General features: G+C 38.3%; 1 protein-coding gene and 1 pseudogene across 1 annotated transcript; one reads left to right on the forward strand and one right to left on the reverse strand.

Moving 5' to 3' along the window:
- Positions 1-26,810: 26,810 nt before the first annotated feature.
- LOC143388261 (gamma-aminobutyric acid receptor subunit alpha-5-like) lies at positions 26,811-97,173 on the reverse strand. The gene is made up of 9 exons (XM_076842145.2): positions 97,118-97,173; positions 82,249-82,370; positions 79,773-79,840; positions 79,442-79,662; positions 48,368-48,450; positions 37,933-38,076; positions 35,053-35,205; positions 31,374-31,585; positions 26,811-27,014 (listed from the first exon to the last, which is right to left on the reverse strand). The coding sequence occupies exons 1-9, from the start codon at positions 97,171-97,173 to the stop codon at positions 26,811-26,813; spliced, it is 1,263 nt and encodes a 420-aa protein (XP_076698260.2).
- Positions 97,174-121,318: 24,145 nt separating this feature from the next.
- On the forward strand, positions 121,319-121,496 carry LOC143410732 (DNA-directed RNA polymerases I, II, and III subunit RPABC4 pseudogene; annotated as a pseudogene).
- The last annotated feature ends 22,683 nt before the right edge of the window (positions 121,497-144,179 follow it).

Consider the following 144,179-nt stretch of genomic DNA (forward strand, 5'->3'; position numbering starts at 1 on the left):
TATAGTCCAAAAATTAAATTAAATATTGGTAATTTCAATGTCATAGAAAAAATGGCTAGGGGCTAGTTTTTTAAGATTCTAAGTTCAAAATTAGACATATTTTGAACTTCTTAAATTATATATATATATATATATATATATATATATATATATATATATACATATTTATATATATATATATATAATAGAAATTATATATGTATAATTTCTATTCTATTTATAAATACATGGGACATTATCTAAGTGAATTCTATTCAAAAATTGAGGCAAAGCTGTGCATAAATAGAGATTAATGGAAATTAATTCAGCACATCAGAACTTTGCTGAGGGCTGGGGTAGTGGTAGAGCACTTGTCTGGCATGTGTGAAACAATGGGTTCGATTCTTAGCACCACATATAAATAAATAAAATAAAGAATCTATCAACAACTAAGAAAATACTTTAAAAAAAGAATTTTGCTGACTATCTAAATTCAGTAAAATTCTATGATTCACAGAAAATGGGTTTTCTCAGGTAAATGAGCAAAAATTCATAATATCAATATAACATTTCTATTGTTGTAAAACTATCAACTCATACCTCTAATGAGTAAAGGTAGATGATTTCATTCTAGAAATTATCTTGGAAAACATGCAATGTGAACTTGTTGTTACTTTCATTATTATTAATTTAAGGTTAGAAATTCATACAAATGTGCACAATTAATAAAGGAAAGATAAGCTAAAATAGATAAAACAAAGGAAAGAAGCATCCATGGTAAACAGCGCTAATCCAAATGAAAGACATTTTCAGACAATTTATGAAAGAATGTGAAGCAAGTGACTTCTTTCATACCATGACTAGACAATGAGTTGGGTCTCAAGTATCATTTGAATAAGGAAGATATGAGCCTACAATGAGACCTAAATCATCTACTGTGTTCGCACTCTTTACTTAACATTTGCCCAGCAGAATGAGACAGGTTCTTTAGTGATAATTTGCTTTCAAAGATTTTAATGTAAGCATTATGTACTTAAGTGTCTCTTACTGTAAGGGTTCCTCCTATTGTGTATTTTTATAAAGAATCCCTGATTATTTTTCTTAAGATATTTGCATCAAGAGACAAACTATTGTATACTTTATAATGCAATTTATATAAGTTTTAAAAAGTATAACAACTAATGCATAGTATCATGAGGAAAGTTGTGGTCATATTTGGGAAAGGTATAGTGACTGGAGATGGAGCACGAACATAAAGTTGTTTTGGTAATTGTATTGTATTTCTGCACTAGGGTGTTGAATACAGTAAATTCACTATGCAATTAAAAATGAATAAAAACATATTTTATATTTACTAAAGTTATATTTTCATTTAGTTCCACTCATCTAAATATATTCAACTTACCATTTGTTTTATTTACAATTATTTTGGTTGACAGTATATGTACATATTTTTGGAATACAGTATGACATTTTAATAGAGGTACATAAAATATTTAATTATCAATTTAAGGCAAATATTAATAATCTGTTTGGGAACATTGAAAATTAATTTTTTCAATTTATTTCAGAATATATGATAAAATATTCTTGCCAGGCATTATGGTGCATGCCTGTAATCACAGCTGCTCAGGAAGCTGAGGGAGGAGGAACATAAATTAGAGGGCCACCTGGACAACTTAGGCAGACCCTATATGGAAAAATAAATGAGTTAGGGGTATAGGTCAGAGAGAGAGAATGATCTGGCTTTGATCCTAATACCCACCCAACCCCCCCAAAAAAAACTTCATATACAGAAACATTATATACACATATGTGGATATAGTCACACTCATCAATATAACTATAGTCACTCTATTGTTCTGTATTAAAGTGTACTTGTATATTCATTCAACAACTTTTATCTCCCTTTTCCTAACACCCTTCCACCTCTCTGGTAATCACTATTCTACTGAGTGCTTTGTACTTGTAGGAGATCAATTTATTTAGCTTTCACAAATGGATGAGAACATTTGGTAGTAATCTTTATGTGCTTATTTTTGGCTTTTTCACTTAATATAATGTATTTAAGGCTCATTGATGTTTCCAAAAATTATGTGATTCTATTTGTTTTATGACTGCTTAAAATTCTGTTGCGTACATAGTCACATTTTTTTTTTCTGTTCATATATTGACGGACACTTGGCTATTGTGAATAGTTCTGCAATAAACATGAGACTACAGACATGTTGGTGCTATACCAAAAAGCACATTTTCAGTTTCAGAATCTTGGCAGGCAGCAATGACCAATTTAAAATTTAAAATAAAATTCCAATGTGTTTATTGGAAGTACGACTTTTTTTATATGTTAAAAAATATTCAGTTTATATTCACAGTATTGTTCTAAAGTTAGTTCTAAAAGTTTTTCTTAAAGTAAATTTTAAAGTGGTTTAAGTAAATAAAGATTAGTGTACATTATGTGAAAAACTGACATATTAGAAAAATTTCCTATTGTTGTGCAATAGAAATTAATTTTGATATTTGTCTTTTCTGCACTTCCAATGACAAATAAAATACATGGGTTTCCATGCCCCTTCTCACTTTCACATCCCTTTCACACATGTATGCCCAGACAGGCACACTGATTCTGCTCCTTTTATCCTTCTCATGTTTACCCACTGTAAGAACACTTGATGGAGGAGTTTCTCATTATTGCTTCAGGATGGCTCATTCTTCTTAAATTTATTTTCTATCTCTTTGGAAAATCATTTAATTCTCAAGAGTCAGTCCGTGGTTGTCATAATTCAAAGGAGTTCAATTCATCTTTTGAATTTTGTATTTATAGGAGATGTTGATGACAGGCTATGCACATTCTTGATTCTCATCTAGACCACTACTATTGAAATTCACTCTGTAAAGTCGACTATTTTCTACCATTTCTGGTCAAATGAAGAAATATTTTTCTAACATTTTTGATTAACAGAATCTCAGAGAAAATATTCTCAATATATTATTACTTATTTTCTCTTGATAAGAGCATACATTTTGTTGATAACAGGATATTATATTTGGAGAAGGCTTAAACCATACCATGAAAATCAGTCATTAATATTTCTGAGGTAGCTTTGCGCAAAACAAGAGTCTTATAATAAAATAATTGCTTAATATATGTTATGCATATATAAAAAATTTTAATTGAGAAAAATGCATGAGATTTACATATATATATATATATATATATATATATATATATATATATATAGTCAACTATATTTTATTTTCTGAAGGTATTGAATAATTTACTCAACATTTGTGAAAAGAATTCCATTTTTTTAATAATACAGAATGTTAGCCATGTTTTCTATAAAAGACCAGATGGTAAATATTTTTGGCTGTGTGTGCTATGAAATCTCTTCTGTAACTATTTAACTCCATGTGCTTGTCTTGTGAAAACAGTTTTGGGTGCTACATAAACAAATATTTGTGTTTGTGTTTTACGTATACTTCATTTCAAAAGTATTCCATATTTTCAATTTAGTCCACAAATCACAGTTTGTTAATAACTACTCAGCAGGGAAAGAAAATATGATTACTTGTGCATTTTCAAGGGTCATTAGGAAGATATGACAATGTATAATGCCTATTCTCCCAGAGGACTAGGTTATTGTGGCAGATGAATGTATCTTTATCAACAAAATGTCTTCATGATTGCACTAGTTGCAAGGCTCAAGTACTATCCTATACAAGTTTAGAAGAAGAAATTATGAAAAAGTTCAGAAATTATATGTATTGTTCCTGAAAGATTGAAATTTATTATAAGGTCTTTCAGGCTTTACCTGAAGAGAAAATCTTCCATTTTGCATCACACAAATAATACACATACTATACCAAAGAGTTAACACAGCAGCCTCATGTTTCTATTTTCAAAATAACCCATTTGGAACTGGCCCTTAGCTGGTATCATGGAACATGTCTTTTCTCCTAACCTGGATGCTGAATACCTGCTCTACTTCTTAAAATATGGAATTTCAAAAGTGTAGCTACTTGTTACTCTTATATGACCAACCCCCAATATAACCTTGGACTCTGAGTCTCAAGTAGGCTTTCCTGGGTACAACAATTGCACACATAGTGTAGGTTGCAGGTGGAGGACACTGTGTGCCCATGTGTGTATAAGTATTAGGGAAAGGTTGGAGCAGAACATAAGATGTTTCTTCCTGGGTCCCTTGAAACTCAGCTCATTGCATTAATAGGTTACAGCTGTGAGTACAACTATGGCAGGTACTAAGCAGATCACTGAGTATGTACATGCTCTTAGGACACACCCTCACACAACACACACACACACTCCCACACATACACACACAGCTAATAATTGCAAAAACAAGTAGATAGTTTGTACTATTATCTATTATTTTATTTTCTTGCATTTTATTTCATTTAGTTCTGTAACATTCTACTCTAATTCCAGTTTAATTCACTATCCTCCATTACATATAAATTTAAAGATGTTTGTTTCACACAATTCAAATACAGTTTGCATTAATGTGACACTCTTCCAGGTACCTACTGAACTGTTGCTTTAACTTCTCTGCCTTATACAGTTTCCTATCATCTGCAGAAAAGCACACAGAAAGTATTTTAAAAGGATTTTAGTGGTAATCATTACCAAAAATACCACATATAGTAGTGGTATTTTTGGTAATGGTTATCTGGGGCAACATAACAAATTATTATAAAATTTATTCACTATAACAATAAATATTTCTTATTATATCATTTCTAAGGGTGCTTCTCTCTCAGGAACCCCCGATAGGCTGAGATCAAGGCATTACATCTGGCTACAGACATTTTGATTTTCATCTGGACTATTAGTTCACAAATGCATTCATAATGGTTGTTAACATATATTTACTGACTGTTGTCTGGGGAAATTATTTTCCATGGAATTATACCTATACCCATAATATGATTGCTGGCTTCCCTCAGCAGGCAGAAAAAAAAAGGAAGGCAAAAAGATATAAGCCAATGTATGCTTTGTAACTTAATTGCAGAAATTACACACCAATGCTTTTGCTATAGTGCATTTAGTAGAGATGAGGAATTTCAGTCATACCCATGGGATGGATGTCACCCAGGGCATCAACAGCAGCAAATACAGGTCTTTGAGGGCCAACTTATTATGATCTACATTCCAGGATCACAAAGATATAAGGAAAACAAGATATAAGGAAAACAACATCAGAGGAGAGGCCGTGTTAGCTGGAAGAGAGGCGTGGGCCCAATCAGAATCCAGGCGCCACACATGAGTCACTTTTCCTGGATACCCACTCCATTTTATCTCCCCAAAGGGCATCACCTTAATTTGCATATTTCAAGAATCATTCCTTTCCTGATTTTATTCTGCCAAATTCTCCAGTTCAAGTTCTAGGAGTGAATACATTTATATTTATTTAAATTATCACACAGGTATAATCATGGTATTTGTTGAAAGGTTGACACCTAGCATGTCAAGGGTGAGCTAGACAAAATCCAAAACCAGTAACAAACACACAGATAACTTCAACATGAAACTGACTTCAAGGAACCTGAGGACTCATTTGAATGCTAGTTTTTTTCTCGCCACAAATAAGGAAAACGTTGACAGATACATGAATTAAATATGTCTGGACTTTTAAATAACATAAACACATCAGAACATAATACAACCTCAGTAATCTTCCTCCTGTAACTCCATCTTTCCTGCCAAAGGAGCACTGCTGTATAGTCCACCCAATGAGAGGATCCAAGGCTTATTAAAGACTCAGTGCCCCCTAAAGTCAAAGAGACCTTGATTCAACCAGATAAAACCAACCAAGAAGGGTAAGAAGGATTTCAACCATGAGCATTTGTTTCAAAGTCATGTCTGTGTTCACTTCATAGCTGACGATGGCAGGGTTATGCCTTCCATCCTCTGTGTCCCATTGAGGCACCTTATTTCCATTTTGTTACTCTTTTTTTTTATGTGGGGAGCATACCAGTGATTAAACTCAGAGGAACTTGACCACCAAGCCACATCCGCAGGCCTATTTTGTGTTTTATTTAGAGACAGGGTCTCACTGAGTTGCTTAGCGTCTTCCTTTTGCTGAGGCTGGCTTTGAACTCTCCATCTTCCTGCATCAGCCTCCCTTGCAGTTGGGATTACAGGTATGTACCACCATACCTGGATCCATCTCATTACTCTTGTAGTGTATTTTATAGGAAGCTGCAGCTGTGTTGTCTGCAAAGAGCTCACTGCTGCCCCTCTCCAGAGAACATGAAGCCAACAGACCTGAGAGGTTTAGTACTACCCTCCCAGGGTGGTCGACAGTCAGGGTTGGGCTGGTAAGTGGGCAAAAGGCTGCCACTTTGCTGTAGATGGAGAATTGGTCTCATGTACCTTTAGAACACCCAGATTACCTCGAGCTAGGGTCACATTCTTGCTCCCACCCTATATCCCTCATCCTACTTTTCTGCTCTTGACTCTCCTAAGACCCCCCCTCTCAGGCCTACTTTTAGGGAGTTTGGTACCAGGTAGAGATCACTTGTCATCTTTAATACCTGGAATCCTCCATCTGCCAATTGTCTCTCCTTTGGAAGCCTGGCTTTCCCCTTCATTCTGTAAAAGACCAAATTCCTCTGATAATCTCTTTTCTGTTCTTAGTTACTTAGGATTGACAGTTTCTTGCTTGCAATCACAGAACTTTAACAACTTTATGCCTGTATCTATCAGGGTCAGATCAGGAGAGAGAAACTGTACAGCACATGAACATTTAATAGAGAATGGTTAACTGTAATAGGAGATTGGAGTAAAGCAGTACCTTCTAGTAAGATGTAAAGAGAGAAAAGAACTAGAGGAATTGTAGGTAAAAGGAGCAAATATAAGGAGACAGATCCTGAAGGAAAAGACTCCCAGGGTTGAGGTCCAGACATTGTTGGAGAGGTCATCACTGTAGCTCAGTGGATGACAGAGAGGGGGCCCTGTGGTGCTGCACCCATGGAATTCACCAGACATCTGCCATCCAAGCTGCTGGGGAAATGGAGATGTTTCACTGGGAAGTCACTCCACTAGAAAACCACCCAAGGAAGGTGATGGGGGGGACTGCTTGTCACTAGGTGCTACTGATTGCAATGAACTATAGGGTATAAGAAGTAAGGGCGCCAACTACACAGCAGAAGTCAAAAACTGAGGAAAACCATTTGTGCTGAATGAGTCTGGAGATGGAGAAGCCATATCCATTGCAAAGAGCTGGGCACTAAAGACATTGCCATGCTACAGGAACTGGGAACTAGAGAAACCAGTCATGCTGCAGGGACCTGCCTGCACAGGCCAATTTCCTTTGTCTCTCCTGACAAAACTTACTGCCATTGGCAAAGAAAATATGTTTATAGGGCCCAGATCTATTTTCATGAAACAGGCAATTAAAGATGAATTCAGAACTGAGAAATAATAAATTGATAACTGGAGCAGTGTCTTATTTCCTCTCATGATGCACTGACAGGAACTCTTACCTGGTCACACATATGATAGGGTGTCTGTGTTAAATACACAATGGAATTACAAAAGAGGGGGACATTCAAGGAGATAAGTTATAACTCTTAAAAAGGGAAGTGGCTGGGGCTACATCTCAATGGTGGGCTGCATGCTTAGCATGCACAAGGACCTAGATGTCATCCCTAACCCAAGAAGGAATGCAAGGGAGGTGTGGATGGAAGAAACAAGAAAGGAAAAAAAAAACCATGAAAACATTTACCTTGGAACTCTAATAAGAGCATTTTATATATTCAAAGCAGCTTAATCTCTCCCTTTGCCAATCTCTAAGACTTCTGAGATAGATGACACCTAGTGGTCTGGATGCCATATACCACTGTTTTCCAGCAAACACAGTTCAGGTATGGCTGCTGAAACTCCTACCTTGAAGTTGAACATTATTTCTCCACCTATCAAATAGATCTCCCCAGAGAAATAACTGAGAGGAGGAACACTCATTCTTTGCATCAAATCATTTTGCCCTTGTTCTTATTTTTTTAACTTGCAGGTCTGTATTATGAAGTGGCTAACTAGGTGCAGGGTGCCTTAAGCCATGGGTCTGCTTACAGAACCCTTAAGCAGCTTGATGCTTTTTAACAATGAGTCATATCTCTGAGTTTAAATTTGACACATGAGACACTTGGCCCAAACATTCACACAGTTGGGAAAGCACTGGACTTGGAGGGAGGTGATAGCCTCACTTCTCAGCTGGGGCACCCTGGAAAGCCACTTGTTTTCAACTTTTTTATTGTTGCATTCATAAAATGAGTGAGTTGTATTAAAAAATATAAGGTATCATGTGTTTCCATAGTTTGTATATCAAGAACTTGTACACTATTAGAAAGCCTAGTGTAAGATTCAAAACTGCATATACCACCACTCATTCACTCTCTGTGCATACATGTCTGTAAGTATAGAAGGGAAAAGCTGGTAGGGTATAGAAGAAATGTTAACTGAAGTTATTCCAGGATGTAGGGTTATGTAGGATTTAAATTTCCATCTGTATACCTTACCAAATCTTCCAAATGTTACATAATCTGGATGCATTACAATTATGAAAAGAAAAGTAGAACTGATCTACAAGTAATAGTCACCTCATCACATTGTAGAGCATATCTACTCACGTTAAAACTTGTACAAAAATCAATAGCCTTGATCATCCATACTCACTGGTAGAATCCAAACAGAAAACTTGCAACAGGGCCTGTAGATCTGTCCTTTCTCCATATAACGTTTTGTTTTCTAGAAAGAAGCCTCTTTCAAATATTCTCCATTGTTTATTATCCCATTGGTAATTCCATCATTCCCATGGGAAGATGATACAGGCTGTCCTTCCAAAGAGAAGCAGAAAAAGTGAGTTAACAGAAGGAGAAAGAGTGTTTTAAGTGTGTTATGAAAAGCAAGCAAATTAAGGAGGAAGAGTGGCTATCCAGTATCCTTGGATGGGACTCATCCCCCAAGTGAGGAAAGGTGTCTTAGTTTTCTCTATTTCTACTGTTATGAAAAAATAACTAAGACCAGATAATTTAAAGAATAGAAACTTATTTATCTCCTGGTCTGGAAGCTGGGAAGTCCAAGAGCATGGCATGGCATCAGATGAAGGCCTTCTTGCTGCATCATGACATAGCAGAGGGTATCTCGTGGTCAAACAAAGTAAGCATGCAAGCTTGGATCTCTCTTCCTTTTTCTTGTAAATCCACTAATGCTATCATGGGAATCCCACTCTCATGACCTAATCCAACCCTAATTACCTCTCAAAAGTCCCACCTTCAAATACTGTCAACATATGAATTGGGGGTATTAAGTTTTCAACACACATATTTTGGAGGAATATATTAAAAACATAGCCAAAGGAAAGTGTACAGTTTTTACTAATGTCACTTATCTGCACAGCAAAGCATTTTGCAACACTCTGAATGTAGCTCAGAACTTTCCTTTTGTTTTTAGTGTTATAAAAAAGGAGACAGAAAATCATTTAGGAATATTGCTTCTCATTGGTAAGATGTGCATTTGGTATAGAGCACAGGTTGTTCTGGAACACTGTCAAGTGGTATGGCCTGCTGTTCATTTGTGACTATTTTATCATTCAGAACTCATTCCATGTCATACTTTCTTCTACTCAATCAGACTCATTCTATAACATGAGTGAGTTTTTAAATATATTTTTTGCATTCATAAAATTTCTTCTCCTGCATCTTTGGAAATGGAATCATGCTTGATATCAAGAATCTGAAGAACATTTATTCAGTTAACATCCTTGCCCTTTCTTACTTTAGAGTTTAAAGTGAAGGATTTGATGAAATATTAAGGTTTATTATCATGGGTATTCAGTCATGTACCACATATGTCACATGCAACATATGACTGGATGTGGTCTCATGGTGATATTGAAGCCCTTCTTAGCTTCAGTAACAGCTTAGATATTTACACAATGAGAAGATGTACCCAACAAAGCATTTCTAAAAATATGTCTCCATTAGGGCATGACTATAAATGAAAATGTCAGAATCTGTTTCTGCTTGACCTTAAGTAAGCAGTGACTTTAGAGGTATCTGGGAAGCCAGACATGGAAAGAACTGGCATGGTGTATTTATTTAATAACTAACACTATTTGGAATAAATCACTAAAGTAAATGTCTCAATGATGGATGGCCATATTTTATTCTGAGTGTTTTAGAAACTACTGCTCATTTGACTTCATTGTGTTCTAACATAGACCCTCCTAGCTGCCCACAACTGGCTAAGCCAGCTCCACTTTCCAAATGCAAACAGAACTGCAAGTTCCTTTTCCACCTAAGGCTCTTCCATAGCACCAGAGAATTGCTTGGCTGCTGCATTGTAATTCTTCCATCTGACTAACTTCAAAGAAGTCTGATCTTGCATTCAGTGTATGTGCTGTTTATCAGAGTCTGGGCTCCCTTGTATCCTAGGCAACCATTTGGAGCAGGGATAACCTAGAGTGAGAGGTCCCCTGTGCGTTTATGTCATAACCCTAGTTTCTTGGTAGTGACTGTGTTGATATTGTCATTGTGACCTTTAGGATCCAAAGATGCCAGTACTCAGTGGTGTTTAGTGGCATTGTATTGCACATGGAGACCAAAGTGGGACATTTATACACTCTTATCAGTCCTACCCCTTCTCCTCTCTTCCTTTTATCTAGTCCTGTGGCCCCAAACTGCAGCAAGGCGAGGTTGAGAGGGTACTGTGGTAATTCTGTAGTGACTGATGTCCTTCCCTCCTCTCTGCCTTACTGTCTTCACTGGTGAATATACCAGTGAAGTGGCAAACTCAAGTGCTCCTAGTTAGGGAAGCCATTTTACAGTCCTGATATGGTACTCTAGCTTGAAAAATAGTCTGATTTTCAATGCCATGCCCCCAAATGGTATTGCTCGTCATTAACTGGGACAATCTGCAAGCTATGGGAAGGACAAACACAAGAACACTGCCAGCAGTTCTAATCCTCTTCTGGGTTTAGAACGGTTGAAGTGGACTTTTCTGTCTCCATAATAAGGCAATGTGAACTCTAATTTTGCTGAAGACCTGTTTTCCAGAGATGTCAAAGATGTCATGTGTGCAATTAGATATAAATATTTACTCTGAGTTTGAGTTGTTCAGATGCTACCTTCTCAAAGTGTGTCTTAGAGCTTGTACATTTTACTCAGGAGTTCTGATACTAATTTTCTGGTGAATAGTAATGACTTTACTCTTTCATGGATTTGGGAATAAGGAAAAACAGTCTTGACACCTCCTCCCAGGCTGTAAGATTCATGCAAGTGAAAACCTCACTGATTCTTCTATCCACTGCCCAGCCTCAGGGTATGAATGAAAAATTGGGTCATGTCCTACTAAATCAGGACAGCATTTAAGCCATAAACAAAACTGGACCTTAGTTCATACTTCGTTGTTTTCTCATCCTACCTTTTGAAGTAGGAACCTGTTATAGCAGTCTTCTCCATTATGCTATTTGGAAGCTCTCTACTTCACCTTGTCTAGGCCTCTGAAGGATGGGTGCTATCTTCCTAAGTCCTTTTCCATCTAAAAACTCTGATCTGCAAGGAAACACATTAGTTGTTTTTTTATTCTGTGAAAATAATTTTACTCTGTCTGGACCCATTGTAATTTTTAATATCATGAAGCAGAAAACTTTGTCTTTATCATGTATCTCTGAAACACTCTCCTCATTCTTTGAAACTCATTTCCAACACCTGCATATTCATCTTATTCTAGGAGTCTGCAGGGCATTCAAAATAGTCCCAAATATCACTGTTCTCAGAGGACATTTTCATGTCATTTAACATCAGACTTTGGGAATCCTTTTAATTAGGGTGTAATAAATAGATCCAAAAGTGTACAGTGGTAAAAACAACAGAAGTCTCTTTCTTGCTGAAGTCACATTTTAGTGAACAACAGATCAATGGTGCAGCAGTTCAACCAACTGACATTGCAGGAGGCTTTTGATGTTTTCCTTGGTGTTGTTTCAATGCCAGGCCACCACAAAGGAAAAAGTGGAATTTGCAAGGGGTGTTCTGGGTCAGGCAAGAGCCACACCTCTCTTCCACCAATGGACTCACCCAACTGCAAGGCTGTCTTAGAAGTCAATTCCTAAGGACAACCATACTCAGTGGATTGAGAAACATGAACTTCTGATGAGTCTTTGGCCATCACTATAATAGTTCCATTTCTGGCCAACAAATATCAGACACAGCACAAGAACATTCCTAAACTGATTATCACATTCTTGTTCAGTACTTCTTCCAGCTCAAGGCCCAAGCTGCTGGGAAATTTGTCCAGTCTGATGTGACTCATTCCTAGAAGTTTATGACTCCAAGCACATCCATCCAATATGCCATGGGGCAGAAGAGACAGTTTATCTCTAAAAACTACTTTGTGGAAAAGAAAGGACAGACACGCACACAACCTTCAGGAATCTGTCCTCATGAGACATGAAGTATCTCTGCCCTGAAAAAGAGAAAGCCCCCAATATAGCTCTGCTTCTAGGAGATTGTCCTCATCCAAAGTCTTGACTGAGATCCTTCACAACCTCCAGTGAGGTGACATTGGCAACAAGCCTCCTTAGAGCTGGTACAATGTGGTATAAGCTGGTACAATGTGCTTCTGCTAGGTGGTGGCTGTGAAAGCCATTCAAAACAGAAGCTTGATTTAAAGATGTCACCTCACCTGATCTTTTAAAAAGTTCTAGTTATTGTGTTTGAGAATTCTTAATGAGCTTTTGTATTGCAGTCATTTACATTTTTAGTTCACATCTGTGTCTCTAGAAGCAGTTAATTTTACTGTCCCCAAAGGTCTCACATTCCTAGATTCCCTTTGTCTTCAACATTTATTTCTGCTTTTGTGCTATATTTGAAGGAACTCACCTTGCAAACTAGTATATTGCTGCTGTTTAATAATATTAGCACCAGCTTGGTAGTTTAAGAAAACACCTGCTTATTAATTCAATATCTGAGGGCCGTTCAAGCACTGCTGTGTTCTGTACTCTGCAAGGCTGAGTTCAAGGTGAGAGCCAGGGCTGAGTTTCATCTGAAGCCTCCACTGAGAACTGATCTAGTGACAAACCCAGGTGACATATCCTGATGTGACTCCTCTCAGGCTATGGCAATAGCTTCTTGGCCAGTATCTGCTACCTGGACCTCTCAGAAAGGCTGTGTCCTCAGAGGCCCCAAGGGAAAGAGTGTCCCAGCAAGACAAACATTGTAATCAGTCACTGCAGTGGTATTCTGTTACTCTATGTATGTTTCTGCTTAAAAAAAAGGTCTCAGATCCTGCCCATACTATAGGGAAAGGACTACAAAAGATAGGCAGACCAGCAAGTGGATGGATGTAACTTCTGGCCAGCCTGGAGCCTTTACTTATTTATTATTTGTTAAAATTTTTAATTTGTTTTAGTTAGTTATACATAACAGTAGAATGCATTCATATACTTTGATATATCATACATAGTTTGGGATATAATTTCTAATTTTTCTGAGTGTACATGTTGAAGAATCATATTGGTCATGCAGTTACATATATACATACAGTAGTAATAATGTCTGTTTCGTTCGACTATCTTTCCTATACCCACATCCCTGTACCTCCCCTCCCATCACTTCCCTCTACCTAATCTAAGGTAATGCTGTTCTTCCCTAGTGCCTCTCCCGGCCTTATTATGAATTAGCATCTGCATATTAGAGAAAACATTCAGCCTTTGGTTTTGTGGGGATTGGCTTATTTCCCTTAGCATGATATTCTCCAGCTCCACCCATTTACTGGCAAATGCTCCATTTCACTCTTCTTTAAATCTAAGTAATATTCCACTGAGTATATATACCACATTTTCATTACCATTCATCTATTGAGGGATACCTAGGTTGATTTCATAGTCTAGCTATTGTGAATTGAGCTGCTATAAACATTGATGTGGCTGCAATAACTATAGTATGCTAATTTTAAGTCCTTTGGGTATAAACCAAGGAGTGGGATAGCTGGGTCAAATGGTGGTTCCATTCCAATTTTCTGAGAAATATCCATACTATTTTCCATAGTCATTGTACCAATTTTAAGTTCCACCAGCAATAAATGAGTGTACCTTTTTCACCACATCCTTGTCAACATTTTTTGTTGCCTATATTCTTGATGATTGCCATTCTGACAGGAGTAAGATGAAATCTGAGAGTAGTTTTGATTTACATTTCTCTGATTGCTAGAGGTGTTGAATACTTTTTTCATATATTTGTTGCTCAATTGTATTTCTTCTTCTACGAAGTGTCTGTTCAATTCCTTAGCCCATTTATTGATTGTTTTTTTTTTTTTGGTGTTAAGTTTTTTGAGTTCTTTATATATCCTAGAGATTAATGTTTTATAGGAAATCCAAGTGGTAAAGATATTTTCCCAGTCTGTAGGCTCTCTCCTCACATTATTGAATGTTTCCTTTCCTAAGAAGAAGCTTTTTAATTTAAATCCATCCCATTTATTGATTCTTGAAGTTACTTCTTGCACTTTATAGTCTTTTTAAGGAAGTCAGATCCTACTGTGTTTGAGAATTCTTAATGAGCTTTTGTATTGCAGTCATTTACATTTTTAGTTCACATCTGTGTCTCTAGAAGTGAAGATTTGGGCCTATTTTTTCTTCTACTAGGCATAGAATCTCTGTTCTGGTACCTAAGTATTTGATCCACTTTGAGTTGATTTTTGTGCGGGGTGAAAGATAGAGGTTTAATTTCATTTTACTCCCTGTGTATTTCCAGTTTTGCTAGCACCATTTGTTAATAGGCTATATTTTCTCCAGTGAATGTTTTTGGCACCCTTGTCTAGTATGGGATAACCGTATTTATGTGGGTTTGTCTCTGTGTTCTGTATTCTGTACTATTGGTTTACAAGTCTATTTTGTGCCAATATAATGCCATTTTTGTTACTGTAGCTCTTTAGTATAGTTTAAGGTCTGGTATTGTGATGCCTCCTGCTTCACTTTCCTTGCTAAGGATTGCTTTAGCTATTCTGGTGTCTTATTTTTCCAAATAAACTTCATAATTGTTTTTTCTATTTCTATGAAGAATGTCATTGGATCTTAATAGGAAATGCATTAAATATGTATAATGCTTTTGTTAGTATGGTCATTTTGACAATCATAATTCTGCCTATCCAGGAGCAGATCTTTCCATCTTCTAAGGTTTTCTTCAATTTCTATCTTTAGTGTTCTGTAGTTTTCATTATAGAGGTCTTTCACTTCTTTTGTTAGATTGATTCCCAGGTATTTTATTTTTCTTGAGGCTATTGTGAATGGAGTCGTTTTCCAATTTCTCTTTCAGTGGATTCATCATTGATATATAGGAATGTGTTTGATTTATGGGTGTTGATGTTATATCTTGCTACTTTGCTGAATTAATTTGTTCTAGAAGTTTTCTGGTGAAAATTTTTTTGGATCTTTTACATATAGAATTATATTATCAGCAAATAGTGATAGTTTGAGCTCCTCTTTACCTATTTGTATCCCTTTAATTTTAATTTCTTTTTTCTAATTGTTCTGGTTAGAGTTTCAAGGATGATGTAGAATAGAAGAGGTGAAGGAGGACATCCTTGTCTTGTTCCAGTTTTTTCTCCATTTAGAATGATGATGGCCTTGGGTTAAGCATATATAGCTTTTACAATATTGAGATATGTTCCCACTATCCCTAGTTTTCCTAGTGTTTTGAACATGAAAGGGTGCTGTATTTTGTGAAATGCTTTTTCTGCATCTATTGATCTGATCATATGATTCTTGTTTTTAAGTTTATTGGAACCTTTATTGATAACGTACTATGTGTGACCATTTACATTGGCATTTACTTTCTATGACAAAATTTGGAACAACCATTATTATTTTTATCTCATAGATAAGAAAAATTAAAGTTCATATTGTTTAGTATCTTGTGTAGCTGGGGTTCCAATTTAGAATTTAGTGTAACACATTCAAGTGTGTGTGTGTGTGTTTAGTAATTGGGAGGGAACAGGTAGAAACTGAGTACAAGGAGGTGAAGCTGAAAAGAACTGGGGTTGTTTTGTAGAGAATTTCACACTGAGGCTTTATTCCAAAGCACCTGAAAAAGCTGTTGTGTTTGAAGGAGTGAATATTTGCCCCCTCAATCAGTTTTAAGTGATAATCATAGTCACATCTCACAACTTATATTCAAGTCGAGGTAGAAGAAAATTTTTGCTATATACCAGTGTATGAGTCTGAAATGATCAACTTCAAGTGAAATATGAACATTATTTTTAAAACATTTTTTAAACAATTTGCTTAACTATCAGTTATTTTTTTCTCATTTGTTTGGAGGGTGTAACTAACTATTGATACTTCAGGTTATATGAAAATTATTTTACAAATAAGTTTATCTTTTTTGAGCAAATCATCTCTTGTAGTGGGATAGGTTTGTGTCAATTTTAAAGGGTATAAAAACTTGTAAAAATCATTTTACTTGCAAATTCTTAAGTGCACAGGCTCTACATTGAAGGATGCATCAACAGGGAAAAAAATTGAAATCTTGTTTATTTTGCAGCCCAGCATCAAAGGCAATGTCTACCACATCATAGGCATTCAATGCTGGCTCATGGAAGAAATAAGTTATTTAATGCATCCTCAGTCAAGCACAAAAATGAAGGCAGTCCCCAGGAACAGAAAGCTTTGGGCAGCCAGCAGAGAACGTTTTTTCGTTGTGTCTGCATAAGAAATCCGTTCTGTCCTCTGAATAATTCATTAGATCGAATAAGTGAAATAATCCAAAAACAAAGGAAGTAAGCTAGAAAAATAGTCAAAGTCGTATAATTTGAACAGTTTTTTAAAAGTCACATAATAAGGAAATGTGAGCTTTATTAGTCAGTGGATCTCCAAGTCATATTTTTGAGGAAAATTAAATGTGCTGTAGAAGTGCTATGTTGCCTTCTCAGTGGGGATGATATTTGTGCTTGAAGGACAAGTTTCTCATCAGATCTTGGAAAGTGTGAGAGATTCCATGATAGTAACCATAGTATGAAGGTCCTGATGATGGGAACTGTGGCCCAGATGCATCTGTACCTGTTCTACTAGGTGCTAGTGCCTTGATTCAGGAAATGAGACTCATAGAGTGGAAGTGCTCTTAGTGTTTGCTCAGCATGTACAGTTTTAGGTGTCCCTATGCTATGTCTTACAGATCTTCTTACCCAATCCTTTGCCAGAGGCCAAAAATACCTACCTTAAATCCTGGGTGTGCTAGGAAATCCTGGGTGTGCTAGAAACTTGGGGTGCTAATGAATATATGGAAGGGCCTTTGATGATGGGATTGAATTAACCATCTTTAGATCATCCTGGATTATGTGTGGGCCCTAAATCCAATGGCAAGTATGCTTATAAAGATCTGAAGCCCATAGGAAAGGAGAATGTGACTGTAGAGCTTGGAGTTATGTGTCTGTCAGTCAAGAAATGCCAACAGTCACCAGAAGCTGGGAAAAGACAGGGACAGTCTTGCCCTAGAGGCTTTTGGACAAGTATGGCCTTGCCAACAACTTCATGGAGGACCTAGTCTCATAACTATGAGGGAGAAAAAAGCTTCTATTACTCTTAGCCATCAAATATGTGGTATTTTATTATGGCAACCACAGAAAGCTAATACATCTTCCTTATTGAAAAATGGAGAAACTGGTTTTAGAGAGCTCAGGTGACCTGCCTCAACCTGAGGCCTCCCTCTGGGTAGCCCATAAATAGGCCTATGAGTTTAGGTTCTGTAATTCTGCCAAAGTTCCACTGTCTTGTGTATCTTCCTTTTCAACTTTCCGGACTAGGCCATCCATTGAGGCCAATCAGTGGGCAGTCTTTGCAAGACAGTGGCTTGAAGTTGGTGGAACAGCATCTGCTGGAGAGGTGCAGTATGCAGCCTGCTCCTGCCTCTCAAGCCTCAGAAGGCAGGCACTGTGCTGCAGACGTGTTTGGTGGATGCTTCATCTTCTGTCTGGTTCCAGTTGGCCTAGCATCTCTCTGTTTCATGAGGTCTTTATTTTAAAGACAATTAGTGATAACAGGCCCACATGCATCCATGTGCCCGAGGAACCACACACTGGCTTATTAGGATCCTTTCAGTCTGCTGCATTTTCCTGGTGAGCTGGCCTCTTATTCTCTCATTATTTTTTTTCTATTCTGTTCTATTCTGGGGTACATTATCTTTAGACATGCCAAGACAAATGGGGATTAATTTGCAAATGCCCCTTACAGCTTAATTGATTGCTTCCTGCACTGACCTTTGTGGGGAAGAGCAGCCAGCAGGAAAATGAACATCCTCCTCCTCAGGTCTCTGCAAGACTTCTTCCCTGTCACCCTGTCAGTTTCCAGGATATCTTGAGGAAATTGGGTAAAAATGAAAGAAAACCATATTCTGGGATGGCAAGTGATTTTCCAGGCTTTGTAACGGTCACCCCATCACTCCTCCTATTTAGCTGTGGGTCACCCTGGAAATCAAAAGAAGGACTTTTGCTCTGGTCTCCTAAACAATGCTTAAGGCTGAGTCTTGCAAGAAACAGCCAGAAAGACAGCACTCAGAGTGAAGCACTCTGGAGGGCAATCCTGAGCATCACCCTCCCAGCAGGTCCTACAAGTATTTTTGTTTTCTTCCCTCTACTATCCTCTGATATAAAATGTGCTGATGATAGTCATTTTACATCTCACTATTTAAGTTACCAGACAGCAAGGTATAAGAACGCATATCACCCCAAATCTGCATTCCCAGAATGGGGGAAATGTTAGCATATTTTTTGTTGTATTTAGGTTAGTTGCATCATGTTAAGTAGAAATATGACTTTGTTATGGTCTTTATTTGGAGACAAAGTATAGTTTAAGGAGATACGTATGGTGTCACATTGACAAGGGGTGAACTATAGTGGCATTTTTATATGTCAAATGGCTAGGCTACAGTCCACAATTACTCCATCAAACACTGATCTAGATGGTGTCATGAAGGGATTTTTGCAGACATAATTAAATTCTCTGATCTGGTGACTTTAAATTGGAAAGATTATCCTCAGTAGACCTAATTTAATCAATTGGAAAAACTTAAAAGCAAGAATGAGGCGAGAGAGAATGTGTGTTCCAGCCAGCTCCTGATCATCTCTTCCTGATGACTTCCCTGATGACAGGATTTGGACTTGCTTAGCCAGCCCTCACATTAGGGAAGCAATTACATATCTGTATCCATCGTCTATATCCATATGTCTCCTACTGATTCTGCTTCTCTAGTTTTGCTCCCGGTGAATATAAAAGCATGAATCATCACACATATGGAGTGTGCTATTAATTCAAGCAGCAAGTTAGGAGGGTCACAAAACAGAATGTGCTTCCTCGCACAGACAATGCCCAGGAATCAGGAAGAAGAATGGGTTCACATGAGGAGAGAGCCTACAGATTGGGAGAAAATCTTGATCACATGCACCTCTGATAAAGCATTAAACTGTAGGTTATCTAAAGAACTCAAAAACTTAACATCAAAAAAATAAAAAGAAGAAAAGAAATGACCCAATCAATAAATGGGCTAAGAAGTTGAACAGACACTTCACAGAAGAAGAAATACAGTTGATCAACAAATATATGAAAAAGTGTTCAACATCTCTAGCAGTTAGAGAAATGTAAATCAAAACTACTCTGATTTCATCTCACACCTGTTAGAATGGCAATCACCAAGAATAAGGACAACAATAAATGTCGGCAAGCAAGTGGTGAAAAAGGTACACTCATACATTGCTGGTGGGACTGCAAATTGGTGCAACCACAATGGAAAGCAGTATGGAGATTCCTCAGAAAATTGGGAATAGAACCACCCTTTGACCCAGCTATCCCACTCCTTGGTTTATACCCAAAGGACTTAAAACTCAGCATACTATAGTGATGCAGCCACATTAATGTTTATAGCAGCTCAGTTAACAATAGTTAGACTATGGAATCAACCTAGGTGTCCCTCAACAGATGAATGGTAAAGAAAATGTGGTATATATACTTGATGGAATATTACTCAGCTTTAAAGAAGAATGAAATATGGCATATGCCAGTAAATGGTTGGAGTTGGAGAATATCATGATAAGTGAAATAAGCCAATCCCACAAAACCAAAATCTGAATGTTTTATCTAATATGTGAATGCTAATTCACAATAAGGTTGGGGGGGGCACTAGGGAAGAATAGCATTACCTTAGATTAGGTAGAGGGAAGTGATGGGAGGGGAGGTATGAGGATGTGGGGATAGGAAAGATAGTAAATATATGTAATCTCTGACCTAAGTCTTTGATCCACTTTGAGTTGATTTTTAAGCAGGGTGAGAGAGATTTAATTTTATTTTGCTACATGTGTATTTCCAGTTTTGCCAGCACCATTTGTTGAATAGGCTATCTTTTCTCCAGTGAAAGGTTTTTGGCACCTTTGTCTTTATGAGCATATTCCTGGTGATCTCTCTGCAAGTAGGAGCAGCATTGAGATCTTGGGACTGCATATCTGTTTTTAATTGTTATGTTTTCAGATATATGAATGGTTTAATCATTTTTAAATGTTCCTCTTTGTCTCTAGTAGTATTTTTGTGTACTAAAGTTATTTTTTTCTTATATTGGTGTAACCATTCTAGAACTCTTGGGGTTACTGTCTTCGTGCTATATCTTTTTAGTCTTTCGACCTAAAGCTATTCATGTCTTTGAAGTTAAAAATGTGTCTCTTATTGACAGCAAGCAGATAGTTAATTCCGCCCCCCCCCTTTTTAATTCAGTGTAACAATCTCTGTCATTTATATGGTTGAGTTTATAACAGCCATTTTGCTACTCATTTTCTAAAGGTCTTTCATTTTCTTTATCTATGATTTTCTATTTTTTGGCCTTATTTTTATTTAAAGTTTTATTTCCCTTTAACTCATTTCTTGTCTTCTAGGACTCTAACTATATACTGCTGGTTTATGTGATAGTGTTACATCAGTCTTTTATGCTGTTGATTTATTTTTCCATTCTTCTCTAATTTCTGTTTCTCAGATTGAGTAATACCTATCAACTTATTTTCAAGTTTGCTACCTCTTTATTCTCCCTGCTCAAATCTGAGACTCTCTAGTCAATTTTTCATTTTAGTTATTATACTTCTAACCTCAGAATTTCTATTGGGTCCTTTTTAAAAACTGATTTTGATCTCTTCTCTCCATTTGCTAATTAATTTTCATTGTGCTTTTCTTTACTACTTTAAACATAGTTTCTTTTACTTCTCTGAATGTATCCCTGATAACTGATTATATATATATATATATATATATATATATATATATATATATATATATATATATATATATATGTTAAATCCAACATCTCAACACCAAAAGGGCCAGTTTCCTTTGATTGTTTTATTTCTGTGTACAGGTCACACTTATCTATTTCTTTGCCTGTTTCCTAATATTTTCTGTAAACTGGACACACTACACATATATTTTAAAAGATTAAAATCTAAACGTTCTCCCCCTGAATATTTATTGCTGATCCCCTCTACTTTTCCTCCTTCCTTCCTTCCTTCCTTTCTTTTTTTCTGTATTTTTCATAGGGCTTGTTTCTTATTTTTTCCAGTAACTTTCCTGGACCCATTCTATAGTATTTTCATTCCACTGTATTGAGGTACTTTTAAATTTTAACTCTCATTTTTATTTTCTATTCTGGCTTTGTACAGATTACCTTCACTTCATGTCAGCTTAATATAAAAATTAAGGTTCGGCAAATGATTTGACACCGTATTTCCTTGAGTGCTTTATGTTAGCAAGTTTCTCATACTTTGTTATGAGAATCAATATGTGGTTTGTAGCATATCTTCAAAGTTCAGATAATCAGCACTTTTTTGGACACTTTCTTGACTGTACACATATCAGTGTACATGCACACAGGCTTGCAGATTCTCAGGAGCATGTCAGAAGTTTCGATAGCCTCTATGGACTAGATCTGATTCCCTAGATATTTCTTTTACCATTATGGTTGACTTCTTTTTTGCCCCAACTTGTATCACTGCCTTGGGAAGCTGTATCGACCTCCTCTAATTGATGCTGTTGTACTCAACAATGCCTTGGGAATAAGATAATTCCATAGAGCTCCAAGTCATGACAAACAGTGGCAAGTCTCTGGGAATGAAACTTTTTATAGAATTCCAAATTAAATTAGCTCCCTCTGGTGGCAGCAAGATTGCTGGTCTTCATGGTACCATATCAAGGTCAGGAGGTGTGAGTAAAATAATTTGGTAGTTATTTTCACCAAACACTTAAAATTCAGAATTATAATTTTACATTTATAATTTTATAATTTGTCGTATGTTATTTGTCATATTTTAAGAATTCTGAAATGACTGCTTTGGATTATTTTTCCAGTTTTTAAAACTTTTGACAGGGAGAGGACTACTAAGAACCTCAGTTCACAATTACAAAAGTCTCACATCTAGATGATAAATTTACATGGCCACCCCACATAAAGGATCACACCATTATTCAAATCCAGACAGTTGTCACCACATGGTATTGTATTGCCAGAATTTTTAGGTCAACGATAGTTAAGTTTATAAAATATATGAAATTTCCATTTTGCAACTCATAAGAAAAAATTTCCTTGCATAGGATATGACCACTATGGAAATCCCTACATGAAGGAGTTTCATCAACTTAAGTCTACCCACTTTACAGTATTCATTCCTTTAGTCTGTCCATCTTCACTCAACACTTAACAGTGAGCTGCTAAAGAGATGGTGGGAACAACATGAAGAATGTAGAATTAGTATATTCTGTATGAGATCAGTTAGAACTCATTACAAATTTTACTTTCTAAGATATCACTTTGCAATATATACTGTTTGATACTTGGTTTTGCCTTTCAATTTGAATGCAGAAGAGCTATGTAATCCTATTTCTTCAGAGGTTTTTTTCTGAGTATGTCTTCAGAATTTTATTTCAGAAATTTTGAAGATAATTTGTGTGTGTGTGTGTGTGTGTGTGTGTGTGTGTGTGTGTGTGGTTCTGCGGATCATAACCAGTGCCTTGAACATGCTAGGCAAGCATTCTACCACTAAGCTACCTCCCCAGCCCAGAAAATTTTTTTTGAAGCCAAATTTCCATAAAGACCCCATGCTTACTTCAAAATAGGCTATCTAGAGCCTTTGAGTTGAGGGTTGATAAGACTATTGAAAATGACAATGACAAACAGATAATCATGCAAATCTTTGATGAAATGAACCTTTTTGCACACTTCAAAAAGCTCTCCCTTTCATCCCTGCAAACCTGGTAAGTAATTGCTATGATCAGAGTAATTCATATTCAAATACTCACCATGTTTGCTCAGGGCATTGATTGTCCCAGATGTGCTACTATTGTAAAAAAAATACATTAAGACTAATTTTTAAATATTTAAAACATTGTTTTCACAGAGTAAACTGTGCCATTTCCAATTTTCCAAGGAAATGGTTCTTTTTAATGTGAAGCTAGTTCTTACAATGAAGGCTAATGTTGATTAAAGACTCAGTGTCATATATAGTTATGGTTTCTACTTGAGGTAGATCATTCCTTACTCAACCACTATAATCATTCTTATGAGTTCTCTGGAAGGAGCAATCTCATGAAAATACTTGGCTTCAGTCAGTGCATTTCCCCCATGCCCCCTCTCTGATGGGTAGAGGAATGTTACCCAAACTTATGACCATTCCATCAAGATCTGTTTCTAAGATCACAGAAACACAAATTTTATCCAAGAAAGGACAGATTTAAACATCATGTTTTCAGTATTAAAAGAAATTCTTTGGGGCATTTTTTTTAATGTAGTACCGGGATTGAATTCAGGTACTTGTACACTTAGCTCCAGCCCATTTTAATTTTTGAGACAAGGATCTCATTAAGGTATTCATTCTGGCCTCAAACTTATGCTCTTTCTACCTCAGCCTCCCAGGAATCTGGGATTTATAGGAGTGTGCCTCCAAGATGCTACCACTCTCTTAACAGAGTTTTCAAACAGGTCTTGAAGCAAAATTTTTCATTTTAGGTTACAATTTTGCTCAACACCAGCAACATTGTAGAAGCAATTGCATGGTGTTATGAACCGAGACTTAGGAACTCAGAAGTGGAATTGAGACCTCCATTTTTTTCCTAGTTTCTGATACAATTTTGAGCCCATTCATTTTCCTCCTTGGGTTACAGTATCCCAATTTATAAAGCAGAGATTTCCAATTTAATGAACCTACTTCACATAACATGTCCCATGAGAGACATACAGCACTCAGCACTATATCTAAGTCAATAACATGACAAATAGATGAGAAGATTTATAATATCCCTACCAATCTTTGACAGAGAGCATTTGCAGTACTATTTTAGTTTCTCCAAAGCATTTAAACCCAATTATTGAATGCAAACCAGAACAAGTTTATCCAAGGTTTTCCTGAGATGGACCTGTCGATTTCTAAGAAAGTACAGAATTAATTCTGATTATGGACTTGATATCTTCTATTTGAGGCGATATCAAAAGGGATGTTTGAATACCCTCGTTCTAAAAGTAGGGCATTATAATTTATAATTACTTTCTGAAAATTTTATTTCTTTCCCTGTTATCATTTCCCCCAAGCTTATTCTTTATTATGTTCTAATTAAAAATAACAAACCCTGAAATATCTGCAATACAAAATCAGAGACCTGAAAAGGAATATGCTCTTTTTTCACTAAATGTTTAACAGTTTAAATTTTCAGCAGCATGTAATACAGGAAGCATAATTCTAAACTGAAGCTCAGCAAGGGTTTTCTGTAATAAAAGTTAGAACATGTAAAAAAAATCACAACTTGATAAGGAAGACATCCCATCCCATCAGGACTGAAATAGTCAAGATGTACATTTGGTTGTAACTTACAGTATCTTTTCTCCAAACTGCTTTACAAAACTGCAGTTAAAGAACATGTAAGAGAAATATAACAATGACAAATGAAAACAGGAACTTCATATTGAGCTTCAGGTTTTCTGTTTTTGTGACTTTTATGTTGTAATGTAATAGAAAGCACACACACTATCCTAAAAAAAAATCATCACTTGTAATAGGGAAATGCTTTTTATGGGAGCACTGAAAAACATCCTTTCTGTTAGCATATTATTTGTGAAATCCTAAAACCAGTTATCCATGAGGTGATGGAATATTTGCATATTTAAAGAACCAGGGCATGTGATCCATTTAGACAGGCCTGCTTTTATATTGTTGGTTAGTAGTCGTAACTCCATTTTTAAGAATCTGGAATTCCAAGTAAGCCATGGAAGGGGCATGCCTGTTGATACTTATTCACACAGTAAGGAGAAGGTCCAATTGTAGTACTCTGCTGAGTGTTCACAGACTGCTAAAGGAAAGTGCAGAGCTAAGACCAGCAGTCACTAGACCCACAGAAAACACAATGGAAACACGCTGCAGGAAGCCTCCATCAAATAGAGGCCTAAGGGGCACTGCATCACTGAGATGTAACAGGAGAGACTATCTGGCTGTACCTATGTGCCCTCACTATGGTCTACTCAAGTTTTCTCTCCAAGTCCTACTCCACAGAATTAGGTTGGAGCAGGGGGTAGTGGTAAGTTTTAGTTTCTTTTATTTTTTTTCCCTAAGTAATTTCATGATAGGTTTCTTGTACATTGTTTTAAGGAAATTAGTTCACTTAAATGTGAGGTTCTTTTTTTTTAAAAAAAGGATGTATGCCCAAAAGATCAGTTCATTTGTTGTTTTTTAATGAACATTGAAGATTCATATACAAAAGCTAACAGCAGTAAGTCAATCATGAAATACATACAAGGAAGTATAATGGAAAATAACTCAAGTTACAATTTCTCACCACTGAAGCACTACACGCTGATGGCAGCGGGTGGTCAATATTCTGGAGACTGTGAACATGTGGGTCAAGGCCAAGAATGTCATCAAACCTCTTTTTGTTTTAATATCTCCTTTTCTTTCTTGATCATTGTTCAGTTAGTGGAGGGGTTAAAGTGGGGTGGGAAATAAATTTCTTCCCTCCCCACAACACACACACACACACAAAAAGAATTTTTAAGCCTAACTGCTTAGAAATTTTCCTTGGGGAAATATTTGGTAGGCTAATCTAGTATACTATATATTTCTGTTATTAAATTTCTCTGCATAAATGTTTGCCTATTCTATTTCATAATGTCAGATCATGCAGTACTTTTTCAAATTTCAGAATAGTAAGAATTATCAAAGGCAATTGATTTTTGGACATAAATGTCCACTGTTTCCCTTTTAATGAAAAATGTGCTCTCTGTGATCTTTGTCTCTTGCAATAGTTGGTCAAGTAACAATCATGGAGCATTTCCTAAAATATTTATCTGTTGGGAAAACTTGTATGAAATGACATTCGAAGTATAAAAAACATTGTTAGGTAACACTTGGAACAGTTAAAAATATACTTATCTTGTTGTAAACTATCGATGTTGAGATACTGAGCATCTGAGTGTCAGAGTCATTGCCTTCTGTTTTTCTAGAAAGTTGTTTGCTTTATTTACCAATGAGACATCTTCAAAACATCTGAAGTAACATATAGAAACATCAAGGCAATATTATTTGTACATATTATTAAACATGCAAAAGTTTCCTGAAAGTGCCCAAATATGGAGAGTCCTCTTAGCTCATCCTCTCCCTTGTACCATTTTGCTGGAAGTATGGCTTCCTTGGTGTCTGGGAGTGTGGTGGCTTACTTTGGAGAGGCAGCTCCTTTAATCACAGGCTCCCTATTCAAATATGTTGCCCAGTAAACCAGGTTGAAAGTGCCAAACAAGACTGGGAATACAATTCAGGACATTTTATCAATCTTGCTGATGCTGTTGTAAGTCTTTTTGCTTTCAGAAGTCTTCTCTTCAGAAGGTTTTACAGAGACTGAAGATGCATTTGAGGTCCCAGCTGGGGTTTGTTCTTTGGGGATGTTTGGTGGGTGGGTCATCTTCCCAGTAGTAAAAACATTTGTTAACTTATGTAGTATGAGTTCACGTCCCTTTTTCTGCAAAATATAATAAAAATGTAAGGACATGCCATCAGCAGGCAATTGAGCCCTCACTTTGAAGGTCTAAAGGTATACCTTTCAAAAGATGAAGAAATATCAGTTCATCCCTAATAGACAGCAGGCCTCCTTGGAGTTCTAAGTCTAAATATCCCAAAGAACCACCACCCAGAGAACATGTCATGAGCAAGAGTCAGTTCTGATTTTAATGTTGGACATTTATTGGAAATATAGCATAAACTGAAGACTTCTCTTACACCAGAAATTAATCATCATTTCTTTACCTTTATGTGCATCAGTCAGATGAATGTGTGTGGTTATAAAGGAATCAATAGGAGAGCTCTAGAGAATGGGTGCTTAAGAATCATTAAGAAATCTTAACCTTTAGGGTAAGATGTCTTTCACTCAATACAGTGCTTCTGAGAATTATTCATGTTGTTGTTTATTTCAGTAATTTATTCCTTTGATGGTTTGAAGGGCATTTCTTTGTATGAATATACCACTGTTTGTTTCTTATGGATGGATACCTAGAAAGTTTCTGATCTTTACTAATATAGATTCAGCAGCTGTGAACGTTTTTGCTAGCATGTTTCATTTTTCTTGGGTATAAAATTCTAGAGCAAGTAAGATCATTAATGGAGGAAAATTCAGGATAGTGATTACTTTTGGAGAGGTGGGAACAGGGGTTTCCTGCTAAGACGCATAGTGAACTTTCTGGAAGTTGATGATGTTCTGTACCTTGATATAGATCTGGAGCACATGGTTGTACGAGTTTGCCAAAATTCAGCAAAGGTAATCTTAATAATATTGTCTTTAATGCCATATGGCTTTTACTTCAAAAACAATAAAACAACAAACCAACATTGAGTTCTAGTTAATGATCTACATAATGTTGTATTTCTTTAGAAGTGTACTGTCATCTGAAATTCATTTTGAAATGCATCAACATATAAGATGGATTGATGGATGGACAGAGAGATGACAGATGGTGATGACATAAACATAGTAAAATATTAATAGTGGACAGGTGTTCTTTGTAAATATTTGTAAACATCTGTATGTTTTAATCTATGCATAATAAAATATTGTAGAATAGGTATTTTAATTACCAAAATAATGTAATCTCATTAAAAAAAATCTGGAAAACAGGATAGAAAGTGAATGGAAATATATAATCCATTAAAAATAGGGGAAAGATACGGGCTAAGAGGATAAGAAAGGAGGGAGTAAGTGTAAGCAGGAAGAGCAAATGCTGCGCCAGGTGCAGCTGTAAGGAGGGAGTGGGACGGAGGGGGCCACACATCAGAAACTGGCTGTGTACCAACACGCACCATCATCTGAGCACCATACCAGTCTGCCAGAAGGAATCAATAACCTTGCCTTACTGCTTTGGATGGTTCCATCTCTGGGTGTAACCAGGGAAAGAGGCACTTGAGGAGATACAGTGGTCCCTCAGTATTATGAAGGGATTGATTCCAAGATCCGTCTCATCATTCCACAGAAATCAAAATCCAAGGATACTCAAGTCCCTTACATAAAATGGCTTAGTATCTGTCTATAACCTAAGAACAACCTCCCATATACTTCAAAACATCTCTAGTTAACTTATAATACCTAAACCAATGTAAATGCTATGTGAATAGTTTCTTTACAGTAGTTTAGGGAATAATGACAAGAAAACAGTCCACACATGTTCAATACAAATATTTTTTTTCCTCAAATATTTTAAATCTATAATGTTTGAGTCCAAGGATACCATACAAAACCCATGGATTCAGAAAGTTAAAGGCACATCAGTCATGATAATGTGTGTTTTTAATTATGAAGCATTAGCATCAGGAAGGAGCAACTACTCAAGACTCAAGATAGTCTAGATTGTTATGGTGGACATGGAGATGTGTTCTGGAATCCCCTTCCGGAAAGAGGTTGCTGGACAGCTATGGGCAGTGTTATTTCTTTCAGGAAACACCTGAGCTTCAGAAGCTGCCTGTCTGAGTCCCATCGTTCTTGAGGAATCAGATACCTGTGATGACTAAGTCCTGGCCAAATACTTCCTCCAGAGCTTCCCAGTTATCCTAGGCTTTGCTGGGCCTGCATTACCCACCCAGGGGAATGTCTTCTGCTGAATCTCACTTCCTCCTCTGTGTTTTCTCAGGTCCTCACCCCTGAAAACTACTTTGCACCTAACCTTGATCTGGTGTTTGCTCCTGTAGATCCCAGCATGGGACAGAGGTGAACACAGTCTATTTTCACATCCCTTATATGTCTAAGGGCAGTTTACACAAGTAGAGAAGCACTACGCTTAATCAGTCATGGGCCTCCCCAAAAGTCTGATGATCTCACTGCACAAAGCCCTACTGGAAGGAAGGCTGGAATCCCAGTACTGTGGTCTTCTGGGGAAAAACACCTCATCTCAACATTCTACAAGACTGATGGAGGCTAGTTGATTATTTTAGAGCCCCCCTCCTTCTTCCAGGTCTCCATTCAGATCTAGATCTAGAACAGTAGGCTGGCTGAGTGTGAATGTGTCAAATGATAGTAATGGTGACACTGTTGACAACATTCAGCAACACTTCAGGTCTCTCCTTTCACCCTGGGCTTTACTTTCCTACTAGACTCACAATCATGGACCAGACAACTTCAAGTAATGCAATGGTTTCTTGATAGCTCTTCTACTTCTGACTTAGCCATCTTCACTCTGTTACCATGCAGCATGGAAGACCCAGTAAGTTGGTAAGCATTTACCTTCCAGCAACCCAGACCTAGGTGCAGGAAGCATCTTTTTCTCAGACCCCTTTCTTGTTCCTTCCCCCATTAAATATCCTCTTTTGTTCCCCTTCATCTGTAGGATCAAGTTCAAATGGTTTGGTCAAGAACCTTCACAGTCTGAGAACACCCCGTCTCTACAAATGTTTTCCTAACTCCCTACCCATTGTCCACTGCAGTCAGATCATCCCTGTTCCTCGTAACCCTCTGACACACCCACCAAACAGGTTCTATGTGGTAGAAACATCCCACACTGGGGTAAGCACACACACAGGCAGCAAGCAGGGAAAATGAAGCCCACTATTTGCCTACTCACATAAAATACTACTTAAAAGTACAGAGACTGTTAAAATAGACCTTGTGCATACACAACAGATTTATTTGTTCTGTGCATGATATAATTAGCAGTTTATCATGTGCTGTTTAATTTTCTATCCATTTACCATACTCTCCTACTCAGGCCTTTCCTTCCCCTCTTCCGTGACAAGGCAAGTTGTGCCTAGCCTTCTTCCAACAGAGTGAGTTGAACTTGGAAGTGGCACTTCCATGAGTGACAATGGAGCACAGGAGTACACACTTGGCCTTGAAAATGAGAGAGTTAGATGGGTAAAGTCAAGTCAGACCTTTTGAGTTTTCTCAGGAAAGGAAATGTGTCAACTCCAAGAGCATACCAGGCTGTGGATGGGTCAGCAATGAGTGCCCTCAATGGAACCAGTGTCCTGGGCTGGCAGTTACTAATTTGTGGTGCATGGTAGGGAAGTCAGGACATATAACTCAAGTCTTCTATAATGCCTTCTGGGACTCCTTTCAAGCAGATTTTCCAAAGGAAAGATCGAAGCTTATTTCTAAGTCTTCCCCAATGACTCTGACCTCTTCTCTCGGTACAAAGGATTTATTTGTTCTGTGCATGATATAATTAGAAGTTTATCATGTGCTGTTTAATTTTCTATCCATGTACCATACTCTCATCTCCCAAAGGATATGATTCAGTTTAGATTCTTGTGTAACTCTTTTTCCTTCAAATGTTCCTTAAATTTGGGCACAAGTCACCTGTTAAATACTTGATGATTAGTTGTTTTGAACAGAGGAATACTTTTCATAATGCATGTGCATGTTTTAAGTGAGCCAAATTATTGTCAGTGGTACTAGGCATGATTGGCTGATGGATGCTCCCATTAGGCTGTGTGCCCTCTCTCTGGTTTGAATGCCACCCCAAAGAAGATACATTGGATGGGGAAGTGGCAAAATAACAAGCAGGAAAATAAATCAATTAAAATCTGTACAAGTCTTACCTGAAGAGGTAGGAATTATTTTTGCAAAAGTAGGCATGAATATAAACAAGTCCAAACCATTTAGCTAACAACAATTTTGACTGAATAAAATTGGTGATTTGAAATATATTAGAAAAGTGATCTGCTATTTAAAAGAAAAAAATTTGTAAGGGACTTGAATATAAGGGAAGGAATCATTCTGAGGTTGAAGAAGAAGCAAGAAGGAGAAATTTCTCATCTCTTATTTAGACACAGATTCAGGTAGGCTTTCTTGGTCAAGGGAACATGAAAGAAAGGAAAAGGAAGAAATTAAAGCCAGTACCTTGATCTTGGCGGCTTCCAAGGCTTTTTTACCATCCCAGGCCCAGCCTCTCTTTGTAAAGTAGTTGACTATGGCAAACTCAATCAGCGCAGAGAAGACAAATGCGTAGCACACAGCAATGAACCAGTCCATGGCGGTGGCATAGGCCACTTTGGGCAGGGAGTTCCAAGCACTGATGCTGAGTGTCGTCATGGTTAGCACAGTAGTTACCCCTGCAGGTAGAGTGGAGAATGGAAACAGATCAGCAGGGCCCTCGTCCCCTGCTACAACACTGTCAAACATGACAGACAGTGACACAAATGTAACCCCAGCCTGTACCTGCCTCTGTCTAGATGTGTTCATAATGTTTCATGCATTCAGTGCATTTTAAATATCACTTACTCAACATGTTTCTTTGCTCTAGAAAACAAACTGAGGAGGGCAGGGATTTTGGTCTGATATCTACATAGCTGTGTCTGCTTTTGCTTGGACCAAGCCAAGCAAATCATTGGTGCTCAATGAGGACATTTTAAGTGAATGGTGTGTCCTTGTGGCATTAGAGCAATTTCCATTTGAAAAATGGCAATTATGTTCACACAGCATTTAGCAAAGTGCATCACAAAGACTTGCTATGTGTTTTATAAGTAGTTGGTACAAGGCAAATTGATAAGTTGGACTTTCTTTCCTTTGGATTAACCCAACCTGCAAAGTGCAACTGGAACACTGTATCAGTCTGAGTATGTCACTCCCTCAAAGAAGGAAAAACATCCCCTCAAGCTGTTGTGCAAGGCACCTGCAGCCTCTAGGGAAATGTTATAGTGACCATACAACAAGGCTAAATTCCTTAGGGGAAAGCATTCCTTTAGAACTGCAAAATTATGGGTCACCCTTTGGAATGGAGTCGTGATCTCCATTTTGCAGGAGAAATCCTGAAGATATAAAGGCACTTAGCAATGTGCCCACATTCTCCAGCTGGTAAAGGAGACATCCCATCTTTGGAGCCAGGCCTAAAGCTTCAGTTTGTGTGCTTTCTACATGCTAACCCTGCCTTCCTTTCCAAAAAAGTTTTTTTTTTTCCTGAATGGGTGTGTAACAGTGTTTGGGATGTGGGTATAAACATACTTGCTGTGAGTCAAACAGTGAATCCCTTAAACTTCATATAATTAAGCCCTAACCTCTAGGAACTGAAAATTTGATCCTATTTGGTAATATGGTCTCTATAGAAATAATCAAGTTAAAATAAGGCCATTAGTTTGGGCCTAGGTCCAATATGACTGGTGTTCATTACAAGGGGGAAAATTGGGGGCTGGGGTTGTAGCTCCGTGGTAGAGCACTTGCCTACCATGCTCAAAGCCCTGGTTCCATCTCCAGTACCCTCCCTCACCATAAAAGAGGAAATGTGGAGACAAATAAGCACATGCTATAAACACTAGAGTTGTGCTACCACAAGCCACAGAGCTACCAGAAGCCAAGGACAGAGGCTGGAAACAGATTCCCCCTCACAGTCTTCAGGAGGAACCAACCCTACCAACATCTTTATCTTGGACATCCAGCCTTAAGAACTGTGAGACAAGAAAGCTCCGTTGCTGAAAACACCGAGTCTGTGGAACTTTGTTATGGAAGCCACAGGAAACCAATATAGTACCAAGGTAACATAATATTGCTGGTGGTCAGAGTAGTTATCTGTTTTCAGACCAAGTAATTCCTTAAAGATATTTATGTATATTCTTTGAACATAAATCTCTGCATGGAATTAATGCTTAATGAGACATCATTAGACATCTTTGACTTTTCTTAGGAATCAAATAATCACTGTGCTTGGAGGAGGAATTCTGTGCCAGCCCCTTAAATCTTCTCAGGTTGTTTAACATCTTAACATGCATTGGGAATCTCCAAGAGGAAACAGACTCTACCAGGCTTGGTCCCCAGCCCATAGTGCTATTGGAAGTGGTGGAAATTTTAGGATGTAGAGACTGGTGGGAGGTCTTCCAGCATTAGAGGCATCTGGGAAGCAGATACTGAGATCCTAGCACATTTCCCTCTCTCTTCCATTCTCTATCTCATATTCTGATCATGAGGTGAATGTTACACACTTCTGCTATGATGAGCTGCCTCATGGAAGGCCCCAAAAGCAACAGGGTCAATTTACCATGGACTCCAAAACTCAGAATCAAAATGAACCTTCCCTTCTTTTAAGTTAATTTTTATCTCAGGTATTTTGTTGCCATAGTAAAAATCTGACTTACAGTGAATTTTAAGGTGAGAGTCAGAGACGTTCAACTATGTCCACTGTGCCAAGATACCTACTGAGCTACATCTTTCTGTACTAAAAGTCTTAGGAATATAAAATTATGTTGTTCTAGAATCTTATTATATTCAAGCATCCCTCAGGAGATTGGTTCAAGGACCTGCTCAGATTCCAAAACCTAAGGATGCTTACGTTTCTTATATAAAATGTCAGAGTATTTGCATAGAATCTGTATGTATCTTCCTATGTACTATAAACCACCTCTATATAACTTATAATACCTTATACAATGTAAATGCTATGTAATAGTTGTTATTCTACATTTTTAGGGAATAATGACAAGAAAATTTTATGTTCAGTAAAGTCGCAACCATTTTTCAAATATTTTCCATCTGTAGTTGGTTGAATCAAGGAGATGGAATTTTTGAATAAAGAGGGTTGATTGTAAGTGTGTGTGTGTGTGTGTGTGTGTGTATTTAATTTGTCACTATCATATTGGATATATAAACTGCCACATGGTGGTTAATTTTAAAGTAGTATTTACACTTCAAATGAAATGCCTGATAACTTACAAAGCAGTACTTTATGAGCACTGTAAAAATACTACAGCAAAATCTCACCTAAGAGAAATATATGCAGGCAATTTCCAACCTTAAAAAGTACTATCAATGAAAGGCTTTCCAAAATGGGAATAATTATCAAAAAAACTACGTATTTTTCTCTAAACTATCATTCATAGAGAAATCCTAAATCCTAATGCTTAACCTTAAATTCTGAATTAATTGGTCAATTTGTTTCCCAGATCACAGAATGGACAAGCAGCACTCGATGTCTGATGGATGAGTTAGCCAGCTTTCCCTTATTGTAACAAAATACCTTAGGTAATCAACTTAAAAAAAAGGAAAGGTTTTGGGCTGGGATTGTGGTGCAGAGGTAGAGTGCTCGCCTAATACGTGCGAGGCCCTGGGTTCGATTCCCAGCACCATATAAAAATAAAATAAATGTATTGTGACCAACTACAATGAAAAAATAGATATTAAAAAAAATAGGAAAGGTTTATCCTGGATCACAGTTTTGAAGGTTTCAGTCCAGAGTTGCTTTTGAGCCTGTGGTGAGGTAGCGCATCATGGAAGAAGTATATGGTGGAGCAAAGTCGCTCACTTATGGTGGCCAGGAAGCAAAAGAGAGAAAAGGAAGAGACCACTGCCCCACAATTTCCTTTGTGGACACAGCTCCCTCCCATTACCTAACTTACCCTGTCTCACAGGCCCCACCTCCTAAAGGTTCTACTACTACCCAACAGTGTCACAGGCTAGAGACCAAGTCCTTAGCACGGGCCTCTGAGGAACAATTGAGTCCCAAATTACAGCAGTGGCAGTGCTTCTGTTACACTGAAGGTGGTTAGACCAGTCACAGAACACTGATGTCCAAGCCAGGTTGAGGGACACTCACCAAAAACTGTCCTGGCTGGGATGGACTCTCTGTTTAGCCAAAAGGATACCTGGGATAAGATCACTGTCATTATGCAGGGAAGATAGGTCTGGATGACAAAGTACCCAATCTTCCTCTTCAGGTGGAAATGGGCCGTCATGATTGTGTATTCACCTGCAAACAAGCAAATTGATGCACATCAGGCCTAGCTGGTTCCAGCTCTAGTCAGGGCAGTCCAGGCCCCTCCCTCTATCCCTCCTTCATCTTGGACAAGGGTTTATTTGTATTATTTTGGTTAATGAGAGGACAGAGGAGGATGTATAAATTTCTTGAAAGTCCTTTTATAAGTCCTTACTTATAAAGCAAGTCCTTTATAAGTAAGTCTTTTGACCCTCAGCCTTTGAATAGCCTTTGCTGATGGAGGCTTTTCCTAGGGAAAATCAGATTTGTGTGTTTTACTAATCCCTGGTCACAATCTGTGCCATGTTCTGACCCGTCCCCTCGCCTGCTACTGCAATCAGGATTTCAGGATTTAACCTTTGTTGAAATAGCTCGGGGTATCTCAGAGCCCTGTTGTGGGTGTACAGATTCTTCCAATTTCGCAGCTGAGGAAACTCCAGGAAGGTGGACTGACCACCATCCCCCAAGGGCTCTGTGCTTGCCCAGGCTGGTTAGAGGGTAACCAGCAGCTCAGAAGACCTCACTTCCTGACAGCTACTCTCTTCGACTGTCCACCAGAGTGTCCTCTGTTCTTTGAAGTCAGGAACATTTCCTTGGGGATGTCCCAGAGCCTTCTCTGGATTTGCCTGGCTGTGTGGGAGGCAAGAGGGGACCTCCCACTCTTTGCAGAGAATGATGCTGTCCTGATGGTTAACTGGTAAGGAGCTGAGGTGGGTGGGCTGCCGGTCAGAGGGAAAGTGAGGCCTACAGGGCCAGAATCTTGTTGCCACTTGAATGTGCATCTCCCTGGAGAGATGGGAAGGATGCTTTGAAAGTGTATGCTGAGCTAACCTGATCTAAGGATGACACTTCTTTGGTTGAATTGCAAGGAGTCTATAGTATGGCTTGGGAGCTGGGCTACTCTGTGGACAGGAAGAGGGCAGGCTTGGAGGCTCCACTAACCCAGACCCTGGGTAAGGTATCTCCTATGAGAGGAGTGGTCTGCTGGTGGCATGTGTAATGGGCAGTATGTTGGGAGGTTGGAGGCTGATACCAGGGCCAGTACTTACTGTGGGCTGAGTTATGTGGATGCTCCCAATTGCTTTTACTTACGATGTCAAGAGATGAAGGAATCATAAAGGCAACATGTGGTAAAAATCTGCCCTCTTATAGACAGGGAGTCAAATTCTCAGCAATGTCTGAGACATACTGCAGTGATGGGACACACTTTCCCCATAATCCCAGGGCAGGCGAGAGCAGACGAGAGGGGCTGAGTGGGCTCCAACATGGAAGAAGGAAACAGGGATAAACTGAAGGGTTAAGGGATAGGTTTAGTGGAAGGACTGGATCATTAACAATGATCCAGATTTTCCTTTTCTTAATACTTAAAGAACATGTGAAGTACAATTCTACTTCTGTACGCTAAGGTTTTGAATCACTCTTGTACTTTTAATAATTTTGTTGTTTTCAATTTATTTTTGAGTTGGAGGTAGTAAAATCAGGTGACACTTAAACAGATGCTCTTTGGAGAATGCAAAAGGGGGCGGAAGCCTCAATTATCAATTTTTAAAGAGCTACATGAAGCAAACTCAAATGGTATCATCCTGTGTTGACACCACAGTTCCAAACTTCTGCCATACCACCTTTTCACTCATTTTCATAAAATCTGACCATTTCTGTTTCCTTGCCCTTTTTCATGGTAACAATTGGTGAAGCTATCCTGCCAGGCTCTCCTCTATCCCTCAATGATGCCATGCACAGGGTCCATCAGTTGGCCAGGACCTGACCCTATGCAAGTGCACGTAGAGGAGGCAGACACAGACCTAAATGCCCAGTGTACTGCCTGCTAGTTACAAAGGCGAGTGTTGCAGACACACAGACACATGGTGATGTTGACAGAGATCCCCTGGGCACATACTCTGAGACTTAGAACTCATTTGTACTTAGGACTTATTCCATCCTTTGGGCTTTTTTCCCTCTGCTATATGGGGACTCTCTGTACCCCCTAAGTCCTCTGTCCCACCCACAACAGCCTTGTGACTGCTAGAGTCTGACCTGCTCTCAGGAGATGTTTGACCACACAACTTCAAGGCCCCAAAGATCAACTGCATGATGTTCCTTTGCCCTCCCCACTCACTTTAAATCAGGTGAATTCAGGTTTGGACTCCCCCTGCAGGTTCAGGGCAGCCCCCACAGCTGGGATTGACAGCATCTGCTCCCTTCTCAGTACCAACTCAGCTATTCCTTTTATGCTGCTTGGTTATTTTTTCCCCAGATTCAACCCCAGGGAGATCTTCTCTGAAATGTTCAGAGCAGAGACAGGAAAGCAGGTAACAAGAGTATTTGTAAGAAGTTCTTTCCCTTTTCTGAAGAGACTGCACCTCACTGTTCAGGCAGGGGGTGTTATATAAGCAGGTCCACTCACCCGCAGGCAGGGCTTGCTTACACCGTGGCAAATGTACTACAGATTAATGCCTCACATGCTCCTTAATTCCCCGGATGCTGCAGCTGGTGCCTCTGTGTGTGTGTAGTTGCAGGGAGGGGTCCGTCCAGGAGCCCTTCTTTCAGCCAGCACTCATGACAGCTATGCTGCCAAGGATAGTGCTGCTGGCCAGGGCATGATGTGCATGGTCCATGTCCCCCCTCTTGTGGGGCCCCCACAGAATGGGACACAGAACCCTGAGCTTCCAGAGGGTGTGGTGTTCTGCAGGTCCTGGCTGCACAGCCCTCAAGGGCTCTCACCTGTGCTGGTGCTGATGTTCTCAGTGCCCACTGTCTGCCCCATCAGGTGGTACTGGTTCAGTCTGGAGCCATCTTCTGCCACCACCACAGACTTGGTGGAGCCATTGGTCCAGACATACACAACCTCAGAATTAGGATATGCATCTATGGGGCGGAGGACAGAAAGTGTTATAAACATGAAATCATTCCCAGCCTGGAAAATATAAAGAGGTTGAGAAGCAAGAGAGAGAAATGATGGGGACGTTTGGAAAGTTAATGCTGAATGACCTAAAAAGTGCAGGGTGGTCAGAATAGGGCCACTGAAGCTCAGGTCCTTCCCACTTTTGAAATGCAAAAGGCCTGGGTGTTCAGAAGCCAGTGCCCTCTGCTTCTTAGTATGTGTTTTCTCTTTTAATGAAGCAGCGAGAATATCAGCTCTGAGATCAGATTACCTGTATCTTCTCCAGATCTGTGACCTTGAAAACTCACTCATCCTGTGCCTCAGTCTTTTCATTGATAGAATGAGCTAATAAGAGCACCTACTTCTTAGGGTTCCGGTATGATTGTGTGATCTACATAGTGACATATATGTGTGGCACACTGATGACTTTTGCTACTCTAAACCTTTCTCTCTGCAACAGGCATGTGCTATCAACACTGTCCTCAGGAGAAGGGTAGAAGGATAGACAGGACCAGGTGCCCCCATAAATGTTACCTTACATGGCATGGGCACTGTGCAGATGGAAAGGTGGTGCTGTATCTTAAAATCAGGAGATTATCCTGGATTATCCCAATGAGCCCAATCTTACCACAAAACAGAGAACTTTCTCCAGCTGGAGCCAGATGAAGAGATTTAAAGCATGAAAAAATGTACTCAACTGGCCATTACTGACTTTGAAGATGGAGGAACGCAGTCCCAGGGAAAGAGAACTCAAGGTGCAAAGGTCCAGGGGCAGCAGCATGCCTGAGATGCCTGAGGCAAAACAGAGCATACCTAGAAGAGGGCAGACGGAAGGCCAGATAAAACAGAGCTTTGAGGCATTTGACTTTTCCTCTGAGCCAGGAAGACTCTGGAGAGGAGAGTTAAGCCAATTAAGTGACCTATTCAAATTAATGCAATAAAAGGACCACTCATATGAGTGAGTCAGGAGAGCAGAATGCAGGTGGAAAAGGGACAGAAATGGGAGAGTAAAATTAAAAACAATCCAGGTGAGAGGCAATGATGGTAATAAATAAAGAGGAAAATAGAAAATACTTTTCTAAAACATGCTCATGTAAGAAACATGATGTGAGCTTTGAGAGGAAGTGTGTAGTTATTTGCACTGAGTAGAATGGCGAGAACCTGGAGGGCACTGACCTCTAATGAAAGAGCAGTATAATGTGTTGGAAGAAAGAGAACTGTAACATGTGGAGCTGAGGGATGCTGATGTGTGTGGGGTGGGAGCACACAAGCCCCGAGTTCATAACAATGGTCTCATTGTGATGCCACCTGAGGCACTGAGCTGGGAGGCCACCCAGGGAATGCTGATGAATAAAAGAAGAGGATGAGGCACAGTTTCCCAGTGTGCTGCAGGGTCTAGAGATTAAGGAGATGAGGAAAGCAGAGTTGCAAGTGGCCACCATAGCTGGGGGGCACAACAAATGTGTTGTCACATGGGCTGCACGTGATAGCCAAGGGGTGGCCAGAGAATCCAGCAGGGTCATCTAGGCAAAAGTAGGTGTGAAAGAGCCTGTGTATTCCAGTGGTCTCTTCAGGACCCTTCAGGTGAACTGGTACACCTGCCTCAGTCTAGCCCCAGAATCTGCATAGATGCCATGTGGAGCCATGACACCTTCAGAACAAGGCTGTGTGCCTTCACTCCCAGCTCCTCCAACAGGGCATGACACTAACTCCTGACTGAACAAAGCCAAGCACTGTCATACAAAAAAAAAATACAAATGCTTCTGGATCTGGAGGATATGTTAGAGACACAGGCTACAAGGACAGTCTCCGTCAGTAGGACACATGTTCTGGGATCCCCCAGCAGCTGTGGCAGCTGAAAGTACCTACAATAGCCATTCTTAGTTCTTACATGCCACACCATGTCCTGTCAGAGATTTCAAAAGAGAGAAGCCAGAGGAATGATGGAGATTATGCTCAAAGTGTGGAAGCTTCTTTGCTAATACACATTACTATCCAAATTCTTATTCTATGTGCAAACAAGTATTCATAATAGTCAAAAATTATAAAACAAGCATGTATATGGCAAACACAGAGCCATCCCATGCACAGCTCACCAATATAGCTCACCATCCTGCTTTCCCAAGGAAGTATTCCAAATTTTATGTTTCTAGAAGCATTTATATTCTGGGCAGGGATTTACCCTTATCTTTTCTATAAAATCTGTGTTTTTATGCCCATTTGATTAGTATCTTTTCATTATAGAGTTTGATACACATACTTTTGGATATATGCATCACAAATATCTGCTCTAAATATGTAGCTCTTTCACCTTGTTCATGGCATTATTTAGGGGGAAGATAAATATTAATTTTAATGTAATCAAATCCATCATGTTTTAAGTTAAAGTTTGCTTTCAGAATCTCTTTCCAAAAGCCCTCCCCATTGCTCTCTCATATACAACACTTGAATTATACAAGGTTTAATATGTTGCCTTTTACACACGGCCTTAATTATCTGTATTTAAGTATCAGATACCATTTCCCCATGTGCATTTCAGTGTGACCACACTATCATTAGCTTGTCGTCCCCCTTCCCTCACTTGAAGTACCTGCTCTGGCAGGTAAGGCTGCATATATCAGGAGCCTGCTTTCTCCTCCCCTGATTCTCTTTCCACTTCCTTTTTCTGTCCCTGTTTCAAAATATTGCAATCATTCATATGTCAGGAGAACATCCAGAGGTAGGAGGGTAAGGCCCCACCCTTCCTTCCTCAGGGGATCCTGGATGTTCTTCGCCCTTGTCCATCCACATACATGATAGAATCAGCTTGTTAGGATTTATTTGAAAACAAAATCCTCAGGAGATCTGTACTGGAAACCAGTAGATCTAGAATTTAGGTTATAGTTTGGGGAAACAAGATGTCCCACCTGGAGTCTTTTCCATTATGGCATGATGTGTCCACTCATGAGTTTACATCATCTATACTGAAATATCTTTCAGTAAATTCATATCATGTCCTACACAATCACCTTGCACATCTTTTGATAGATTCCCCCCACCTTGTGATATGCAACACTCTTTTTTCATAATCAACATATCCTGTCTGAAAATGATGGCCATGTGGGGGGGGGCAACTTACAAGTTTGCTGGGCTGGGGGCGTGAGAACTAATGATAGGATCCTAATGTTGATATGCACATTAGTAAGATCTATACAGAAGTAAATATAATAGCTATTTATTTATTTAATAATTGATGAAACACCCTGGAAAGCATCCTTAGATCTTTTTAAGTGCATGTTGGGTAGTGTTCTTGTCAACCTTTTTCTAAAATTAGCATGACCTTCTGTTTTCAAGTTTTAGGTAATATAGAAAGGTGTTTTCACATGGACAACATTGGAGTTCTCCTAATGAAAATTTTCCCATTGTAATTTTCTTGTCTCCTGGGAAGATGTGCATTTCAGGGTGATGAATGTGTGTGGGGGGTAATGCTGCTCTCCCCCTTGGCACGTGGCTTTCTAAATGTCCAGTCACAGGCACCGTTGGGCATTTTCTGCAACTCCAATGGTTCCCTGGGTTCCACATAAATGACAACGAGTTTTCTTTTGCCTATTATGTAAATGTTGCAGAACCTTGAATAATGCAGGCCTGTGGATACTCAGACATGGATTTGAGCAAAGCAGTCTGGCTGGATTCTGTCCAGGCTGTAAGTATGGATTGGATAGAAGAGGCTAATGAAGCAGTGTCCTCTGGGTAGGGAAAAAGCCCTGCTTCCTGCTGTCTCCAGACTAGCTCAGGCTGGTCCTGAACCTGTTATCCTGTGCACCTGTTCTGTATCTTCTCCTCAGCTCATCTGCCTCATACCAGAGAAATCTCCTACACTGCAGCTGGCCTTCTACAGAGGCCTGAGTCATAACTGTAAGCTTCATTAACCACCCCTTCTTTCCATTTCCGTATCCACAGGAGACTGGGAGTTTGTTCCCTGGAGAGAAGTATGGTAGATCCCCACATATCTTCGAAGATGTAAATGGGTTGGGAAACATGAATCCCAAAGCTCATGAAAGGAGCTCAAAGCTTGGGAAAGTAAGTTTTGATACAAAACAGTTCTGAGACTTAGCTAAGATTATAGAAATTCATCTAAAGAGAGCCCAGAACACAGAAAATATTGTTTTTCTCATAGGTGACTACTTGATGCCAAGACTTCTAAGAGAGAAAAGGAAAAGGAGTGAGGACTAGGATGAGATGCTAGGGAGACAGGCAATGCCTGGGACACAGAGTGCTCTGGAGAAAGGTGAGATCCAGGGACACAGATGGCTCCTAATGAGGAAGCAAGGGTGCTGATGGGAATCATTGCATCTCAGAGGTACAGAGGTGGGAGTGGTGGCTGGGACAGTCTTGGCCTGGTAGGGCCACTGACTCCCTATCCCATCTGCCCTCCTGAATGTAGAGCTGCTCATCATTTCCACTGTAGACCTGGGGTGGCACATAGCTTCGCATGGCTCCTCCTCAGGCTCGAGGCTAAGCAGCATGTTGGCCAGGGAGTGCACTGCCAGCAGGGAGGGCTGAGGGATCACTGGCCCAGGTGGAGGCCCCTGTATGTTACTTGGAGCTTGCTAGGCATGAGTCTTTCCATTGTTGTGGGGTGGGCAGAAGATTAAATTAACAATATGTACCTTCCAGTCAAGATCCAATAAAATAGCAATTGTAAGTAGATAAAAGTCATTTGAAAGCACAGCAGACACCATCTACAACACATTATAATAATTCACATTGCTTTCACATTGCTATTTTTTATAATAATCCATTGCTTTCTTAAATATTAAAAGCTCTTTCGATGTGGATGATGTTAATACCATTAATAATACCAACAGCAAGAGGCACTGTGGCCTCCGGCATGTCTGGCAATGTCAGCACAGAATCCTGAGTTTCACTCTCATCAAATTAAGGGTGGAAATAAATGACCACTCATGTCCATTGCAGCTCAGATGTTTAGCAACCAACACTAAACTCTTCTCTTTGGGTCAGCGATGTGGCATTCAATCTTTCAGCTGGGACAACAGTAAAGGAGGCAATCAGGTTTACTGTGCTATCATTTTTCATGATTTAGAGTCCTGGAAAACAACACTCACCTCCTCTGACCATACATCAGCAGGGCTGTGCAAGAAGGCTTGAAACACATTCACCCACAACTGACTGGGGAATTCATCATCACTGCCCTCAAAAACTTTCCCCTCTGGTTGACACTTTCTGACCTCTTCTAGCATAGAAAATCTCTAGTAGAAGGTAGTGATGGCACAATCGACTGCTTACATAGAAGGCCTTTCATAAGTCATGTGTTTTTGTTTAACTATTAATGAAATAAGAAATTATGATTCTGACATTCACTATCAGAATGAACTTGGACAACCTGTTTGAGTTCTAAGCCTCTTATTTTCCCACCTGTAGTTTTTGCAAAAATAACACCCATCTCCTAAGGGTTGTAGTGAGAACAAAGTGTATACAAGAATATTAAGTATTTAGAATATGCCCATCACACTGTAGATGCTTAATAAATAATAGCCACAGTGAGTATAACCATATGTCAAGAAGGATTTTTACTTGGTGTCTAACCCAGACTAAAGAAAAGAGTTTTCTATTTGAATTTTCTCCTCCCTTATTCCCTCCCTCCCACCTTCCTTATTTGTGTTGTGGATTGAATCCATAGGCCTCATACATGGTAAGCACTCACTCCACCTCTAAGCCTCCAGCCCTGAACTGAATTCTGATTGTCAGCAGATCTAATTTTTGAGGAAAATAGTCAGTCTTATTTGACAGACTGGGCAGGGACATCTAGGAACTACTAACAGCCTCGCAAAAGGTCTGTGTTGTTCTGCATTAATTACATATGATGTTAGAGAAATGCAGATTAGAATGCCACAGGTATTCTAATTCTTTGTGATCTGAAAATGTACAGCATTTGAGTTCTCTGAAGCCTATGTCTCTAGCTTCCTCTCTCTTCTAAAACCAGGTGGGAATAAGCATAGCAACTACCTAACAAGACCGTGTCACACATTACCTGTATGACTGTAGTCTCCTGGGTTGGAAACTAAATCCATAACTGACATTGTGGCTTGCATAACATAGAGAAGAAAAGTTTGCAAAATATGAATATATTTAGATGTGGCATCTCGAAGAGTCTACCAGAGGCCCAATAATCTTGCTTTAAATTTAAGAGATAAAATAAATCAAGAGTGTATTGCACACCCTTTGCCTTATCCAGAACCAGTTAAAAGGTAAGTGAGCAATCAGCAGATGGGATGAACAGATAACACATCTGCCTTATTACCAACAATGCCACCACTGTAGATCATGAAGCACTTCACCAGCTCATAGTTAAGTCCTTGCAAAATTACGCAGGGTCTGAGAGAACAGGATAAAGAAACTATGTTCTCTGTGTTTTTGGACTTTTAGTAGAAATAGATCAGGGAAGAAGGACTGTCACCTTCCCAGCAGAAAGATGCTCTGCCTCAATGACAGGAGTAAGAAGCACCGAAGGAGGATGGGAGTCCTCAGAGAAAATCTCTTACATAATTTTCTCACTTTCATGAACCACTTCACTTTTTTATCTTCAAACCAGCAGCTTCTCCCAATTACGACCAGCTTTCACGTCACCTTGTCTTAAAATCACAGTGCTATCTTTGAATCATGCCCCTCTCTCATCCTACATATTCTCTTTTCATATCTGGCCAACAACTCCTCTCAGGTCTTATCTCTTCTACCTGCTTCTTGGGAATTTCTAGCTCTTGATGTCACCTCCAGGAAGAGTCAAATCAGCATGTGGTTCCTTTGTTCGATACGCATCACCCACTCTGCCTGCTACTTTTAGAGATACTTTTGTATTTATGGTCTTTCCTGTTTAGCTTGTAATGCCATTCTGCCAGTTCCCCAAAGGAGGCTTCCCTTCTTGTTAAAATGTATTTTTAATTGACAAATAAAAATTGTGCAAATTTATGGGGTACAAAGTGATGATTCGAGCTATGTATATAGTGCAGAAAGATTCTGTCAACATAGTTAATATATAACTATTACCTCACTAACTCATCATTTTTTATGTGTGTGGTGAGAACATTAGCAGTCAATTTTATCAGCTTTGAAATACACATTATTATCAACTGTGGTCAGCATTCTGTTTAATAGACAACAAATTCTATTCCTGTGGTCTACTGAAATTTTGTACTCTGACACCAACATCTTCCTTGTGCCCTTCCTTTTCTACCCACACCCAACCTCTTGGAACAATCCAATCTCTTTGTTTCTATGAGAATCCCAAAACAAGCAAGATCATACAGAATTCATCCTTCTGTGACTTGCTTATTTCAGAGGAGGTTTCTCATTTCATTCTAGACCTGGACTAACAGACCAGGGGTTTTCTGTGTTTTGCCCTTATTTCCATTATATCTCTTTCTATTCAACTTCTACCAGGTTCATTTCAGATCCCCATGGTGAGCTATCTTTTATGTGAATCTCAGATGGCTTTAGGTTTCACAAAGATATTTAATCCAATGATCCACATGTGTCCATCAGCTCCTCAGGAGAAGCTCATGGCTGATACTTGTGTGTTCCTCCTTGCACCAAGCAGAGTGTCGAATGCTTTCCATGCTTGCTACAGATCCAATGTTTGTGTCCCCCAGAAATTATATTGAAATGGAATCCTAAATATGATAGTATTAGGAGGTGGGCCTTCACAAGATCATCAGCACATGTGGGTGGAACCCTCCAAATGGGATTAGTGACCTTATAAAACAGATTCTCTTGCTCCTTCTACCATCTGGCGTAAAAGTGAAAAGACAGTCCTCTATGGAGAGGAAGCAGGCCCTTAACAGCCAACAAATCTGTCATCAACTTGACCTTGGACTCTCCAGACTCCAGAATTGTGAAGAATAAATTTACATTGCTTATAAGTAGCCTAATTTATGATATTCTATTTTAGCATCCAAACAGACTAAGACATATTTTTCATCACCAAAAATTGCTCTCAAGTTGCTTGCCCTGAACACAATTACCATTAAATCTAGGCATCACAGTGACTTGAACTTATTTAACCAAAGGACATAGTACCACCACAGTATGAAAAAAACAAAACAAACAAACAAAAAACCTTCAACTTTTCAGTGTTCTGTTTCTGATCAAATCAAAGCATAATTTTCCTATACTGAGAGTGGTATAATTTTAAATTATACAACTAGTTTTCCTTGGGAGATGTGGACCACTGATCTTCCTCCTGAGATGTGAATAAGTAATTTCCTACAAAAATGCCTTCGGAATCTTTAGTAGGTCTTTTGTCACAAGCAATGATGTCCATAGTCACCCCGTGTAAGCAAGTGATTTAAATATATCTTGGTGACAATGCCCTTCTATTATATCATTCCCCCAAATATATATATATATATATATATATATATATATATATATATATATATATATATATATATGCTAATCTGTCTTTAGCATTTGAAGACCATAGTTTGAAAAAAGACCAATTATTTCCATCTCACTTTACTTTTGGTTCATCACTCATACTTATCTCTCTTAAATTCAAAAGTCCCTTTGAAATGACAAAGTACTATAAATAAAACTCTTGGAGTCAAAAAAAGGCTCCACTTCCAGGAATGGCAAAGTGGCTGCTATGAGGTAACAACCATTAAGTCTGGACACTAATAAAAAAAATTACCCCCTGAAGGATCTGGAGAGAGAACAAGTACAGGAAGAAACTAAAGGGTGACACATGGAAGAAGCAATGGCTTTTCCCTTAAAAGGCTGTGTGTCAGTACTGTGAGGTGGCTAAGCTTCAGACAGGATTCTCAGTCTTGTCGGTGTGAAGAAGAGTCTGTAGTCGCCAAGGCAATGCAGCTGGAAGGTGAGGCATCAAATCCTTGAAATTAAAAGATCCATGGGGAGGAAGCCCCAAGTGTGATATATATACTGATGTACAAAATCTGCACCCAAATTTCTGTCTTACCCCCACACTAGGTATTTGCATGCATGAAGCATGGTCCCACCAGCCCAACAAAGGTCAAAGAAATACCTGACATGTCAGCTGCTGCCTGCCAGGGAAAGGCAGTCTGGAGTTTGAACTCAGCCAAGTTAACTGGTTTTATATATAGAAGTATGATTATAAATAGAGGTGTAAGTGTAAATAGAAGTGGAATATATAATTAAAACTCTATAGATTTAACAGAATCCAGAGTCCTTATAAAATAACCAAGTAGAGCATGCATCCAACATCCAGGCTTTCAATCCTTCCCTAGCGACAGGAACCTCACTTCACCTCATACAGTTGATGAGGGAATTGGCAGAGTTAGAACATCTAGACACCAACAACTGGGAACAAGGAAAAGGAGTAGGATGAGGCCCTACTTGGACTTTCAGTCACCACAGTCCTATACCCTTCCCAGGCTCAGCTCAGTATAAGTGGATGCAAAACACCACTCCCAGATTCTTCCTAGGGAGGGAAAGGCAGATCATGGATCCAGCATCCCAACTTTCTGGGTGCTACACAGAGGTCTGGCTTCCCATGGTGCCTGCCTTTGAGCACTGAGGGGACTCAGCATCACCCAGTCACCTAAGAGCCAGTGAGAACAGAGATGGCAACTGGTCTCACAGCCCATGCCACTGGTTCAGCACACAGCAAACAGGGAGAAACCCCTAGATCTCAGCTGCTCTCTGGAAAAGAAAATAGTTGGATGAAGCATCCAATAATCCAGCTTTTCTGAGATGCCTGAGGTAAAGGTTTCAGTCTTGTTTGTTTCTGAGTGCTAATGGGACCCAGCATACTCGACGTCTTGCGGCTGTTTAAATAACAACAAAAAGACGTAGATTGGATGAGACTGAGATCTCCAGAGCATCTTGCCAGAAGGACTGGTGAAGGTCTTCTCCTGAATGTAGTCAGCTCAGGAAGACTGGGAAACCCCCTCCCCCTTAGCCCATGTGTTAAAGGCTTGTCTCAAGGGTGGGACTATTGGGAGGTGGTATAGCCCTTGGGAGATGGAACTTGTAGGAGGTCTTTATTTCTCTGGAATACAAACTCAAAGGGGACTATGGAGCCCAAAGACTTCCTTTTTTTCTTGCTCTCTGACTTATGATATAGGTGGCCATATTTTCACTTTAAAGACAAGGAAACTAGTGTGGCAAGGACAAAGCACTCTCTAGTCTTCTCTGATGGCACCATACTGTGCTCATACACAACCTACATTCTTCTGAATGAATGTGGAATTGATCTCAAAAGTATATCCACGGTTATTACTTGTGAAAATAACTTACAGCTGCCAAATTTCAGAGGGCAAGCATGGGTATCCATCGGGAAGTCTTCAAGTTGCATGGGGCACTCAGCAGAGATAGTCAAGCTGAAAAAAAAAGACATCAGACCTTTAAATGACTCACTGTCTACTGAGCAGCTACTTTGTCCCAGAAAGCCATATCAAATACTAACTTTATCAAATACCTTTTGTGATACTGTTTAAAATGTCTTCACTAAAGTACCTAAATTTGCGTAGTAGATGAGTATCATTCAGAAATAAGGCTTAGAATGAAATCCACTCAGCTTGGTGTGTATGTTTCTCCCCTCCCATCTCTATACATAACTGCTTGTAAGACAACTAAAGATGCACTTAAAAGTATTTACTCTTTATTTCCCATCCCTTATTCATCATTATCTAAAAAGGTTACCTTGATGAGGCTGAAAATACACACATTATCTAAAATAGCTCAGAGCTCAAAATGTAAATGTAGATAAATGCACACAGTTTTAACCAGAACCTGGCTATACTCATTGTTTAATAGATTGATATGAAACCGTACAGTAGGTATATGTATGTTGCAATAGGAATGCTCTGGTAAAACTGAACTTGCTTTTTAATTAAAGCCTAGTTTTCCAGATAATAATACCAACAACCACAACTGCCATCACCAATAACAACAGTGATAATAATGACAGTGGGCCTGTTTGTGCCCAGAACTGTTTTGAATGCTTTACCTACATTCACTCATGAAATCATAGCAGCATGATGAGATCCCTTACTATTATTATGTCAGTTCATGGAGGAGGAAATTTAGTGTGTAGAATAAGGAATCAGACCCTAAATGCAAGGCTCTCATGGCAGGATTCTCTGCTGCCAGCTTTTGAGCACAGAGGCTCCCTAAAGGCATCTGCTGCTTGCCACACAGCCACAGGCTCTGCTCTGGAAGAAGCAAGTGCACTTGCAGAGCTACCACATGTGGGAATTCCATGGGCTGCACAGGGCTTGAGGTTGCTCCCCAAAAGTTCATATGCCTGAAGCTTGGGCCCTAGTGTGGGGTTGAGGTGATAGAAGCTATAAGAGGTGGGGCCTAATGGGAGATGATTAGGTCACTGGTGCCACCGCCTTTGTAAGGTCTTAATGTAGTTCCTACAGGACCCCAGTTAAAAAGTGACAGACTGACCCCTGAATCTGGAGTCCTGTCTTACCACAAGGACACTTCTGCTCATGCCTCCACCATTGTGATGCCATCTCCATGAAGCCCTCACAAGAGGTTGAACAGATGGAATCATCTGACCTTGAACTTTCAGTCCTCGAAACAAATCTCTTTACTTTGTTCATTACCCAGCATCAAGTATTTTGTCATAGTCACAGAAAATGGACAAGAATTCTTATTTATCTTAAAGACCTTTTTCTAATTAAAATTCCAAATTGTATTGAGCTTATCTTCTGTTTCTTGATTTTCTTTCCATTATTTAAAATAAAATGAATTATATAAAATGAAATCATAAGACAAAACATTTGACTTCAAATGATTGTTATCATTCTACTTCTAAAGCAAATAATAATTCCATTTTAAATAGCACTATGGTCAATGCCTCATTGTATTATATTTGAACACTGCTTAAGCACCCAGAAGGAGAATCCATGTAAAAACATTTATTTTTACCTTTCTTACTTCCTCCTATTAATATAGATTAAACTATAATTATTAAATTGGGCAAATAATTCACACTTGCTGATTGTAGACTGAGTAGTCAATGCATGCATTGCCTGATTGAAACTAAAATGTGATCAGTGGAAAGAGGTCTGTGCCCATAAGGAGTGAGAATTCTCCATTCACAATACTATGAGGGACAGTCCCTCAAATACATAGTGAGTCCCAGAGAGCTATAAGTGCAAATAGACAGAAGTCTCATGTTGAGGCAAGGAGATGACTTTTAAAATGGTATTCCATGTATATTCATAAATTATGAGAAAAAATATAAAGAAGATAATTACAAATACCTACCATTTTATTATGAATTTACTTGGTACAGGTAGCCCAGAATTCTTCTATATGTATGTATATTTTCTTTTCATTCCTGGTATTTAAAATGCATTCTTTTTTTTAAACCAAACATTAGAGCTGAAGTATTTCCCTCATTACTAAAATCTACATAATTGTGACTCTGAGGGACTGAATATTTAATTCTAGCATGCATGTGTATGTGTAATAACAAATAAAATGTTGTTAGATTTTTACATTATTTTTCATGATTGATAATCTGCAATGGATTTCTTCAATCATAAACTATGAAAAAAGGTACATTCTAAGAGACTATGAAATGGGTGAGGTAAATAGAGTTTTATTTATTATAATTATGAAAATTAGGAATGAAAAAGCATACTCTGTGAGAGTGGTATTCAGACAACACAAAGGAAATAATGTTTTTTTAACATGGTTGTTAGCAAACTTAAGAAATTTATTGACTAAAACAATAACAAACAGAGAATTTAAATGACTTAGATATAATCTAGAGAACAAAATCACAAGTGAGCTCAGAATATCTAGAATTTCCTTAAGAAGCAAAATTTTAATAGAGAACCAGGACAGACAGACAGACAGACACACACACACACACACACACACACACACACACACACACACATGTAAGAGCAGGTTCAAAGCAATAAATGTGACAAGGAGCACATGGAAAAATAGTGTTGTAGGGGCTCTTTGGGTGGGTTTATGGCCTCCATTCTAACAATTCATGGACCAGGGAGACAAGAACACCCAGCGCCCACCACTGGAGCAGTGCGGGGAGTTCAGGGGGAGAGGGTGATTCTGCCTCCACCCAGCTTCAGTACTGAGCCTGCAAACCAGCAGACCCAGCTCTGAGTATGTCCAACCTCCTTCACAGAGAACTGAGTCACCTCCTACTAAGGACATCATGGGTCCACTCCCATCCCTAGGGCAGATGTGAGATGGTGCCTCAATGGCAGACTTCTTTTTAGTCATGGCTATGTCTCTAAGACACCTTAACTGGGGTTCTGGTTCCAGCAAACACTCAGTTTCCACGGGATCTGTAGACTACATGGAAACCAGGTCTTTTGGCTGAGTTCTTGAAAACTTGATGACTTGTGGTTAGCTCCTCCTTTCCTTGCTCTGTGCTGGTCTGCTTCAGTCCACCTTCCCACTCCAGGTACCACAGCTCAGAACCTCTGTTGCCCCTCCCTATTTGTCAGAGCAAGCCACTCCCCACCATACACACACGTACCCAGGAAACTTGATTACCCCCCCCCTTGGGCACTGGATCCATTCCTGATTTAGAACTGTTTTCCTGGCCAAGACCATGTGCTTACAAGGGGAACCAGAGCCCTGTGTCTGTCATGGTGGGATTCACTCTGGCTGGTTGATTCCCAGAGACACCAGTCTCTGGAAAATCACTGCACTAACAACATTTAAAGGTGGCATTCTGCAAGGAAGGCACACCAAGGTCTACTTTTGGCTTATTGTAGGAGTAAATGTGTATGTGTGTATGTACGCATGTGTGTACGTGTGTGTTATAAGGAGGACAGGGGGTACTGTGAACATGCAAAGACAGGTTGACAGAAATTAGCTGGATATTATGGTTTAGATATGAAGTATCCCCCATCAGTTCATGTGTGAGACAACACAAGAAGCTGAGAGGGAAAATGATTAATCAATGTACTAATCGCTTGATAGGGATTACCTGATAATTGTAGGCAGACAGGGTGTGGTTGGAGGAGTGGGTCAGTGGGGGAGTGCTTTTGGGGTAGATATAGTTTGTCCCTGGTGAGACGAATCTCCCTCCCTCCCTGCCTCTCTCTCTCTCTGCTTTCTGGTGCCATGTTCCCAGCTGCTTTCCTCTACCACACCTTCCACCATAATATTCTGCCTTACCTTGAGCTCTGAGGGATAGAGCCCACCTTCTATAGACTGAGACCTCTGAAACCACGAGCCCCCAAATAAACGTTGCCTTCTCTAATCATTATTATCAGGTCTTTGAGTCACAGCAGCAAAATAGTTGACTGAAATATATATAAAATATATGGATCTTCATTAAAAAGATTCTTTAAAATGCTTCCAGTAAAAACATAAAAAAAGAGTGCTTTCTATAATTACCACCTCAATAAATGATTAAATTTCAATGATTAGTCCTCAGTTTTATAGAGCTCCTTAGAATTAGAATCTAAAAACTCAGAAAAGTATACTTCATCTACGAAAGTGTCTAACAAATGAATTAATTATTCAGATAAGTCCTCCAACACAAATGTTTCAGCCTGAGTGAGAGAATAAATTTAAAATTTTTGATGCCTTTAAATGTCTCACAACAATGGTCTGTGCTTATGTCTCTGGAGGAAAACTTCTATTCATGGGGTCTTTGAAATGTAAGGGCCTTGATGTATGTCCAACCTCCTTCACAGAGAACTGAGATCAAAGCCTTCTAGGAATGGCTGAGAGTCATAGCTCAAAAGTGCCAGTCAGGTTACTGAGTCAAAATCTTCACTTTTTAGATAAAGAAAATGAAGCCCAGAAGGTTAAAAAACCTGCTTCTGGCAAAAGTTCACTAATTTACTAGTAGATCCAGGAATCCAGTATTTTTTTCCAAAGGTCCAATTTATGTTTTACTTCTAATTTCTGTTAAGACAGTTTAAGCACTGACTTCTTGGAGCATAAGGTCCCATTTGTGAACAACCTCTTAATTGTAGGGTAAAGAAAGACTATTTTGTCAGTTAAGATCATTGTTCCGCCTTGGATTTTTATCATCCTAATTGAGATCTAACCAAAAGCAGCAGCTCACAGGTGAGCACTTTAAGACAGATAAAACAACCAAATTCTAGAGTAGCTTTAGCATTAATTAACGAACTCTACCTAACTCCTCTGGTCAAGTCTTCTCATTTGAAAAAGAATGATAACAGCAGCTGCTTTTATAACCAGAAAGAAATAATTAGTAGGTATGAAAAACTGGTTAAAAGTGTTGGTCCAAGACCAGAAATTTAATAACAATAAGTAATTGAAGAAAGTGTCCAGATTCCTAGCCATATTCTCTTCAGATTTAAGACCTTCTCACCCTTGTAGAAATACAGCACTAATGCAGTGGAAGGTAGTGCCATGCTGGGCAAAATAAGAACAATGCTCACCTGCTTATGTTCTCATGCACAGAAACCCCAAGCCTCTGAATGCAATCTCACATGGAAAAATGCTCTGCAGATGTGATTAGTTTAAGACTCTTCTGAAGGAGAGGTTTTCCTGGATTATCCATGTGGGAACAACATAATCACAAGGGTCTTTATAAAGGGGAGGCAAGAGCATCAGTTTCAGAGATGTGATAAGGGAAGCAGAGGTGGGAATGATGTGGTTGAGAGCCCAGGAATGCAGGTGTCCTCTAGAAACTGGAAGAAGCAAGGTAAGGATTCACCCCTAGAGCTTCCAGAAGGAATGCAAACCTGTCAACACCTTAATTTTAGCCTTATAAGATTCTTATGGGGTTCTTGACCACCAGAACTATAATATAATAAAATGTGCTATTTTAAGCAAATAAGTTCTTGACAATTTGTTACAGTGCCAACAGGTAACTGATACAAATTTTGATATCTAGAAGAGGGAAACTATTGTAATAAATTTCTGAAAATGTGGAAATGGCTTTGGAATTTGGCAGTGGGTAGAGGCTGGAAGGAAACTGAGATAAATAACAGAAATCCTACATTACCCTAAATAGACTGTTCCTAGACACACAGGTGTTAAGGACTCTGTACTGAGGATTTGCAAGAAAGTGATGAGCATGTATAGAAAACTTATGCTGTCATTGAGAATGGATAAATGGCCAAAAACATACTGTTGGTGGAAATACAGAGATCAAAGGCTCTGCTGGTGAGAGTCTGAAGGAAATGCAAAGCAGGCTGTTGGAAACTGTAAGAGAGAATATGACTATTGTATAGTGAGAGAAAGCTTGGCTGAACTGTATCTACAGTTATGCAGACAGCAGGGCTTATAAACAATCATAGTAACATAAAGTCCTCATTCCTGGAGCATGTAAACATTACCTTTCATGGAAAAAAAGGTCTTTGCAGATGAGAATAAGTTAAGGGTCTTGAGATGAAGAAGTCATCCAGGTGTGTCCTAAATGCAATCATCTCTTGAGACAGGCAAGAGATGAAACACAGAAGAGAGAAGGAGATGAAAACAGAGATTACAGAGGTGAGGTGCTGAGTTGCTGGCTTGAAGAGGTAGGCAGGAGCCTTGGACCAAGGAACGCAAGACAAAGACTCTAAAAAAGGTGATGAATTTTTCCCAAGAGCCTCCAAAGAGAGTGTGTAGCTCTACCAACATCTTGATTTTTGCTCCAGTGAAACTGATTTCAGATTCAGGTGCTTCAGAAGCTTAAGAGAATGAATTTGTGTTGTTTAATGCCACCAAATTTGTGGCAATTTGTCATAGAAGTCTTAGGAAGCTAACACAATGATGAAACTTTGTACCTACATGAGGATATTTCCAAGCCAAGTGTTGAAGTTGTGGCCTGCTTTCTTTCTGCTTCTCATAGTAAAAAGTGAGGGGCAGAGGAGGGAGATGAAATGGAAAGTTGCTAAAAAAAGAAAAGAGCCAGAATCAATGATTTGGATAACTCTTAATTTATCTAGGTTGCAAAAAAAAAGGAAATATACTTCAATTATGACTTTCAATGTCAGAATGGCCTGGTCTTAAGAGAAAAACAAGGGAGTCATAGGACAAAGTTATGCTCATGAATCTGAACAACACAGAAAACTTTTTGAGATTATTAAATGTGTGACTGAGGGGTTCCCTCAGTCATGTAAGTGGAAGCCAGATATGAAGAGGGGATTATCCATGAACAAGCATAGAAGAGCTGCTTGTCTAATGGCAGGAACATCTAAGACATCTATGGGAGACCCATGAGATTCACAAAAATTTTACATTAACAGAAACACTGCTGCATTGGACTGAAAGGGACAGAGAACACAATGAAAGTAGGTATCAGACTCCCAACATCCTAGCGTCAGGAAACAGGTTGACAACACTCAGCTTCAAATATGTGCTACCCTAGGGAAAAGGAAGGAGGCTCCAAGGCCACAACCTCAGACACACAGGGCAGGACCTCACATCACAGAGCTTTAGTGCCAGGCCTTGAAACCTAATGTCGTTTGTATGACTGGATTTAGAAATTGCTCGGAAATGCTGCTTCCTTTTTTCTTACCATTTTCTCTCATTTCAAATGGGAAGGTCTATTACTGCTCCCTTATTCCTGTTTCAGTATTGCATTTTTGGAGCAAAGAGCCTCCTGCTTCCTAGGTTCTACAAATTCACAGATGTAGAGGAAATGTGCCTCAAGACAAATCACAGCAGATCCTCACCCAAAGCTGATTTAGACAATTCAGATGATGAGATTTGAAACTTTTGAGCTGATAAATTTTAGTTGAGATTTTGTACATTAATTTGATGCTGTAATATGTTGAGTCTTTTGAGGATATGCAGATGGATTTAATGTAGTTTGATTGTGAGATGGACATAAATTTGGGGGTCCAGACTGTACATGTGGCAAGAAAACTAATGCCCTTAATCCTAATGCTCTCTTACCTATGAATATATCCTTATGTAGCAAAAGGGTCATTTCAGATATGATTCAGTTAAGGCTACTGAATACTTGCAAATGCATGTTTATTACGGCTCTATTCACAATAACCAAGACATGGAATCATTCTATGTGCCCCTCAAGCCGCATAAAGAAAATAGGGGATATATATATATATATATCATTATTCATCCGTGAAAAGAATGAAAATTATGCCATTTGGAGGACTATGGATGGACATCATGTTAAGTGAAACAAGCCAGACTCATGAAAACAAGTATTCCATGCTTTCCCTCATACATGGAAACTAAGAAAAGATAACCTACAAGTAAAAGAGGAACTTTTAGGGAAAGGGAAGAGTAACTGGGGGTAGAGAGGCAAGAGGGCAAGAAAGGGAGGGCATGTTCAAAGCATGATATATGCTTGTGCAGAAATGTCACAGTGAAACACATTAATATGCTATAAGTATAATTTAAAAAGTTAAGACTCTTAAAAATGGGGACACTATCTTGGATCCTCCTGGTGGGCCCAATGTCATCAATTGCAAGCTACTGGAAACGGAGAGGCTCCTACTGGAGGTAGGAAGTGAGGTGAGATGATGGAAACAGAGGAGAGTGAGCAGCAGCATGACCCATAGAAACAAGCAGCCTCCAGAAGCTGAGAAAGAGAAGAAAGTGGGATCCTTCCCAGTGAAAAGCAACTATGTGGCAATCTGTCATGGCAACGGTAGGAAATTTATACAGCAGTTTCCATACACTAAGACAGAAGTAATATTTATTAATTGTATAACCAGTTGTAACTATGCTGAATGTTCCCTAAGTTTTATTGTTGTTCTGGAGTTTTAGGAGTTGAATCCACGGACATTCATGTGCTTAGTCAAGTGTTCTACCACTGAGCTGCACCCTCATCCCCACCACAGAAGTTTTTCACAAAGCTGACAAGGAAATTTGGAAATATTAGTCAATTTAAAAATACCCACAAAGTGTTCGTGTCAATGAAAATACAGACTCGGTTAATGAAACCAGTGAGTAGTGGCCAGCAGACCACACCTCTCTGGAACCACACAGGCAAGGCACTGCCTTTCATAAAGATGCTACCAGTGACTCTCGGGCAATATTTGAAATCCTTGCGGGGAGGAGTTCTGAAAGTCAATATTAACATGTATAAAATGACTGATGCTATGGAAAAGAAACAATGTTTATTTGGTCATGATGTTTTTCCAGCCTTAGGAGCCCTAAAGAACACACCAATGCTTCATTCAGGTGCCTTTCTAGTCCCCAGAATTGTATCCATCTGAAAGACTGCAGGGCTCAGAGGTGCAGTGGCACTGGTACTGCCCACCTGGCCTCAGAGGAGGAGCAGGCTCATCACAGTATGGCCTTGTATGATGCCTCTGGTTTACCCACACATGTCTAAGGCTGAACAAGGCTTTTCAATACTCTGCCAAGGAGGAAGCCACAGAATTCTCCTGGCTCTGTACCTGAGTCACATCCTGAGATATACTGGAACTATAGATCCACATTTTGTGCTATGAAAAGGAGGTGTTGAAAGGAAGCCCAGCTCTGAGAATCACATACTCATTTTTCTTGTATTTGACTCATCTCAAGATTGGCAAATGAAGAGACATATATCCACATCTTCAATTACAAAAAACTGGCATGCACGCATGCGCCCACACGCACACACACACACACACACACACACACACACACACACAGCAGGCCTCTGTATCCACGGAGCTTCCACATCCATGAATTCAATAAACTAAGGATAAGAAATATTCTGAAAAAAAAATTCTTCTGTACTGAACATGTAGACCTTCCCTTGTCACTATTCCCTAAACAAAACTGTTTAACAATGATTTAGATAGTGTTTACATTGTGTTTGGAATTTTTAGTAAATCAGATCCTCTTTTAAAGTACATAAAAAATGAGTACATAGATGTTATACAAACACCAAGAATTTTGGTATCTATGGAATATTTTCGTATCTTTGGTATCTCTAGAACCAACCTTCCCAAAATAAGGGCAAGTGTAGGGTGTGTGTGTGTGTGTGTGTGTGTGTGTGTGTGTGTTTGTGTATACGCAGGCATATGTATGTGTATAAAAAAGTAAAGTCACCAGTGCTAGGAATACAGACATTCTTCTTTCTCCTTCAGAAACCTTCCCAGGTAGCTGCCTGATGCTAAAATCCTGCCCTGTTGGAGTTTTCTCCCTTACACTCCTTCACTAAAGGGAAAAACAAAACAAACAAACAGACCTCAAATTGTCTTCTAAAGAAAAGAATTTATGAACATATTTGTTTTCTTATAAACAATTACTAACATGATGTTCCACTTGTATTATTTTGTATACCTCCTAGGAATTGCCAATGTTCATGGAAACCTAACTACAATTTAGAATAAAAATTTTGAAGAAAAATGCATTCTAAAGCTTAATTAAATATGTAAAAATTGAACATTTTAAAATATAAATGTTGATCAGCCAAGAACAGTGTCTGTCTCATCAGGAAGATCACTGCCAGGCTGACCGACGCCTGTCTTATTACTGATGGTGTGGATACTGGTTGTGTTCTGTGATGGTTGTGCATCCACTGTAACGGATTGTCTTGGATCCAGGCTGACTACACGCCTAGTTTCTTTCAGGAGCTGGGCATTGTACTTGTTTGCCAAGGTTCTTGGGGATTTGTGCCTTAGCACTAACCCTAAACCCACCCAACTCCAAGGCCAGGAATAGGGTTGGCTGGTATTGCCTGAAATTAAACAGAGGCAAGTCCAGCAGAGGCTGTTGAGGTGGGAGAGTAGGAATAAGCAATAGAGAGCTGGAATAAAGTTCACAGTGACCTATTTTAAAAAATAGAATTTAAATTTGATGAACATAATCTTTTAAAAAAAAAGAACTTAGGGTATTATTTGAAATTTTAAAGTCTTTCAAGAAAGATTATGTTCAAATGATTCATGTTTTCATTTTTACAATTGTAGCATTCCATGCTTTAAAAAAATTGACTACTGAGATGACACAAATGTCTTCTTGGAAACGGATCTAAATTCTACAACTCACTTCAAGCTTGAGTTACAGAATTCATAAGTTGTTTTATGGCTAATTAATTTCATATGCTTGAATATAATAGGATGTATGGGACACCAACCAGCAGAATTATACTGGACTAAAAGTGAGGTCTGCACTATTTATTAGAATTTTCATTTGCCTTCAACTGTTGGAAAGATGTCACCAACTGTTATTGATGTTGGGAAATTAACATAAGTTTGATAATTTTGAAAAGCTAACATATTTCTTATCCTATAGGGACATAAGCTTTATAGATCTGTTTTGATTAATATCAGTATTTGTTTTTTCATTACTCATGTCCTGAAGAAGTCATCATAATGATGGGTGTGAGAGTGGGAATATTTTGTTTATTTTTTATGTGTATTTATATACTCAGCAATAAATATGCCTTAACAGGTCAAATGTGGAAAAATAAACATAAGCCTGAACAATAAAAATTGCTGCAAAATAGGAATATCACAAATATGCAAAGGAGTTACTTTTGCAAAATGAAATTCAAAGTTTAACTTTGAGAAATTGTTTGAGATATTTCTTTAAGCATAAAGCATAAGACAATGAATAGCATGACATAGAAGAAAGCAGATGGACAAGTCTGTGGAATCAAACAGAACCAGCTTCTATGATTCAAAATTGTGAAGCAGATTCCATTATATAGGAGCTACCTTACAGTATTGTTTAAGGTATTGACATACCAATGTAAAATATGCAGCACAATGTATGACACACAGTAGATGTTTTTAAAACTCTACGGAAGAAATAAAGGAGATATCAGAAATGATATCAGAAACATTGGCAGATTGGGGGACTCCAAAAGTCTGTCCATCCAGAATGACCTGGCAAAATTATAAACATCAACCTTTGTTTGAATTCTGGAACCAACAACAACAAAAAAATCTTACAACAACTAGAGGGATACTCAGTGAAGACAAAAGCACCTGGACTTCAGTAAGCAAGTTCTGAGGCATTTTAACTTACCAGGTACCATCCCTTGCTCTCCAAGTCTACCATAATCCTTAGCAATGGCAGCCCCATTCCTAGTGCAGGTGGCTGGTGACAGGAGTAATTCGAACCTTATTATTAAATGATATCTGTTACTTGTTTTGATCTATCTGAGGTTCTCTGCTTTTGATTTGCCTGTATCAGAGATTTCCCAGACTGATGTCCTTTCCCAGACAGCATTTGTCTAAAATCTATCACAGACTCGGGGAGGTTTTTTGATACTTTTCCCCCAAGGGGGAGGAGATGGTTTTCATTTTGGTTCAAGGCATTTAAAAATCTGTAGGATAACTATGTAACCACTAACCTACAGAAACAATGGCCCCACATGACAAACAATTTAGAATTGACAAAATTAATGGAAAAAAAACCTCAGCAAGCATTCAATACCTATAACAAGCACAAACAACAAATACTATGAAGGTGATGAGGATAGAGTTTTCAGAGTTACCACATTATAATTTTTTTAAATGCCTGTTTTTAATTAAAAAACAAAGCCCATGAAGAAACAAAGATAGTCTATTTAAAGTGAAAATAAAAATTAACAGAAACTCCCTGAGAATACAAAGACATTAAACTTCTAGGAAACAAATTAAACCAATTGTCTTAAATACCAAAGAACTAAAGAACACCATGCACAAAGTAATAATAAAGGAAGCACAGCACACAATATCTCAACATACAGAGTACAAGTAAAGAGAGAGAAGTTAGGAAAGCACCAAACAGAAAATCTGGAGGATAAAGACAAGCAAACAAAACAAAAACACAACTGAAGCAAACAATGTGTGGAGAGTTTCAACAGCAGAATGAAAAATTTTAATCAAACTTGGAGGCAAAGTAAAATGAAATTATCCAGTCTGAGGAGGAGGAGAAACAGAAAAGAATGAATAAAAATGAACAGAGTCTCAGAGAGGTCTAAGACACCACCAACATTACCAAATCAAGGACACGAGAAGTCCCAGAACAAAAGAAAGGGAGAAAAGAGAAGGAATAATTGAAGAAATAATGGCTCAAAAAGTTCTAAATTTTATGAAGAATATAAATTTAGCATCTAAGAATCCCAGTGAGCTCCTAGTAGGATAAAGTCAAAATAGATATAGATTAAAATACCTTATACTAAAATTGTCAAAAGCCAATGATGAAGAAAGAATCATGAAAGAAGCAAAGAAGAAGCAATACATAATGCACAAAGGTTCCTAAATAAGGTTAAACTGATGATTTCCACCAGAAACAATGAAGAGCCAGTGCAATGGATTACTGAATGTGTTTAAAGAGAAAAAGCTATCAACCAAGAATTCTATTTCCAGCCAAACTATGCTTCAACATTAAGGAGAATTTAATATATTCTAGATTAAAAGTCACTGAAGAAACATCAAAAAATCAATTAAAGTAATCCATCAGATCAACAAGCTAAAGAAAAGTTGTACAATCTTACATTAGATGCAGAAAAGGCATTTGACAAAATCCAACAACCATTAGTGACAAAAACTTACAGTAAACTAAAACTATTGGAGAACTTCCTTCACATGATAAAAATTATCTCCAAAACCCTACAGCTAGCATAATTAATGAAGAGAAATTCAAAGTTTGCTTCTCAGTTCAGAACTGAGCAAAGATATCTCCTCTCAACACCTTTTCAACATCATTCTAGAAACCCTAGCTAATAAAATAGGATAAGAAATGCAATTTAAAGATATCTACAGATTGAAAAGAAAATTATAAAATTGTTCATAAGCACAGATGATATGACTTTCTATGTAGAAAATATAAAAGAATCAACAACAATAATAATAAATTCCTGGAACTAATATACAAATTAAGTGAGGTTAGTGGATCCAAGATTAATATGCAAAATTCAATAGTTTTCTCACATATCAGCAATGAGCAAAAAAAATTTAAATAAAAGACATATTGCCATCCAAAATTGAAATATTTATGTAAAAATCTAACAAAGATGTACATGATATATGTGAGAAAAACAAAAAGACTGATGAAAGAAATCAAAGAACTAAATAAATGGAGGGAATTTCCATCATCATTTATAGGAAAATTCAATATCACTAAGATGTCAACTCTTTATAACTTGATCTGCACACTCAATGCAATTTCAACTAAAACCCCATAAAGTTATTTTGTGGATTTTAACAAATTGATTCTAAAATTTATCTATATGGACAAAATGCTGTGAATAGTCAACACAAGATTAAAGAACAAAGTAGGAACAGTGACAGTACCAAACTTCAAGGTTTATTACAAAGCAACAGTGAGTAGAGGATGGGGCTCAGTAGTAGAGCACTTGTCTGGCATGCAAGAGGTCTTGGGTTTGATCCTGAGCCTAGAGAGACAGACAGATAAAGTGACAGTAAGCAAGTCAGTGCAGAATTTGTGAAACAATGGACAAAGAGATTAATAGGAGAGAAAAGAGTGAAGAAATGGACCCACAAAATATTGTCAACTAATATTTGACCAAAAAGCAAAGGCAATGCCCTGGAAAACCATAATCTTTCAATAACTGATGCTGGGACAAATGGACATTCACAAAAACCCATTCAAAATAGATCACAGGACCAAATGGGAAATGCAAAACTATAAATCTCTTATAAGAATAAATGAATAAATTTATTATCCTATGAGAATAAATGACCTTGAGTTTGCCAAGGACACCTCAAATATGATAACAAAGGCACACTCCGTGAAAGAAAGAATTGATAAGTTAAAATTCATTAAAATCAAAATTTTCTAATCAGAGAAAAAATTAAAACACAAGTCACAGATGGGGAGAAACAAAGTACAAGATATATCTGACAAAGGACTGTTAAATGAAATATTCAAGGAATTCTTAAAACTAGACCACAAAAAGGAAACAACCCAATTAAAATATAGTTTAAAAAACCAACCTTAGAACTACCTCACCAAAGAAGACATAGAGATGACAAACAAACATAGAATGCTCACATCATGTGTCATCAAGGAAATGCAAATTGGAACAATGAGATGTCACCACATATTTACTACAATGACCAACTCCAGTACACTGATGATAGCAAATGCTGGAAAGCATGTGGAGAAAGAAATTCTCAGTTTTTGCTATTGTAAATGCAAAAATCATACATTTATTACATGCTTTGTAATAAAACTTGAAGTTTGGTACTGTCACTGTTCCTACTTTGTTCTTTAATCTTGTGTTGACTATTCACAGCATTTTGTCCATCTAGATAAATTTTAGAATCAATTTGTTAAAATCCACAAAATAACGGAAGTTATTTTGGCAATTTGCTACAAAACTAAAAAAAAAAAAAAATCTTACCATAAGATCTAGCATTATGATCCTCAGTGCTTACTCACAAGAGTCGAAAAGCTGTGTCTACACACAATCCTTAACAAGAATATTTTCAGTAGCATTTTTCACAATCACCAACACCAAGCAACCAAATATGTGCTTTCATAGGTGAATGGATGAAGCATACTATATCCAGACATAGCAATGGAATATTATTTGGTACTAAAAAGAAATGAGCTTTCAAGCCATGAAAAAATATGGAGGAAACCTAAGTGCACATTAGTAAATGAAAACAGCCAGATAGAAAGGTTATATATTGTCTGATTCAAACTACATAATATTATAGGAAAAGGCAAAACTATGGAGAACATGACTGTTGGGGTTTGTGGGGAGAGAGGGATAAATAAGTGGGGCACAGAGGATTTTTAGATCAGCAAAAATATCACATGTGATACCATAATCTAGGTACATATCATTCTAATTTTGTCAAATCCATAAAAAGTATAACATGAAGAGTAGACCCTAATGTAAACTATGGACCTAGGAGAATGATGGCATGTCAATATAGGTTTGTCTATTAAAACACATGAACCACTGTAATGGAGAGAGGGAGGCAATCCTTGTGTGGAGGTATGCAGAAAAAGGGAAATCTCTGCACCTTACTTTCGATTTTTCTGTAAATCAGAAACTGGTCTGAAAAATCAATTATTTTATAGGACTTAATAAGTTGGAAGAGAGTGTATAAAGGAGGTTGGATTTGATTGGGGCATGCTCAATACACATATGAATATATTATACTAAATTCCATTATTATGCACAATGAATACATGTTAACAAAAAGGAAAATAAAATCAATCATAAAATTTTAAAATATATAAAAAATTAATTTTTTAAAAAAACTAGGAAGTTCATTACTTAGTAAACTTCCATAGAGTAGACTTGACATATAATAAATGATAAAGGCAGTCCTATATGAATAATTAAAAAAATACTAGACAATAATTCAAGGTTACTGAAGAAAATAAATGACAGAAATTACATACATAAATACAAAACGTGGTACTATACTATTATATTTTTAGTTTTTAACCCCTGTTTTATCCCATGTTTTTAAAAAATTTTTTAGTTGTTGATAGACCTTTATTTTATTTTATTTATTTGTATGTGGTGCTGAGAATTTAACCCAGTGCTTCACATGTGCCAAGTGAGTGTGCTACCGCTGAGCCCCAGTCCCAGCCCTATCCCACATTTTAAAAGACAAATGCATAAAATGATCATTGTAAATCTGTAATAACGAACATACTTTATACAAGGATGTAATCTGTGACAACGAATAACATAACAGGAGACATGGCATAGCAGCAAAGTTTCTTATACTATATAAAATAAGTTGCTGTTAATTCAAACTAAGTCGCTATAAATTTTGATGTTAAACATAATCCCCAGACAAAACATTAAGAAAATAATTTTAAAATATACAAATAATTGAATGGGAATCAAAATTATATACTGGGAAAAAATTAACCTCAAAAGAAGGCAGTAACAGAAGAATCATAGAACAAAAAATAAATAAGACATATAGAAATAACCAGAAAAAAATGAAGAAGTCCTTTCTTGTCAGTGATTACGTTAAATGTAAATGGATTAAACACTTCAATTGAAAGGCAAAGATTGGCAGAACTGCTGGGCACAGTGGTGCATGCCTGTAATACCAGAGGTTTGGGAGGCGAGGCAGGAGTATCATGAGTTCAATCTCAGCAAAAAGTGAAGTGCTAAGCAACTCAGTGAGACCCTTTCTCTAAATAAAATACAAAATAGGGCTGGGGATGTGGCTCAATGCTCAAGTACTCTTGAATTCAATCCCCAGTACCAAAAAAAAAAAAAAAAAAGATTGGTAGAATCGATAAGAAGTATAAATTCATTATTTACTGCCAATAAGAGACACATTTTAGTTCCAAAATACATTAGAAAGTTGAAAGTGAAATGAAGGAAATGCATTCCATGCAAATCATAAACAAAGAGAGCTTTAGGACAAAATTTGTTAAAAGAAACAAAGAAAGATATCGTATAATTTTGATAAGAAGTTCAATTCATCTAGAATACAAGAAACTATAAACATAAATGAAGCTCACAATAGAATCCCCAAAATATCTGATGGAAAAAAAACGATAAAATTCAGAGAAAAAGGACTATCCTATAATAATAGTGAGACATCAATAACCCATCTTAAATAATGGGTAGAGCATCAAGACAGAATACTGAAAAGAAAACAGAGACTTCAGCTGCACTATAAACCACCTGGACTCACAGACACAAAGGACACTCAATCCAACAAGGGCACGATACACATTGTTCTCAAGTGTGCATGAAGAATTGCCCAGGATAGACCAGCTGGCAACCAAACAAGACTCAAATTTAAAACTTGTGGAAATAATACAAAGGATCACTTCTGACTAAAACATGGAATGAAACCAGAAATCAACACCAGAGGAAAACTGAAAAATTTATGAATATGTGGAAATTAAAGAACACACTTCTAAAGAAGAAATGGGTCAAAGAATATATAATAAGAGAAATTAGGGGAAAGAACAACTTTGAGATGATGAAAACAAAAATATGACCTATCAAAATTTATGGGATAAGGAAACAGTAGTTCTCAGTAAAATTTATACCTAGATACACTGACATTTAATAAGGAAGATCTCAATTCCATAACCCAACTTCACATACAAAGAAACTAAAACAAAAAGAATGAGCTAAATAAATAAAGCAGAGAATAGAAAGAGAAAAGCTTGCTGGGCTCACAGAAGGGTCAGAGGGGATGCTGACTGGTGATAGGGAAGCCTGAGTCCCTGGACATAGGTGCCAATCTTCTGTACTATAGATGCTGCTGCTTTCAATCTTTAAATCCCTTCTTCCAGATGTCTAAGGACCTCAGATAACACACGAGCACTTCTGAGTTGCTATTTATGCCATTTTATGTGTCCTGCTTTAGCAACCCAGAATCTTTCAAATGATGACCTCAGGTTCTTCCTTGGTAGAGCTGGTAGGAAGGGTGTGTTGATGTATGTGGGTGTGAAGATGAAACTTTACACACTAAGATTCTCAGAAGGTGGTCCAAGAGAACCTCCCCAGAGTGGCAGTGCAGCAGTTCAAGGACTGGGGGGACTTCGTCCATTGCCTTTACTCCCTGGGCAGCCAGACTTTGTTTTCTGTATTCAGAGGCTGGATGGTCTGAACTTTCTATCTGCCTCTTCAGAGACAGCAATAAAATTCATGTTATTCAGGAGCATCATTAACACATGTACACAAAGACACCTCAGAGCCTTTACAAAGAAGGAAAATACATTCCAAATTATCCTTAGGTTTCTATGTAATATAGGGCAAAGAAGTGATCAAAAGGTATAAGGCTCCAGAGCAGTGTGAGGTTGGAAAATAACCCAAGGGACAGAATGATGTCCATTTGTTAGCCCAGGAGGAAGAACTGGGAGGTGGGGAGAAGAGCATCACCCCTTGGCATGAAAGGAAGGAAGAGGTGTAAAACTGGGCTCTCATGGAGACCCTGGACCCAGGCTGGCTCACAGGACTAAGCGGACATCTCCTCTGGGCTGAGCACTGTGAATAGGCTCTTTTCACTTATATTTACAACCCTAGGGGACAGATACTTTAACTGTCATAACATAAGGAGAAATTTATTAGTAGCAGAGCTAGGATTTCAATCCAAGCAGAATAGCTCCAAAGCCTACACCAAAGTTAAGAGTAGAATCCAAAATCTACAAGTTATTTCACAGGCTATAAATCCTGAACATTCTAGAGATTCCTGCAAGGAATCAGAAAGACTTTTACAGTTGTCTTTGCATCTGTATCTAGAGGGAATAATAAGAGAAACCAAGAGCCAGGCATCAGCTGAATGACGGTAGCAGCCCTCTGGGGAAAGGTGAAGAGTCCCAGGGGATGGAAGGGAAGCTTTGGTAGCTTTGGACTACAAAGAAAGTCCAGTGTTTTGTGGCAGAAAGAATGGAAGGGGGTCAGCAATAGACAGAACCAGGTGGTTAACAAAGAACTAAGCAAGCAGCTGCAACGTAAGAACAACTCTGGGCTGCTGCAAACCTCAGCAGAGGGCACAAGAGAGAAGCCTGCAGTCCACCAAGAAGAAAATCAGGGCTTGAGGGTACTTATTTGAAGGCATATAAGTAAACAGAAGTAAAACCCATGGAAACAACTTATTTTCCAGAAGAGCAACTCAGAGATTGGAGGACAAAGCCTTGGAGGAACCCTATGTTCTGTTCATCCAGCTGTGTCTCTAGGTCCATGCAGCTTGGCATGTCCCATGTCTCTGTTCAATCCTTTACCAAGCAGGGCAAAGCCTGTGCCCAGGCTCCTCATGGGGGAGCACAGCACCCACCTCCAGTGCCTCAAAACAGCACCCTCTCTGTAGACCGGGGAAAGCAGTGGTTCTGATGACCAGAGAGTACAGGAAAACAGGTCCACTCAACCAAGAACGGTGAAGGCAACAGATTGAGGGGAGGGAAAATGGGAGAACAGACTCTAACCAGGAGAAGATCCTGGGAAATGTGGAACTAGCTTTTCTAAGTGGGCCACAAGAGAAGAACCACAGTCTGAGAAAACTGCCTGTTGTGTCTTTTGTGGAAGCAGACAGGAGCCTCTCTGTTATGGTTTGGATGTGAGGTGGCCCCCAAAAGCTCAGGGAAGTTTAGAGTTTCAATGATTGGGTTAAGAGAGCCTTATCCTAGTCAGAGCATTAATCCCCTGACAGGGATTAACAGGGAAGGTGTGGCGGGAGGAGGTGGATCACTGAGGGCGCACTAAGGGCGACTTTGGGGTTTATAGTTTGTCCCTCATGAGTGGGGCACTGTCTCTGCTTCCTGGGTACCCTGAGCTGAGCTGCTTTCCTCCTCTGCACCCTTCCACCATGATTTTCTGCCCCACTCTGGCCCAGAGTACTGAAGTCTGCTGTCTAAGGACTAAGACCTCTGAAATAGTGAAAGTCACAGATACTTTTCCTCCTCTAAAACTGCTCGGGCAGTATTTTAGGTCCTCGAGTCAAAACAAAATGCTGACTAAGACACCTTCACACAGGAGGGTCACAACATGGCCCTCACCTGTATCACCTCACTGATGCTTCTTCCAGTTCAAGGAGGTGCCTAACTTTCAGATGAGGGTGGGCACTCAATGATGACGTGGCGTGTGCAGTGGTAGAACCAGCCACAGACCCTCAAGGGGTCTGGAGGGATCCCTGTTCCAGGCCTCTGTCTGTCAGCCTCTCTTTAAGGAGTCAAAGAAGAGAATGGGAATGTGGCTCAGCTGTGGAGCATTTGAGCCCCAGAACCAACCAACCAATCTCTCTCTCTCTCTCTCTCTCTCTCTCTCTCTCTCTCTCTCACACACACACACACACACACACACACACACACACACTTACTCACTCACTGAGAGTGATACCATTCAGAGAGAAGTGTAATAGATGGAAACATGGAAACATGAACCCCTTCCAGGTGGGGTTTGTCCGACTTTCTTCCTCATGTGAACGCTGGGGCTTGCTCACACAGAACTCCAGGTGCATGGCTTCCTCCTAGGGTGGCCTGGCTTTCCCTCCAACTTCAGGATCTCCTCACCTGCCGTGAGGAACAACTGTAGCTACTCTACCACTTCTGAGGGGTAAGGGGACATGCGTGGGAAGTGTGTGGCCTGAGAAGGTGGTCAGGAAAGCCTACCGAGGTGGTCCTGGCCTACACTTTCCCCAAGGCCAAACCAAAAGGAATCAGCCTTGCCCTGGTCCTTGTCCATAAGAAGGTCTTAACCCCTGCTGCTCCCTGGCCTTCTTCCCGACAGCCTCAAGCACACATTCACAAAGCTGCATACTGACTCCTGAAGCCATGTTTTTGCACACGCTGGTCTCTGTGTCCAGAAACCCTGGCAGCCCCAGCTCAGGCAGGGCCACATTACCTCCTCCACCCAGTCTCAACCCCGCCCCCCCCCCGTGATGTCACCCTGTGGACTCACCCTACTCCCCAGCCCCTAAGTCTGAGCAGGCGGTTCCACAGATGGTGCTGGTTCAACTTTCCACAGGGCTTTAAATGGGTGAAGGGAGGGAGCAAGTGGAGAGGAAATGATGGCTAAAGGATAGGCTGAGCTGTGTGAGAGGCAGGGCAGGACGGCAGTGTAACCAGCCCAGGTCCCCATCAGGGCTTAGGAGACTTGCCAGACTGCCTTCCCCTCCTTATCCAGTAAGAGTCGGGAGATGGGAGCCCTTGTTCTCATCACACACCACACATAGCACACAAGCCCACTCACACAAGCTACACAATCACAAACACACCCCCACAATCACCTTCTTACACCATACACACATACACACAACTGTACACACCACACTCACATAAACACCCACTCACACACCAACACTCATCACAACCGCACCCCCCACACACCCCATATACATACTCTCTTTAACTATACACTATACCCATACACACACTATACACTCTCACACACACACACACACTCAGATACCACACTACACACCAACACTCACACAGCCATTCATACTCACTCACACATCCACACTCACTCATATACCACAAAGACACACTCATACATACAACCACTCTCCCACACTCCCACAAAAACACCCTCACATTCTCCGACACCTATACATACTCTCTCACACACATGTACCCACACTCCCTCAAACACGACACACCCCCAAACCACACAATCTCTCTCTCTCACACACACACATACCCATGCACACTCAAAAAACGTATGCACACACTCATATACCACAATCATACACAACACTCACACACCTACATACCGATACATATGCACGCTCACACACACCACTCCAACTCTAGCACTACTATCCTCAGTGATCATTCCTCCCTGCAGAGGGCAGGGAGGGGGGTGTCCCCCAGCATTGCTGGAAATCCTGGGTCACCCAGGCAGGAAAGAACAAGACCCAGTGCCTTAGGGGCTGATGGAGCACACTGCATGCAGGCTCAGGTCTGCAGCTGGGCACCCGGGGAAAAGCCGAGCAGCACACCCTCCGGCTAACAGTCACACAAAACGTCTCTTTGGATTGTTTTTATCTGTGCCGGATATCTTCATTTAGCCACATCAGAGACTGCACAAGTGTAACATATTGAAAATAGAATTCAACGTTTCTCTGACACTTTCAGGAAAGCCCTGGTGCCTTTCAAATGTTCCCATTCGTTCACTCATTCCTTTGTGTCATTATCTTGGGGAATGGTATCACTTTGCAAGACAGACCTGGGAATCATTTTTGACACCTCCCATTTGTCACCAGTTTTAAATCTATCAAGTCCTGTCCTTTCACCTCCAAAATGTCACAGACATGGTCCATTTCTTCCATTTCCCTGGGGTCACCTTTCATCCCTTGCATGGATGTCATAATCCCCTAAATTCCTGTTCCCTCTGAGAATCCTAATGCCTCCAATCATTTCCCCCACACACAAAGTTGCCTCAGGTTTGATTCCTCAGCCTCAAGCCCAGGACACAAGGATGAACCCACTCAGTCACTGGCCTTCACCCACCTCCTTAAACATGTGCTCTGTGGACAGCCACGCACACCCCTCCTCTACCTACCCAATGCCACATCATCCTTGAAGTGACTCCCAAAGGAAAGCTTTACCTGACCTCTCCCAACCCCAAGGGCCCCTCTTATTAGTCCAGCCTATGTTCTTTTTCTTCTCTGTGTTTTAATTCTAATAGGCTAACAATTCCATGCTAACAACTAATAGTGTGTGTTCATTGACCTTATTAATATTGTGTGAAGTACTGTAGAAAAAATTACCTTCTAGGGCTAGGGGTGTAGTTCAATGGTAGAGAACTTGCCTAGTGTGTATGAGGCCATGGGTTCAACCCCCAGGACTGCCAAAAGTAGAAACATAAAGATCAGCTTCAATTAGGAAAAAACAAAGTTCAATAACAAAAATTAAATTGGCAATATACTATTTTCTTGTTAGATGTCTAGGAAAATATTTATACTTCTGCTACAGCAGAAACCTGGCTTCTCTATTACTAGGTATATTTATACTTCTAGAATGCTTTAGAAAAATCAGCCTATTAAAAGCCTGTAGCTTCAAGACTTTTAAGTTTCCTTGAAATACTTCGAAACTTTGCTTAAGTACAAAGATTTCCTGAGTCTTTGTTAACTGCACATGTGACAGGGATGAGAGCAGCTGGCTACCACTGGTCTAGGTGGGGTGGACACACATATGATCAGGGCTCAGAGTGGAAAAAACAGGATCCCTAAAAATGCTTCGGTTTCTGAAATTGGGCTGCATTTCCAAAGGAACTCTGTGGCAACACCAAGGTCCTATACATGTGCTATCCATCGTGGAAGCCACCATTCACATCTGGCTATTGATTGAGATGTTGCTAATATGCTGAATTGTTAATTTTATGTAAGGTTCATTTTTAAATAGATTGCTCATGGCTACCATATCAGATAGCACAAATTATAAAAGGCAAAAGCAAGACTCTTGAGATTCCAACCTCCTTGGGAAACACTTTGGGCATGGAGAACTCTATTGCATCTTCTTCCACTTCACATCAGGCAAATACCTAATTATTTTCAGGGTAAATATAGAAATCCTCACTGCATTAGTTGCATTACCATGAGACCATGACTTCTTGGAATTTTCTAGTGCCCATTGTTGTTGGCTGATCTGAGGTCAACTCAGACTCGAGAACCATATGGATGACAGCGTGCATGAGATGAGACCATTGATATCTGCCAATTAAAAGGACCACACTCTTAGTTGAGATTAGGAGGGCTGGTCCTTCAATCCTTCCCCATGTGAAAAAGGATTTTTTTTTCTTCTTCTTCTTCTTTTTTTTTTTTTTAACCAGCTTTTGACATTGACTCAGAACCCCTATTCCAGTGCCTGAGGTGCAGGTACAGGCTGGCTGCATGACAGGAAGGACTCTAGGCTAAGGACAGGCTTCCTGTGTCCTTCAGAAGAATGTGATACAGAGCCACAACACTTTTCATTTCCCTGGAAGTGCTTCAGTAGAGCCAGTGCTTCAGCAGTGCCCTCTGGAGCAGGCTGGCCTGTTTTTTCCTCCATGCAAATAGGCATGGCGCCACCTAGTGGATATTATTTTCAGTCTGTTAGCTGAACAGAGAGTGGGCAGGTTTCATAGGTATTATGTTACAATAGGGACAGGCAAGCAGGTTTGGGCATTTGGGCTTTATTGATGGGTGGATTCCTGGGTATTCACTTTCACCTGCTTCATGGGATGTATTTATTAATTCGGATAATGATGGCTCCAAATTCTTATGGAGTTGTGCACATTCGATAAATTTGTTTTTCTGAAGCACCTGGCTAATAACAAAGGACACAGACGTTTTTGCAAATTAATGAGCTCATCAAATCAAGTGATCCTTTCTATTCAAACATAACTGAATTCCTGGACTTTTGTGTGTGTGTGTGCATGGCAGAGGGGTATTCTGGATCAAGGCTCAGAGCTGAGACTCTAGTGAGCTTGGCTTTCAACCAAGAATGTTGGAACTTGTGGCCCTATGCATGTAAGAGGCTCTCTCTAAGAAAGTCCTTACTCAGGCAAGGGAGCCTGACATGTCAGCCGTGCAGAAGCTACAGCAGAAACCTGGCTTCTCTATTACTACGACTGGATGTGTCCGCAGCCTTTGAGATACTGTAAAATACTTTGAAAGCAAATATGTGTTGGAGATGGTCCATTTACAAAGTATGGGGAGGTCCTTTGTGAGATGTGTGCTCAACAGTCCAAAACTATGGACTAACTGTAACAACTGTGAAATAAGACCCTCTACAATAGATCAAGAATAATTCTAGTCATGACTTTGAACCAAATATGCAAGAAATATGTGTTTAAAATGACTTCATTTATATGCTGCAAGTACAATGTTTTAGCCAAATATAAGCTTGAATCTTTATGAAACTGGCACAAACCAAAGCACTGAGCTTGTTTGCAAAAGAGGAATTTCTCTGGGTCTCCCTTCTAAATCCCTCAAACTGAGGTTGAGCAGAGAGACAACCTCACTTAAGAAAAAGTGGTCTCATTCAGTTCATTACTGTTCATTCCTTCACAAACATGCATTTAGTTCCTCTTTATTGCCAGGTGCTGAGATTATATGGAGTACAGCTGTCTGTCAGTAGCTGCAGGGAACTGGTTGCAGGACACTTAATTTTCACATTCAAAGTATCAGAAAGGAAGTAAGAGAGACAATCTCTACTCCCACTGTTGGTGAAAGTCAAATTCGTACAAATTTTACAGTGAACAATTTGAAAATATATATAAAAGATTTATCTTTTGTCCAATTCCTGGAATTGACCCAAAGCATATATCTGTGTGCTGAAATCACAATATTATTTATCAAGTAAAAAAAGGAAATAGGATGAATTTTTGTTATAGATACAGATACAGAATTTTGTTACAGAATATCCACCTGATGAAATGTGATGTATCATGTTTCAGAACAAACTCTAAGACACAGAAAAAGTCTTCAATACATTTTAAATAAATATCTACCTAAAGAAGTTTTCAGACATTGATACCACTTAAAAACCATAGGAGACGCTGTAGGTGTTCACACAGAAATGCACATATGTATGTATGTGTGTCTATACACAGAGACACAAGCACATGACCCACCCACAAATATTAACATTGATTCTTGTTGGCTTTGATATCATACTTCTTGAATTTTTTAATCATATTATTGTTTCTGTCATTATAAAATAAGTGTTACCTTGAAATTTCAAGATGAGTTGGTTCACAAAAGCAGATTTTAAATGGATATTGGTGTGTGTATGCATATATACTTGTTCATACACACACATATCAGTGTCTAGTTAAAAAAATTCTAGCTGTATGTATTCAGTTCCTTCAAATACATAATCCGTAAACCAAACACGTGTAACACAATTTCTTCCAAGTTAGTTTCTTGGGTTACTTTGGGTGTTGTGAATCACCAAACATAAATGTGACTATGCTGCCCTCCAGTGGCCATTCGAAGAATATGCTTATTTGGTAGCTGTTCTCAAAAGAGTCTTAGACCCTATAGCTCTTCCGCATTGTCAGAAAAATAATTAATAATAAGGCAACACAAAGGGGAAAAAAGTGATTCTAAGAGATTAATATGAAATGATCAAGGATTCCTGGCCACTAAATGCAAGTGAAGTTTAGTCAGCATAACCCCAAGGTACATGATCATTTGGATGCCTCCTATTTCTTCAATGTGTGGCAAATATTTGCCCATTTAATGATGAAAGTCTAAACAGAATATAAACAGATATAAGAACTTGTCTTCCTCAAAATAAAAACATCACAGAAGAAAACACTGTGCACAGAAGATGACACAGAGTGGCATTCGATACCTGACTCTGGTATTAGGCTACTCAGTGCTGTGTACTTTGTTATGATGCGGAAATGGTCAACATTCTAGAACATTTACCCAGGTCTTTCCCTCAGTTGGGCAGAGTGAGGATGGGCAGAACAGCTCTTCTGAGACAGACATAATCATGTGATTCTAGTGAAGCCCACCTCCTAAGTAAGTTCTTGCTCTTCTGACACTGAAGACTTAAGAGAGGCCCCTAATGGTGCATCCTCACAAGAGTTTGCACTTCTGGAGAGTGCAAAAGAAATGGAGATGAAAGACAGCCAGGTCTACCAGCCATGTCTCCCTGAGGTAATTACCCTGCCATAAAAGGCTTGTCTAGCAGCGAATCAGAACCCATCTACTAATGACCAAAAGTTCTATCCAGTATCAAAAGCAACTATGAAAGTCGGCCATGGTGACAATCATCCAGCAATATCCTGGATGGACTAAAGCTAGTCTCTTACTTCTCCATCCCTGAAAAGGAGGCCAGGATGAAGTGACTGGGCCACCATGCCTAATGTTTGAAACTCAACTTTGGGGATGGCTTTGTAAAATAGTTCTATTTGCTGAAAGACTCTCCAGGAGTAACTGTTCAATACAGATGACTTTACAATGGTGTGAAAGTGATACACATTTAATTGACAATATATTTAAATTTTGTATTTAGCCTTTTCCTGGGCTAGCAACATGCAGTAACAAACCAAATCACAGCCTCCTGTCAGTAACAGGATCATGAGTGAAACTGACATTCCACTGTGTGCTGCGTTGATAAGCTATGACATTTGGGGTAAGTGCATGAAATGCATTTTCAGCTTATGATATTTTCAGTTTACAACAAGTTTATGGAAATGTAGCCCTATTGTAAGTTTGGGAGCATCTGTACTGTAAAATGTCCTTTTGAACAAATTAATCCATAGCTGGGCACAGTGGCAGATGCCTATAATCCCAGTGACTTCCGAGGCTGAGGCAGAAGATCGCAAGTGCAAGATCAGCCTCAGTGACTTAGTGAGGCCCTGAGCAACTTAGAGAGATCCTATCTCAAAATAAAAAATAAAAAGGGATAGGGGTGTGACTCAGTGGTTAAGCGCCCCTGAGTTCAATCCCCAGTATTCAAAGAAAGAAATAAAGACATTAGTTCATATTAATTATACAGAATAGTGGGTTTCATTGTGGCATATTCATATGTGCAGGGGGGGAGCATGGGAAGAATAGACAAACTTTAGATAGGGCAGAGGGGACAGAGGGGACAGAGGGGAAGAGAGGGGGCTTGGAGGTAGAAAAGACGGTGGAATGAGATGGACATCATTACCCTAAGTATATGTATGAAGACACGAATGGTGTGACTGTACTTTGTGTACAACCAGAGATATGAAAAATTGTGCTCTATTTGTGTAATATGAACTGCAATGCATTCTGCTGTCATATGTAACAAATAAGAATAAATAAAATAAAAAATAATTTGATCAATATGATTGAACCCAGAGCCTCAGGTATACTAACCATTTGCTCTACAACTGAACTACACCCCCAGCACCGAATGTTCTCTTTTGGAGGATCCAGTGGGAAATGTTTGTGTCTCTCTTTGGGCTTACACTGAGTAGTTGGTGAACTGTACCTTCAAACTCTGTAAAGAATGACCCATTGGTCATAGAAAATTCTTCAGAACCAATGTTGTCAACTAACTCTAGGCAAATGCTTACGGCTGTTTGACAGGTATATTAGGATCAAATGGCATCAGCAGCTGACTTTCTCTTGGCTTCTTTTAAATCCCCTATGAAAATAATTCCATCCTGCTAAATTGAGCGTATCTTTGAATACTCATTTAAACGACTTCTGGGGTGTGATGGGAATTTTACAATACAAATCTTCTCCAAATACAATTACTCTGAGGCTACTTTTTAAAAGATGGTAACTGCACTAGTTTTAAACATTTCTAGATATTTATCTTAGGCTAAAAGGGCATCACACAAATCCTAGTTTGTTTTACACTTTCATGTTTCATTAATTACAAAGTTTAAAGTCACAAGATGTAGCTTCGTGGCTAAAGCCCTTCTCTAGCATGTGTGAGATCATGGGTCCAATCCCCTGTACCAGACACACACACACACACACACACACACACACACACACACACAAACAAAAGACACAATGGTATTTGAAAAATGGTATCAGCTTTTATATTTCTTCCAATGTTTGACATCACAAGTAATTTCATAGCAGATACCTTTGTACATGAAGCTTAGATCATGTTTCTAATGATTTCCTCAAGATGGAGACTAACTGGGAATCACTGAATCAGGGTACCATTGGTATTACAGGGGGGTTTTTGTCAGCTTTCTGTTACTAGAACAAATACTTGAGATAAATAAACTTATATAGAAAAAAAAGGGGTTTTGGGCTCATAGTTACGGAGGTTTGAGTCCATGACTGATTGTCCCCTTTGCTTTGGTCCTGTAGTAAGGCAGTACATCATGTGGAAAGTGTGTGGTGGAGTCAAACCACTCACCTTATGCCAGGGAGTGAAAGAGAGAAAGGGAAGGATGTGGAGTCCCGCATTCCCATTCAGGGGCACACCCCCATTAACCAGAATACCCCCGGCAGGACTCCACCTAACTTTCCACTACTTCTCAGTAGGGTCACCCTAGGCATGCAGCTTTTATCACGTGCACCTTTAGAAGACATTCAACATCCAAATTAGAGCACAGGTCCAGACAGGTGTGGCCCAGTGCTGAAGCCAGAGGCTGTGCCCAAAGTGCCCCATGGTGGGGGTGGGGCACTGGGACACCACTTCACGTGATTTCTATTTTTAACAGGTTCATGTTGCCCGCTCATCATTTTGGCTAAGTCAATAACATGCAGTATCACCCCCTATCTCTAGCTTCACCACATTAAAATTCATAGCACCTTGAAGAGGAACTATTTCCAATTCCCAAATGTTGTATATGACTGAAAAAGAAAACTCATTATCAACTTTGCAGCTCATTAGCAGAAGTCTCTGCATAAACAACCACTCACTACTGCCGACAAGTTGCTCACATTCTCAACTCTCACTGACTTCCTTCTAGGCATGACACTCTGAAGAGGGTACTAAGAAATCTACCCTACATCTAATAGTGCCACATCCTTCCAATTGTCAAATATGATGGCTTAAACAAGGGCACTGCTCAGACCTGAGCTCAAATTCTCATCCCTTCACTAGCTGTGTGACCTAGGATAATTACCAAACACTTCTGAGCCTCGCTTTCTCTGAGTGTTAAAGGTCATGGTGTCATCTGGCTGGCAGGGTTCCTGCAGGTCCAGCACATGGTGCTCAATAAGAAGCCCCTCTCCCACCTCTTCCTCTTCTAATCGGTGGCCCTACCTCCCACCACCAGCTTCAGGCAGTGATACACCAATGGTAGCCTTCCAGTGTCTTCCAGAAATACAATCTCTCATTCCACGCTGTTTTGTTGAGGCTTTGCACCTGACCCCCGTGAGTGGGTGATGAGAATCAAGGACAACAATCCACTGGGGACTGTTGTATCCTACGAAAAACACACAGGCACCCCCACAATGATCACAGAGTCAATCCCTCAACCCAGCACCCTGTGTAGACCCAGCAAACTCCTCTGCCACCACACCGGGCTCTGCTCACAGGCTAAGATTGCACTGACTTCTCTCCATCCCCTCTCTTTTCCACGGGAAGATGACCAAGCCCTTATTCTCAACTCTGGCAACATTTCTTAGTTTTTCAATACACTGTGCTTCATGGAGAAGGAACTGTCCAAGGGCAATGATGCCCACAACCCACACATCCATCAATGGGAAGAACATGCACAAGATCATTGTAAGGAAAAGCAAGGTACAAGAAAAAAGAATGAAATGCACTGGTTGTGTCTCAAGACTGCTCATCGGAGCTCCTTATGGGGTGATGACGAGAAGGAGAAAGTTCTGTTGTCAATCAGGTTTGCATGTCAAAGTGTTACTCAGAAGATACATGAGAAAATACAGCCTCCAAAGATGACAAGAACAATATTAGTTTCCACTATAATTACTTATTTTACATATGAAGTTTAAGAGACTGTAGCAAGAGACAGGGAATTCCATAAACCTACATCTATCTGTGTGCTTTATTTATTTATTTGTTTTTCATTTGGCTTTGGTGACTTTTTTTACATTTAAAAAAAAAAAATTTCTGAAGCTGACTTAAGCCCACCATGGAAGCTTTGAGAAACTATAAAGGAGCCCCTCTTGATGGTCAATTTATTGATTTACTGAAGGAGAATGAATAATGCAGGGGAAAAGATGACTAATGAACATTTGAAACCAGAAATACTGAAATTTAACCTCAGCCGTGCAATGTTATCAAAGTTTATGAGAAATGGACTTTTAAAACTTGAAGAGGTTGCATGACTACAACATAAAAAAGGATTCTTTTAAAGGTTTCAATGAAATTTTTATAAAATAAATTTTCCCTATCTTACATTATTATCTGGGTCACTAATTCCAAAGATGCTCTTGAACAAGAATAATTTTAAAAAAAAGTACAAATAACTAATGGCTCTGAACCCATAGGCGCTAAAGCAAAGAAGTGTCATGAGCTGTGGTATAAGAAGGGCAGAGTATGAAACACTGAAACGCACTGCGCAGGCTGCAGTCCTGAAACCCGTCCTCAGATGGATTGGACCCCAGGACCTTGGGACTGGTCGGGTGACCACGTCCCTGCACTGAACCCTTGATCGCCCAGCTTCCCCCAGCCCATCCCCTCGCTCACCGAATGGTGTAGAGCAGAGAGCCATTGTCCTCCAGCCGCAGCAGCTTGTGGGGCGTGGTCATGTTGTGCGCGATGGACTTCTTCCCATTGTGGAAGAAGGTGTCTGGGGTCCAGATTTTGCTGGCAAGGAGGTTGTTGAGAGGGAGGCGCTGCATGGGCCCCTTGAACCGAAGCCTTTCGTCTTTCCAGCTTTGCCAAAAAACCACATCTATAGTGTATTCCTAAGGCAAAGGAAGGCAACGAGGGGACATCTGAGTAGAAGAAGCCAGCGGCGGAGTTCTTGAGGGGACTATTTAGAATGATCTATGTGGGGCCAGGCCCCGTGACCTACCATTTCCGTGTCAGACACAGGACCGAAGCTGGTCATGTAGATGTCAGTCCGCACCTGAGTGATTCGCTCTGAAACAGACACACAGGTTGCTCCGCGCAGGGACTCACCCTGCACCTCGGTCACACTGTATTTGGGCATTTGTGATGTGTTTGGTAAATCCAGAGGACTGGTCAGAATACCCAGTGGAACTAAGCTGCTCCAAAATCTAACACAAATAAAATACCCATCACATAAAGAAAGCAGCTTGGTTGTCATTGTACTTCTGCCCCCTGGACTGTCTTTCTGCATAAGGGACCTGCTGAGTCCCCGAGTGGGAGTTGGTTAGTAGCATAAACATTCAGGGGTAGCTCCAGTTAAAAAAAAAATGGAGCCACCATGTAGTCTCCAGGAAAAGGAGGAATGAGAAAATGCTCTGGGTGTGCTCTCAGACAAGGACAGCTCTCAGAGGGGAAGACCCACTGCTCCATGGATGGCATTTCAATGGTTAGAAATTTCCATCATGGAAGACTACTGTATCAGCTAAAATTATTGGAAAATACATAAAGTGATACAAGTGGTTAATAATATTGGGGAAAAATTGTGTGTTCTCTGGGCACCACTGAGGCCAAATAACCCCTGTGAGTACAGAACACATTCAGAATGTGCTACATCCGGTGTTAAAGGACCCCAGACTTCCTGATGATATCCCCATGGGCTCAGATCTTTTCTCTCCCAGCGTCTCCTTGCAGTGGACATCTACTTTTATACACAGGTGTTTGGTGCTTTGTGGTTCTGGTGCCTGTCTCCCCACTGAAACATAAGCCCCACTGCACCCTGAGATTTAGGGTAGCCCAATAAGCCCTCCTGTATATCCTCAGGGCCCCCAACCTGCAGAGTTGTAAGGCAGGCTTCAAGAACAGAGGACAAATCAGCAGGTCTCTCTATGCCTTGACCTCACTGAATATGTCCAAAAGGGGCAGGAGTGCTGAACACTGAGGCCTGGGAATGCCATTCAGAGGGCAGACCAGACATTGTCAAGGAGTCTTTGCCTTCCTGAAAAGGCTGAGAATGGCAATTCATGCTTTAAGTGAATCTCCCTTTAAAAATGCAAATATCAGAGAACTAAACCTTTTCCTCTAGAATGTGTTTGCCAGAGGGTGTCTACTTCACCTAATGAAGCAAGTTCAAATGCACTACATCTAAATTGGTTACAGCCAAATGCATTAAACGTGCCTGGAAACTGCACACAATCTTCACCATAAAATTAAGCTGTGCCAGTTGTGCTCTGGAAGAACAATCCATTATCAAGTTTTGTTTTGTTTTTTATCAGTTTCTCTCAAAGCACAGTCGTCCTTCCCTTATCTGTGCTTTAACTTTCTGAAGTTTCAGCTACCCAGTGTGAGCTGAGATTCAAAGATAAATTTGAATCTCAGCTGGGGTTGTGGCTCAGTGGTAGAGCACTTGCCTAGCACATGTGAGGCACTGGGTTCCATTCTCAGCACCACATATAAATAAATAAATGAATACAATAAAGGTCCATCAACAAATAAAAAAATATTAAATGGGAAATTCTAGAAATAAGTAATTTGCTCTAAAATAACTTTTACTACAGTATATTCTTATAAATTGTTATAATAGTCTTGTTATAATACATTATTGCTGTTAATCTCTTACAATGCTTAACTTATAAATTAAACTTTATAATAGGTATGTATATACAGAAAAAAATCATAGTATATATGGGGTTTTGTAGAACCTACAATTGCAGGCGACTACTGGGAGTCTTGGAACATACTCCCATGGATAAGGGGAGACTATTATAAATATTATAATTATGGCCAAAGTCAAAAATTAAATTTACACCCCGTAAAGATGCAAAGAACAATACTGGATAGAACTGCTTCTCGAGATAAGCCAATCCCAAAATGTTTTCTCCAATATGCGAATGCTAATTCCCAATAAGGTGGAGGCACTAAAGAAGAATAGAGTTACCTTAGATTAGGTAGAGGGAAGTGATGAGAGGGGAGAAAAGGGGATGTGAGGATAGGAAAGATAGTAGAATGAAACAGACATTATTACTTTATGTATATATGTGACTACGTGACCAATGTGATTCTGCAACATGTACACTGAGAAAAATGAGAAATTATATCCCATCTATTTATATCAAAGTGCATAAATGCATTCTACTGTCTTGTACAATAATTAAAACAAATTAAAAAATTAAAAAAATAACTGCTTCCTCACAAAGTGAATAGGACTTCTGGGAAAAAGAGTTTGCAGGGACATTTTAGGGAGACCACTTCCCCAGCACTTTGCATCTGGGAAACAATAATAAAGGGTACAGGGTCCTTGGCAAGGAGGAAGCAACCATCTCAGGACATCCAGATGTGATGGTTCTTTCAGGGGTTGTTTGACTCACAGTAACCCAAGCTGTAGACTGTGGTTAGGTTTTTCCTGGGGCCTGGCCGGCCTCCTCCAAGAACAGCACACTTACCTCCGAGCCCAGGCTGCAGTCTGTTGTCATAGCCATCCAAGAGCCCATCCAGGATCCTGGTAAATATTGTGATGTTGCCATTGGTCTCATCTTTTCCAGAACTGGTTGGCATTTGTGAAAAGCTTTATGAAAGAAACACAAAAGAAAAGGTTAAAACTTAAGTATTGTTTCTTACAAATTCTTCACAAGGTAGAGAAATCCAGGTATCCTATGGCAACTTTTCTTAAAGGGGGACATTGGGGAAAGGGAGCTTCCATACCACCTAGTTACTATTTTGCTGTCATAAGCCTTAGTTCCTGAGTATCCTAAGTTCTGTTCTGGACTAAATGTGCATCACCTAGCATGACAATCAAAATCTACCATTCTTGATTCTGAAGAGCTGTTTATTACCAATGTTTTAGCTATTTAAAAAACAAGTTAGGCACTGCACATGGACTAGCAGAATTTACTCCACTGATAAGGGATTTCATAAATTTGATTTAAACACAGAAAATCAGGATTCAATATCACTAGTAAGCCTTCTTCAATGAGCACTGGGGTGAGGAGGGGGATGGTGAAAAACTTTTACCCAGGTTGAAAGATAAGGCTGGTCTTACTGAGTCTTTAGTTGAATTGGGAGCATTTTGTGCTGTGAATAATACACCAGAATTCAAGTATTTAGTGACACAAGTGATTGAGTTTGTGATATATTTTTGGGCTTCTGCAGCCTTCAGTGCTGCCAGCTCATGGCACATTCTGTGTGTGCCCACACATCAAGAGCCAAAAAAAGAAAGAAAGAAAAAAAAACCTAGAAGAGCAGACTGAACCTTCAGGGATGATACAAGAGGATCATTCTGAGTTTGTTCAATGGAGTGAAGTTATCCAGGCTCAAAAAGCTTATGTAGATGGAACAGATGGAAACCAGAATGATCTGCTTAGATGCAATCCATGGAAATGAGCAATTTTTAAGAACTGGATGGGACAGACACATATAGATTCTGACCTCAGTGTCTGCCCTTGAGCAGATCTGGACAAGCTAAGGAGGTTATTTTGGGGAAAAGAAGGTCTACCATCCCAAAAGACAGTAACATGACTAAAGAGCATGGTTTCCACCTCTGGTTCCTGTAGATGCTTTGAGATGTGCCAACAGCACTTGAATTACACATTGGGCTTGGCTGCAGAGCTCAGAGGACTCACTGAGCTGAAAGCCAGATGTGACTCCCAGAAGCAAGCTCTCTTGGCAACTGGGAAAAGAATGCTCTATTCCTGATGCTTCCCTTAAATACTCAGCTGTGGGGTCTCAGCTGTACTTCATAATCATTGAAATTAGAGCCAAGAGCCACCATCCCTCTGTGGAGGGACACTGAAGTCAAAATCAATGTTTGCCTGCCCCACCCTGTTCATGAAAATTGGTCATTTTCATTGATTGCATTTATACAGATCAATTCTTTACTGACCCTAAAGCTTTTCCTTTTTGAATGACACAGTAGAAAGATCCCTTGATTTAATTTTTACATTGACATTAAAACACATATAGAAGTTCTAGCAAGCTAAAATTTAATCCTGTTAGTAAAGAGCCCACAGATATTTTATTCAGTGATTCAGTATTTAAAAATATTAAATTTCCCTTTTTTCTAGCATCCATGGTAATTTCACACTTTAGAAAGACAAAAAACTAAGCCACACAAAGCTAATGTCAGAATTAAAAGTCTTGACATCATCTTGGGTAGTGTATGAATGAATGTTATATTTGGTACTGGCTCAGTTAGTTGTGTAATGATTGGTCAAACAGATCTGGCCTCAGGGTCCACTTCTCATGGTGTTCAAATTCTAAACAGTCCAATTATTCAATTTTAGGCTATGGCCAAGTGCCTAGTATTTAGAAGGTACTTGCTGCCTCTTTAACATACAAATATACACCAGTAAAAAGAAAAGCAAATTCTTTCTGTATTCATGGATTCATTTTCTGCTGTTTCAGTTACCTGAGGTCAACCGCTGGCAAAAATAGTAAATGGAAATTTCCAGAAATAGACAAATCATAAGTTTTCAAATATGTGCTATTCTGAGTAGCATGATGCAATGTCATGTCAACCCACCCAGTATCTGAACCATCACTTTGTCCAATGTATCCTGCTGTATATAATATCTGCCCAGTAATCTTAATAATGGCCCCAAAGTCCTAGAGAAGAGATGTTGGCAATTTAATTGCTGTATAGTATTATAATTGTCCTATTTTATTATTAGTTATTATTTTTTATCTTATATTGTGCCTAATTCATAAATTAAACTTTTAAGTATGTAGATATAGGGAAAAAACATCATACATATAGGATTTGATACTATCCTAAGTTTCAGGCATCAGCTGGAGTTTTGGCATGTATTTCCTGCATTTAGGGGAGAAGTACTACATCTTAATGTTTCAAAGAAATTTTTCTAAGCTATTCCATTATCCATTGTGAAATGTTCTTAAATTACATTAGATCTGAATAGCCCTGGCTGTTAAGAGACAAAGACTTGCCTACATTATTGACCATTCTGAGGCTAGATCTGTAGAGATGTCTTTTGAGTGCCACTCTCCTTGGCTTTGTCCAAGAGGAAAGACAAACGTTTACTGGTTCACTAGTTTCAAGGAATCACCATTCCACCCTGAATTTCACTTCACAAATACCTAAATCATGTCTGATAGCAACAGGATAGGATTAAGAATTCCAAAGCTCAGCTTTCACTCACTGGCCAAAACAAGAACAATACAAAAAACAGAGTTTAAATATGCACATAATTATACTTTTTCTTGGAGAAAGAGCTATAGTTAACCCTGTCTTGCCATAATCACTCTTTGTATTTATCTGTGGGCCTGCATAGTTAGAAGCATGGCTGAGGACCTGCAGGGTTTTTCCTTCACTGTATTAACTAAAGATAGGTGCTAAAGTAAGGAACAGATTATTCCAAAACTCCCTGAAAATGCCTCCTAGGATAGGAGCAATATCATTTTATTGTTTGTTTGCTTTTTGTTTTTTCCATGAACAATTGGGAAGCTCTCCACATCCATAGGTCAACCTCAAAAATGATTCAGCCACAGAATATGGTTATGAAGTACACCACATTGACAGCCCTGAAGAGAAAGACTCTTGCTTGATCACTGAACACAAATGCTGTGTTTTCTTAGCCCCCGGCACTGTTGTCCCTTCAGGAGAAGCTCACAGATGTCAGGGGAACTTGCTGGTGCTTCTACCAAGCTGCACAATCTTTAAGAGCTTCCTCTAGGATTAAGAGTAACCCCAGCTTTCTTTGTTCCATTTGGGCTCAGGGAAAGTACTTGAAAAACAAAATAACCCAGACATCCTGGGCTCTGCCATCAGTGAGTAACGCTGAACACAGCATCATGTAATGAGGGAGCCCTCCCACATTCCCCCTTCCCATTGAACACTCACTCCAGTTAAGGTCCAAGGGCAGGCTTGCTCCACTGGCCTTTCCATTCAACTTTTGTTAGCCATACTGAATACAATCCAGGAGCTCTGCTCACCTTTGGGTCCACCCTGAGTGTATTCCTGCCTCAAGGAGAAGCTAAAGGCTCTGCTCTTTGGGGAGTGGATTTTTGTAAGATGTTATTTATTTAACGGTCTTCAACATAAAAGGAATACTTGAAAATCTGGGTGACTCACACTTGATTTTAATGAGAGTTAATTAGTTAGGTTCTCTTGAAATATGAACTATTTCCTTATATTTGCATATACTCTCTTCAAAACCGTCATATTTACTCCATGTTTTCAGTTCTAATATTTTCAGATTATTGATCTTTCAGAAAAGAATAGTGTCATATCTTGATACCCATGAGGGACTGGTTCCTGGACTCCTTTTATGGAAACTCAAATCCATAGATGTTCAAGACCTTTATATAAAATGGTGCTATACTTGCATATAACCTGTGCATCTCATCCTACGCACTTTAAATCATCTCTAATTTAATTATAACACCTAATATAATGAAAATGCTATCTAAATAGTTATACTGTATTACTTAGAAAATAAAGATGAAGGAAAAGTCTGGATATGATCAGTACAGATGCAAGTATTTTCAATCTGAGATTGGTTGAATTCACAGATGCAGAATTCATGGATATGAAGGGTCCACCATCAAAAACCCATCTATCCTGTTAAAAAAAAATTCTCATTTTTTTTTACATTTCTTTGTGTAAGTATTACTAGTCTATATAAAAGATATAAGGAATGGATTCCTAAACTTTATGGTGATTTGAAATGAGGACTAGAGATGTAGCTCAGTGGTAGATTACTTGCCAAGCTTGCCTTAGATCCTGGCTCAATCCCCAATACTACTGGAAAAAAAGAAAAATGGAACAGCAGGAGGAGGTGAATGAGGTGGTGGTGGTGGAGGAGGAGGAGGAAGAAGAAGAGGAGAAGATGGAGAAGATAAAGAAATGAGGTCAAGGGCCTCATATTGTAGCCTGAGAAAGGTACTGGTTGCAGGATCAGCAGGGACAGGAGTAAGGTGCTGAAGAGCCATGGAAATCCCCTGGGTTTCTTAAAAGGCTATGCCATGGCACCCAGCCTAATGTGAACTTCTGGGTCACTTATAGACTTTTTATGAAATGGAGTGGGGAGCTGGTATCCATGAAATTTGATCCACTAATGGGTTTATTTCACCAGCAAAGTGCTTAAGAAAAATAAATTGTTCAGGAAGGGCAAACCTTTGCCAACTTCTCACCTCTCCCTGTTTTCCCATACCTGGCCTTTTTGAAATTCTGATTTTGAGACTCTTGCATTAGCTTCTTCCTGACTTCTTGGCTCTGGAAACTTAGTTTTAATTGATCCAGGAGAAAACAGGCACCAGTAACTTTTAATCCCTCTCCCTGCCACCACCCTTGTGACCCTCCTGTGCAGCCAAGGTGGAAAGCGAGTGCTCTGGGGCTAAGCTAGAAACAGAAAACTGCCTTGTGAACCAACTGCCAACATGACTCCAATGGCCTCCAAGATTCTCTCTCCTCCGTTACATCTTCAGAGAGGCCCTGATTGGGCTTGGTACATATTCCAGCTCTATGACTACTGAGTCCACCATGTGCCAGGTGTTGTGGAGAGAACTAGGGACCCGAAAATGACCTGCAGGACATGAGTGTTTTCTGCAAGAACGTTTTGTGTTCCTGGAGGTTTTTCAGTAGAATATGGTAGGAATCCAGTGTCACTATGCAAGACGTTACAGGAACACAAGGGAGAGAAGACTCAACCTTTGCCTAGGTTCAGGGGAGAGGAAAATGAACCCGAGGCTTTAAGAATGAAGACTGTGTCTCATGTCAAGGAAAGGGGTGCAAAAGGGAATTGTCAACAGTGACCCTGAAAAAAGAAACTGTAAAAAAAGAAACATACCCTCTTTGCAGAGGGTATGTGAGAACTCTGCTGAAAAGGACAACATGAGGATTAGCTCGGTATAGAGTTCTTGCCTAAGATGATCCAGGCCCTCGGTTCAACCACCAGCACCACAAAAGCCAGCAATTGGTGGGCAGGTAGGCACACACTAAACCATGACCTCTGTATGCCATGCTACACATCTAAGTTCTTCCTGGGGGTGATAGGGCCCCTAAGCACTTTCCTGGAGCACTTGGGCAGCTTACAAATGACAGATGTGGACAAGGCAAGACCGGAGGCACAGAGATCAGTTACTCAAGCCATGGTAGTGGGGATAAGAGGTGAGATGAATGAGTATCATCAGCTGGGTTTTTCCCTTCAATCCCTCCTTTTGTCCTTCCTTCTTCCCTTTCTTCTCTCCCTCCCTCATTACTCCCTCCCACCACCAATGCCTTGTTTTTTTCAGATGAGGTTTTATATGTTTCCCAGACTGGCCTGAAATTCCCAAGCTAAAGAGATTCTCCCACCTCGCTGTTCACAAGGCTGGGACTATAGGTACATGCCACCAAGCCCAGCTCATCAGCTGAATTTGTGACTCGGGGGATGAGGGAGAAGGAGGGATCTAAATAATAGGACTGGAAGTGCAGAGGAAGCTTACTCCCAAATAAGCCAACTACCAACACAGGGTGAACTCTGCTGCAGAATTCATTCATTACAGTCAGCCTCCATATCTGCAGGCTCCACATACTCAGATTCAACCAACCACTGATGGAAAATGTTCAGGAAAAAAAATAGCAACTATACCAAACATATAAAGACTTTCCCCACTTTTCATTATTTCCTGAACTACAAAGTATAACAATTATTCAAACAGAATTTACTTTGTATAAGTAACCTAGAGATGGTTTAAAGTATACAGGAAAATATGCATATTATGCCATTTTATGTAAGGGTCTTAGCATGGTGGATGAGGGTATTAAGAGGGGATCCTGGAGCCAGTCCTCCACAGACACTGAGAGACAAGGGTATCCTGGAGAGGGGAGTAAGCAAGGAGATTGACTGATTCATTGATTGTACCAGGGATTGAACCCAGGGGTGCTTAACCACTGAGTCCTATTCCCAGCCCTTTTATTTAGAGGCAGGGTCTCATTGGATTACTTAGGGCCTAAGTTGCTGAGGCTGGCTTTGAACTTCAAATTCTCCTACCTTAGCCTCCAGACCTGCTAAAATTATAGGTGTGCACCACTCTAGGTGTGATGGTTGGGTTTTGTTTTTTTTATTAAGATATAAAAGGATCTTTCTTTTTGAGAAACTTTTAAGGATTCTCTGACAATGTGACTGATTCATTTATCCATTAAGGTTAAAATCTCTGATAAGAGGAGTAATGTGTTGTAGATTCCATCTTTAAAGGTGCTTTATTCTACCAAGATATTTCCTTACTATAGTATTTTAAAGGGTACACTTTAGCTCATAATTTCTGGTGAAGAATATTCTTCTGAGTGTTGTCAGACCACAAATTGCACATGTAAAGAGAGGGCATGTTGTATTTCTTATGGTACAATCTCTGCTTATATTGACAGTCATGTTTTATTTACATAAAATGGGATTGATAACGGCTACTGCAGACAGTTTTAATGTGAAATTACTTTGGGGGTTGAGCAGATTGGTTTTATGCTTCACCTTATCTGTCTTCTGAAATTGCATTCTTCCCCCCAGTATTTGATTGCTTCTTGGAAATATATCTTCACTTGTTTGTTACTTGAAGGTCGTTACATAAGCACCTCTAAATGGCACCATTTTGTGATGTGTTTCCTCAATGTGCATTAGGCACTACTTTAGCTAACCATATTTAAAACAAAATGCTATGTAAAAGGAGAGAGGGCAGCCATGGTGGACACTAGCTGGATGATGAGATTAATTCCATGTTTCTAGATAAGAATTTTTCCCATTTCAATGTGGAAAACTCAAAACTTGAAACACATATTTTATGTGGTTAAATTCCTGTATCATGGATTATGCCAGAACTCTTAGGTTCCTCCAACTCCATCTGAAAGACCCTCCAAGTCCTGCCCTTCAGTTTCCCAGATCAAGCACAAGTCCATCCCAGCTCACTACCTCCCTATGAACTCTCTTGTCCTTGACTCTTCTGTCTGGCTCAGAATCCTGCAGCCTACAACATAGAACCTAAATCATACAACCCTACAGGCCACACTGCACGCCATCCACCCCACACCACCCATGTTCCCTAGCTCAGGCCCTTCCTTTCCCCAACCCATGTATGTGTTCGTGCCACATGCACCATCCCACAGCTATCCCTTGCTTCTCATCATTCCCATCAGCAAGCACATCTGATATAGTACCATGGGTCTTTAAGTCATTCACCCATGTTCCCTTTCAGCTTTTCTCTGTGATTTGTTCCTCTTCTCATCAAAACTCATTGGAAGCGTTATTTTCATTAGAAAACCCTGCTGCCTCTCCTTCCTTCTCTTGCAGCAGCTCTTCTCTGATCTCCACTACCTGCATCCCAAGAAAATCTCTTTCCTGAAGGCCAGGAATGAACTCATTGCCAAATCCAAAGGTCAAATCTTGATCTTCATCTCAGTGGACCTGTGAGCAACAGGTCTAAGGTTCCCCTCCCTACAACACTTTCTCCACTTGGCCTCCTCCATTATTCTCTTCTTTCATCTTCTTCACTTGCCTCTTCCTTTTGTTCTTGCTGTTACCTTCTTTGCTCTTGCCTTCCTGTCTCCAAATACTGTAATATGCCAGGATGTAATCCAGGGAAGTCTTTTTTCTTTCTGTCTATACTCAAACTTTACTCGCTCATCCAACCCAATGGCTTTCCATATCTTCTACCCACAGATGTTTATCAAGGCTATGCATGCAGTCCAGTCTGTCTTTGACCTCCAGACCTCTATTTCCAATGGTCTGCCTGGCTTCTCCACCTCGGTATCTAACCCATATCTCAAAGGGCTTAGCATGTTCATAACCACACTTAGGATTATCTCTACCCAAACCTCTTCTCCACTGCCTTCTCTACTCCTTGACAATTAATTGAACCCATCAGGTTTTCAGGTCAAATACTTGATGTGGAGAGGTCATCATCTTTGTCCCCTCTTTTCTCATGCCCACACTAACCCATCAAGAAATCCTACTAGACAAAATAGTTCCTCCCCAGGGTCACTATGACCTTGTTGCTTCTTCCTTTTCTCCCCTCTAGCCCCACCCCAGATTCTATTCCATTTTATTTACTCAGCATACTGAGTGAGTTTTAAAATCTAAATGGCATCATTGGCACATTTAAATTAGATCACATTTTTCTCCCACTCCAAAACACTCCATGAACTGGGCCAGGCATCCTGTCACATAATCTGTAGTCCCAGCTACTCAGGAAGGTAAGGCAAGAGGATTACTTGAGGCCAGAATTTCAAAGACCAGCCTGAGCAAGACACTGAGACGATCTCTAAAACAACAAAACACCACTCCACCACTCTCTCTGATCCTCAAGATAAAAGTCAACTGATGCTACAGTCATCACCTACAAGGTCCTCTGACCCAACTCCACCCCTTCTTCTGATTCTGCTTTCTAATAATCTCCCACTTCCCCATATCATTCCCCTTGTTGTTCCTAATATGCCCAGCAAGCCCCTGCTACAGCACCCTTGCCTTTGCCACCATCTCTCCCACCTGATCAGTCTTCCCTACAAATAGCACTGCTCACGACCTCACTTCCCTAGGACCACTGCAATAGCCTTTCTTCCTTGCACATTCATTACCTCTACTCGGAATTGTTCTTTGTAGCCATCTTTATAACTCAACCGATACTTATTTCTCTATTACCTGTCTTAAACCAGAATATACCCTCCATGAAGGCAGGCTCCACTTTGTCCCCTGTGAGACCTCAGCATCTAGCATAGTGCCTAGTACATGGTGAGGACCCCATACATGCTATAGTAGCAGCAGGGAAATAGTCCTCAAGAAGCCCATGCAAGGGAGGCTTTGCATATGTGGTTCCATTTATAGCCCTTACTGCACTCAGGCACAGCTGGGACACCACATTCACCCTCTGGGTCTAGTAAAGGTCAGGAGTGGCCTGGTCAAATACCCAGAAGGAGGGATGATATGAGCTTAACACAAACACACACACGCGCACACCACCCCCATGCCCACCTCTGTTTAAGCACTTGTTTAAACATTTGGCATAAGTTAAACAGTTGTCCCTCACATCAGTCCTGAAATATAGGATCCATTACTATCCCTACTTTGAGATTCAGAACTGAGATGTAGACAGGTTACATAACTTCTGATGTCACAGACGTAATGTGTAGAAACAGAGATCACAGTCAGCCATCAAGACTGCCCCAAACAATACTTTATGCTCCCTAAATGTTTGGCAAGGATTTTGAAACAGGAAGCAAACTGATAGTGAAGTGATGACCCATTTTGTTGTTGTCACTAAAACTAAAATGAACTGACCCTGGGTTTCATTAACTTCTAGATTCTGTCTTTTTGATTTTGAAATGGCTTTTAAAGAAATACACATAAAAGGGATTTCTCAGGGAATTGCTAACGCCTGTTTCATAGTATGTCTTACTTTGCTGGGACCTTCTGTACACCATTAAATTTCATAATCCATATCCTGTACTGGGTTTTATTCAGGCTGTGAGGTAGACCAACTGTTTTTATATTGGTGTTATTTGAATTCTAAATTAAAATATTCTTCTGTTACCAATATGGAAATGTCCTTCCCATTCATTCCTTTTTCATGGCACTATAAACATTAGGACATTCTGAAAAAGGCTTCAGCATCTTTGAGATGGACCCTAATACTTCCATTTCTTTTTAAAAAAATTTGTTTAATACTTCCACTTTCCAATGGCAAAAATCAGACGCATCTCTCTAAGCTCTTGAGCCTGAGCTCTTTATATCCACAACATGAGGATTTTGTGAAAATTAAATGGCACACTTCTTAAAATGCATTGTGAAGATTAAGGAGACACACCTATAGACACACCTATAACTCACTGCTGAGAGGGTTTAATGATGTCTTGTTGCTTTCAATTCTAATACTTTCCTCTGAAATTCCACATCAACTGAAATATACATCTATGCCACTGAATCTTTATAAAAATCAAAAAACCCCACATTCTCCTTCTCCCCTTGAACTGAGCCAGTCACTCATTCTGGAGCTGATTGCCAGCTGGTGTCGGCAGAGAGCCGTATCCTTCTGAGCTCTGCTTGCTGCCTATTGGCATGATGAACATGTAAAAAGTTACCTTTATAAAGTATATAATTCAGAAGTATTTTCTATTGGTGCCTTAAGAAAAAAAAAAAGAAAGAAAGAAAGTTGGGCATGACTGTGCAGCCAGGTTGCGGTCACCTACTTGTCTTGCTGGAGCTACCTATTTTTATGATCTCTAACTCTCCCTGAGCCATTGATTCTGTTCCTGCTGACTGCTTCAGTGCTGCTTTCTGAGTGTTTTCATAATTATTATAATGACTGTTTGTCCTGGGTCTTATGAACCTTCAGCTGTAGGGCAGGAAGAATTTGTCATCGGGGATAGAGAAGAGAGAACTTTCCATTTAAGAAGACATTGTGAGTGCCTGCATGATTCAGAGAAAATGTACTTTCTGCTCTAGTTAAGAGAAGGGAACTGTCCTTGAGTATATGTCTGCAAAGGCCCTGTACATGAGACCTAAGGTCCAGGCTGGCACACTTGTATAAATAAAGAATAGCCCTCTCTGTTTATGTATGTAAGGGACTTCTGCAAGGACCTGCTTTTAATTCCCAATTATAAAATACTGTTTTCTGAAGTCTGTCTGGATTGCACTGCCCACATAATAAAAATCCCAACACATTCTTTTTCAATGGATAAATCTATGAAATATATTTAATGCAATTAAATGAATGGAATTGGACTTAACCTTATGATTGAGTGAATAATCCTCCAAAGTATCTTGCAATTATCATGGGTCTTCCAAGTTGGACAATGTATGATTTTTTCAAATAAATTAATTCCAGTTCAAACTTAATAGTATATATTTTGGCATGACATTGATTGCAATATTGTTTCAGTGCTATTTTTCCTCTCCCATGTACTTTAGGATACTGGTTTCATTAAAATAATTATAATGGCTTAAATAATCCCACATCTTCAACCAGGCCATTGCATAAGGCTGACTCTCAAATAAGATCTCTGCTCTGTTGTATGCTTGATACATGCTCTATTCTATAATTTAACACTAATAGCAGAATTATAAAGGCTATTAAAAATGAGCTGCTGGTGACCAAATAAATTAAAGGATTATGAGGAAAAAAAAAGAAATAATAATCATATTATTTTCAAAGCAATTTCACATTAATTATCTTATATAATTTCAAATATTTCCCCTCTCACAAATACATTTCCTGGTTGACAGATACACATGCTTTTCAAAAACCCTGTACATCAACTCTATACAAGCACAAAACCTTACACATTGCCTCTTTCCTTCCTCTCCCCTTTCTGATTCACTCCTTACCCCCTGCCAGTTCTCTGACCTCTTTTGTGTATTTACAGGTATCAGCATTTCTCAGGGCCTTTGTTACTTCCCTCTTGCTTTTGTTTTGTGCCTGATCACATAAACTCTTTCTTTGGGGAAAAAAACAAACAAACAAGAGTTTACTTTAAATTCATTCCCACCCCTAATCTCAAAGTACAAAGTCCTCTCTCTGCTGGGAAGGAAGAGAATACCTTTCAGAATTACACCCCCCACCCCATCTATATTAGTTTGCAAACCAACAGTAGTCAAATAAGGCAGCACAGGAAGTAACCAGACACAATCACATAAAGTGTGCTGAGTAAGGAATCCCAGCAGTTACTGGCTTTATGAAATCCCCAAGTTAGCTATTTCTCCATCCCATCTTCCATAGCTGTCAGAAGAGGCTAAAAATGCTCATCTCATAAGACTGCTCCTAAGATTCACCTAAAACATAGTCCTAAAAATAGGTGCTGTACATTGTAATCGATACTATTCTTTGAAGATTTAAAGTCAAGCAAATGTTATGAAACTTTGGGATTTGACAAAATTATTCTTACATATGTTTGGGTAAAGGGTAAGTGAGAGGAGCCTCATATAAGAAGAGAAACAAGTAGACATTTGATATATTTTATGATATCTTTTGCGGCTGTTGAAAAGTACATCCTGCTGGACAAAATGTGTGCAACTCGGCTTCCTTCTTCACTAAAAACCCCACTTTATCAAAAGCAGCTGAACACCCAGGGTTAAGCATTAAAAGCACTCCAAGAACCTGTAATGATGTAATGATGTAATGATTTAAAATTCCACTTACAGAGATATTCTCTAAATGAAATGATCTCAAATAATTTAAAATATTGTAAGCCATATATGTTCACTACAAGAAAATCTGTAACAGCAAAATCAGAAACAACGTAAGCATCCCAAATTAGGGAAGTAGTAAACAACAGAACATTCACGCACAGTAATAAATCCATCCCTTTTAAAAATCACACAACTTAGATTTTGCAATAATAAAGTAACAAGTCTGAAAAAAACTACCCAAAAGTTAATGTGCAGTATGATCCCAGCTGTATAAACGTATGCACAGAAACAAGTATATTAAACTGTGAAGGGTGATTGTCTCTGGTGGTGGAATTATGGGCAATTTCCATTTTATTAGTTATGGTTTTATCAAAACAATCAAAATTAAAATCTTCTCCAACAGCTAACTTTTTAGAAAGATTGAGGAGTACCTTACCACTTGCTTAATGTTTCCTTCCAGCACATAATAATTACCTCTCTTATTTTGAACATGATCTTGGAAATCTATAGGGTTAATTAAGGAATAAAGCATAACTGCTTCTTATGGCTACACTTCTTTTATATGTTACTTCCTATTCCAGACTTGAACCTTCCAGGAAGTGTAATAACTTCCTACCTATTTAGTGAAAAGTCACAGTAATATGTTGGCTAAAATATTATAAAGAAACTATATGATGCCAATCCTAGCATACTCTTCACTTCCAAAATATCTCTAAGAATATGTAATATATCAGTAAGCAGACTGACCACACAATGCATTAACTTGAAAAGTTGAATACTTGGTAGGATTTCATTTACACACCTTCCATTCAAAACTTTGTGAGCATCACAGTTTATAGAATTTAACACTTGGAGAGAACTTGGAAAGAAAATCTGCATTTAACAGTTAACAAAGACAAGGCCTGTGAGGGGAGGTGTCCAAACAAGCAAGGAAAAAATAACATACAACACTTCTTTCCAGAGAATACTTGATTGGCTGCAACCTATACCTGTTTCCATTAGCCAACATGGGCTGTTGGGCTCACGCTGGTGAGGGATGGGCATGTCCTTAGATAAACTATGTTGGAGAAAGTCCTCCTTGAAGACTCAGGCCTGTGCCCAGGTCCCAGTGCACCTGGGCTGCAGTCACAGCACTTGGAAGTCTTAAGTTTCTACCTGTCTGTCTGTCTCTTTCCCTCTCCCCCCTCTCTTCATCTGCTAAAATCTGGAAGGGTCAGAAGAGCAGAAAATGCCCAGAGCACAAACAAAATGTCACAGCCCCCAAAAGGATCATCTCTGTTTGCCAGACAGCAGGAGTTTCCCCAGGCTGTTGGAGAGCCACTTAATAGTCTCCACCCTTTTACGATTTACACATGTGCAGAGTATAATGTGAAACCTCTGGAGCCTGGTTTTACAGAACTAATTTTTTGGTGACTTTAATCCTGAAATTTAATTTCTTAATCATATTCCATAAGCTTCAAGTTGCAATCCTTTTGATTAGCCAGAACAGTTCTGGAGTGGTGGGAGAGAAGAAGGAGAGGAGGCTCTTAGGCCTCCTAAGAGCATGCACATGTCATGTTAGTTAACAATAATTTGATGAAAGAGAAAATCAATACACAGAGACTAATGGCCAAAATGAAAGGTTAATGTAAATGATAATGCTAGAACTTCAGGGGTGACTTTCAGATTTTCAGACGTGTAGTTTATGACGTCTGCCGCTGCACTTGAATGGGCTGTTCCAGGCCGTTGGCTCAGGCATGACTACTTGGAGTCCTTTTTCAATACATACACAGCAAAGACTGGGCTTGAAAGGCAAATTCAATTGCATAATGGAACCAAGGAGAGTGATCAGAATGTTGCATACCGACCACCCTGTCTAATAAGCAGTGAATGTCCTTTACGCAAGCAAACTTCTGAATCTTGTTTTAGCCCAAGTAGGAGGAAACACAGCTTTTACTCTGAAACCATATTTGGTTTTCATTTCTGAAAACATTTTCTGCCTCTTTTCTTGGACATACTGCGGAGATCCCACACCAGGGGCAGCCTTGCTCAGGAAGAAATTATAGGTCAGGAGCAAGGACCCTTCATATATTTACAACAAACTGAAGGGCAGCAGACTGCAAAGGTAAAAAGCAAGGGCTTGCTGAATTGATGTTCTGCTCTACAAGATTCCAGAAAGGTACCATTAGCCCCAAAATTGTAAACATTAAAACTGGAAGGGATAACTTACCCAAAGTGACTGGATAAGTTCATGGAAATACAAAAAAGAAGGAGGTTTTTAATCATGATAAAGCTAGAGAATATTCCATTGTCCAATCCCAATAAGATTATAGTTGAAGCAGATGAATTTGGAAGAATAACTGTTCTTTTCTCCCAACTTGATCTTGAAGCTGAAAAATACACAAAAAGGAAAAACATGAACATGAATTTTTTGCGTCACTACATTGGAATCAATCATAACAGCTCCCACACAACCATCGACAAAGAAAGGAAACCTGGCTGTCAATCCCAGGACAGGCATACACCAGGTGTTTTCTACTTCACTAGGCAGTTAGGTGGGGTATTAAGAAAAGTTACAATACAAATCAATTTTCACTTTTAACTCAGAGTGCAGAATCATTTTAATTCATTTTCCCATACCCCAAATCCTATTTTACTTTTCAGTATGTAATTAAATGACCCATTACTCCTATTATTAAAACAAATCTGAGCAACTATATTTTGTCTGCGCCAAATCCACAAGTGGAATAGATTTACCTTTCTGAAATGTCCGCCATGCGTTCAAAGCCAGCCAGTTACTCCTTGTTCTGCAAGGTGCTGAGAGAAAGTATGTGGAAAGAGGGGGGGAAAAGCACGTTTAGGAAACAAGTCTTCTATCGGATCACGATAATGTAATAAATTTCCATAAGACAGCGTTGCCACTTTCTCAGTATCCTGCCTCCATCACTAATTTAATAATCATTGCATTTGAGAAAGTCTCTCAGTTCTGTTCTGAGCCCTAATCAATGCAATGAAATCCAGGCAGACACCATCCTTAGGCTCAGCAACTAACCTTAGAGAAGGCTTATATTTCTTAACATGCACATAACGCAAATAGGTGTTCATGATGCATGAACAGCCCAGAGTTCGAAAGGAACATTTTTCCTAGGAGACCCCCCCAAAACTCCAGAATTGGGAAGTACACAACAGGTACTTCCACCTCAGAAGCGAAGGCCTTCTGTGACTCCGGTAAAGAAGGACAGTGTGCCTTGCTGTGGTCGCCTGACCCGGGGCAAGTCGGAACAGCGAGCACGAGGTGCTGCATGCGGGAAACCCGGGCGTCTCCTCCTGCAGCCCCTCAGCTCTGATCAGTATACCCCAAAGGAAGGCTGTACTCCACGGTCCCCAGGTTGCCGTGCAGGCTCTCCAGGGCACCGGGGCAGGTGGGCGCAGGGGAGGCACTGCAGAGCCGCAGCCTCCGCTACTCCGGTACCCGCTGCCCGACAGGGTCAGCCACCCGCCCGGTCCGCAGCGGCGAGCCTAGAGTTTCCCTCTACCCAGCCCTTCCCGGCTCGCTCCCGCTCTCGCAGACCTCCCTTGTTCTTGCCCTGAGTCCAAGCCCAGTGCCCCACCAAGCAGCACCTTCCTCCTGGGCTGGGACCGCTCGGTGCAGTGGAGGCTCGGAGTACCCTGGCCTCGAGCAGCCCTCGCGACACGCGCGCGACACCCCTGCGGGGCCCGCGCCCACCCCGCAAGTAACACCAGGAAGTGCCTCGGAGCCCCGGGGCTGGTAGGGGCCTTCCAGGCGGGCGATTTCGTCCCTCCGATTCCAGCGACAGCGGCTGCGGGGATATCCTATCCCCCAGTTCCTACCAGGGACCCGTAGGTGCTGCGCCCTGAAGCCCCGTCTGGCAGAGCTGCGCCGCCCAGGATGCCCATGCCTCCCGCGCCCGGGTTGTACCCGCAGTCGCCTGGGGAAAGTTTGCGCTGCGGCTGCCCCTGGCTTCCCGCCTGCTCTCCACTTGTGCTCCCTAGCCATGCAACACAAGGCTCAGGCGCGGCGAGGAGAGTAGTGCCGGTGGAGCCTGAGCTGCCTGTCCTTTCCCCCCATCCGCATCTTCTTACCCCACTGCCCGGGCCCGGCGCGCCGGGGGCTTATCCTGCGCACCGGCCCGAGAGGCGAGCCGTCGGCGAGGGTGCATCCTCCTTCTCCACCGCCTGCTCTCGCCCGGTGGCAGGAGCGGAAGGCCAGTGCGGCGTCACCGCCCCATGCTGCCAGCGCGAACTTCCCCAGCGATCCCGGGTGGAGTGGATCCGGCGCCCCGCGTTCCCGCCGCTGCCCTGTGGCTGGGCTCTGCGCCACGCCTGAGGCCGCGCGCTGCCCCGCTGCAGATCCCCCCCAGCGCCCCCAGTGCACTCGCCGCGCTCGCTCTCACCTCTCCTGAGCGCCACATGTCGTCTCTGGGTTTGGAGGAACGTCCCTCTGCAGAGACGCTCTGGCAGAGGCCGCCAGAATCTCACCAAACGCGCTCTGGGCCAAACTCACTAAGGGGGAGGGCTCAGGGCCCCGCGGTTTGGGGGTTTGGGATAGGCCATATTTCTAATGAAGTTTCTTGAGGCCCCTAGGAACATATTCTGTACTCCCCTGGAATAACCACTTGTCCCCTTTTTAGAACAGAAATAGAAAGATCGTGTCAAAATCAGCAGCCTATTCTATGATAACGGAGGCCTTTGCTTTGAGAGCTTTCCTCTTCTGGGGCCCTGCATAGCACCTCCCTAGACATGACCTCAGTCCTCAGTGGCCCCCCTGTCTATTCTCATCTCTTATTCTCGTCAGAAAGAGACTGGCTTGGGAGAATCCTTTTTATTCAATTCATAGATAATAATTAATTCATTGCTTAGGAAGGAAATGCCAGAGTAAAACTGGGGATTAGGAGGAAACCCTTGCTCCATTCCAGTATACAGTTGAGATTTTCTGAAGTACCATTTCCTGCGGAGAAGCCATGGTATGACTAGGATGGGGCTCAGGGCCATGGCCTCTCCAGATTTGAAAGTGCGTCTGGGTCAAAGAAAGGGATCTCCCCAGTAAATCCTCTGGGGACACAGCATCAGGCACTGACTTCAGTTGACAGAACATGCATGGGCTTTATTGTAATTATGTGGGTCTCCTGTGTCAGAGGTATAGTTTGAGATGTGAAGGAAGTACTAAGGACACCTGGGCAGACAGAGGCCTCCCTACAAACAACACCAGCACTAAAGCAACACATTCCCCAACTGCAAGACTGTAGCGAGCTGTTTCCACAGGAAGTAGGTGCTTCTTGTTGATGAAAACATCAGGGAGTAATGTTTAAGATTTAAAGTAAAACCACCAAGACCATGGGAAATTTGTATTATTGCTTCATATCTTTTGAGAAACTGCACTGTTTAACAGTTTCTTGTAGGACAATAATTATGAGAAAAGGCAAATTTCTAAATTTACTCTAGAAAAGATCTTTAATTTTCCAGAGTATGAAGCCCCTCAGTTTTCCAGTTATGTTTAACCCAGAGTATGATCAATCTTAGCTACCTGTTGTTATTTTTGAGCACATTCCAGAAAATACAAATTTTTCCCCAAATGAGAAATTGCAAATAAATTCCAGGAACACCATGTGAACACATAAAAATGTGGGAAAATATATATATATGAATTGTTATTCTTATGACATCTTTAGTCACAGTTATTAAATAATTATGGGTTCTTAAATATAAATAAGATGCTCATTTGAAAGGGTTTTCTAACTCTAAGATGGATGAATTGAACACAGACATTTCTTCATTTTCTGAGTCCTCAAAAGATTTATCCTAAGTTAAAATTCCTTGAAATTTGCTGTAGTTTGTCTTATGTGTCCCTCAAAGGCTTGTTGGTTACAAAGGTGTGGTCCCCAACCTGTACTGCTATTGGGAAGTGTGGAACCTTTAGAGGTGCAGTGTAGTGGGAGGAAGTTTAGTCAGTGGAGGTGAGCCCTCAAATGCGATATTGGGATCCCGTCCTTGCCTCTTCCTCTCTTTTTTTTCACTTCCTAGCCTTGAGGTGAATAGTTTGGTCCACTACATAGTCCTGCAATGATGTGCTGCCTCATTGCACACCCAAGAGCAGTGGGGTTAAGCAACCATGGACCGAAACCTCCAAAACTGTGAGAAAAAATAGACCTTTCATCCTTACAAGTTGTTTAATCTCAGGTATTTTGTCACAGTCATGCAAAACTAACAATAGTCAAAATTATTAAATTAAAAAGAATCAATATGATTTTCTAATAAGAATAATATACTTTTCACCTATTAGGTGTTGCAATTACAGGTTTAAGTATTCCAAAATCAGATGTTCTTCTCATAGAATTAAACAACATAATGCAAATAAATAGGTTCAATTGATTAGAGAATTTAAATCTTTATATGTTGTAACACAAAGCCATTCAGCTTATTTTTGCAAAACAAAAAGTAAATAGGGATTGCTTTCATATTTGTAAGTCAAGGATGTTAATTCTTACTGAATGAAATATCAATTGTAACTGAATGTGTTCTTTTAATGGAGGGTATTTAAAATTTCATTGGTTATTTTGGAAAATTTTCTATCAGTTTCAAATCAACACATATTCTACATATGAAAATTACATTAAGTAAGATTTGCTATTTAAAACTGTATTTAAGCATGTTTCTTAAATGCTTTCCTCCTTCCTGTGATGAAGTGGTATCTCAATCTTTCCTCATTATGTTCATGTAACATATAAGAGGGCCTCATGTTAGATCGGCTGATTACCTAAGAGGATGGTGAAATGATAAGACAAACCACAGTATATTGGAAACTCACATTAATAATACTTACTAGCATTTCAATAACTTTTGGTTTAATGTGGAATTCAATGGTTGTCCTGAGAAACAATGGTCTATCAGTTGAATTTTCATTTGTTCCATTCAAATTTTACCTTTTATTGAATCAAATTAAGTCAGGTAGTTATACTTCTGGAGAACAGTAGAGGGCACCCCAGTTTCATACAACCTCAGTATTGGTGGTCTGTCATTTTTGGTTTGGGGTAGGAAACCTTAAAATAGCTGAACTTGGGGAAGATGGGCAGTGGCTTGACATTTACCCTAAAAACAGTAACAGTAACTCTGTACCTCATAAGACACCAAGCACATACTGCATCTAGAACAGAGGTTGAGAAGAGAGTTTCTTTATGTGAGTGGGTGTGGTAGAGGTGCTGAATACAAGAAAACCAAATCATATTACTGAGATCATGAAGAATCTGTCCTTCCTCCAGCCTCATCCACGGTACAGAATATGGTAGAATTTCCTTCTTTGTTAACACTGAATAATATTCCATTGCCATCCATTGTACACAGCACATTTTCTTTGTCCTTTCACCCATCAACAGACATTTGAGTTGCTTTCATAATTTGGCTATTGTAAAAAATGCTGAAATGAACATGGTCGTGCAGATATCTCTATCAGATAATGCATTAATTCCCAGAAGTGAGGGCTGAGGGGTAGTTCAGTGATAGAGTCCTTGCTAAGGATGCATGAGGCCCTGGATTTGAAACCCAGCAAGGTGTGTGTGTGTGTGTGTGTGTATATATATATATATATATATATATATATATATATATATAGTGTGTGTGTGTGTGTGTGTATATATATATATATATATATATATATATATATATATATATATATATATATTCATTCCATTTATTGCTAGATCATATGATAGGGTCAGAGGTTAAGGATAGGGGGAAATGGGGAGATGTTGGTAAAAGCATACAAATTTTCAATTATTCAGGATGAGTAAATTTTGGAGATCTAATTTGAAATTTGATAAGTGGGTATATTTTAAGAGTTCTCATGACAAAAGAAGAAGGGGAAGAAAATGAAGAAGGATAAAGGGGAGGAGGAGGAGGCAAAATGAAATGGTAACTATATGGTTAATGAGCTTCATTGAAGTGATTATTATACCCATGTATATGTATATTAAATTGTCACGTTGACCACCATTAAGACACACCAGTTATACTTCAATAAAGAAAAACTAATGTCCTCTGAGGAATAAGAGATTGGTTAAGGTGAGAAGATGAATGTTCTAAGCTGAGAGTCCACACTGTAGAATAAGACACACACATGGGACTGTGTGCAATTTTGTATTACTGAAGAAGTGAAAGCATGGTAAACACAGAGATAAGATGAGTCAGGTGTACAGAAGCCAGGCTTGGGAAGACAGGACATTTGGAACTAAGAGGTGGACTTCCTCCTACGAGCCTTAGGGAGCCATGGAATGTAGTTTTGGTGTCATGAGAAAAACAAGATGCTGGAAAAGAATCACCCCAGCAACTATGTACAGAGAAAGCTTTAAGAGGAGGCAAATCTAGGCTAAAAGCAAATATGGACATCCCAGGCACAACACAGGGACAGCCTATTGGAGGAATTTAATGATTGAGTCACTTTATCAATGGAATGATAAACTCATCGATTGACCTGTATTCAAAGCAGACTGACTTAGGGGTTCTTTGCCCAAACAGAAGCAAGTGGGCCTTGCTTGTTAAGGAAAAAGAAAGGTGGAGTCTGACTGGGAGAAGCAGGACAATTCCTAGGAAAGATGGCAGGTGATTTGGAACCTAAAAAAGAATGGGGACCAAAAAATAACAGAAAAAGCAAAAGAAAGAGTAGGAGCAGAGGCATAAACGTGCAGGACTCCAGGTGATAAATGCTGTATTTATAGGAAGCACAGTCTGGGTATTTTCAATCCATACGTTATTTCTTTATTTTTCTCATTATTTAAATTAGAACTCTCAAATTAGTTATTTCAAGGGTACATGTAGATGACAGACATGTTTTAATTAGCTGACAATATTTTAAAATACAGTATTTGAAAACCAGATTTTCCATAAATGAATGCATCCATTCATGAATATCTCTAGATCTCTGGATTTAAAAAGGGAAGAAAACCCCACAGATTCAGCAACGTTAAGCACAACTTCACATCTTTTTGCCTCACCTCCACCTACTTATATTGGGCATGGGCTCCTCAGAGTAACAAATTCTTTTTTATACTGAGCTTCATTTATATAACTTGGAAAACAGAGGCAAATGAGGTTTTAAAAATATTTAAGAAATTTTTAAATTATAATTTTATCTCCATTAGTAGTTATATATTTTTAATTTTATATTATTTGTATTTTAGTGGTGATGCTGGGGTTATACACATCTTTAACATATCACAGTCTACCTTGAAGTAATATCATACCATTTTATGCATAGTGTGATGGAACTGGCAAAAATAGTAATTAAAATAGCCATTACAACAATGTGTTTAGATTTAATTTATATAGTACATGAATAGTATATACTATAGCATATGAATCTTACAACACAACTCTATCACGAAGTATAGTATATCAGTCTTGTAACAATTATACTTCTATTTTTCTTTCATGTCTTATTTGGTAGTGTTGTAACTTATTTCTTCTATATTCAACAAATTGCATTTCACTCTAATTATTGATTATTTCTTAAATGGATTTTCAAATGAGTAAAAATGTTCATATTGAGTATCATTTTAATTCTACTTATAGAAATTCCTTTTTTGTTCTTTTTTGTTGTTGTTCTTTTTAGTTATACATGACAGTAGAGTAGACTTTGACATATTTATTCAAACATGTAGTACATCTTATTCTAATTAGGATCCCAGTCTTGTGGCTGTACATGATGGGGAGATTCTCTGTGGTGTATTCATATATGATTACAGGAAAGTTATGTCAGATTCATTCCACTGTCTTTCCTATTCCTGTCCCCCATCCATTCCCTTCATTCCAAACTTTGTCTAATCCATTGAAATTCTGTCCTTCCCTCTCACCTCCCTTATTGTATGTTAGCATATGTATATCAGGGAGAACATTCAACCTTTAGTTTTCTGAGGTTGGCTTATTTTGTTTAGCATAACAGACTCCTGATCCATCCATTTACCAGCAAAAGTCATAAAGTCATTCATTTTATGACCAAGTAATATTCCATTCTGTAATATACCATATTTTCTTCTAATATACCATTTCAGTAGATATACCTGAAGCATTTAAATTGGTTCCATAGCTTAGCTATTGTGAATTGAGCTGCTATAAACATTGATATGGATGTATCCTGAAATCTGCTGATTTTTAAGTCCTTTGGGTATATGCTAAGGAGTGGGATAACTGGGTCAAATGGTGGTTCCATTCCATGTTTTCTGAGGAATCGCCATACTGCTTTCCAGAGTGATTGCACCAATTAGCAGTCCCACCAGCAATGAATGTATGAGCATATCGTTTTCCCCATATCCTCACCAATATTTATTGTTACTTGTATTCTTGATAATTGCCATTCTGACTGGAGTAAAAAGAAATTTCAGTGTAGTTTTAATTTGCTTTTCTCTAATTGCTGGAGATGTTGAACAGTTTTTCAAATATTTGTTGACCATCCATATCTCTTCTTCTGTGAAGTGTCTGTCTGTTCAGTTCCTTTGCCCATTTATTGATTGATTTTTTTAAAAAAATTAGTATTAAGTTTTTTGAGTTCTTATATATCCTGGAGATTAACACTCTATCTGAGGTGCATGTGGCAAAGATTTTCTTCATTCTGTAGGGTCTCTCTTCACACTTGATTATTACTTTTGCTGTGAAAAAGCTTTCTAATTTGATACCATCCAATATATTGATTCTTGATTTTAGTTATTATGCAATCTTGTTAAGGAAGTCAGTTTCAAAGCCCGCATGATGAAGAGTTGGTCCTACATTTTCTTCTAGTAGTTTCAACATCTCTGGTCTAATGCCTAGGTCTTTGATCCACTTTGAGTTGAATTTTGTGCAGGGTGAGAGAGAGGGATTAAATTTAATTCTGCTACATACTGATTTCAATACTATCCAAAGTCCTGTACACATTTAATGAGATTCCTATCAAAATTTCAATGACGTTCTTCAAACAAATAGAAAAAGCCATCATGAAATTCATTTGGAAAAATAGGAGACCCAGAATAGCCAAAGCAATCTTAGTCAGAAAGTGAAACAGAAAGCATCACAAAACTGGACCTTCAATTATACTACAGACCCATAGTAACAAAAACAGCATGATATTGGCTCTAAAACAGACATGAAGACCAATGGAACAGAATAGAAGACACAGAGACAAACCATTATCATTCTTGTATCACCAACCATCTGTAATGAATTCTGTAACTTTTTCTTTCTTTGAAAACTTTTTTTCATCTTCAGTTTTGACATATACTATTTTCTCAGGTAGAATTATGGACTGATAAGTGTTTTTGTATATAGTTCTTGTGTGTTGTTGTTGTTATAGACAGATACCTTTATTCTATTTATTCATTATTATGTGGTGCTTAGGATCGAATCCAGTGCCTCACATGTGCGATGCAAGCACTCTACCAATGAGCCACAAGAAAAAAAACCCTTATATCCCAGCCTTTGGATATAGTTTTAAGTTCTCTATGTTTGTTTTCTGCCTTGTGATGATTTTGGCCAGATGTCTGCTATTGTTTTTCTTTTTATTTCTCTGTACATAATATGTTATTTGCCTCCATGTCTGATTTTATCATTTTCTTTATTAAAAATTTGTTATATTTGACAGCAAAATACATTATAATTCATATTACACATATAGAGCACAATTTTCATATCTCTGGTTATACACAAATAGAATCACATCCTTTGTGTCTTCATACATGTACATAGGGTAATGATGACCATCGCATTCCACCATCTTTCCTACCCCCATGCCCCCTCCTTTTACCTCCACCCCTTTTCCCCTTTTCCCTACCTGGAGTTCATTTAATCCCCCCATCTCATCCCACCCCCTGCCCTGCAGCATATTATGGATCACCATCCTTAAATCAGAGAAATCATTCCACATTTGTGTTTTGGGGGGATTGGCTAATTCTACTAAGCATTATCTTCTCCAACTCCATTCATTTACCTGCAAATGCTATGGTTTTATTCACTTTTAATGCTGACTAATATCCCATTGTTTATATATGCCACATTTTCTTTATCCATTCATCTACTGAAGGGAATCTAGGTTAGTTCCACAGTTTAGCTATTGTGAATTGTGCTGCTATAAACATTGATGTGGTTGTGTCCCTGTAATATGCTGTTTTTAAGTCCTTTGGGTATATACTGAGGAGTGGGATATCTGAGTCAAATGGTGGTTCCATTCCCAGTTTTCCAAGGAATCTACATACTGCTTTCCATATTGGCTTCACCAATTTGCAGTCCCACCAGCAATGTATGAGTGTACCTTTTTCCCCACATCCTCACCAACACTTATTGTTGTTTGTCTTCATAATATCTGCCATTCTGAATGGAGTGAGATGAAATCTTAGAGTGGTTTTGATTTGCATTTCTCTAATTGCTAGTGATGATGAACATTTTTTCACATATTTGTTGATTGTATAGTCTCTTCTGAGAAGTATCTGTTCAGTTCCTTGGCCCATTTATTGATTGGGTTATTTATTTCATTGGTGCTAAGATTTTTGAGTTCTTTATATATTCTAGAGATTAGTGCTCTATCTGACATGAGTATGGTAATGATTTGTTCCAAACTAGTAGGATCTCTATTCACCTCACTGATTGTTTCTTTTGCTGAGAAGAAGCTTTTTAGTTTGAATCCATCCCATTTATTGATTCTTGATATTAATTCTTGTGCTATAGGAGTATTATTAAGGAAGTCAGGCCTAATCTGACATAATGAAGATTTGGGCATACTTTTTCTTCTAATAGACACAGTGTCTCTGGTTTAATTCCTACGTCCTTGATCCACTTTAAGTTTAGTTTTGTGTGTAGTGAGAGATAGGGTTTAATTTCATTTTGTTGCATATGGATTTCCAGTTATCCCAACACCATTTGTTAAAGAGGCTATCTTTCCTACAATGTATGTTTTTGGTGCCTTTGTCAAATATAAGATAACTGTAATTATGTGGGTTTGTTTTTGTGTCCTCTATTCTGTACCATTGGTCTACAAGTCTATTTTGGTGCAAATACTATGATGTTTTTGTTACTATTGCTTTGTAGTATAGTTTAAGTTCTGGTATAGTGATGCCACCTGCTTCACTCTTCTTGCTTTAGCTATTCTGGGTCTCTTATTTTTCCAGATAAATTTCATGACTGCTTTTTCTATTTCTATGAGGAATGTCATTGGGATTTTTATGGGAATTGTATTAAGTCTGTATAGTGCTTTTGGTAGTATGGTCATTTTGATAATATTAATTCTGCCCATCCAAGAACAAGTGGGATATTTCCATCTTCTAAGGTCTTCTTTAGTTTCTTTCTTTAACATTTCTGTAGTTTTTTGTTGTAGAGAACTTTCACCTCTTTCATTAAGTTGATTCCCAAGTATTTTATTTTATTTTATTGATGCTATTGTAAATGGGGTAGTTTTTCTCATTTCCCTTTCAGAGGATTTGTCACTAACATATAGAACTGCCTTTGATTTATGGGAATAGATTTTGTATTATGCTACTTTGCTTAATTCATTTACTAGCTCTAGAAGTTTTCTGGTGGAATTTTTTGGATCTTCTAAATATAGAATTATATCATCAGCAAATAGTGCTTATTTGTGTTCTTCTTCACCTATCTGTATCCCTTTAATTTCTGTCGTCTAATTTCTCTGGCCAGTGTTTCAAGAACTATGTTAAATAGAAGTGGTAAGAGAGGGAATCCCTATCTTGTTCCAGTTTTTACAGAGAATGCTTTCAATTTTTCTCCATTTAGAATGATGTTGGCCTGGGCTTAGCATAGATAGCTTTTATGATGTTGAGATATGTTTCTTTTATCCCACGTTTTTCTAGTGTTTTAAACATGAAGGGTTGCTATATTTTTTGAATGCTTTTTCTGTATCTATTGAGATGATCAAATGGTTCTTATCTTTGAGTTTATTTATGTGATGAATTACATTTATTGATTTCCGTATGTTGAACCAAACTTGCATCCCTGGGATGAATCCCACTTGATAGTTGTGCACTATCTTTTTGACATTTTCTTTATTTAATTTGCCAGGATTTTATTGAGAATTTTTGCATCTATATTCATTAGAGATAATGGTCTGAAGTTTTCTTTTTTTCATGTGTCTTTGCCAGGTTTTGGAATCAGGGTGATAATTGGCCTCATAGAATGAGTTCGGAAGTGCTCCCTCTTGTTCTATTTCCTGAAATAAATTGAACATGGTATTAGTTCTTCTTTTAAGGTGTTGTAGAACTCAGATATGTTTCCATCTGGTCCTGGGATGTTCTTCTTGGTAGGCTTTTGATGGTATCTTCTATTTCATCACTTGAAATTGATCTGTTTAAATTTGTATATCATCCTGATTCAATTTGGGCAAATCATGTAATTCTAGAAATTTGTCAGTGTCTTCAATATTTTCTATTTTCTTGGAGTACAAGTTTTCAAAATAATTTCTAATTATCTTCTGTATTTCTGTAGTGTCTGTTGTGATAGTTCCTTTTTCATCATAGATGTTAGTAATTTGAGTTTTTTCTCTCCTTCTCTTCGTTAGCATGGCTGCGGGTCTGTCAATTTTATTTATTTTTTCAAAGAACTAGCTTTTTGTTTTGTCATTGTTTTCAATTGTTTCTTTTGTTTCAATTTCATTGATTCCAGCTCTAATTTTAATTATTTCCTGTCTTCTACTGCTTTTGGTGTAGATTTGTTCTTATTTTCTAGGGCTTTGAGATGTAATGTTAACTCATTTATTTGTTGACTTTTTCTTCTTTTAAGGAAAGAAGTCCATGCAATGAACTTTCCCCTTAGAATTGCTTTCATAATGTCCCAGAGACTTCAATATGTTTTATCAGTATTCTCATTCACCTCTAAGTATTTTTTTAATTTCCTCCCTAATGTCTTCTGCAACCCATTGTTCATTCAGTAGCACATTATTTAGTCTTCAGGTGTTGGAGTAGCTTCTACTTCTTATTTTATCATTGATATCTAATTTCATTCCATTATGATCTTATAGAATTCAGGGTAGTATCTCTACTTTTTTATATTTGCTAAGAGATGCTTTGTGGCATAATATATGGTCTATTTTAGAAAAGGATCTATGTGCTGCTGAGAAGAAAGTGTATTCACTCGTTGAAGGTTGAACTATTCTATATGTGTCAGTTAAGTCTATGTTATTGATTCTATTATTGGATTCTATAATCTTTTTGTTCAGCTTTTGTTTGGAAGATCTATCCAGTGGTGAAAGAGATGAGTTTAAATCACTCAAAATTATTGTTTTGTGGTATATTTAACTCTTGAACTTTGAGGAGTTTTTTTTTGTTGTTGTTTGTTTGTTTGTTTGTTTGTTTTTTGATGAATGTAGGTGATCCATTGTTTGGGGCATATATATCTGTAATTGTTAAGTCTTCTTGGTGTATGGTTCCCTGCCGCAATCTCTGGCTGGGCACAAATCACGAGTCTCCACACAGCTTGTAGATTCAAACAGCAATTCTTTATTCCCGAACTCACACCGGCCATCTACAAACACGTTCTGAGGGAATCCACATTCTCTGCCCAAATCCACACTCTGCCCAAATCCCCTACTCCTGGGCTTCTGTCTCCCAAATATACTGTCTGACCCTAAGAACTCAAGAGGAACTCAGCAGCAGGATACGCCCTATTCTAAAGGGGGAACACCCTTATCTCCTATTATGCTAAACCGCCCTATTCTAAAGGGGGAACACCCTAATCTCCTATTATGCTAAACCAGGAACACCCTAAACACGGATCCGCCCTGGTCCTTGAGCAAGGTCACCTTACATGCAATGTCCTGCAAAATGTCCTATTTCCATGAGTCCTTCCACTAAAGAAACATGGGGGTACGCTGGCAAAGAAATTGTCATACCTACTTGGATGATGGCTCCCAGCATCTCCCCCCTTCTGATTAATTAAACAAAAAGTAATGTGGCTTAAGGACCGTGCCTGGTATGTTGTCCAGTTCAACATATGGTTCTTACCCGTCATTGGAAAACTGACCTTTAGGAGTCAGCCTCCTGTCTTAGGTTGATACCACTGCAACTGGATCATACCCATCACTGACTACTGGTCCAGCATACAGCCATACTTGTGGATAGGTCTATTCACCAGTGGGGGGATGAGGTTCTTTGCCTCACCTCTGTTGGTCCCCAAATTTGGCCTTGCTGCCAGTGGGGGAGTGAGGTTAATGTGGCTTAAGGACCATGCCTGGTAGGTTGTCCAATTCAACATATGGTTCTTACCCGTCATCGGAAAACTGACCTTTAGGCAACTGACCTTTCGGCGTTACCCTCCTGTCTTAGGTTGATACCACTGCAATAGGATCATACCCGTCACTGACTACCGGTCCAGCATATAGCCATTGGCCCCCAAATTTAGACCATCACTAGCAGAAGGGAGGATACAGAAATGTCACAACACCAAGCCAATTGACAGTTCCTTTGGAAAAATTGCATCATTGGTGACACCTTCAGCAAAGTTATGCCAGCATTACCACAATTAACATGTGGTGTGCTGGCAAGAAAATAAAAATTGCATCACTGGTGACACCATCAGCAAATATATGCCAGCATTACCACAATTTGCTGCACTAAACGTAGTTACATAGTACAAGCAAGTTCTGCAAGTGGTTCAAAGTGGAGGAATCTATCTTCCCAAAGTAAGTTGACTCCTTGATTGAGCATACTTGTTGAGTTATATTCATTGGGATGAAGATAGGAATTCTGGCAATGATGCTAAAGAGACATTATCCCGAAAAGAATTATTAAATATAATAAAAAGGAAACGTGAAAGTAAACAAACAGATCTGTTAACCTCCTTAAAAAACAATCCTTAACAGCTGTTTACCTGATTTAAATTAGTAAACAAGCAAATCTGTTAACCACCTTTAAAAACAATCCTTAACAGCTGTTTACCTAATTTAAATTAAGCCATTTAAATCACGTGAATAAAAAAATAATAATTTGGATCCATTTTTCATGAGCGCTCCTCATATATGAAATATGGACATACGCACACACAGACATATAACACAAAACACAAATGTGCAAACAAACGTACAACACATAAGATAATAATAAAGGCCTTGTAGCTTTACCTAGGTGAAATCTCCATTGCAATGTTTAAAAACTCCACAGTCAAAAAAATAAAACTGATCAGAAAAACATTAACCTAGGTTTGTATGAGCTCAAAAAATAAAAATAGAACCTTATGATGTGGAAAAATGCAATAATAAAATAGATATTGAAAAAAGCATCCTGGTTAATCACTGTTGCAGATGTAAGAATGGCCAAGCTGGAGTTCTGGATATCAGCTGTTATGGATTTGAGTCAAATCATCTTCTTTTCGATCTGTAGAAATCGTTTTAGTTAGTCTTTCTGGAATCCAAATCGTTTGCTGTTCTTCCTGTGGAAAAACAAAAACAGAACCCCGACTCCAGACAATCACTGGGTCAGGACCTTTCCATTGTCCTGTTAGAATATCTTTCCAAAGTACCTTAGGCTTATGAACATTTTTTGGATACATATGTCTTTCCCCAGCACTAAATCCTGATGAATCCAAATTTAAAAAGTTTAGCGTAAAAAGGGTTATTTTAAGTTTATCTTTGGGGGATATACACTCCTTTCCAATTCCCTCTTTTTGCTTTAATAAGTACATGTCTGTATCAAATAGTTGTCTTAGCTTTTTGCATTTTTTATCTAAAATACCTTTATTTGATATTTTCCACCATTTTTTTAATCTTGTTTCTATCCTCTAGTTTTCTAAGGTTTGTACATTCACCCTTAGTTGTTTTTTTTTTCTTCCTAATTTTCTTTTGTTCCCTATTTTGTGGGTTTGAAATTCTTGTCTTCTTATCTTTTTTATCTTCCTACATCTTCTCTTTTTTTTTACCTTTCTGTACTTCTGTCTTAAAGTTTTCGACTTAAAATTTTTAATCTTCTTTATCTAAATATCTTTTATCCTATTATCTTCCCATTTTTATGTTTTTTTTTCTCTGTCATGAAGGCATCTTAACCACCTTCAATTTAACCTTTTAAACCCTTTTAATTATCATCTATACTGTACTTTTAAATGTACTTTTTCACCATCTACAGCTTCACTCTTTTAAACTAGGCTTAGATTTTGTTTAAATCGCTTAATGTTAGTTTACATGGCTGCCCTTCAACCAAAGGCCTTTTTTACTCCATTAAGAAGCTTTGTCTCAATCTGCCATGTACAAATACCTTTTTCTTCTTTCTTCCTTTCTCAAACTTTTAAAGTAAGTCTAGTTTCCTCAAAATCTTTTGAAATGGCATTTTACAACTTTTTACTTTACCACAGAGATTATCTCATCTAGAAACATTTCTTTTTCCTTTAACCTTTTATATTAAAATATATTTTCACATCTTGAATCTTTTTATATCTCTTTTTAAGCCGTTAACCCTTTTTATAAATTCACATTCTGAAATAACCCTTATAAAATTTCTGATCTAGACAAATTACTCCACTTTAATAAGATGAAATACTTTCATGTTTTTTTTATGGTACTATAATACTATAATTGAAACCCACCTGAAACTTCTTATACTCTTTGTATATAAATTACACATGATAGAATCTTAACTCTTAGTAACCTTGTTTCAGCAAAGACATAGACCAAAGCAATATTAAACTTTTTTTCCATTTACCAGTTTATGAAAACACACATAATGTTTAAATATATTACCTTATGGAACTTAATAAGTAAAGAGTACTTGATTTCATATTTAGTGGTTGATATTTTAACACTTTAGCTTTGTAAATTAATCAGATGTCTGTAAAAACCAAGATCTTAGACAAGCGTAGTAAACAGAATTAGCCATCTCTTTCTTGTTGAAGAAAAATCCTTCTACAGGATACCATGATGGTCCCATTGATATATTTAACAACTTCTCGTTAAAAAGCCATGAGCTACATTTTTGTATTGTATCAACATATGCCCTAGCTGTTCTTAGTCTTACTGGGGTGCCTTTTTTCTCTAACAATTTCTCTTCCTTGGAGGCGAACAACTTCAAACCTTGAGCCAACCATTTTCTCCAGTTTGCCTGAGAAAGTTCTAGGAACAGGCAACTTGAAATAAAAACAAAATAAATCAAAACAAGAACGCATTGTTTTTTGAAACGCTTACCCATTCTTTCGCTCTCCTTCAGGGGCGAGTAATTTCACTTACTTCCAATTTTTAGACATTCTGAGTATGAGCCACCAGATGCCGCAATCTCTGGCTGGGCACAAATCACGAGTCTCCACACAGCTTGTAGATTCAAACAGCAATTCTTTATTCCTGAACTCACACCGGCCATCTACAAACATGATCTGGGGGAATCCACCTTCTCTGCCCTAATCCACACTCTGCCCAAATCCCCTACTCCTGGGCTTCTGTCTCCCAAATATACTGTCTGACCCTAAGAACTCAAGAGGAACTCAGCAGCAGGATACGCCCTATTCTAAAGGGGGTACACCCTAATCTCCCATTATGCTAAACCGCCCTATTCTAAAGGGGGAACACCCTAATCTCCTATTATGCTAAACCAGGAACACCCTAAACACGGATCCGCCCTGGTCCTTGAGCAAGGTCACCTTACATGCAATGTCCTGCAAAATGTCCTATTTCCATGAGTTCTTCCACTAAAGAAACATGGGGGTACGCTGGCAAGGAAATGGTCATACCTACTTGGCTGATGGCTCCCAGCAGTTCCCTTGAGCAGTATGTAGTGTCCTTTAACCCTTTTGATTAAGTTTAGCTTGAAGTCTACTTTATTTGATATGAGGATGGAAACCACTGCTTGCTTCTGCAGTCCATGTGAGTTGTATGATTTTTCCTAACTTTTCACCCTCAGTCTGTGGATGTCTTTTCCTGAGATGAGTCTCTTGGGGGCAGCATATTTTTAGCACTTTTTAAAATCTAATCTACTAATCTATGTCTTTTGATTGGTGAATTTGGGCCATTAACATTCAGGGTTATTACTGAGACATGATTTGTATTTTTTGTATTTTATTTAACTTGACTTGGTTTCTCCTCTGATTAGTTTTTCCTTTAGTTTAATACCTCCCTCTGCTGATCTTAATCATTGTTTTTCATTTCCGCTTTGTGTAATATTTTGCCTAAGATTTAGTAGTGCAAGTTTTCTAGTTGTAAATTCTTCTAACTTTTGTTTATCAGGGATGGTTTTTATTTCATCATCAAATCTAAAGTTTAATTTTGCTGGATATAAGATTCCTGGTTGGCATTCATTTTCTTTTAGAGCTTGGTATATGTTGTTCCACGATCTGGCTTTGAGGAAGAAAAATTTGCTGAGATATGAATTGGTCTTCCCCCTGTATGTGGTTTGATTCCTCTCTCTTGCACCCTTTAAGATTCTAACCTTATTCTATATGCTAGGCATTCTTATTATAATGTGCCTTGGTGTAAATCTGTTGTAATTTTGTACATTTGGTGTCCTATAAACCTCTTGTATTAGGTTGTCCAATTCATTCTTTGTGTTTGGGAAATTTTCTGATATTATCTCATTGAAGAGATTGTGCATTCCTTTGATTTGAAACTTTGTGCCTTCTTCTACTCCAATAACTCTTAGATTTGGTCTTTTGATGCTGTCCCATAATTTTCTTGGGTGTTCTGTTCATGGTTTATAACTATCTTAACTGTGTGATCCACTTTATTTTCCGGATTGTACACTGTCTTCATTATTTGACGTTTTGTTTTCCAAGTGATCTAGTCTGTTGGTGATGCTTTCTATTGAGTTTTTTATTTGGTTTATTGTTTTCTTCATTTCAAAGATTTCTGACATTTTTTTTCAGAGTCTCTCTTTCTTGAAGTAATCTTTTGCTACCTGCATTTGCTCTCTTATCTCTTTGTTGTATTTGCTCATTTAGGTCATTCTTTAATTCATTTTAATTATGAACCTTCTGAACTTCTTCTCTGATATTTCATCAACTTCATTGTCCATGGGTTCTTTTATTGTAGTATCCTGGTTTGTTTGGTGCACTTTCCTCCCTTGTTTTTTCATGTTGTCTGTGTGTCTTCCTTTCTTGCAGTTTAGATCTGAGATATTACAGTTTCTACCTTATATTCTTGTAGTATCCATGCAGATTGTCTGTACCTCACCTTGATGTTGGGCTGACAGACCCTGCTGGTGTCCCTCAATGTATGCTACTGCAACTAAAGGTGGTGACAGCAATAGCCAAGGTAACACAAGATAATAGTGGAGGTGCCCTAAGATGGACGCAATGTCTTACAGAGATGGGGCTGAAAGGCTGGGCCTTACATTGTCTTTAGAATGCCTGCTTTAAGATGCAGCTTCTTCTAGGCCTGTCTGATGTCAAGTTAGGGGCTACTGTATGGGGAAGGCTATGGTGATGTCTGCAATGTCCCAAGATGGAAGAGGGTTAGACTTGGACTCCCTGATGAACTTGGACCTACCCTGGGCCTGGGTCCCATGCATATCGGTGCGGGTGGATGTGGGCCAGGCCTGAGGTCCTGCAGTTGTCTGCTAGTCAGAAAGAGGTGGTCCATATCTGCTTTTTTTGTATTGTAAGTTATACCATGTGATTTCTTTTTTCTGGGTGTCTGGGTTTGGTTATTTCCCATCACAATGTGAACTCTGGAAACTATTCAGCTTACAGGTCCCCAATTATTCTTCACTCAGCCTATGGGATTTCCTTCTATGAATGCATAACTTTCTACTCATGAATAAACTCAAGGCATTTCTATTACATTTCTGCAAGTATAACTTCACACTGTTCCCTTCTGTCATGCATTTTACCTCAAAAGTTTCAGTTTTCTTATCTTCCTGATGCTAATATTTGAATCTGAGGGATTCTTTGTGTGTGTGTTTGTGTGTGTGTGTGTGTGTGTGTGTTCTTTATTTAAGAACTACTTCCACGCTGGGTGCTGTGGTGTATGTATGTAATCCCAGTGGCTCAGGAGGCTAAGGCAGGAGGATCACAAAAATCAAAGCCAACCCAGGCAATTTAGAAAGCCCCTAAGCAACTTAGACCCCATCTCTAAATAAAAAAGTTTAAAAAAAAAGCCAGAAATAGTGGTTGAGTGTTTCTGGGTTCAATTTCTGGTTAGAAAAAAAAATCTACTTCCTTTCAGAAATTAGGAATAAATATTGGATTTACTTTTTTTGTCTTTCTTTTCTCAGGGGCCATGCTTCTACAAACTCTTGCTTAGTGTTGAAAATAATTGTTTTATGTATCTTGAATAGTTTTCCATGTGTTTATAGAGGGAGAATTGAGTTGAGTCCTAATTACTTAATCATAACTCCATATCTTCAATTTTTCGAGTGTGTGTGTGTGTGTGTGTGTGTGTGTGTGTGGTGGGGTAATACTGGAGTTTGAACTCAGTGTACTCAACCATGAGCCATATCCCCAGCTCTATTTTGTATTTTATTTAGAGGAAGGGCCTCACTGAGATGCTTTGTGCCTCAATTTTGCCAAGGCTGGCTTTGAACTAAAATCCTCCTGCCTTAGCCTCCGGAGCAGCTGGGATTACAGGTCAACTGTGTTTTAATACTCTTCCCCAATGAACCTTTTACAACAGAAAAACATGCAAAATATTCTTCTGTCATAGATAACTATTCATTATTTTATTTACTTTTGATAAGCAGAAAATTCAACATTCATTTCAAAGTTGGCTGGTGATATTTTATGAACAAATAACTTTCCCTGCTTAGAAACAATTCATTTCATGAACAGAACAAATTGCCATTTATTTATACCTTCCTCTGTTGGTGGTCACTTGAGTTGTTTCCAATAGTTTGCTATGGCATTCTGGGAACATATGTAAGGGTTTGTTTTGTTTTCTACATTTTTTTATTGGTGCATTATAGTTGTAAATAATGATGGGTTTTGTTGTTACATATTCATATATATATGTATATGTATGTATGTATGTGTGTGTATGTGTGTACATATATATATAATATGTATTGTCATATTTCATACATATATAAAATATGACAATATATATATATGATTTGGTCAATATCACTCCCTAACTCTTCCTCCCTCCTTCCTCACCTCCTACTCATTGGTCCCTTTCCTCTACTTATTTCCCTTTCATTGTCATAGATCCACTTCCACCTTTCTTTTCTTTTCTCCTGTCTAGTTTTTGCATATGAGAGAAAACATACAACCCTTGACCTTCTGAGTTTGACTTATTTTGCTCTACATAATGGTCCATAGTTTCATCTATTTTCCTGCAAATTACATAATTTCATTCCTTTCTATGGCTGAATAAAACTCCATTGTGTATATACACCACTTTTCTTTATTCATCCATTCGTTGGTGGACAAACAGGCTGGTCCCACAATTGTGAATTGTGCTGCTATAAACATGGCATGTATGGCTGTACTATGATGACTTTAGTTCTTCAGGATAAATAGTGTGGAGTGGTATAACTGGGTCTTATGGTGGTTCCATGAGTAGACTGTGAGGAACCTCCATAGTGATTTCAGTAGTGGTTGTACTAATTTAGAATCCCACCAACAGTGTTAAAGTGTTCTTTTTTCTCCACATCCTCTCCAGCACTTATTATTTGTGTTCTTTATGACTGCCATTATGACTGGTGTGAAATAAAATCTCAGTGCTGTTTTGATTTGCATTTCTCTAATTATTAGTGATGTTGAACAATTTTTCATATATTTGTTGGCCATTTGTATTACTTCACTTGAGAAATGTCTTTTTAATTAATTTGACCATTTATTATATGGATTATTTGATTTTGGTTTGAAGTGTTTTTTTTTGAGTTCTTTACATATTCTAGATATTAATCCTCTCTCAGAAAAGTAAATATTAAAGATTTTCTCCCATTCTCTAAGTTCTGTCTTCACATTCCTAATTATTTCCTTTGCTGGGCAGAAGCTTTTTAATTTGATGCAATCAATTAAGGGTGCTTATAAGGCAGGATTTCTCAAACATTTTGTCTTTAAAACCTCATTATATTCTTATTTATGACCCCAGTATTCTTTTATTTATGTGTACTATAGCTAGCACTTTGTTTGGAAGAATTTTTATTTTATTATACTTTGTTATGTATGACAGAAGGATGCATTACAACTCATATTACACCTATAGAGTACAATTTTTCATATCTCTCGTTGTACACAAAGTAGAGTCACACCATTTATAGCTATCACTTTTACACACTAAAAATAAATTGAGGTTTAAAAAATCTTGTTTATTTACTTAAAAATAACATTATGAGCTGGGCACAGTGGCACAGGCCTGTAATTCCAGTGGCTCAGGAAGATAAGGCAGGAAGATCATGAGTTCAAAGCCAGCCTCAGCAACTTAGGAACTCGGTGAGACCCTGTCTCTAAATGAAATATAAAAAATATATAATTCACTAACTAAAAAGAAATGGAGATCTGGCTTAGTGGTTAAGTGCCCCTGGGTTCAAACCCAGCACCAAAACAAACAAATAAATAAATAAATAAATAAAAATAGCATTACTAATGTCATATAATGACAAAATTATATGAAGAGGTTATTTCAATAACGATGATAGGCAGATGGCAAAAAGACATTCAACGTATTCATTCTTAGGGAAATTAAAATCATAATGAAATATCACTGTACACCTATAGAATGGGTGAAATAAATAAAAATAATATTATCAAAGACTGATGTGAGCTGGGACTGAGGCTCAGTGGTAGAGTGCTCACCTGGCACACATAAGGCCCTGGGTCTGATCCTCAGTACCACATAAAAATAAAGGTATATTTTTTAACAAAAGAATTCAGAATCTATAAAAAAAAGACTGATGTGGATTCAGAGCAACTTGATGGCTTTTGCTTTGCTGGTGGGAATGTTAAATGGTACAGCCTCTAAGACATGAGTTTGGCAATTAAAATAAATGAACATTTATTTTTCCATATGGCCCATGAATTGAATTCTTGGGTCTTTATCCCAAAGAAACAGAAATATAATTACATGCAGAAATTTACAGAGAAATGTTCTTAGCAGCTTTACTTATAATAGCCCAAACAGGAAACAACCCAAATTTTCTTCAACAGGTGAATGGCCAAACAACTGGTATATCCATACATAGAATATAGGTTGAGTATATCTTATGTGGGGCCAGAAATATTTCAGCTGTTTATGATTTTTTTCAGATACAGATATATTGAGGATGTGTGTCAAGTCTATGTATGAAATGCATTTATGTTTCATATACACCTTATTTACCTGGACTGAATTTTGTACAACGCTTTTATGCATGAAGCAAAATTTCATGGTGTAGAATTTTTCCACTTGTGGTGTCATGTCTGTGCTCAAAATGTTTCATATTTTGGAACATTCTGGATTTCAATTTTTTCCTCTTAGGAATGCTAAATCTGTACTGCTGAAAAACAAAAAGGAATAAATCCTATCAATAAAAACAATTTAATTCCCTTCTTCAAAATCTATATGCCTTTTGTTATGGGCTGATTTGAGAGTTTAAGTCAGACTGACCCCATTCTGCTCAAGATATCTCACCCTGAGTGGGCAGTTGGCTCCCCTTCCTGTAAGAGCCCACTCTAATAGAAGCTGACATCTCTACCCACTCACACCCCAACACAATCTTTAAACTATGGAGCTTGTGCTGACTTACTTCCTGAGTGGGTACAAGAGGTGAAGATTTCTGAGAATGTACTTATGACTCTTCTTGCCTCTCCCATCCACCCCACTTTGTTGTTTTTCTGTTTAAATGATCCCTCCACCTGCATTCATTGTCTTGGGCTACAGAACTGCCTGCCTTCTGCTCTCTTGGCGCTGGCCAGAATAAATCCTTTGTCTTTTTTTTTTCAAAAAGACATGGAGTTTTATTTGGAATGTTAGAATCATACCTTAACACTTTTATTTCCTTTTCTTGTCTTACTGCACTAGCTGGGACATTTAGTGGGATATTTAGTGTAAGGGGTAAAAGAGAACACTCTTTCCTTATTCCCACTCTTAACTACTTTATTTTTTAATTATAAGTTTAGGCCAAAAATCAGTAAATATTGCCATACTGTGCAAATCTAGACTATTGCTTATTTTTGTAAACAAAGTCTTTTTGGAAGATAGCCATTCATTTACATATTGTGTATAGATGTTTTCGTGCTGAACAGCACAGTTGAGTGACTGGATAGAAACCAATAGCCTACAGAACTACTTACTCTCCAGTTCTTTACAAAAAGGTTTTTCTGGGTTTGTTTGCAGTGGTAAAGATTAATTATATGTTTGCACTCACTTCTTCATCTATCAGTGTGTATACTGATTCTACCCTGTTATACTGTTTTTCTTCTTCCTTTCTTCTCTTCTTCCTTATTTGTCAATGTTTCCTGTAATGATTTGAACAATTTCTACTTTAAAAATGTTTTTCCATTAAAATTTTAAGTCCAGTCTGTTTGGAAACGCGGGGAAAAGTCTGTGTGGTGTATAGGAATGGACACTCAAAAGGTCGTTCAACCCCCAAAGCAGCAGCCAATGATCTATATCTGTGAGAATGTCACACAGAAAATGAAATAAAACCCAGGGATCCAATCAGATGCAGAGAACGTGGATACAGAATAATGTACAAAAAAAAAGAACCAAAAGATTGGTGGTTTTTGATGCTGGATGAAACATGGGAATTCAGAGGAGTGTCTTCCTTTGTACCTGGATTTGACCCGTGAATGTTTCTCATTATTATACAGCTTTTCATTTAGCACACTTATCTTATGAATACAACTGTATACATATGATTCCATTTTATTTCATTTTCCAAATCAAATTGTGTTTAGATATCACTAATTTGTATAAAGACTTTTGTTTAATTAAATGACTTTAATTTTATTGTATTATGTGACCAGACACAAAATGAAAATTAAAATTGCTTCTCCAAATCACACACAAAAAAAATAAAAATAAAAAATAAAATTTTAAGTCCAACATTAATCAGAATCCAACTTTAAGATTAAGGGCATTATGGAATGTAAACACCTATAATTCTGCACATACATGCCATTTATGTTCATTATTTTTAAATTTCTCATTTTAATAACACCATAAGTTAGACCCTAACATTATTGTATATTTTGTGCAAAAAAAAAATTTAATTTTTGTTTTTACCATTTTTTTCTCAGTATTTTTGCCTGTTGAAACTTTTTTTCTTTGAGTGTTTTATATTTCTTCTTTATTTCTGTTTTGATTTCCTTGGCATGTGTCAGCTGAAGTGAATACCCTCTGTTTTTGTTTTGTCTGGGGCCTTGTTTTTCAATCTGAAAATTGTCTTGAGTTCTTATTGTTGAAAATCAGTTTTGCTAGGACTGTAATTCTACATTGGCATTTATTATCTCTCAGTAATTTAAACAGTTTTTCGTGAACTTCTGACTTGCATTGTTGCTATTTCAAGAAATTTTCTATCTTTTCTCTTTTTTAAGGTAATATAACTTTCTTTTTTGTTGTCTTTTAGGAATCTGTCTGCCTCTTTCTTTCTCCCCTTCTATGCTTCGCCCTCCTTCTCTCTTCTAATATTTTCAGGTATACTCAATATGTCTAAGTATATGTTTAAACATTGTTTTCTCCTATATAGGATGTGTTGTATGGTTTTGTTTTTATCTATGGCTTCTATGTATTTTAATAAGTTTAGAAAAATTTGTGCCTCTCCCTAGTTCTATTTATTTTCTCATTTTGGAATATTTATGAACTATCATTATGACTTCTCACTCTGTCCTCAGTATGTCTTAAACTTGCATATTTTCTACTACTAGCTTTCCTGTGCTACATTTATTTTCGTCAGTTTGCCCATTTTCCCTCCTGCTGTCTCATTTATTTAAGACATGTATAAGAATTTATTCTTAATGAAGACATTTATTTTCTAAAAATTGTATTTGGTTTATTTGTTAAATCTGCCTTATAATTTTAATAGTTTTGTATTCCTTACAGACTTTTTATTTTATCATTTTATACATATAATTTTGTTTTTGTAATGTATAATAAAGCCTGTATGCTTATTTTATATAGATATCTGCAGAGTTTGACATCTAAAGTCCTGATGGGTCCAAATTATTTTCCCAATGATTATCTTCTCTTAGTGTCTTATTTATTTGGGTTGCATAATTGTGTATTTATCTATCCAACTGATCCTACAGGCTATATTTGGGAGTGTTCTTCTCCAGTGGGCACTTGATTTTTATTTTCTATTTGTGTTTGGTTTTTCAGCCTGGGTTTACATTAATCTAATTTTTGTTGTTGTTGTTGCTATTTTGAATTTGTTTTTCTGACCAAGCAGGAATGTAAGGTTGATTTGTAAACTTAAAGGCAGTCCCATGGTCTCCTATTTCCACAATAGGCACGTGTTGTTCCCCTCTTCCTTCTATTTTTTCTTGTTGGTTTTATTGCTGTTATTATTTTTTTCTCCCAGAAGCCAGAACAAAATACTTTTCACACCTTTCCTTTGCTGGGAAACAACTTCCTCACTAAGATTGCAGTGGTTTACATGCTTGATTTCATGTAGGAATATCAGGTTGAGTCCCAACTTTCCCCTGGTCCAGTGCTTGGCTATTTGAGCTTTTTGGCTATTTGAGCTCACTGGTTCCTGCAGTGTTATTGTTTGGATATGTCCACCCAGAAAGTTCATGTGGAATGTTTACAGCTGAATCGATCAGACTATGAGAGCTTTAACCTAGCCAATGAATTAATCCATTTGATGGATTAGTAATTTGAAAGGAGAACTGTATTGAGGATAACTGAAGGCAGGTAGTGTGTAGGTCGAGCATTCCCCTGGGTATTGTGTATCTACTACCAATCTGCTTACTCTCTATCTGCTTCCTGACTGCCATGAACTGAAAAAATTTGCCCCGCCATGCCCTTCTTTCTGCTATGCTATCTTGGGCTCAGAGCAATGGAGTTGTCCACCCATGTACTGAACCTCAGAAATCGTGAGTCCAACATAAATTTTTTCTCTCCTAATTTGTTCTTGCCAGTTATTTTTGTCACAGTGATGGAAATATGACTAACACATGTAGTATACGATCTTGGAATTTCACTTGCTTTCTAATAAGTACATCACTCCTGGTTTGTCATAATTTATCCTTTCTTTATTTTTGTTGTGTAGAGAACCATTTAGAGCAACATTTAGGTTTCTAAAATAGATGTCTCTCTTCTATTTAATGCCTTTTCTAATGTGGTTTGCATTTTAAAATGTTTGGATTTTTTTCTTTATGCAATTATAAATTTAACAAACGTGAAAACACTGGGCTTTAATAAATGTATCAGCATTTTGATGATAAATTTGGAGTTTGCACCATATAAGCTGTGTTTTGTGAGCTCCAGTTAGCCAATACAATGTAAAGCTTGTGAGCATTCATGTTTAGCTATGAATAAAAACACAAGAAGCTCAGATAGTTCAGCAAAAAGCTCAATAAAATCAGAGTCAAGATCACTATATTAATGCAAATTTTATGGCTATGACATCAAATAGCTACATTTCTCCAAATTGAAAGAGAGGAATATGGACTAAAATTACATTTCAATATCAGTTATTTTTAAGGGGAAAAGTGAGACCCAAGTCTGTTTTTCAACATTTGTATGAGTAGTAGAAAATTAATTATTTATCTTGAACCTTATATAGCAAGATACATGGAATTCTGATGTAACCACTCACAGACACTAAAGATAACTTCCATATGTGCTGCTAAAAGAAATACTCTTCAAAAACAAGGATCTGGAAAGTCTGAAAGTGAAGAATAGAAAAGAAAAACTATATAAACACTGACCAAAAGAAAGCCAGTATAACCGTATCATATCGATATCAGATAAAGTAGACGCTAAGACAAGAATTATTTCTAGAAATAAAGAGAGGTATCTTTTAATTTACTAGGAAGATGTAATCATTCTAAATTTGTAATATTTTAAAAAATAGGCTCAAGTGTGTTTAATGTGTCAAAATTGTCAGAACTAAAAAGAGAAACAAGAATCTCTAATCATCATACAAGGTTTGTATTTACTTTCGTCAGCTACTGATATTAAAAAGAGGGCTGAATAACAGAACATTTAAATAATTTAATTTTTAAAGCTGATTAAATTTAAACAACCACACAGAAAGAACCACACCATGAAATACTTCAATTTGGCAACAAAGCAATGAAAAATATGATTTCAGAATTCAGTGGAAGAAAGCTGAAGATCAAAGCCAAAAAATACACAAATCCCAAGGAATATTTAAAAAGAAAATAGAAGTACCTCAAAATATTTGACTATTAACTAAAAATTTATTTTTAAGTAGTTCACTAATCAAAAAAGAATCTACAAAATAATTTAATTGAATGATTAAAAACAAAAAGATTCTACATCCATACTTTTGAAGACAAATATACAGAGGAAAAAAGCCCTAAAAATCAAGAGGTTATGAATAGAAAAGCAAATTAAATACAAACAAGATAAAAAAGAATATGTATATTAAAAGGAGCATAAACAACTTAAGAACAACATCTAATAGAAAAAGTCAATAAAGTGAGAAATTGGTGTAAGGAAAAAAATCAAAATGATTCACCCTCAATAAGGCTGATCATGAATACACCAGAAAAGGTACAAAGAATTGCTCTTCTGAATGTTAAAATATAAACATTATATTTCTCACAAATGACAAAACTTACTAAAAGGACAAATTAAGAAGATAAGTATGAATGCATTAGAAATAATACAATCAAATCCTTGATAAAAATGTACAAAGGCAACTCTAGGCCTGGATTCTACCAAATATTTTTTTTAATATTTATTTTTTAGTTGTACATAATACCTTTATTTTGTTTATTTATTTTTATGTGGTGCTGAGGACAGGGCCTTGCACAAGCTAGGCAAACGCTCTACTGCTGAGCCACAACCCCGGCCCCTCTACCAAATATTTTATGAAGACAGAAAACAAATATTTCACAGTTTTTACCAAAGAATAAAGGAACACTTTCTAACATTTTTATGAGGCCAATCTGTAATACAATACCTAAATGATAATTTTAAAAAGGAACAGTTCTGGATAATATTCTTCATAAACAAAAGGATACAAAAATGTGAATGTTACTGTTCAACAATATTCAGCAGTTTATAAGACCAACTGGGGCTTATTTCAGGAATCTTAAGTTAGTCTAACAGCTGCAAATCAATTCTTTAACTTGCCAGTAAAAGTAGAAATGAATAAATCTTACTTTCACTTCTGTAAAAAGACATGAAGTTTAAGAATCTTTCATAATTAAACCCTTAACATGACATATTTAAAGTATAAATCTAAATAGCAATCAGAGAGGTTTTCCAAAGGTTCATGATATTGGAAACAGTGGAGCACTGCATTGTGATGGGAATACACATGGTCATGTTTAACTACAGGCATATTCAAGGAGGTTAAAGCAAGGGGAAGATTTTAAGGGCAAACAAAGGGAGAAATTTACACAAGTTATTTCGATACTCTTATGGTTTAGATATGAGGGTTCCCCAAAAGCTCATGTGTAGGATGATTCAAGAAAGTTGAGAACTGAAATGATCAGGTTCTGAGAACTGTTATCAGTAGGTTAATCCACTGATAGGGATTAACTGGGTAGTAACTACAGGCCAGTAGGGTGTGGCTAGAGGAGATAGGTCACTGGGGGCACACCTTTGTGGTTTATGTTTTGTCTCTGGGAGCTGAGCTCTCTTTTCTGCTTCTTTGTTGCCATAGCCTAAGCTACTTTCCTCCTCTGCACCCTTCTGCCATAGTGTTTTGCCTCACTATGGTCCAAACAATGAAGTCACCCATCCACAGACTTAGACTTCTGAAACCATGAGCCCCAAATAAATTTTTCCTTCTTTACATTGTTATTTCTGAGTTCTTTTGGCCATAGCAGGGAAAAGGCTGACTTCAGATACAAAATCCATTAGCCTTGCAGACTCAAGGGAATAGTTGGCATGAGCTTATTGGTGGAGGTGTCCTTGTTGGCAAATATTCTGCCCAGAGCATCTAGTCTGAATTGTTGCTGCCTTAGAGAATATTAAACATTGTTATAGAAATCTGTGCAGATATGAAAGACAAAGCATCAAGTGCTTTTACAACTTGAAGAAGTCTCTTTTGGGCTTTTCTGGAGTCCTTGTAAAAAGTCTTATGAAGAGCTCTCCTCTGCATAACTACCTGGATCTTATTTTGTCTGACAATAACAATTTTGTTTAGGTATCATCAACTTTCACAAAGGGAATTTTTTTTTAATTTGACACAAGATTTGCTACAAACAAATCTATTAAATGAAATTAAGTTAATTTAACAAGGGCATTATAGACAAGGCCAGTATAAAAATGTAATTTTAAAAAATGATGTAATTATGTTAGAACTTACATTCACCAAATAAGCTAGGAAAAAAAATCAAATGTTTTAAAACTTCCTCACAGAAAACCATGTAACATTATTAAGTGAAATTAATGAAGACCTACCTAAATGAAGGACTGTGTCATATTCCATGATTGAAAGACTGACAATGAGTTCTTCATTAAGATGATCAATGAATTCTCAGTAACTCCATAGACATCCCAACAGGATTTCTAAAAGTAATATTTGAAAAGCTGATTTTAAAATTTATATATGATCAAAAGGGGCAAAAATGACCAAGGTAATCTTAAAGAAGGATTCTACCAACAATCAAGACTGATTATAAAGCTACAGTACTTTAAAAAATGAGGTACAGACAGACAAATGGGAACAGAAATACGTAACTAATTGTTACAATGGAAAGAGAACACTGTGGCGGTATGGAGAAAGGATGGTCTTTCCTAATAAATGGTATTTCAGTTTGATATTCATACTGAAAGAATTAAACTTGCTCCCAACTTCATATCACTCACAGATGTCAGTACATTACTCATAATGTCACAATGAGAGTAAAGACATGATAGGGTGCTCTGTGTCATTATTCTTCAGAGGAATATGCATTAAACCACAGTGAGAGATCACCCTACATCCATGAGAATGGCTTACAATAAAAAGACTGGCCTTTTCAAGCACTGGAAAAGATATGAAACAATTGGAATTCTTGTATACTAATGAGAATAAAAATTTATATAACACTTTGGAAAGTTGCTTGATGTTATTCATTAAGGTTGAACATTCATATACACTATGAAGTCATACTTTCAATAGTCATACTTTGCAATAAAAATGCACATGTGTGTGCCCCATAGGATAGGTCCAAGAATATTCTTAAAAGGATATTGACAATCACCAAAATCTGGAAAAACTCAAATAGTCATTCATAACAGTGTGGATTAATAAATAATGACCTGTTCATGCATTAAGTGCAATGAAAATCAATGAATGACTGTTTGAGGTAAAAATATGCAAAAATCTCCCAAAGAAAAGTCACAAAGAAATCATGCATTTCCATTCATACAAATATATAGAACAGGCAAAGATAATACACAGTCTTAGAAATCACTGTAGATGTTTTCTTTGTAAGGGTGGGGCGTTTTAGTGATTGTGAAGAGCACATGAGGTAGGAATTTTCAATTACTTTGGTGGTGGTTATTACCTGGTACTTTTCTTGCCACCATGTCTCCATCTTGTGTATTTATGACTTCAGCATGTTCCCATATTACAAAAGTTAGTATCAGAATTCATTTTTGTTTTTTAATTCAGTGGATTTTGCAATTACATTTTTAAAAAATCAAACAAATAAGAAAGTATAAAAAGAATATAAGTAGTGCAGAATAGACTTGCTAAAATTGAAGACTCAGATTGTATGGGAAGAACTCTGCTCTTAAGTGTGTGCATGGATCTGATTCACAATTGATATATACCCCAGTGGATTTGTCACTAGTTATCTCTAAGATCTCCATGGCTTTCTCAATGCCTTCATTCTGCCATCTTAATCTAGCACACCTGGGATTCAGAGCCTGGGTTTGAGATGGGTGTTCCCATAGGAGCCTGAACTAAAGTGCAAAAGAGGAAAGAAGAGCTTGGAAGCTGCCAGAGAAAGGGACCTGCCCTGGGACAAGTCCTTTGACTCTCTTTAATCTTCTGTCTACTCCCTTTGTTAATTGGTTTCATATATTCAGACTGGGATGCTTCTGTAAGGATTAAAAGAATTCATATCTGACATAAAAAACAGATAAATTCTAGATTTTCCTTTTAATACTTGAGGTTTAAATTTAACTGTGAAAGAGGACAGCTTGTTAGGATGCAGCATATATCTGAGATTTCCATGTGTAAGTGTGCTCTGTGTGGAAAGGTAAAAGATGCCATTTATCAGAACTGCACTAATAAGATGGGGTCAGCTGCCTCTGTAAAACCCAGGAATGCAATTTCAAGTGCAGTGATTACATTTATGAAGACTATGACATAGAAAAATAAATAAAGATGAACATTTTCTTTACTGCCCACATTTGGTGGGCATCTAAGTGCTTTTGCTTTATCCTTAAGTCAAAATACCTGGCTGACTAAAGCAATCCATTATGAAATTAAAACAAACAAAACTGGACCTATGTGGCTATAGGATGGGAATGAACTTGTCATTCAGCTGATCAGGTAGATAAAATTTACAAATATTTTCTTGGTGCTTTATTGAATTTGTCTCTGTTATTGCCTAGACATTCTGGAAGATCTTAAACCATCTTCATATGCTTATATGAAATGTTCAATATTTATTTTTCTTGGCTTGTTTGAAGTAGCCAAAGAGTGTGAGTGTGTGTGTGTGTGTGTGTGTGTGTGTGTGTGTGTGTGTGTGTGTGTGGTGTACGTTCAGGAGCTTGGGAAATACATTAATTACGTGGAATTAAGTTAGTCATGGTAGTGCATGCTTGTAACGCTACATACTCAGGATTCTGAGGTAGGAGGATTTCAAGGCCAGTCTGGATGATGTTGCCAGAACCCATCTCAAAAAAAAATTACTTATCATTTCTATTATACCTAGTCTGAAGAAATCATTTAAAGGGGGTATTAGAGCACTCCTAGATTTTAGTGCAGCCCCTCTTCTATCCTATAAGTATCCTTGGAAACTTGACCTCTCTCTCCCTAATTTTTCTAACTGCTTTGTGAAAACCAAGGCATAGCTTTTCCTCAGAACTTGCTAGAGGAAAAAATGTAGTATTGTGTATGAGAGCACTTTTAAAGTTACAAAGCAATATCTAAATGTGAAGACATTTTTACAAAAGTTAGAACCACCATTCACATTCAAAGACCAATATCTTGCATTATGTAGGAATTTTCATAATTGAGAACTTGTTTTAGTATTCAAAGTGACAGAACTATTATGCATCAATAATGTGCTCTGATAATTACTATTTTGTTGTAGTTTGAGTATTGACTCATTGCCAATTGGCTTGTTGACCACATTCAACAAGCCTAGAGTGGCTCTAGCACCGATGATGGCCTGTGAAGGGCACCAGTCACAAGTGTTGGGTGCTGTAACCTTATAGACTTGCTCTACTGTGTTATCATCTTCTTGGGCCTCAACACAGAGAAATTCTGTCATTTTACTTTGTCCTAACAATTGTCAGCACACAGGTGTGAACTTGCTTGTTGCTGGCCTCAAACACATGCTAATTTGAACCAAAAAAAAAAAAAAAGACGAAAAATAGCTCCAAACTTCCCAAACTTCAATATTTTCATCCTGTACAAAAACTAACATTATATTTGGATTTATTTTTGGATCCACAATGCCAATTCTATCAAAGAATTAACCAGGTGGTAATATAGATTGAATATTTAAAACCCCAAAGTCCAAAATTAAAAATATTCCAAATTTAAAACTGTTTGAGCTCAGATGTAAGACTTCAAGTAGAAAATTTCACACTGTGAAATTTTGTTTCATGCACAAAATTGTTAAAAATACTGTGCAAAATTACCCATAGTATATGTGTATAAGGTGTATATACATAAATGGATTTTGTGTAGACTCACGCCCTGTCTCCAAGATCTCTCATTATGTATATGGAAATATTTCAAAATCCAAAACACCTCTGCTCCTGACCATTTCAGACAAGAGATATTTGACCTACGGTAATATTTTGGTCACTTTCCAGGAATATATAATGTAGCTAAAATTCTAAATTCCTTTAATATAAATACCACCATGAAAACTGAGTAAATGGTACTGGGTACAGTGGTGCATATCTGTAATCCCAGCTATTTGGGAGGCCTCTGAGATAGGAGGATCACAAGTTCAAGGCCAGCTTTGGCAACCTAGTGACTCCTTGTCTCAAAAAAAAAAAATGGCTGGGGATACATGTCCAGGATAGAGCACCCCTACGTTCAGTACTCTTTCCACATAAACAGTAAACAGGTTAAAATTATTTAATGTATGAATGAAAATACATTCTTTACCCAATTGTAAGACTATAAAATTTAGACTACTTTCTATCCTTTGAAAAATATTTAAGTAAAAATATAAGCAATCTGTCCAATGATCTTTAGGAAAATTCCTAAAGACCTTATACATACTTGAGAAATATTAAAACTAAAAGCAAATGAAAGACTTAAAAAAAAGTTTTCAGTAGATCTAAATCTGGTTGATTTTCCAAATGTATTTTTACTATAGATTAGGCCATTTCCCCCAGAGGTTTATACCTCTTAAAATGTGAATTGAAGATCCCAGTATGATACATTTACTCATCTGTTTAAAAGAGAAATCTCAGTTCTCCCATGCTCATTTGTATGGACATGAGTAACAGAGAATGATGTCAATTAAACTCAGTGTACACCATAAGGAAAGTGACATATGGTATTACAGATGAAATTTTACTTCTGAATTAAAAATGATCAACATTGAATGGGAATTAATCTGAAAATTTATACAATGGCCTGAAGTAGCCACCTCAAAAATTTTGGTGGGACAAGAAGTTATAAAAATAAACAAAGAAAGAGTGGGGGAAAAAAAGGCATAAAATCAACAATGAAATAAGGCAACAATATATATAGCTCCTGACTGTAAGAATGCTTAAGTGGTAAGAATGGGGCAGGAGTCTGTAGGTAAATGTCAGAAATCACCTGCTTAATAAAGCAGTAATAAGTGTCTCTTTCTTGATGTAAGTTGATAGTGGTTCTCAAGGTCTATAATGCTTCTTGGTGGTTCCCAAGAACTACCAAGTGATAGGTAGCCTTTATAACTTCTAAAATTCTTTATAAGTATATACATATGCAGCTGTGTTGAAAAAACAGTATTATTTTTGATATTTGTAAACCCTTAAATTTTTAAACACTTCACATAGTAGACATACTGAGCAGACAATCCACGGCAGCCAAGATTCATGTGACAAAAGGTAGTCATATCTTTGTTTATATTCAGATTTGCTTCCTGGTTTTAGTTTGTTCTTGGATAGTCCTCCAAAAAAAAAAAAAAAAAGAAAAGAACCATACTTTTGCTTACTTAATATTGTAAATAATTATGCATAGTCATATTCTTTTTTTTTTTTGGTATCAGGGAATGCACTCAGGGGCATTCAACCACTGAGCCACATCACCAGTCTATTTGGTATTTTATTTAGAGACAGGGTCTCACTGACTTGCTTAGCACCTCACTTTTGCTGAGGCTGGCTTTGATCTCTCAATCCTACTGACTCAGCCTCCTAAACTCCTGGGATTACAGGCTTGTCCACCATACCTGGCTTGCATAACCACATTCTTATTAAAAGTTATATAGTTTACTGATACAAAATATAGTGATATCCATAAAATTATAAGGGCATACATGGTTTTGGATGTAGAAATGGTTTTGGATATGTATTTTCTTTTTTTTTTTTTTGAGAGAGAGAGAGAGAATTTTAATATTTTATTTTTTAGTTTTCGGCAGACACAACATCTTTGTTTGTATGTGGTGCTGAGGATCGAACCCGGGCCGCACGCATGCCAGGCGAGCGCACCACCGCTTGAGCCACATCCCCAGCCCCTTAGATATGTATTTTTGACCAATTGCTGTCTTGGAGGATATCACTAACCCTATGCTATAAAGGAAACGTAACTAAAGACAGACAGGTGCTGAACAGTGCACAAGTTTAGGACAAAAAGCTGGATTAGGAGTAATGGACAACAATATACCAATCAGTGTTCTTTTGGCATTTGATTAAGCTTCTATTTACAAGTTCATTGCCTCTTGAGGGACTTATATGCATATTCTTCCATGACTGGGAATAGTATTGCCTTTCAATAATAATAAAAAATGTACAAGGAATTAGCTGAGATGAATACCTACATTAAGAAGTCAGTAAGCTACTTCTAGTTCTCTAAAAAGTAAAATGTTAAAATACACAATTGAAGATAATACGCTTTGAAAGAAAGCAGGCTTCCATTTACATTTCCATAGGCTATTCACACCTTGGGGGAGGGGAGGGCAAAACAGTGTTCCAGGGACCTTTACCAAGTCCTTCTTCCTCAACTCTGATTATGATCATTAGCATTAGTGTCTTTAGTCTGGGGACCCATGCACCGGCCCTCACCAATCAAACCATCTACCAGTTTATACACCCCCCTTCATGGCTTCCAGCAACTGCCCTCCATTGATGCCATTTGGTGTCACTACCAATGCCCATTGTGGCCAAATCTCTAAGGGCAACCTTCCCTCTCTCTGTTCAGTTAAAGTTTGTTAGAACACAGGTCTGTAGGTTTGCATACTCTGACGTACTTTGCATGTGTATATTCTTGGGCTTAGCCGTGTATCTGTACAGAGAGAGAATGTACAGGCCATCCATGTGATAGAGGTAAGACTGACTGGCACCCACTCTCTCCTCTGACATTGGTATTCTGCTCATCCCTCCTTGCATTACATACTTCATGGAATCATTTGTTCCCTGAAGAAATGGACTTTCGGCAAACCCTTTCTTACCTGGACTTTAAAAGTGCCAGGTATGAATCCTAGAGATAGATCAAAGATTATATTTGCATCGAAATCCTTGCTTCAATACTTTATTATATAACCAAAGTTGAAAAGTTCTTGATCAGATATGACTCTGAGATTATATGTTTCTAAAACTTATTTCCTATAATATTATAAGAAAGAAATAATTTGATAGTCATAACTATTATAGTAAAAGAATAAATCAATGTTTTCAAGTTAGAAGATGTAAATTTATGACATAAATGAACAAAGATCCATTGTTTGCTTAATCTTACTGCACAAGAAAAAAAATTGTACTTCTTTTATGTACTATAAAAAGTGAATGGAAAACAAAAACCTAGAAGACAAAGACCTTGCTTATTTTTGAACAAAATGGTAAGACAATTATTTGCTTTTTATTCTGTACAAAAGTTACATGTCAAAATGGTCCTTTTCTGCCCTCCCAAGCATATATTTCTCTGAAAATTCAAGTATTAATGAGTTATGATTCAGCAATGGCCTGGTAGGAATGGGATACTCCTGAAAGAAACCTGATACGGTATAAGGTTGCAAAGCTGAAAGAGTGAGAAAGATTTCATGTTCTCTGTTAAAAGTTCCACTGTGGGTTGAGTATCCCTTTTCTGAAAGCTTGGGACAAGAAGTATAATCAATTTTAGACTTAAAAAAATTGAACCATAATTGTGGTGTAATCAGGCATCTTGGGGGTGGTGCCCAAGTCTAGCCATTCATTCCTATATTGTTTCACATACACCTTATATGCAAGCCTGAAGTTTATTTTATATAAAAATTTTAGTGTAACTGCATACATGAAGCAGGTGTGGAATTTTCCTCGTGTGGCATTGGCCCACATAAGTTAGTTCACTTTTGGAGCATTTCAGGTTTTGGATTTTTGCATGAGTAATGATCAACCCATACCACCAACCTTTCCAGTGCTTTGTTTTCAGGGGAAAGGGAGAGGTAGCAGCCATAAAACCAGAAAAGCAGAGGTGGAGGTAGATAGGAAGGGAGGTAGACAGGAGTTCAAAGCCAGCCTCACATAGTCCAATAATCATCATAATAAAAACTTCCACAAAGTTAGATTTGTAAAACCTAATGAGCTTTCACAGTTCCAAAAAAAATTTCCCCCTCAGTGAAGGAGATAAATTGTTAGCGTTATAGGCTCCAAGACTTGTGGCACATCTTAGCAATCAACAAGTGGCACTTGTTCTTAATATTGTCATTTTTGATATTAAAATATGTGGTCCTTGTATACACACAGACACACACACACATAAACAAGAGGCCACTATGTCCAACAGAATTACATAAATAAAGAGCTGAATCAGGCAACCACAGAATACGATGGCATGCAGAGTGGTACTGATAGTATTCATAGCAAGGCCAAAGGACACAAGGAAAAAAGGGAAAGAGGCATTAGAGTCGCCAGCGAGGCTTCTTGAAGGTGTGTAAGTTGCTCTAGTTAACAACATAGAATCAATCATTACAAAGAAGTGAAGAAATTCAAATAGCGCATGGCCCCTTGAACAAGTTATCAGGGCAGTTGTAATGAAGGAGGGTGAGTGCTTTGCCTGATATGGTGATAATAATCAAAGGAAGCACAAAAATATCACATCACTTTAGTCCATGATGCAAATATTTATTTTAATAAACTATATTTGATATTTGCCACTTCACAAGGTTAAATAATCATTTTCATTGAAAATTCAAGGGAAAAAAAACACAGTAAAAATAGCAAGTATTTTACTATGTTGGTAAGATTTTGAATAATTAAAAAACAAATATCTAACAGCAAAAAAAATTACAATTTATAAAATAGGTAAATGACCTGAATAGATATTTCTAAAATGAGGATATGCAAACAGCCAGCAAGCACATTAAAAACTGTTCATCAGTAATCATCAGGAAATGCCAGTTAAAACCACAATGAGGTAATGATCTCACCCGAGTTAGAATGGCTAAAGTAAAATTGGCAAATGTAATAAGTGCTCATGAGGAGGCAGAGAAAAGAAAGCTGTCCTACGCTATTGATGCAAACATAAATATGTATGGTTATTAAGGAGAATGACATGGAAGTTCCCCCTCAAAACAGAACTAGAACTACTCAGATTCAGCAGTAGTCAGGATATATAACCAAAGGAAATGAAATATTTTTGTCAGAGAGATTTTCATTCCTTTGTTTATTACAGCACAATTCACAATAGCTAAGAAATGGAAAACAAAACAAAACAAAAACTGAAAGTGTCCATCAGTTGATGAGTAGATAAAGAAAATATGCAGATTCACTATGGAATACTATTAAGCCATAAAGCATTCTGTCATTTTCAATAACATAAATGGAACTGGAGAATAATATGTTAGTGAATTAAGTCTAGTACAGAAGGACAACTATTTTCTACTTAAATATGAAAACTAAAATTTGATCTTAAAGAAGTAGAAAAGAGAATACTGGTTATGAGAACCTGAGAAGGATGTAGGGGAGAGAGGTTGGTTATCGGTTATAGGGTGTTATGACTTGGATATGAAGTATCACCTGTATAGCTCATGTTTTGGACACATGATATTTAATAGGAATGTTCAAAGGTGAAATGATCAGATTATATGAGCTATCACTTAATCAATGGGTTAGGATGAACTGCTAATATGAAAATAATACTGCACTGGGTAGTAATTATAGGCAGTTGGACTGTGGCTGGAAGAAGTGGAACACTGTGGACATGTCCTTGGGGATTATATTTTGTTCCTGGCTCCTTGTGGTCTCTTCCTCTATGCTTCTTGGCTGCCATGGGCTGAGAAGCTTTCCTGTATGATGTTTCCACCATGATGTTCTGCCTCACCTCAGGCCCAGAGCAATGAAGCTGACTAATTATGGACTGAGACCTATGTAACCATGAGCCTCAAAATAAACTTTTATCCTTTAACTTGTTCTTGTCTGGTATTTTGGTCACAGGGACAAAAAGTTGACTAACACAGAAATTGGTACCAGTAGTGGCATTATGGCTGTAACCAACTTGACAATGTTGTTCAGAAGCCTTTGGAACTAATATGAAGGGAGATTTGGGAAAACGTTTGAAGGTACAGACTAGAGAAGACTTAGAATGTTATACTCAGAGCTCAATGGGTGATTCTGGAGTAAGTTTAGAAGACCAGAATGCAGACTGAAATGTGGACAGTAAAGACCATACTCCTGAGGTTTCAGAGGAAAACAAGACTCAATTTGGAATTGGACAAGAGGCCATTCATGCTACATTCTGGAGAAGAACTTCTCTATATTTTTTTCTATGTCCTGAGACTATGTAAGGCCAAATTTAAAGGTGATGGACTAAGTAATCTGGTGGAAGAAATTTCAAGGAAGTATAGCATTCAGGCAGTGGCATAGATATTGCTAGAAACTTTTAGCCAGGTTTACTGTGAGAATCAGGAGCAGACAGCAGAGACAAAAGATTTTACCAACTTGCGGTTTGGCCAGAGAAGCATATATAAAACTGGCATCAGGAAAGTTGTGTTTGCTAAAGAGATTACCACCTCTAAAGAAAAGCTGAGTATTTTTCAGAGAGATGATACAGAAAGACGTTGTGAGGGCATCTCAAAAATCAGGGGGCGTAAAAGTGGAAACTCCTGGAACCCTGGGGCATCCTGCTTGCACAGGGGCGTCTAGGAAGTTGTTTCCCTAGGATTTATTTCACTGTATTCAGCTCTCCAGGCACATAGAGACCAATGCAGCTTGGTCCAAGGAGTCCTCGCTTTTGCTCCAGCTGGACTGGTCCTGGCTTCTGCTTTACCTGGTTCTGCAGGAATCCAGGTTGATAGAGCTAGAGCGTCATGGAGGTTTCTTCTGAGATTCAAAGGAAGGCCTGGGAGATCAGGCAGAGTGTAGGATAATCAGAATCTCTGTGCAATACCCCTGAGAGGGTGATGTGTGAAGCAGTGAGAATGAAGCCAAAGTTGTAGTAGAGACCCCTGGGATTAAGAGATGCCAGTAATATGGAACATCGGCCAGAGAAAACCCCTGGTCACTGAGAGATCCAGCCTAATAGATCTCAGGAGCTATAACCAGAAAAGCCATGGGTGGGGCTATCCAAGCCCATTGGAAATCACATTCCACAGCAGCATGTCCCAGATGCCAGACACGAAGCTATTGAACTTGTTTGTCCAGCTGGATTTCAGTATTGCTGTTTTTCTCATTTTTTAATATACCCCTATTCCTCCATCTTGAAATGAAAATGTTTACTGTTTATCATACACTGGATATATGTAATTTACTTTTGATCTTAATAGTGACTCACAGCCAAGTCTGCCTTGAATCTCAAGCACTTGGAGTTTTGAGCAATGATGTAAGTTTTAAGACTAAGAGAACTCTTCTAGAGAGTAGACTAAATGCATTTTGCATTGTGATCTGGCCTGAGCTTTTGGGGGCCATGATAGAATATTTTAGTCTGGATACAAAGTGTCTCCTAAAAAGTTCATTCGTTAGGAACACAACATCCAACATATCAATGTTGAGAGGTGAAATGATTATTTCATGAGAACTGAAACTTAGTCTGTAGATTAGCCCATTTGATAGATTAATAATTTGAAAGGACTACTGTACTGGGTGTAACTATAGGGAGGTGAGGGGTGGGAGGAAGTACGTCACTGGATGCCTGCCTTTGAGGGTTATATTTTGTCCCAAGAGGCAGCAGAGGCTTCTCCTTCTCCTCCTTCTTCTCTCTTTTTCTTTCTCTCTTTGCTTCTCAGCTGCCATGACTTAAATAGCTTTCCTCTGCTATGACCTTCTGTCATGTCCTGCCTCACCTCAGGCCCAAAGCAATGGAATCCGCTGACCATATACTAAGATCTCTGAAACTGTGAACCCCAAATGACCTTTTCCTCCTTTAAATTTGTTCTTATCAGATATTTTGGTCACAGTAATGAAAATCTACCTAATACACATGGATTCTGTTAGATGGGAGGAATAACTTCTAATGTTCTATAGCAAAGTTGGAAAACTGTGGTCAACAACAATTGATTTAATGTTTTAAAATAGCTTGTGAAAAAGATTCTGAATGTTATTAACATGAAGAAATGATAAATGTTTGAGGTGGTAGATACACCAACTATGCTGAAATTATCATTACACATTACATATATATATATATATATGTATATATGAACATACATACATATATATACACATATACACATATATATATATATATACATATACACAAGTATACATATATAAACATATATACGTACAGATTTACTGAAATGTCACATTGTACTTCATAAATGTGTATAAGACCAATGTGTCAATTGAAAATAAACTATATTTTAACAATAAATAATATTGGTAATTGGTTCTCCTTTAGAAATAAGTGTCATTGTAAATTAATCAAATATTACCTCTCAGAACTTCAGTGATGGTGAAGGTTTTGTCTTTCACTTTGATTTTTCAGTTGAAAAATGACCTCATCAAAGGATCTTCTATGGATCGTTAATATTTGAATGAACTAGGGTCAAGAAATTGAAATGCTAAATGGAATAGGAAAGAAAATAAAGAGTAAATGGAGAGATATTCACTTTCAGCAGGGGCAAACTACATAACTCTAACCAACTCTTTCATGGAAAATAATTAGAAGAGCTGCATAGATGGTTGAAAATCTGTCTGCAGGCAACTGAGACTTCATAAGTAAGTGAAGAATTAGGTCAATATCCAGAAGATGAGATTGTGGCCCATGTAGTCAGTCGGGAAAAGAATAAATGTACCAATTGCCAATAGAGTTTGATAACTCAAAATAACATAGAACTATTAAAATTTATTCTAAAAACTTAAACAAGGAATAACATTTTTGAAAATCAGTAAGTATAATTTACTACATGATGTAGACCATTAGAAAATTATCATTACCTCAAGAAAACATCAAGAGAATTTACTTAATATAAAGGAATATGTTTTTTTTCCTAAAGGTTGACAGCAAATATAGAGAAAAAAGAGTAGAAATGTTTCTTTTAAGATGAGAGGCAAAACAAAGATTTACATTATTCTTATTTTTATTCAGCTTTGTACAATAAGGCAAGAATATAAAACCTAGAAAATAAGAGAACTATAGTTTTAATTAGATTTTATTACTAAGTACACAGAAAATCCAAAAGGATACAGAGATAAATTATTAGAAATAGTAAATAGGGGGCTGGGGATGTGGCTCAAGTGGTAGCACGCTCGCCTTCTCAGCACCACATACAATCAAAGATGTTGTGTCCGCCGATAACTAAAAAATAAATATTAAAAAATTCTCTCTCTCTCTCTCTCTCTCTCTCTCTCTCTCTCTCTCTCCCCTCTCTCACTCTCTCTTTAAAAAAAGAAAATAAATAGTAAATAGGTTTAATAATTGCTGAATAGAAGATTAATATATAAAACTAATTTTCACTTCAATATGTCAGCAACATGCAAGTTAACAATGCTATAGGCCATTTTGACTTAATTATATTTAGATAACATTGCAGCCAAAATCTTCAGAATGTACCCTCTTTTTTCATTTTTATATTGTACATACTACTTCACCAAAATACAGAGTATGCAGGGCTAAACAAGTCTCAGTAGTTCAAAAGAATTGAATCATACAGAATATGTTCTCTGTCAACATGAAATTAAATTGGAAGTGAAGAGCTAAAAGATTTCTGGTAATGCCTCTAAGTATTTGGAAATTGAAAACACATTTCTTTGTGTTTTACAGGTCAGAAAAGAAATCAAAAAGACCATTTAAAAAATAACTTAAATTGAGTGATCATAAAAATATATTAAAATCTGTGGGTTAAAGTGGTCCTTACAGGAAAATTTATAACTTTAAGTGGTTCTTATAATTTTAAGTTTCCTAGCCTGTGCTTGTAACTCAGTGGTAGTATACATACTGACCACACATGAAGCACTAGATTCAATCCCCAAGACCAATAATGATAAATCAGATAAATCAATTTTATTTTCCCAAGAATTCACTTTAGAAGCTAGAATTTTTCAATGACGCTTTTAAAATCAGTAGCTGCAAAGTAAATAGGAAAGACAATAATAAATGCAAGAGCAAAAATAAATGAAACAAAAAATTTAATTTAGAATTCATTTGTGAGAAAAGATTAATATAAATTGATGATGGAAAACAAGAATATACATACCAGTATTTCCTGATAGATAGATGTTAAATTAGCTTCATAATAAATTGTTGAAGTAAATATTTTTGTTTTTGCATGTTTAGTTTTATTTATATATTATATCAAAAGTGTTCTCAAAAATATGACAGAGAACATATTCTGTATATTCAGTATGCACTGCTGTGGTTTGGTTCTGGAATATCTTCCAAAATGCTCATGTGTTAAAATCACAGTGTGCATGGCAGATGTGGGGATTTTAGGAAACGATTGGGCCATTAGAGGTGTAACCTCACTAGTGCATTAAACTATTTGATGGATTAATAATTCAAAAAGAGTAGGGTACTCCATCAAGATCTTACCAAGAACCAAGAGAAATTCTGTAGAGGAATTTCAATCACATCAGTGTGAAAGGCGCCTTCCTTGGAAAAAAAAAATAATCAGCTCTGGATTTACAAATGGTAAGGGAAGAACGAAATTGACTCCTTTTTGCACTGTATATTGTCCTGGACAAAAAATAAGTGAGAGTGTTCCTGGTGCTTCCATAACAATATGAGATTCGCCTATACTTATTTTTCCAACAAAGTTATTATTCTGGAGAATGGGTGTCTTAGGTGAAAAATGTATCTGCAGAGTTTGGATGAGGTCAGGCCTTGCTTGTTTGAAATTTCAAACACAGAAAAATGAGTTAATTCCTGAATGAAATGACATCAGGTTTATATCAAGCTCCATTGATTTAGCAAGTCATGCAAGTTTTTCTTTTTTTTTAAGTATCATAAAATTTGGAATGTTATCTGTTTCTATAGAAAACACGTTTATGGATGGGTAGAGGAGTTATTCCCTTGCCTTTTTCAAAGGAAAGGTACCACCCAATGCAATGTTACCTTTGCAGGCTTTTGGTTTTATTTTGATTGAATGTTTTCCAGACTTTGGAATTCTGAATTACTGTCATCTTTTGAAATAATGCTGTGCTAATTCAAACACCAGCATAAATTAAGGAGCTTCTTAAGTGCTTAGAAGAAATTAACATCAAAGAGCCACGCATTTAAAAAGAAACATAATGGGTTTCCCTAACTAAGCAAAGAAGTCTTCCAATATGTACTCAGTGTAAGAAGCTGTTGTACAGAGACTATAATAAAATGACTCTGGAAGTTCCTTAGGCTGTTTCTACCAGAAGAAGAAGAAGGGATACAGGTTTGGAGATCAGGCAGATTTGGATTCAAGCACTGACACTGCACCTGGGTAACATTGGCTAAGTGACTGAGGACTTTCGATCCTTCATTTCTAAATGGGGCAATGACAGTGGTCTCATAGGAAGAAGGTGAGAATGTGAAGACAGTGTGCCCACATCACTCATGTCCCTAGTGACTACAAGTGTTCCCCCAGACCACCCTTTTGCATACTTGTCACTTCATGTTTATGCAGGTATTGGCACACATAAGTGGGATGCACTTTAACACTAAAAGGGAGAGAGGTTCAAGCCTACAATAAAAACAAACAACCTTCCTTCCTCCCAAAACAGCATGACTTACTGTAACCTTTTTGTAGTGCTACAGAAAACATCATCCCATGCTCTGGATCTATATAAGTTCCATGCAGTTACCCATCTTGTCTCTAAGGCATCTTTTCTTAGTGGAAATCAGGGAGAGAGACCCTCTCTTGATTCCAGGCATTTCCATTTACTAGTTCTGGCACATTGTTCAAATCATTTCAACTTCCCACGTTGCAGCGTTTCCATTTATTGATGTAAAACAATGCTTGCCTCATTGAGTTTACATTCTAGTGGAGAAACATTTTTTTTTAAAAAGAAAGGGACGGGGAGAGGCTGCCTATATACAGTCAGGCACCACTTAATGATGGGGACTTCATTTTGGTGGACTCAAAGTTTTCATCATTCGAAGAATCTTCCCATGTCTGTGATTATTTGTTAACCCCAAGGCTGCAAAAGACCCAAGCATACTGTTTACTGATCCCAAAGAGAGAACTTAGAGGACTTAGCAGTCAAGTTTTAGACATTTTATAACTTACTCATTCCTCAATGGTGGCAGGCTGGGATGCAATGGAGGATTGCATGGTGCCTACAAGCAGGGGAATATATAGAATTGGTTGCATGCCCACTGCACAGATGGCTTTCTTCAGATGTTTTATGAGTACATTGTTTTACTTAACAACCAACTTAACTCTTCAGATCCTCTCCCAAGGACTGAAGATAAAGGAAGTGGCCAGGTTCCCCTTCTCCATTTTTCTGGTTCCACATCTTTTAGAGATCTTCTTATCTCAGGAACTGATAAGTGTTTAACCAAACATGATTTTTAGAATATTCAACATGAAGTGACATGAAGAGGGTTCATAGAGGAGATACAGACAGGTTGAACTTGCAAAGATATTTAAGATCTCTGCCACAGTCTGGCTGGGCACAATAACCAAGCCGCCACGAAGCACTTATAGGTTCAAACAGCAACTCTTTATTCCCGAACTCTCACCAGCACTCCACACACGCTCCAGGGGAACACTCTCCCCCTCCACTGGGCTCTGCATGCACTCTCTCAGAACCCCGGGAGAACTCAACGGGAACTCCAAAGTAGTGGGCAGCAGGAGCCGCCCTATTGCCAGACAGCAAAAGGTCTATATACAACTGAATACACAGCTTAACTTAACCATCATCATCTCAATGGCTTGCTGGCGTCACCTCTCCACCACTCCTTCTGGCAAAATGCCATGCGCCATCCCAACATCCGATCCCAACTGTGGTCCTCAACATCTGTGCCTTGTCTTCTTCCAATATAAGGAAAATATCTGTTCAGGAATAATAAATAAAAAGCATAGTGAATTTCTAAATATGAGAGAAGTAAATTTATGGTAATGTCATTAGGTCACTGTGCCATCCTTCCCCTGAAACATCAGTACAAGTGCAATTTAAGATAGTAGTGACCATGTCAAAAGAGAAATTAACAGGGTTTGAATTCAACTAAGTTCATCAATTTCTGGTTTAAAGAGATGCAAGATTGAGACTTCTCAGAGGTTATATGCAAATGAGTGTTGTGACCATTTAAGAGGGGTGGAGGGGAATGGAGTGACTCCCTAAGTAACTTAGCACTAAAATCTCTTTTTCAAAGAGAATTCACAGGAAAAAGAATAGGTTCTTCTTCTTATTTGATGTATGCATAACAGATACCAGGTGAAAATGATCGTGCTCCTACTAGAAATATAAGTGTACTAACTATGACTCCTGGGGCAGGTATGGTAGTTGTGGCAGCCTGGAAATGAGACCAGGGAGTCAGCCACATGCCTCTGAGTGCATCCATTCTCTCTTCTTTACTTCAGAAATAATACCAGTGTCTGGTGTTGAGGTTGTGGTGAGGAGT

The sequence above is a fragment of the Callospermophilus lateralis genome, unplaced genomic scaffold (genome assembly GCF_048772815.1).
Source record: "Callospermophilus lateralis isolate mCalLat2 unplaced genomic scaffold, mCalLat2.hap1 Scaffold_132, whole genome shotgun sequence".
In the NCBI taxonomy this organism is placed as follows: Eukaryota; Metazoa; Chordata; class Mammalia; order Rodentia; family Sciuridae; genus Callospermophilus; species Callospermophilus lateralis.

Bases quoted from the DNA above. Each gene is read 5' to 3' on its own strand.
- LOC143388261 (XM_076842145.2), bottom strand. From the start codon at position 97,173: ATGATTAAAAACCTCCTTCTTTTTTGTATTTCCATGAACTTATCCAGT. The intron at 82,371-97,117 runs GTAAGTTATCCC...TCTTTCATAAAG, and splicing joins AACTTATCCAGTCACTTTGG to CTTTTCACAAATGCCAACCA. The intron at 38,077-48,367 runs GTAAGTTATTTT...TCCGCCCCATAG, and splicing joins CCCTCTGAAATTTGGCAGCT to ATGCATATCCTAATTCTGAG.